The sequence below is a fragment of the Thunnus thynnus genome, chromosome 11, assembly GCF_963924715.1.
Source record: "Thunnus thynnus chromosome 11, fThuThy2.1, whole genome shotgun sequence".
NCBI classification, from domain to species: Eukaryota; Metazoa; Chordata; class Actinopteri; order Scombriformes; family Scombridae; genus Thunnus; species Thunnus thynnus.
In genome coordinates this window covers 31,609,271-31,753,449 of record NC_089527.1, presented here as the reverse complement: position 1 = coordinate 31,753,449, position 144,179 = coordinate 31,609,271, and the positions used below count along the sequence as shown (strand labels likewise).

The 144,179-nt window shown below is 39.5% G+C and overlaps 1 protein-coding gene across 1 annotated transcript; it reads right to left on the bottom strand.

Annotated features, from left to right (window-relative positions):
* Positions 1–28,805: 28,805 nt before the first annotated feature.
* klf7b (Kruppel like factor 7b) lies at positions 28,806–104,640 on the bottom strand. Its single transcript, XM_067604479.1, has 4 exons — positions 104,136–104,640; positions 55,680–56,331; positions 44,996–45,119; positions 28,806–37,616 (listed from the first exon to the last, which is right to left on the bottom strand). Exons 1-4 carry the CDS (start codon positions 104,235–104,237, stop codon positions 37,565–37,567), a joined length of 930 nt encoding a protein of 309 aa, XP_067460580.1. The 5' UTR covers positions 104,238–104,640; the 3' UTR covers positions 28,806–37,564.
* Positions 104,641–144,179: the final 39,539 nt, after the last annotated feature.

Below are 144,179 nucleotides of genomic sequence, written 5' to 3'. Positions count from 1 at the left end.
AGCCGACAGAGCAGCAGTGTCCTACAGAGATGCAGAAGACAGAGACGGAGAGACAGAGACTGAGACAGAGGGGAGATAAACAAAGAAAGTGTGTAATCTATCTGCAGCTGCTCGGATGTTGGACAGGATGCTGCTGCTGTAACATCCCTAATCTGACTGGCATGGCCTGATGCTGATCTGACAGCTCCTGCTGATCTACTGTGGAGAGAAGAGATAGGAGCTGCACACACACGCACACACACACACACACACACACACACACACACACACACACACACACACACACACACACACACACACACACACACACAGTGTTGCAGTGCCCCAAAATCCCAAAGACATTTCAGGATTTTGGGACGTTATACTAAAATCATTAGTGTCATTAATATGTAGTTAATTGTTGCTGTACTGTGCTGGAAGAAGCGTTTAAATCCTCCACTTAAAGGGGTGTTCCCCCAATTTTTACACATGAATATTAGTTTAATAATTGTATAATGTCTTCTGTGGCTATGGGGGGCTTTGTCAAGTCTGAGAAAATAACTCATGATCAATCAATGATGTTATTGACATTATATCAGTCTGGTTCAGAGACTACAAATTTATAACTCCAAGTCTGCATACCAAGCTGGGGTTTTGGAGTTTGGAAGATGTAGGCATTTAGAAGATCTAATGAAAGATGAGAGAAAGATGAGATTTAAAAAAAAAAAAAAAAAAAAAAAAAAAAAAAATTCTGCCTCTTGTGTGTCCTCCAACTTTATTGAAACTGCATACTAAATTATTGGAGTACACCTTAAAGTAAACAGCACAATGTAAAAGTGCTCCACTATAGATCTTGCATTCAAATAATTCAAATACATATGAATATATATATGAGGTTATTCGATTATGGTGTTACAGAATCTGGTCAAGGTAAAGCTAATTTATGTTACTTTTTGTTGGGTAGTTCACTCTGTAACAAGGATGTTTTAGCTGATCATATATTTGTATGTAAAATCTTAGAGTAATATGTCACATTGCTGTTCAGCAATAGCTTTCAGATATAGTAAAAATACAACATCCACCTGTTTTTATACTGGAGTTGAAGTATTAAGTGTCAGAAATACTTAATAAAGTACCAATAATGAACATGAAGTGAGGGTAGCAGCTCATCTCAGTAGCTTTTCACCACAGTTGCTGAACACATTGTATAGTTGAGATGATAAGATGATTATCTTAGCATCAAAAATTTAAAACGCAAAAATTTAATAAACTCCATTTCACCAATATCAACAGTTACACTGAATTATTTCATGTGAGCAAAAATAATTTCATTGCTGTGACAGTGATTTTTATCTGTACATCATTCACCAACATCAGCCACTAATTAAACAGTGACGATACTACCAGAAAAATAAAACTAACATTCTGTTTAATGATATGAGAACAGACTCCATTGTTGCGGCACTCCCAGTTGATCACACACACACAGACACACACAGACACACACACACACACTTTCTCAATTATAATAAAAAAAACACCATGAAGCTTGCTATGCAGTAGGAGTCTGGCAGTTAAGTACATTACTAAAAGGCACTTCTTTCACCTCTCCAAAGTCTGCTGCCCTTTACTTCAGGAGAAACGTGTTGTCTGGTATGTCAACAGATTTGACATCAAGGTGACACATGTCATCAAGTGTTGTGCACCTGCTCACTGATGAGCGTGTCATGGTTACCGATGCTTGGAAAAATGCGATGGAGCACATCATCAAAACGGAGAGCAGACAGGTAGAGAAACTTCTTCATCAGTCTCCCTCATCTTCCTGTCAGGCCAGTTTTCTCTTGTATGTGCTTTGTTGCATGAAGGTTACAAACTAATGACCTCCTTCTTATCTCAAATGAATCAAATTACAATTCATTCTTAACCTTAAACCCAATATCAGTATTGGATCTCACCAATGCTCTTGTGGCTGAATGGGGAGCCAGGTTCCAACATCTGCTAGAAAGCCTGAAACCAGAAGAGTGAAGGCTGTTACAGCAACAGATTAATGGTTTCTGAATGTTCAACTATCACATGTGAGTATAATGTTCGGGTGTCAACAAATTTTTGGCCTGTGGAATCTGGACAAAAATGGTAAAATAAATATTATTTTTTCTTTTTTCTCCCAAGACAAATGTCCACCATAACCACTTTGTTTTAGATCCTATAACTCCACCATTCACATAAGATTTTTTGAATTTCCCTTCGGGGATCAATAAAGTAATATCTATCTATCTATTATCTGTCGGATAGGACCCCGTCAACATCCATGCTTTCAGTCCATGAAACTGTGTTCAGTTGTAATATGCCACCATAAGAATGGCAGCTTCACTAAAAACATACAATGGCTAATTAGTCTGTATATTATATTACATTCAGTCTTTACAATTTTCCGATGGTTTTCTTAGGGTCACATGTAAGAAAATATCACAGATGTGTCATAGATGTTTGTAACATGATGGACTTCAAATACTGAGTTGTAATGGTTTACTGATACTGTTACATAAAGCAGAGACACACAAAACAAAATGATGCATAATCAGTACTGACAGTCCCACAGCCCTCTGATCCTTACTTTGTACTGTGTGTGTGTGAGTGTGTGTGTGTGTGAGTGTGTGTGTGTGTGTGACTGGAATAGCAGGTGACTTGTTTTGGTGCTGAGCCCCATATGTGCTATGTAGAGGGGAATACGTGTGTGTGTGTGTGTGTGTTTGTCTAGCTAATCATGTGTGGCTGAGTGCACTCAACAACAACAACACCCCATCACCAGACAGACAGGCTGGCCGGCAGGGACCCCTGTCCACCATCTGTGTGTGTGTAAATGACACAGACACACACACAAATTCGCAGACTGGTGGTAGCGATGGTCTGGTCTCCACCTGTCCCCCCTGTCATTACCCGGGAGGTGATGGAGGGGAACAGAAAGAGAGATGAGGGAGGAGGAGGAGGAGGAAGAGGGGGGAGAGGTGGACGAGAGAAAAGGAGAGAGTAAAGGTGGAGAAAACACAAGAGATAAACAGAAGAAGAAAAAAAAAAGACAGAAGGAGCGGGGAAGTCAGTGTGACAGAGTCTCAGGAGAAGAAACCAGAGAGAGACACTGAGAGACTGCAGAAGATACCTGATGTGACAGAGACAAGGAGACAGGATGAGGATGGACAGACTGAGATAAAGAAGTGGATGGGGAAGAAAAATGCCGATAAAAAAAAAAGATGGAGATGAAGGAGGGTGAAAGTAGAGAAGAGAAAAAAACAGAGCATTTCTTAGACAGATGACGAGGCTTCAAGGTCTGTTAAAGAGAAAAATAAAAATCAGAAAAACACAGCATGTCTGGTTGTACAGACTGAAGACAGAAAGCTGTGAAACGTGAAAGATGAAAATGAAAATATAAAAAATAAAATACAAGAAATTTAACCTTTTATTTTATAGTAAACCTCATAAAAACTGTATACCAAAGAAAATGGTAACAATAAATGTTAAATGGCCAAAAAACTGCACATTTCAAAATAATTATATCTGTAGGCAACTCACAGCTCTAGTAACAACACTTTTTTTTAAGATTTTTTTTTTTTTTTTGGGCATTTTTGCCTTTATTGAACAGTGGGGAGTGAAGAGGTAGACAGGAAACAAGGGGAGAGAGAGATGGGTATGACATGCAACCAGGGTCTCTGGCTGGAATCAAACCAGGGATGTTGCAGTTTTGTTGCATGCACAGTAACCATTCAGCTATCAGGGCTCTATAATGACAGTTATGTGTGTATTATTTTTTTTTTTTTTACTGTTTTAGGATGCTAACAGCAAAGTTTAGTAACACAATTCCTGGAGACATGAATGACATTTATCTATTATGCATTTCAGTTCTTCAAATACTGCCATTGATACAATCAATAAAGCGGTCAAACTACAGCTGACAAACTAGAAAGACATCAGATATTTTACAAGATAATTGAACTTTTTGGGGGGATCGCTGTGGTTGGTTTGTGGTTTGAGTACTTTATATACATCTTAAAACATATCTTTAGGGGATCTTTAAGTAAAACAATGGAAGATTAAAAGTGAAATTAAATTGAAACAATAAAATAAATATTTAGATACATGGATGATATTTTAGTAGCTCTTCTGAGCAATTGAGCTGGGAAATCTAGTGTGGCACTGAAAGAATTGCAAGTTTTTGCTTACTTATGCTCCTCTGACCTGCAGAGTTCCTCAAGGCTCAATTCTGGAATCTGTTCATTTTCCCTCCATACTTCTTTTAAGTCACATTATCTGTCACTTTGACTGTGTGTCATGATATGCTTAATGTATTTGTGAAACCTGATGAAATCTCAAATCTGGTTACTTGATGAAATTGCTTATGAAATCAATACCTGTAATCATCTCTACTAAAGGAAGGAATCTCTCTGTCTGTCTGTATGTATGTACTTCACATATCTCGAGAACTGTTCATCCAGTCGACTCCATACTTGGTGAGTGTATGGCTGGGTACCCAAGGGAGTGCAGTGTTGGATTTGGTGCAATAAAGACATGCAATACATTTAATATTTATAAACTTTGAATAAACCAGCAATAGCAAGCCAGTCTGCTCTGTGCAGGGGTGGGGCGGAGCTTCAAGGCTCTGCCGACTGACTCCAGCAGGGAGAGACCAGAGATGAGGCGTGACACTTGTCACAGAAAAGTGGTCTAAAAGAGAAAAGTAGACGGTGAAAACAGAGCTTTTAATCAAGAATGGACACTCATACCTCATGTCTAGACAGAAAGCGTAGCGTTAGCAGCACGTTAAGCAGATCAGCAACAGTAGCAAGTGACTACACAGGAGGCGTTCAGGTATATGGTTGACTGTAGATCACTTGTGTTTTGGAAGTGCTCAGAGTCCAATACACAATGACTGTAGTAATGCACGTAAAAAGTAGCAAATACTTCTACGGGCAGTTCAAAACCAGTTTGTCTCATATGTTCTGAGACCATGGCGAGTGTGAAGTGCCACTACAGACAAAGACAAATCTTTGGAGCAAACATACTCAATCAAATCTGAACTGAAGGCACAGAAAACAGAAATGATCGCAATATAATCGAGCCACTTTATTTTAGGATGCACATTTTTTTTTTTTTTTCATTTTGTACTCTGGAAAACATAATATGTTTTCTATGATAATAATACAGTATTTTAAAAAAGAACATTGCTATTTTATCACCTACCATATGTCAATACATCACACAGCAGTTGAATAAAGATAAATTATTAGCATGGCCTGTTAGTATCATTTTTGCAAGTATGTGAACCAAATTTGATGTTTGTACACAAGTAAGTGAGAGAGTGGTTTTCCTTTCTCTGCTCTGTTTTGCTTAACCTCTAAGTTTACATGACAACTTGTAAGAAGTGAGAATTAACCTTAAACCCTCGTGCAGCATAAAACCAGCCGGTGTTGCTGTTCTTTTCTACGTTTTGCAGCCTGAGTCGCAAGAATCACATAGGGTTAAATCACAGCTGCGGCAACCTTGGAAACACACACACACACACATGCACACACACCCGCACACACACACACACAGACTTACAAATTTCCAGGAACCCTCCCATCCCTACGGCTCACCCCAATTCAGATGTCATATGTGTATTCTCCCTGGATCAAAGGGAGGTCACGTTAATTAGCCAATTTCACACTCCTCTGCCAGCGTACACACAACACACACACACACACACACACACAGACATGCACACATACACGCGCACACGCTCCACTGTCACACAGACATGTTAATTAAGGACTCAAGACCAGAACAGTGAGAGCCAATCAGTGCTCACCGTTGAGGATTTACAGGCCTGTTTATGATGAACTGTTGATCAGTGCTGAAGTCAGGTCAGACTGTTGATCTGCTGTGACTGACATTCACAGCAAATAGAATTATTCATTACATATGCACTGTGATGAATTACACATGTATATGTGTAAGCCATAATGTATGAAACAGTGTCCACCTATAAGACAATAATGATGAAGTGGAGGGCAAAGAACATGAGGCAAAGTGACATTTCCTCCATGCAGTAAAAATGTCAATTTTATTCTTTGGCACAAAGTATGTTGTTAGTAAGTTGACAGAAGTGAAAATTGAAAGGTGGACAAACTGAAAGGAAGCTAAAATGTCAATTTTTTCTAATTTTATCAAAGTTTGTTGCCTTGAAAGTTTGAGTTTTCTACAAATTTAAAGTTTTACAGTGCACTGAGTCTTATTATTATCTTCAATATCAGGTACCATCAGGGTGCATTATCACAATTATATCACTGCCATTTAACCGCTGCCAACAAGACAAGCTGTGTTCAAATCGTACAGGTTTGCATTTTTTTCTGTGGTCAGTTTAAACTATGGTTAGGTTAGTTTCACCAGTTTGGGTTAACTATTAACATCAAGCATCACTATTGTTGCTTTGCTTACCTTCAGTTGTAATCATTGTCACAGGGTTGAGATGATTTCATGTCCAACTCTAGAGAGTGGCCTTCCATACGAAGAAAATCCACTCCAGCAAATGTGGTTATGACAAATAATGCACTGCATGGTGGAAAACAACCCCTCTGCTGTGCATGATGAACCATGTTGTGAATTATATGCATAGCTCATCAATAATTTAAAAAAACGTATATCTATAGGCTATACTGTGCTGTCTCTAAAACGTCGCCTTTTCCAGGAGAGAGTTCATCATATCTAATCCTATACATAAAATCACCATAAAAAAAGGACACATTTTTCACTTCATGACAAAATATTCCATATTTTTCAGATGGTAAACACTCCTGCTGCATGGTGTCTGTTTACACATGTGCATATGAGAGACTCTGGAGATTTTGGCCATCTGTGCGTGTTTGTGCATTTCTTGTGTCTCTGCGTGATCCACACCTGGTAACCACCCACTCACATCAGTACACACACACACACACACACACACACACACACACACACACACACACAGACGCACAATCACATCAAATGTAAGTTAATGCACCTGCATGAACACACACACACACATACAGTACAGGAGACAAAAATGTGCTTAACATGCAATCTATCTTAATATTATTATAATCTTAATATTACTAATACTAATAGATACTAATACTAAAATGTTTAGATATAAGCTGATATTTTGTGCATGTGCTCAAAATATTTCACCATTTTCACTGCCCAAAATGGCAACTAATCTGAAGTGAGTTCATCTGCACCAACCGATATTTATTGCCCCCCCCCAACTCTGCTCCCATTTCAGCACCGGCAAGTTGACAGAAAAATCCCCAAATACCAAAAACCTATGTGGGCTTGACAAAAACATCATTATAACCTTTCACCATTTCCAACATCCTGCCCAATTTATATATTGAACTTGGCAGATATGATTTTTATCTCTCTAGATTTGGTGAAACGCTTAAGAGGTCCTTGATTCTACTTTGAATACATTTCTCAAGCAGCTGCCTTAATATTGACACCTCAAGGCAATGCAGAGAGATTTATTTTGAAATAAATCAATATGTGATGGAAGTCTGGGACGTGATAAGGTGTGTAATGTAGCCAAATATAAACGACAGCCCAAGGCAAATATACTTAAAGCAGTGGTTCCCAATGTGGGGGTCAGGACCCCCTGAGGGCTTGCAAGATAAATCTGAGGGGTTCTGCATGATTAATAAAGTAGGAGAGAAGAAGAAAAAACTGTTCTGCTTCACAAAGCTCTGTTCTTAACACTTTTCATAAAGTGTTGCTTTTTTTTTAACTTCTTCTGGACTCTAAAAAAGAATAAATGAAACAATCTGAGAAGGGAACAATACTCTGTGGTTGAAATGCTCACAGCTCTCATACATAACCTGCAATGGGGGTTGTGAGTAGGCGTTGCTTGGCTACGAAGGGTTGCAAGCCAAAAAGGTTAGAAATCTAAGCTAAGGTCAGGATTCGGGTCATACTCATACATAGACCTGATATCTGTCTGCTATCAGGGATGGAACCTGACACTGTGCCATCCACTTTCATATGACTTCATATGAAGTGAGAATCCATACTACTTCTGTAGGGCTGCATTGAATCATTACTTACCATGTGTGGCTCCATGGATGACAGTGTAGGTTGGTCAGTTGGTCCACCACTTTGGTCCAGACTGAAATATCTCAGTAATCATGGTGCAAAACTAAATACCTGCAAAATGAATGAAATTCCAAACAGTCTCATCTGTACTTTGTGTTTAGTGCTAATTAGCAAATGTTAGCATGTACTAGCATGGCTGTAGACTGTAGAAAACGCTGTAGTAAATACAGGAGAACAACACTGTGGCATTAGTTATTTTGTCCACAACCATCAAAGCCCAAAGATGTTTGATTTACAGTGGTATAAAACATATCTTTACATTTGGGAAACTGGAAGCAAACAATGATTCATATTTTTGCTTGATAAATGAGTCATCAAAATTCACCTAATTTCCTGCAAATCAACTAATCCATTAATGGACAACTTGTTTCTAGACATGACACTGCTCGACTATGTTGGGTTTTATTAGATTACAGTCAATTTAAAAGTAGTTCTACACAACTTCCCATGAAAATGAACATGTTTTTCAGTTTAAGTGTCTAATGGTTTAATCCCTGACAATCTCTCACTGTGAGACTCATGACTTTATTAAAACACTGAATAAAACATTGAATAAAGTCTATTGATATTGAGAGCTTCAATCCTCAAACATTGAAATTGTTATGGGACTATAAAAGCCCACATGAGCCTATAACCTCCTCCTCCTTGTGCAAAGATGGAGCCGTGCTGCTGCATTCCAGGCATGCTCCCTCATTGATCCTGCTCTGCTCCGCTCTGTCTTCACTCATATTGCTGTGTTAAATTGAGTATAAATGGATGGCACGGTGCTGTAACATGAAGGTCAGAGGTCAAACCTCCAGGATCCTAAACAGCCTCAAGCAGCTGCTGCTCCCTTTGACCTGCAGACCTTGATGGAGGGAAAAGGAGAACAAAGAGAGGACAGGGAAGAGAGACTGTTAGACAAAAGATCAGTAATACACCAACAATACAGTACACATCTCTCGCCACGGGCACACATTATGAGCATGTAGATAATGAAGATACACTTTTAAAATGCTTCTTTTTCTTTGTGATTTGGCCTTCAATCCACACTCAGCCTGCAGATTCCACCCCCAAGCTTTTCAAAAGGGCTCTTTTGAGCCAACACAATGTAAATGCTGGCCTTGCTTTACAGTGTGGACAGACAACAGAGCCCTTTAAAAAACACTGCTGTGTGGCTGCGAACATTCAGATCAACCCACTCATGGCAAAAAAGAGAAAAACCCTCAACGATGATTACCAGTATTAAATGAGACGTGAACAAGCAACATGCAAGCTGCAATTTACATCATGAGATCATTTCTTCATGCTCATTTTGACACATTTTACAAATCAAAACTAATAGCTGCAACCCACGCATGGGCATCCCACAGTCCTGTAGGTCTCTCAAATTGATCTGCAATTTGCAAGAAAGAATCATTTGTGAAACATGCTGCTGACATCATTTATGATCTTTGCTTACATAGACTAGCAAGCACTTTTGTGTAATGGGCTCCTGGACCTCCACTCACATACTTTTTGTATTTTAGGATTACTGCAGCAACAGAGAGGCTTAAGCAGGTATACTCTGTCAGAACAGAAAAACAAGAATACAACAATATCATTCATCAAGATTCAGACTAAATTCAAAACTAAGCCTGCGATTAAAGCTTGCTCACTGTAGAGGAAATCAGAGTTTATTATAAAGGCAAAGGTTCTCTTCCACTAAAAGGGGTCACAAGATAAATCTGGAGGGTCAGAAAGAAAGAATCAATAACAAATATCTTATACACAAAATTATGTTTTCAGATGTCTCTAATATTATATTTATTTATTTTTTCTTGTGAAATCGTTTTACCTCTTCAGGCTCTAAAAATTGTTGAAACAACTGAAGGAGGGAAAATCACTTTGGTATAACTACTCACAACACAGCTCAGATTTCTTCTTCTGATGGCTGTTTTCTGTCTGAAATACAGACTTTGAGAGCTTTTATAGTTGGCCCCAGATGAGACTTTCTACAAGGACAGGTCAGGTAGTGTGCCACCTTTTTCTGCTTCGAGGAGATTGAACCATTTTCATATTGTTTTGGAATTCCAGGTGGACAGTGAGCTTTTGGAAACATGTCTGGAAATACTAGACTACATGACCCCTGCTTCACATGTAAACTGTATTTTCAAATGTTTATGTTTATATGACTGTATGACTTTATTACGATTTTTCCACACTGGAACAAAGCCTCAGTTCATCCATGACTTCTACAGATTAAAGCTGTAGGACGGTTTCACAGCTCTATGTATCCATTAAACAACAGTACACAGCAGCATTGTGAGGCATGGAGTCAGAACTCAGAACACGGTTACTGAGCTGCAGGAGCATTGGACTGGTAATTATTGAGGCAGTCACACACACACACACACACACACACACACACACGCACACACACACACACACACACACACACACAGGCATCTGACATCTGCAGGCAACGGTGCAGCGGCAGCTAGCAGCTAATTGGATCATTGTCTGGAAAGGAGAGGAGGAGCAAGGGATGAGGGAATTAAAAAAAAGAGGAAAGCAGGCAGGGGAGAGAAAACAAGAGATTAATGAGACCAACAGTTCTCAGAAGACTCCCAGGCAAGGTGAAACTCACCTGGGATAAGTGCTGTAGATTCATCTGTTTTCTGCCAGTTATGCAAAAACAGTTTATATATTATAATCATGTGCACCACCTGTTTCTTTATAGAATTCAGTTAATGGTTAGAATACGTATTCAGCACTTATATCGTGCTAAATATAATATGTAACCATTCATATTCAGCCTGGTTTGTTCTCAGGGCAGCTATAAAAGGAAATGCACTGACCTTTAGAGATGGCTGACTGGAATATTTGAATTTCATAAGAAAACATGTGAACAAATGATTTCTTGAAAGAACTACCTTTGATTTTACTTTTTTTTTGATTTTACATTGATTTTTGACTTGACAAAGTTAAAGAGTAGCTACTGAAGAAGGTGGAGCATTTAGCAGATAAAGAGTCACATATTTCCTCATGAGTTGGTGGAGACCAAACCAGAGCTAAAAGGAGAGTGAATATTATACTCCAAGAATGATAATGTTACCTCTTATCTGCATTATGTGTGTAATATGTTAGCCATACCAAATATATAAGGCATGTCTGAGGCATGTGTGTTGTGAAGTTATTCTTCCAAACATCAATGCTTATCGTAACCCAGTGACCAGAAACATGAGTTTAAATGAATGCTGTGTTGCTCTCTGTCTGTTGGATGTGTTAACAGGCAACTGTTGGCTGAGGCAAGCTGCACTGTACTGGTCCTGTTTGCTAGCAGGGCTGACAGGTCTATACAACAAAATATGGGCATACTATTTGGTCAGCGGAACAGTTTTAAATATTGCAGGAGGAATAGTACAAGCAGACACAGCCACAGTTAGATGAAGAACTGCAGATGACTCAAGGTAAACAACTTCTTTCAACATCTTGCCAGTGGAAAAAAACATTCTAGGCTGGCAGTTTCCCCTGCTTCAAGACTTCAAGTGAATCTAGATAAACCTAATAATCAGACTGAATTGTCAATTTTGTTTTGTTTTGCTGTAACCAATCGGTAGCAAGTGATGAATCTGTCATTCTAAGTTGAAAGCATTTATTAGGAACAGTGCTTGTCATGTCACTAGAAAATATGTCAATTTAAGTTTTCCAATGGGGAATCAGCTGTAAAGACCTATTGAACCGCTATAAAAAGGAACGATTCAGAGACTAAAACATGTCCTGGACCAATCTTTGTACTAGATACTGGAGCAGAAAATGATATCGATCTTTTCATCTAACTCTGGATAAGACTGCAAACAAGGTTATTTACCAAAATATTGGACTTTCATTCTTCCTACAAATGCAGAGTCATTTAGTCTATAAAGGAAAAGAAGCACTTTTTCTGAATGGCTGACCTTTTTATTGTCCCAACAGGCCAAATGTGGTGATCTTCAATGTTGCTGAATAAAAAGGGACAAGTGGGTGTGTGTGTGTGTCAGTGTATTTTTATTGGGAGCTAGTCAGGGGAAGAATGACTCATATGGATAGTCTGGTGAGACAATGAGTGCTGCTGGAGGATATCACTCTGTGTGTGTGAGTGTGTGTGTGTGTGTTACGGTGCTGATTGAGGGAATGTCACAGAGCAATGAGAGGGAACCAGGCCAACTGCCACCAGAGTGCTGGCGGTCCAGTTGGACGGACTGTCACAGCAGCTCGCCTCACATCCACGTTGCCTCCTTCCCCCTGTTGCTCTCTAAGCACTAACAGCACGCTGTGTGTATGATCAGTGTGTGTGCGTGTGTGTGTTCACTGGCCTATATTTGACATCAGTATAGCCTTATAGCCAGATGGTAATGATGCCCCACTGGCCTCCATGTGGAACAGAAACACTCACACGTTGTGAGCGCTGTGGATGTGAAGCAGCGATGAGCAGTGACAGGACCAAAGCTTCTGCTGTCACTGCTGGACACAGCAAGGACAGGCTGACAGCACACACACACATGTTCCAACATCACACATACTAACTGAAGAACTGATCTCTTGCTAGCAGAGCAAAATTTTGGGGCTGGGGTAGGGGGGGTTAAGTCCAAGTCAGTCTTAAAGGTTCTATAAGCAAATGGCAACTGAAGATACAAGGCTTTTTGAATCTTTGAATTCTGACCTTTAACATGACGCTGCATCTGAATATTTTCCTTTCAAAGTTGTGCTAATGTGTGGTTATCTGCAACCCACTAGGTTGCACTAGGTCATTTTACTAGATATTTGATATATTCAGTAGATATATCTTTTTACAGCTCTATTTACAACCCTACTTTGCAATCCGGAAGAATTATAACTGTGGTGCTGATTTGTATCAAGCTGCATGGTGTGGCTCTTGTTAAATGGATGAAAATTAATTTTAACCATATTTTACCCATATTTGACAGCGCCCCCAGTTGTTGACTATACTCATACGATAGCTGAGGTCAAGAGCTCTCTATAACAGTTGGTCCCATGTCTGCAGCCCCTTTTGTTGCTGAATTATAAGCCTTCAAAAATGCACCGAGGTCAAGTTTCAAAAGTCAGTATTTCAAAGCAGGAACCATGTAGAATATTCATACTGACAAATGTTACTCTCCAGGTTGAGACCTTTCAAACAATGTATTTGGCTTAGCCCTACGACAAAGTTTTAATTTCATGGACACAAACATCCAAGGCCTAGTTTCAGAGAGCACTTTGAAGGCCCAATCTATAAAATGAAGCTCTTTGTTTGTTTTTCCTTTTTTTGTGGAAATAATGACCAAAATGAGGCTTGGAGGAAGGCCTGAAGTGCTTGGGTTAGGGTAAGGGTTAGGGTTAGGGCTGACCAACCCGTTCTCATTCTTAGGTCATTAAATACCATTGCATGCATAAGCTACTAGTCACACAACCCTGGATATTTTTTTTGTATCTTTGTGATTCTTGGTTTTGGGATTTTATGTCAGCATGACATAGCCCATTCTATTCATTCAATTCAATTCAAGAATCTGTTTTATTAGCCAAAGCAAGCATACAAAGAATGTGTCTTGACGTTTGCTCCCAAAAAACACAACACAGAAGTGTTTTGTTTTGTATTGTGTAGCAGGATGCTATCAGGCTCAGTGTGACTGTCTGCTTTATGCAAGATTTGATTTGCTTTATGGAAATAGACAGATAGCTAACAGTATTTCATTGAATCTAAGCAATACTAGGGGGCACCATCATGAAAAAAAATATAAAATCTAAATTTCTACTTTTGGTTTCTGATTTTCTTTAAAAAGAAAACACAGGACAAGTGATTTACAGAGCAGATATGTATGCTGTAGCAGACACTATTTAATTTCAGTTGGACTTTAAGTCTCACTTTATGTCTCCAGCTTTGGTTGGTAGGACTGTCAATTCCACTGAAAATTGTTTATGTGAGTTAAGACTAAATGCGAAGTGATTTTTCTGCTGGCATTATTTGTACAGCTGTGTTTTTGCAGTCTTACAGTCTTGTATTTGGCAACATTTTTTGCTGAATTACAACAGTTTAAACTTGGATGGACACATCTTCGCCTTCATTTGTGCCACCTAGAGCAAATCCATGTCTGTTTGAGTCCATTTGCCATTGACATTGAGCTTCTGTCTGAACACACCATTAACTCTGTACGTTGAAGCCCCAGTAGCTCTCATCGACCCCCTTCCTCATCTAAAACTTTTTGATCTCTTCCTTTTTAAAGAGATTAAGAATATTACTGTAATAATATGTTGAACTGTTGGCTATCACTTCTTGAGTTATCCCATGGCAATATTACAAAAAATATGTAATGAAGTGCTTAAATTGTCAAATTGAGTAAAAAAGAGCATCAGTTAAGGTTGACAGTCAATTTACCATTGCTATCTAGTAAGAGGGGTTTCTTTCCTTTTGTACAAGGTTAACTAATGTGTCATTACTGTAAAACACCCATTGAATTTATTATAAGCCTATCTCCTATGTAACTTACCTTGATTTTGCTAACACTGAAAGAGTAAAATAATATGTTTTGGTATGTAGTGCATACTGCAAGTGGGCCAATAGTAAATCAAAGCTGTGTGTCTTTTAGCTGTGTAGCTAACTTCTTTTTTTTACTGCACTTTATCCCTGTTCATGTTTGGATCCTGTGAGAAATGCAGTCATCTGACACACATGGTGCACGTAGCACAGCGTTGTGTTGGAGTGTCATCTGTTGTTGTTGTGCTCTTTGTTCCAGTTCTATCAGAGCAGATCCACATACAATGACCTAAGACCTTGACTCAGAGGAAACTGATTGTGTACCAGTGTGAGTGTGTGTGTGTGTGTGTGCGTGTGTGTGTGTGTGTGTGTGTGTGTGTGCCTGTTAGTTCAGCCTTCCTCTTCCTTTTCCTCTTCCATTATGGGCTGCTGCAGGATGTACCAGGTGCAGCAATCACACAAATGGACTCTGAACACACACACACACAGACTTGAAGGATACACACCGGGGTAGATTCTGAATGAATGACTGTTCACACCTTCAGTGTATAAAGACACATTAAATTGTCAGCGCTGTAGGAACTGTGGTGAAAGTAAAGCAAAAGATGTACACATTTTATTAGCATTTAAATACATTTTAGTTGGAGATGTTTCAGTTCCTAGAACACATTTTCAACAGACCATTATATGTTTAAAAGCAGAGCACATAATGCTGTTCAAACATTATTGAAGATGATAAATATTTATTTGGAGTCTTCAGGATCACAGCACTGAAGCAAACTATAAAGTGAGCCTCTGTAAAGTCTATCTTTTTTATAAAAGATGGAAAAAGACCACACCCCTAGACTATTTGCCAAAACTGTTACAAATCACTATTAAAAGTAACGATGTTTTACGGTGTGACAACACTGTGGTCTGGTTAGGTTTAGGCACAAAAACCACTAGTGTTAGGGAAAGATCATGGTTTAGGATAAAATGATCACTTGAAACGTGGTTTACACTTCCTTAAAGTTACACAACCATTGTCGTCATGGCAACAGTAGGCACCACAACTTTAAAAAAATGTCCCCACTCGCAGATGGAAGCATTACACTCGCAGTTGGAAACGGGAAGCGAACAGTGGTCTCCTGCAGCAAAGACCACATTTTGCCATCTAACTACCTCCTCCTAATGAGGCCAAATCATTTCATCAAGTTTCATCTAATCATCCCCTGGTCATAACAAGTAGGTCTGTGTGCAGAATTGCAGTATCTACATGACACACCCACTTGGTTAGGTTTAGGAATGAGCATTGAGATGTTAGGGTTAGGGTTAGGGGTCGGGGGGGAGTTGCGTAAGTCTGCAAGACTGCAGATAGACCCTTCTCAGTCATAGTTACTACGGCTGTTGAATTTTAGACCTATACTGTCGTTTTCTTGTAAGGATGTGCTACTCTTTCAGTTCCATTTGCTTTTTTTCAGGAATCTCTTAATATTATTTTTTTGTTTTCAAATGTTTTAACTTCATGTTTTTATTTAAAACACATTGCGGCATATGACTATCTGAGGGACTGGACGAGGACAAAGTCTTATTGTTCTCCTCTCAACACTCACTCACTGCTTCTTTTCAGTCATCTTCCTATGAGGAGAAACCGGCTCCTTAGCAGCTCTGTGGTTTACTTCTTTTGTACTATTTTATGTTAAATGATTATAGACTGACAGAAGAAACACAAAGCACAAAGCTGCTCTACTCTGCCAGGCCTGGTTGTGTTTTCTACTCCTCTTTCAGCAGAGTGGAGGTCACCAGTGAGAGGAGGTTCACCTGGGCTGCAGGTCTGGAAATCCTTTAAAGCTAACCAGCTTAGTCTGCTTCCCACTCTCTCAGCTCCAACATGGTCTCCTGCATAGGTTTCCTTTGATTTGTCTTGTTTTTCTTTCAACATCCAACATTGTCATGCACCCACATACATTACTGATTTTACTGATTTTTCACCACTTAGTTGAACTGGCCACATTGTGCATGGGAGACACTGAAGTGAGTGTGTATTTTTAACCTGGTGGTTGTACTGCTAACTTCACTGACAACTGTGAATGTACGGACACATCTTAAGTGGTAAATCACCAGACAGGTTTTATATCTCCTGTTAAGATCTGATTTAGGTATTTCATCATTCTCTGATTGCCAAATTGATTGACTGATGTTTCTCAATCTCAGTGTTTAAATGCTCAAAGTTGTGTACAACATGCCTGTTTATGCAGGATGTGGTCTTGACAGTGAGTCTGGAAGTTGACTGATCACATTTGTGAACTGAAATGTTACAGAACTCAAAGTAGCACATACAGCTATATCACAGTTGATGATGCTTTTGCCACTATAGAAAGTATAGGACATTATATAAAGCACTACAGAATTCTTTAGAGAATAAAATAATGTCACACTGTTTCCTCTTTTGTTCCCAGCAGACTCATAATTCACGCTGAAATTTGTGTTGAATTTACATGTAAAGGTAATGCTTTGTTTTTTCTAGAGAGGATAGTCTTGTTGGTTGAGTAGGACAGGGTGTTTAGTTCTCCACGCAGCAGTCAATAGGACTCAGGCCAGAACAGTCTTTGGTTCTATCAGTGCCATAGCATCAAGATCATGAATGTTCCATCAAAGCATATGTGGATCAGCAAGTCTCTGCAGGAGTTGATAATCCATAGCTGCTGAGCAAACTTCTGTCCACTAATTTAACTGCAGAGAAAACCAGGGAACGAGAGACCTTCCACACAACGCTATCCACAAGAAAGCAGAGAGGAGGACAGAGGAGCGGTTTATTCTGGTAAACACTGTCTGAGATGATGTGCAGTGAGACAGAAGAGGAGAAAAATACAGGCTGCTGTCGAAGATAATGTCCTCCCCCCCTCCACCTTCCTCTCTCTCTCAATTTGTGCATGCACTGAATAATTTAAAGCTTTACAGTACAGCCGGTGATAAAGTCAAGCGAATGGCAGAAGCTCTGACGGAAACAGAGGGAGACAAAGGTGGAAACATCACGGCTGGATAGTTTGGATAGTTGACTCTCTGTGATAAGCAGAACATGCAGCGCTCATCGTTTGTAATGATTTCATAGATTACTGCTCCTGATAAAGCTGTAATGTTGCCTGATTGCATCTCAATTCTACATCGTCATCTGATGATCCTTTAGCTTATTTGATCCGTATTGGCTGTGTGTGTGTGTGTGTGTTCCTCCTGTGAATATAAAAATGCAATACAAATGCGAACACAGACACCTTTACACGAGCGTGATGTAGTTTAATGACTTGAACAAACAGTTAATTCAGGCAGCAGGAGGTTGTAAAGAGTTGAAGATGAACACGGATTCTTTTTAAACAGCAAGGTCTGTATTTTAAACTAAAAAAAATGAAAGGAAAATATTCTTCAGGACCTAACGGAGGGAGAGCCTGGTGAAGACAAGACTGTGTAGTATGTGACTGTATGTTGACATTACAGCTGCAGACCCCTGCAGTGGAGGGATTTTTGGGAATGGGAGTAAGATTTATACATGAAACCAGCATTTACATGTAGCTGGTAAATAAGATTTCTCCATCCCCTTTATATATATTTACAGTAAGTATTAAGCTCACTGTTGGGGAAACAAATCTCAGATTTTAAGGTCAAAGTTAAAATATTTTGAGAATATCTACAATTCCACAACTGAGTATTAGATTATTCTAAATATTTTAAGACCAGAGCCCACTGTTTGGGCTGTTTTTTTTTTTTTTTTTTTTTACTGTGAATGTGTCTGAATTTTACAAAGTAGTTCTGTATGTAGCTGTGGAAGCAGTACCCTTATCTTTAAACTTTTTGTATCAGTTTCAGTTTAGTCAGTCTTTGTATTGAATTATTCCGGATATGAGAAATTATTTTCCAAACTGCCACCGCAGCGGTACTTTCCCTGCACTCTTTGTTGTGCACATATAAAAATCCCATTAGAAACCTGGTTAAGTGTCTAGAAATCAGCTTTCTCCCACAGAAATCTACCCACGATAACACAGCTTCTCTACTCCCTGAATACAAGTGAGGGAAACCAGATTTCTCATTTATGTGATATTTAAGGAATCATTTTACTGCAGAAAAACAACTGTAACCTGGTTATTTAAGTGAATACAAATGCTGTGTGTGTGTGTGTGTGTGTGTGTGTGTGTGTGTGTGTGTGAACAAGAGAGAGCTATTGAAGTGGAGTGAGGAAGAAGTGGAGATTGACAGGGAGACAGAGATTAGCGGTGATAGCGGGCTAATGTGTGTTTGACCTCCTGAGTGGCTGTAAGCAGCAGATAAGCTAAAGACTTGATTGTCTGCGGACCTCCGCTGACACTCACTGTAATTAGTTCATCTATCTGAACATGTTAAGACAGAATTTACACAGACCACTTCTCTCTGCTCCAGTGACCCCAGGGAGTCCAGACTCCTGACCTTTGACCTGTGCAGACTAAGCCTCTGGAGTCTCAGAGAAGCTACTGTATCTTGCCTTTTTTTACACCTCAATTAACACCACAATTCATGCAAGCAGAAAAAAAATCTAAAGAACTCTTTTTGTGTGAAACATGGAACAGTTTTAGCGAGACTGGAATAAAAGTTGGCTCAGGAGACAAGCCAGCAAACACTAGCATGAAATAAGTGTTTGAAGCTCAGGAAGACGGAGTCGCAACTAATCAGGGTTTCCACCTCCAGACGCTGGCAGGAGCTGGATTGAGTATGACAGCCTGAAACAACCTGAGAACATCAGGAAACTAAGAGGCACACACCTGTCCAAGAGCAACACAGAGGCTCATTTATTCATCACAAACACATCACAAATGGACCAAAACTAATTCAATCAGGAGAGAAAAGTGAATGAAGCAAAAAGAATTAATTATACAAATGATATTTGATGATTAAGTCTTGTCAAAAAGTCTTTGACTCTACAGGGAGATTTTGAATCAAGCAACATCAGTCTTGAGCAGCAGCAAAATATCCCCTCATGGAGTCCAGACACTGGTGGTGGTGGTGGTAGATATGACTTTTGCTGAGACTGATAAAGCTGATGAGGTTGATGCAGTGATGAATCTGTGGAGACTGGGCGGTGATGGGAAGGTGGTGGGGCGCACATAACGGCAGCATGAAAGCACTAAGGCAGAGAGGAAGAAAACATATTTAAAAAGACAGCTGCAAGATGATAGGCTGACGATGGAGGTGTGTCACCATGCTATTGGTGAGATGTGACCAGCTGATGTGAACAGCTGACTTCTCAATTGACAGCCAGGCAATGACAGCAAGGAAATTCTGAGTGAGCATGCATGAGGGAATGACAGATAGTCTTGCTGACTGAACTTTCGCTAAAGCTCCATTTCCTGGATGCTGCTTTACATAAAGGAATATTTATAAAGGATGAATAAATTGTAAGTAATGATTTATATTGCTTAATAGATGACTCAAATTTAAGTTATCATCATCTAGAGATCATGACTATCCACCTGGGCCAAAAGCCATTCAACAACAACTTAATAACTGTCTAAAACTGTAACTGTAGATGACATGATAAAACTGTAAAACAACACATTATTAATGACGTTTTTTCATTTATTAGTTTCATTTGACTACACATGGGCCCACATCTTGGAAATGAATGTGCCTATTGTTGATCCAAAAAGTGCTGATAAATCTATTTACTTAGTAAAGTCTTAGGAAAAACTTCTGGCTGATTTACTCTTACTGGCAAATAAATTAGATTTTATGTGGATAGATGTTTATCCAGTCCGGATGGTGGAGTGTTTGCTAGATAATCTTCTGCAGAGGATCAATATTTAACATCCTACTGTTCCTCTGTGGAAGTCCGACCTCTGTGTCTGTGTGTATACAACCTTCCTCCTTTTGCACTCCTATAACACTGGAACTAATGATGGACAGTTTAAAAAGAAAAATCTAAATTGATGCAGTATAACCAGAGATATCATCGTTTTTATTCTAAACATTCTTCTTCCTTTTCAAAATCTGGTGCCTACATTACCCACAATGCAACTCCTCAACCTCCTCGGCCTCAAGCAGACATGAGTAGTGGGCTACAGAGGTCTGGTAACCTCACTTTTTTGTAACCCCCAGATTTTTTTCTTTTCCAAACTTGTAGTCTTCAGCCCCAACTGACGCTGACTCAAGTGACATCATTTTAGGCAATCTGTCACATGACTCCCTCTGGAGACACAAATGGCTTTATATAACTTTTCACATGTGCAGTAGTACTCTCCAACACCTGGAAAGTTCTCCTTTAAAGGAATACTCTAACAAACATTCTTGGAAATCCTCATGTTAGAAATCTTCCCCAGAGTCATATGAAAAGATGGATATCAGTTTCAACTCTGTGTGTCTAGTAAAGAGACAGGTCCAGGACCTGTTTAGCCTAGCTTAGCACAAAGACTGGAAAAAGGGGGAAACTGCTAGCCTCCATCAAAAGTGAACAATACACCTTCAAGCAACTCCAGAGCTGTCTGATTTACATTCTGTATCTTGTGTTTTACTTGGGTAGAAGGAAAAGGAGATATTGTTTTTGGAACAGTTAGCTTGAACCTGAACCTGTGTTATTTGCTGACAACTAACCTCTGGGTGAAGTGACTTCTCAAAACTCCTGTACTCATTATGGGGCTGCAAGGTTTGAACCCCTTATAATTCTGTACAAAACTGTACAGGTGGTTTGCTTGCAACAGTATACAGATCGGTGACAAAGTAAAGGAAAAACTGGTACAGGTCTGAATGTTTGACCCCTACAGTGAGGGGATCTGGGGGCTCTGTTATGCTGTGGGGGGCATTTTGCTAGCATGGTTTGGTTCCACTTGTCCCCTTAGAGGGAAGGATCACTGCAAATCAATACAAAGTTGTTGTGAGTCATCACCTTTATCCTATGATGAAACATTTCTATCCTGATGGGAGTGATCTCTTCCAGGATGACGATGCCTCAATTCACAGAACACGAGACACTTTATGGTGGTTTTTCCTTAAATTTTTCACTCATTTGTATATCATACAGCTTTGGCGTTGTTGGAAAGCATATATTTTCTCTTTTTATGGAACTTATCGCCTGACTCTGGCTCAGATGGGAAAAAAGTTAATTTCCCCAAATTTCCTGTATGTTTCATATTAAAACTAAAACAATAAAAACCCACCCCTACCAGTTTCTGTGTCAACACAGCCGGTTTCTGTATAAACAGATAAAAACTGATGTCATGCTTCTTACCTCCCACAACAGCCACCCACGCACCCACCCTGGTAAATGTTACACCATGCTGATTCTCACTTATTGTGAGTTTAATTCTGAAACAAAGAAGCTGTAGAGCTTCACTGCAGAAATAATATTTAGGGAGACAAGCAGGTACGACTCCTGTCTCATGGGAGGTGCTCACTCCTAAAAGAAGATGAGAGAGTTTGGGTGTGTGTGTGTGTGTGTGTGTGTGTGTGATAGAGAGAGAGAGAGAAAGAGAGAGAGAAATTGTTTGTGCATGTATTTTTAGATCAGTGTGTTTAAGACCGACTGCAGTGTGCTCACACAGCCCAGACTGAAGTCAGCTAAAGAAAAGTAAATCTGACTGAACATCTTCCACTGTTTATAATGAACCAAATTTGCAAGCAAAACTGTATGAAAATCCAAATAACACTTTTTAGAATTCCGTCTAGACTTCACTGTAAATGATACATGATTCTTACAGACAGGATGTCTTTTATCATTGGAGCAGATGGATTTCTACGTCTTTCATGGTTTCATGGTTAAGTCAACAAACAACCTCATGCCTTCATTTAATACAAAACACAGCCACTCGGCTTTAAACAAATTCAAAGAGACAAGATGATATCAGCTCGTATCTGGCCTCTCTTCATTGGTTAGCAGTCACCTTTAGGTTGATTTGTTTTAAGATTTTGCTGATTACATTTGAAACACTTCATTGCTGGCTCCGAGTTATATCACTGAATTGCTGTTACTCTATGAGCCAGAGCGCAGCCTCAGACCTTTAACCGGGGCCCTCTAGCTGTTCCTAAAACAGCCAGAAGGGCTAAAGGAGACAAGGCCCCTCAGCTCTGGAACTCCCTGCCTGAAGATCTGAATCTCTGTACTTTTATTTACTGTATTGTATTTAATCATGGTTCTGATTTGTTTTGGTTCTGTTTTTACTTTGTAAAATGTGTTTTGTGATTTTCTGTTATTTATATACTGTTATGATGTCAAATATCTAAGTTAAATGTGTTCAAAGTTCCAAAACGTGAGGTTGACATATGTAAGAATGCTGCCTGCAAGACAACAGCCAGGGCTTTAAGGTTGTAGGTAAGATTGTTGTTTAGAATAGAATAGAATAGAACTTTATTGTCCACCAAGGTGGAAAATTGTCTTTGCCTCACCAAACATAAGACGCAACAACAGAAAGACAGACAAGCAGTTAGTAACACGTAAACCAGGTCACATTATACATTAAAAACACTTAATGTCAATGTCTGTGGCTTAAATCTTGTCAGTTCCTTTGTAGAGTTAATGTTCAAAAAGTTTCTTCTTAATGACCATTAAACAATAGAGACTGGAGCCGAAGTATCAAAATTTAACAGAATATATTTTCTTGTACAAGAACACAATGTTCACAATGCAACACACAGGATGAGGTTACAAAGAAAAAGGCTCCCAGTAGAGCACCTACAACAGGGTTTTATACTCCTTAAGTGGGCGTTACAGTTCTTTTCTTAATCTATCAAAATACAGACTTATAGATAACATCATGTCTGTTTTCAGTTCTCCTTTACAGGAGCCATCTTGCCCAACTGACTCCCAGATGACATGTCTCACTCTCTTTCCAATGAATTTTAATTTCTACATCTTCCTCTTTACAAATATAAAACTGAACTTCCTTTAACCTCAGCTGAGTAAAGAATGAGAAAAAGTTAGTGAAATCCTTCTACTTAAGTTTGCTTCATAGTTTGTTGATGTAACCTCTCAAGCTGGCAGAAGTCTCCTGAGGAGCAGCTTCCAAGAATTGGCCAATCAGAACAGAGTGGGCTCATTGGGAGTGGGCGCCTTAACGAGACAGGAGCTAAAATGGCCTGTTTCAGACAGAGGCTGTGTAAAGGGTCAGTATAGGATAAATAAGAAGTTTTTTGAACTGCAAATCATCCCAGATTAAAAATATGGACCTGGAATGTGCATAATAAGTTCCATTTAAAGCACTGTTTTAAAAAGTGTTATATCAATAAACTATTACTATTATTATCGCTATTATTATGATACAGATCTATTTCTCAAAGTGGCCTTCCTGGATTGTATTTCATTATCTGTAAGTTATCTGAAGCAACATGCTCCCAACCAAGCATTATTTTACTGCAACACTGTTTCTCTGTCTGAACACCTGGTAAGCTTATAGCTAGGGGTGTGCCCGTATACAAATATGTTATTCTGCAAAGCACAAATAGTGGCTGTTTTTTTTTAACGAAAATTTTTGTTTCATACAAATATTTTTCAAAATTATTTGTTTTTGGGAAGAAAAAAACAAAACATGTCAAATACCAGCGAGCAGGTCAGTTATAGTCGCTATCTCTCCTCTGCTCCACTGTTTTCGGAAAAAACAAACAAAAAAACAAGTCAAATACCAGCGTGCAGGTCGGTTACATGACTATCTCAGTCTCTGTCCCCTGCTCTGCTAGTACGTCTATCAGCAGGTCTCAATGAGGGGAGTCACATCCGCCTGCTACATGACGCATATTTCTTAATTTGGACATCACTTTAATTTTCATCTTTAATTTTCTAAAATTATAAGCGTAATACAAACAAAAACAGGATTTTTAAACCTCTTTCCCCTTTTATTCGAATACAAATACAAATACAAATAATTTTGCTGCCTCAACAAATACAGATACAAATACAAATACTGGGCCATCTGCACATCCCTACTTATAGCACAACCAGTCTAGAATCCCTGGCAACTGTGTCCCCGTTGGATGATCATACACCTCAGGATTCACATCCAGTGTCAACATGCAGTGCCAAATATAGTTGAGCAGTGTAAATGTGGAATAAGCTTTTAACAGACACATGTAGCTTCTCAGGAATACTATAGATGAACGCTTTCCCACTAAGATCTCCATTGAATGAGCTGGATTCACAGTTCTGCAGCTATTCTTTTCAGTCAACATGAATAATTCTTGAGCTGCTGTTGGTCTGTGCACAGCTGTCATGGTATTTTTTCTCCTATATGACAAAGCAGCATTATACTGGGTAGGTGGTGGAGGACAGAGCGGTGTACAGTAGGAGTCACTCAAATGAGCTGACATGGTCATTCTGGGAGATAAGTGTAGAATACGCTACAGTGTGGGACAATTCACCACATTACTGTTTATTTCTGCTCTTAAAGAGAGCTGATGGTTGCTGTTTCTGTAAACACTTAGCAACACTACACAGACTAATGCTGCTGAATAAGATTATAAACAGCTCACTCTCCTTCCTTCTCCACCTCTAACAAGAACTGAATTAGCTTGCAAAACTTCAAAATACTCCAACTAATAAGCATTGTGAATTCCCATTTTCTAGCCAACACAGCCCACTGCTGGGAAATGATAATAATCCTCTTGACTTGGCTTTGCTGAAATGTCTCTATCCAGCATCATAAAAGCTCTATAAGCAAAGGAAATAGAAGCATATGTGGAAATGCGAAGTCGGTATTTACAGAAAAGCCAAGTGACCATTTAAGATGATTTAAATCAAGGTTTATGAATATCACATCTGTCCATCCAGAGAAATACAATCACACTTTGGTCCCTTTTAATGAGTTAATTAACAATTTATATGTAAGAGGACAAATTTACAGAGCAGATATGCTACACATGAGCTCCCTTTCTGCTACTTAACTGATCCCCAATTAGCCATTAATTATTTGATTACCTCATTTAGTCTTCATGTCTCGGCTTGTATGTCAGCTCAGTCATTGACAAGTTAGCTCTAATTAAAGACCAGGACACTCAGCAGCCTTGGAGAAGCCATTTGCAGGCAAGGGAGGGCTATAGATATTCATGAGATTGTTTTAATTTGTAATAAAGACCTAAATTACCACCCATGTTGAGTATATGGGCCATTGTTGTATTGTGTGTATGTGCCCCTGCCAGTGGCTGGACAGGATTTGTCCATCTGCCTTAAATGGCCATTATGAAGGAATAATGTGTTACCATGTTACAGTCGCTATAATTAAAGTAATCTGAGTGTCTGTGTGAGGGTGATTCAAGACATTTTAGAAGGTTATATTGTGCCTGTCTTGTCTTAAGTGAAAGGATGAAAACTCAAGTGAAGCCCTCTCAGTGGTCTGGGGGCATTTGCTCCTAGAAGACAGTTCTTACAGTTTTAACATGTAAATGACACATTCTGTAAATGAAGTCAAGGTGCAGGAGGTGGGATCTGGAGAGCAAATATGATAATATTGATGCCAATGTTGCTGGGAAATAGGACAGTGATGTCATATATCAGTACATTACTGATGTGTGGAATTTAATGTCCAACTGAATTCATTTAAAAATCAATTAATTTTTGACAAAAATCAGTATGATTGCTGTTTGTTTTGTCTTGTGTACTGTAAAACTGCAAAAACTGTAATTACCAAAAGGAAGAAAGTTGTAGCCTAGCTTTCATAAGTGCCGTCCAGGTGGTGTGAATTTCTGGTTTATGAATGATATCTGTGTGGGTGGGCACCAAAGATAGATGTAATATTAGATTCTTAAGGCCACATAAGAAGTTAAGAAGTCAGGGGGACAAGTTCGTTCGCGTAGCTGTGGATGGGCCTGGGCCCACCCACTTGGCACCCAAGCTCACCCAATCAGAAGGCTTCCCTTTTTGCTGGATCATCCAGTTAATAGCACTGTTTCAATTATATGATGATGATGATAGGTCAGAGTTTTTTAGTGGCAGTGCATTTTGCAAATGCCACATTGTGAGCAGCCCCTCTTTCACTCAGTGTACAACCTGCACATTGCACAGAGGAACAGAAGCCTACTGTCTGCTAGTGAGGTTAAGATAAAAACCATGGCGAAACAAATCAGTCACAAAAAGATGTCATGAGGAGCAGGAGGAAGAGAATTCAGCTCAAGTTCAGCCATCAGTCTGAACCTAGACACCTCCTGGCCAGCTTCTCCTCAACAAATGCCAAGTAGTAACGACACCTACATGACTAATTGAGCCCTTCCCCTGTCAGCAGCAGCAACAAGCTGTACTGTTGAAAAACTCTTTTCAACTGTCAGTTGGATAAAAACTGGCATCAGGGCATCAGTGATGACATACAGAGAGAACTATTTGTCCCTGCTCTCCTTTGAAAGAGAACTGACTGAAACATTGGACTACAATGAAATAATGTCAGTGTTTAGCACCAAGCCATGTCGTCTCCTGCTGTAATCATCAAAAGTAAGCTAATTTACAATTTCAGACTGTAGTAGCCTATTGCCTATTTCAATATTATGCTGATGTTGCTGCATCTGACATCTGTGTGAGTGTTTGTATGTACATGCGCGTGCGTGCATGCATTATGTGTGCATGTGTTTGGTTTATATGGCCGCTGTGCCAGGCTATGTTCAGGTGTCATTTTTAACATTACTGAGCATGTTGATGCTGGTGTACCTCTATCCATAAGCTGCGTTGTTGCGTCTGTCAGCTGTGTGTGTGTGTGAATATGTGGCCACCTGATTTTCTCTTTGCTCACCCACACTGTGATTTCTGCCTACGCTACTGAACTTAACAGCACAATGGATCCTCCCAAATGTTGAAATTGTAAAGGTACATAACCAAAGCAATGTGAGTGAAAAGGGGGAAAAGTCTTGTGTTGACATTTGATTTACATGATGCGCTCTAGTAAGTAGTGCACAATAGATATTGCCAGTGTATCTCTTAGCAACACTGGCCCTTAGATGTCAGTAAACCACAGCTATGGGAGACAACCACCAGGAATACAGTACCAGTCAAACGTTTGGACACACTTTCTCATTCAAGGGAATGGGAAGGTGTGTCCAAACTTTTGACTGGTACTGTAGGTATGTATGTACAGTATAGAAGCCAAAATTGGCTTCATACTCTTTTGAAAAAATTGAAAACATGCAAAATAGCTGCAATATCATCATTTTCTTCCATAAAAATTGAGGACAATTCAAATTTCAGTTTGACTAGTTCAGATTTTTTTGTATTTCTCGTTAAAGGACCAGTGTGTAGGACTTATTGGCATCTAGAGGTTGCATAATGCCACCAAATGAGTACCCCTTCCCCTCCCTTTACAAGAATGTAGGAGAACCAACAGTGGCCATGAAACTCACAAAAAACATGAAAGACTCTCTCTAGAGCCAGTGTTTGGTTTGTCCCTTCTGGGCTACTGTAGAAACATGGTGGTGCTCCGTGGAAGAGGACCTTAAAACATATGAATATTATATTTCATTTCTGCAAAGTCCATTCTGCTAGCTGCCACTAAATTCTACACACTGCACCTTTAAAGATAGGACAAAATAAATTGTCCTTCTGTGGAAAAATACTTTCCAAAGTTTATGCTAATATGAGGCTTCAGCAGTCTCAGCTAGACAAGTCTAGTGGGTATCTTGCAACTGTGTTTTGTCCAGGCAACAAACCTACATATAACTAACTGTAAATATAGGACGTATTCCTCTGCCATGGCTCAGCAGGGAACGAGGAACACAACACTGTCTGTGGAAACACAAAGAGGGAGCTCCATACTAAGACAATTATAACACTGAAAGATACCCACTTGATTTGACAACTGGAAAATTATTTTTACTCGGAAGGATGACTGTGAATTTTGTCTATGTCTCTTTACATAGGTATTACTTCACAGCTGGTTTGGAAAGGAGAAAGGATTTGAGTGACCCATAATTCTATCAATGTACATATGGCATCTAAGTGTGGTATCAAGATAAAAAAAATACAAACCTATTCTTTAACAGAAAAAAACAATAGACATGATCAGTTGAGTTGGATGAGGTAACATCATGTGTGGTTGAGCTGGATCCTGCAAGCACAGGTGTGTCTGTGATTTGCTGAGGTGGAACGCTTCAGGAGATGACCGGACATTTGCATAGACTGCACAACTCACACAGGCGCCATATGTTTCATTCTTAAAGGTGAATTAAGGTCTAAATGAAGGTGTGTGAAGATTCTCTTTTGAATAACTTTTTGACAAAACAAAATACAAGAGAGCAATGACCAGATTCTACCATTTATTACACATATTACATTCTTAAATAAAAATGCTCCACTTAACAGTTCTTGCATAGATATCTTACAATACCAATTTAGAAAAGAATTATGAAACAGACCAGTAACAAAAATAAATTTTCTTCTTCCTTAATAAAGAACATTACCATACTAACATCATATAATACAAATAATATTTTAAACACTTTGTACAGCAAAAAATTGTAAGTAAAACAAGAAAACTCAAAATGAAAAAAACTCAACAGAGGTGACGGTGACAGAGGAGAGGAAGGCGGGTTTGGAGTGAAGGTTTATGGATCGAGGGGTTGATATGAAAGGTATCAGAGTTACAGAGCCTCTGCAGGACAGGTGAGAGGGATGTTGTGATGCTAAAAACGCATATCCTGTCTTCTTCTTCACTTTTCTACATGCCCATTCATCCCAGAAAACGTATTGTATTGTGTTCTTAACAGTTGTGGTTTGAGTTGACTGTGTGCACACACTAAACAAGATCAAGGTGCTAAAATACATCTTGACGACACTGGATCAATCACTTTACCCAAAATGTGACAAAAGGAGTGGCACCAAAATCATTTCCACCAGATGCTAATACATGAACTATAGTAAAGATACATTTAATTTTTTCTTTCAATGTGGGTCTTATTTTGGCCATCATATGATAATATGGATATGATAATATGTTACTCTCTGGATGGATTGCTGAGATTTTGGAGATGGGTCCAAATCTCAGAAAAGCAATTGCTTATACCAAAAGTACATCACAATCAAATGGCATAAGTGGCCATAAAATCATAGCTTTGAACAGATGGACTGTGAGTGTTGATTGTGTGAAGGAGTTTACTTTTTCTTGTTTCTTCCAGACTTGTTGAGGATCTTAAAATGTGACACAATATGTGACAAAAATAACACATTTTCTAAGGCAAAAGATCTCTGCTCCTGTGAGAATAGCTTTAATTTTGTTTGTTCACCAGCTAAAAATGAATGCCAAGTTCCATTACCAATAAGATTAACTTTAAATTCCCTAAGATACAAACTGTACTGTACAGTATGACAGAAGTATATACCATAGACAAAGAAAGATTTTGGTACCAATCCTTTTTTCACATACAATCAGGTGGAACAACGGGTAAAAGTAGTTCTTAAACTCAAAGTACTTTAAAGGAATGGTGAGTCTAAGTGAGCAGATAAAGTGGTAGAGATGATAAAGCACCTGCAAGGATGGGTTGACTGAACTGAAACTAACTGTACCGATCAAAGACAACGTTATTGCAGTCTCACCAAAGAACTGCTTGGAACTCCCAATCTGCATAGCTCTTGAGAATACTTTCCAATACAGCTCAATATCTGAAGACTATGGAGCATGTTCAACCCTAGTGGGCTCTGACGGGTGTGGTTTTGGTGAAGAGGGTTTGGTATGGGTGAGGTGAAACACACAGACACAATGGGAGGGGTAAAGATCTGTGAATCTCTTATATACTGACACAATTAGCATGGACAAACACAGTAGTTACAGACAGAGTCACTCCGGGATGCCACTAATACCAAGAAAGTTCAACCAAGTCACAGCATGACTGAATGTTTGTAAAGTACAACATATTCCTCTGAAATAATGGTGATGAAAAAGGCATTTCACTGGAGGTTTAAGTCGACATGTCAGTCGGATCTATCACTATTGGACCTGTAGTAAATGGTTCTTGGTAGCAAAGTGCATCCTGGACGTGTAACAAATGTTAAGTGGATATTTGACAGAGTGCTCCAACAGACTATGCTAGCAGTGCGCGCACATGGAGAGTGCAATAGCTAAGTATGATCATGTAGTGCAATGTATGCGAGAACTAAAGCAGATCTATAGAAATGCTGAAATGTCTGAGACGGTGCTGTCGCCACATACGGTTAATTTCACACAGAGCGGTCTGTGTGTAAGATCGATCTCACGCTATTTACAAAAGCTGCCAGAAGTGACAATCCTCCTTCAGGGTGATGTGGTGGAAAACTGTGGAAACCTAAGCTTGATCCTCCAAAGGACTATGTTGAAGCAACTACCATTGGTCAAACAGGATGTCTTGTAGCATTTTCACACTGGGTTAGTTATTTTGAGTCTGAACCTGAGTTCGATTGCAAAAAATATAGAACAATATACAGTCCAACAGAGCAACTTGGAGAAAGTGTGCTGTCGCTGCTTTAGTAAGTAACAAAAGAACAAACGGGACAAATAACCTCTTGTTATTCAACCTATGCGTTTTGGCAAAGGACTTTCAACAACTACTTACTAATTGAAGTGCAGCCATTCGTATGGGCCTTCCAGGCAGAAAGGAAAGCAAGGAAGCATTTTATTTCTCAGGTTTTCTTGCTAACAGTGCAAAAATGCCAGTATTTATGTTGTCATTACTTGCGCAAATTAACGTTTTCCTGCTGGAGCACAAACTGCTTTCTGACTGTACATGGATTGTACCAGAGTTCATCTGGAGCTGATTTCAGACCACCGATGAGACTTGGGTATATTTTTTTTTCTGCTGCTGGGTTTCTTAAGAGTGTTAAAGAACCATTCCCAGATTTGAAACAACCTGCCAATGTGAAAACACCTCAAGAACATCTCAAATGGCAGATGCTAAACTCTAAACATGTGATGTATGGGAATGTTAAACTTATTTGCAGTTAATGTCGTAACATTGTAAAAAGCTGGTTTTACACTGTTTTTGAGTCTCTACAGTCAACAGTTTAACATTTCCAAAGACTCCTGCCCATCTTTGACTTTGAAATATGAGACTTAGTGCTATTTGCAGTGTGCTAAGAAGCTAACTTAAACTAAAGCTACATCACTCCTGCTTAAGCTGCTAGCGCCACTATACTGCGCACCCTATAAGACCATGAGAACATTATTTTACATTGTGAACAATGAGTTCAGCTGACAGTAGACAAGAGACTGAGAACGTTATGAAGCATGGAGAGTCGATGATTTAATGGGACGATTGGTTAAAAAAAAATAAAATCCCACTGCTTCCACCTTCCATCCATCACTCCTTTTCTGCATCTTTACATCTACTACATTCACAGCAGGTAACTTGCAAATATGCAAATCTTTGGGCAAAATGTGTAAAGTGTGCATTCAGCATTCCTGCAGCTGATAGTGCATGGACAACTGCTGTGGACAGAGAGGGAGAGATGGGGTGAGGATGGAGGGATGGAGGGAAATAAGAATGGCACTTTAACTGGGGATGGGGGGCTTGGGGGCATTAAATATCTGTAGGGACTTTGCAGATAATTGGTCATTTATTTTATCTGTAATCCATGAGATAAAATGAAAGCGCTGATTTAATGATTGGGATATTCATGGCGGTAAGTGATTTTTTTTTTTTCCTCTAGGTTTAGTCTCTTTCACTAATATCTCACTGTCTCCTGGCGTTTCTCCATGCTAACGGGATCTTTTGTTTGTTCTACATCACATCTGTCCACTGGGTACGGACCGCTGGAATTGGTCCGGCTCAAGGTCCCTGTTGTTTTTTTTTTCTCTCCAGACCACTCAGTTTCCCTGTGACCCAGAGCTATCTCATTAGCTGAACAGTAACTAGAGAAGAGGACCCGCGAGTGCTAATGCTAATCAGAGCTGTGGGATGGCAGCTAGCCGGCCTAGAGGAGCCTGAGAGAGACGACAGGAAACCCAGAGCAACACTGTGACAGAAAACCTGCTTCGCCAGGCTGAGAGACATGAAGGGAATGAAATGTGAAATTGGATTTGAAGTGACTTTGAGATCTGCCAGATGTCAAGAGGAATTTTAATTAAAGAGGAGCGAAACTATGAGTTGTATTTGTTGCATGTTGGCCACTGCTATCATTCAACAGCACGCTTCATCATGAAATCTTCAACAATTATTAATGTCTGTGTAGTTAGGGGCACAATTGTTCAACGTGTTGCCAACGAAAGCGTGCTGAAAGTGACGCCTTTTTTAGAGTGTACGGTAGAGGCTCATCATTTATGTTATTTCTTGATTTTCACCAAAAAACACAGTGATTTTTGAAAAGAAGATCAGTTTAATCCATTTTCCAATTTCAATTTAAGTCACCATGCGCACAAAGGTGGTTGTGTTTCCTGCTGCAAGATCAGACTGATCCCATCTCTAAATTAGGTTCTACTGTGGTATTAGCAGCTCAGAAAATAAAGTGAGGACAGGAGGTGAGTGAGGATTTAATGGTTTGTGCTGTGAATGGTGTTTTTAAAATATGATTTTTAACCATTTTTGGATAATAATTTTTTAAATCAAATTTTCACCATTTTTTTTTCAAATAATCAGAAGAAACACTCTAATAAATTTGGATTGAAAAAAAACAGACATAAATGATGAGCCTGAAGTGTCCACCAGTAAACGGAACATAAACCAGTCTAGCAGAGAGCTTTAATACACTCCAGCTGGAGACTTCGGTGTTCGAGTTTGCATCTCTTTAATTTGACTCAAGTCATCGAGCTCCTTGTATGAATGTATGAATGAATGAATCAAAGGTCTAAACAAAGCATATCAAACACATTGTCAGCCATTGCTTACATTAAAAACATTTCCCAACAGCAAATGTACCAACAAACTTTTCTTCTACATGGTTGCACAACTGTTCAGCAGTTAAAAATCAGTTATCACCACTTTTGCTGAATAACTGCTTCCCTCACAGTATGCTTAATGGACACACACACACACACACACACACACACACACACACATACACACACACATACACACGCACGCACACACACACCACACACACACACACACACACACACACACATGCATGCCATCAAAAGCCTCACAAAAGTGCTACGATACCCATCCCTCTGTGATTGTACTTCCTGTATAGGAGGGCTCCTTCTACATCCCTTTGCATGTCTCAACATTTTGGCATGACTTTGCATCATCCAAGCTGATGAAAACAACCATCAATACAGCTTTTGTAACAGAAACTGATAACAATGAAATGAAATCAATATGAAACACTGGATTCATCTCAAACGTGGGTTGCTTTACGTCATATTTAGCAGAAAGAGAGAGTTAGTAGAGAAAGCTGCCGCTGGATACAGAGGCCTCATATGGAGGCGGTCTCCCGCCAATCTCTCCTGACCAGGGAGACTCTGCCCGTGGCTAAAGGGCAGTTCCATGCTGGAGGTTTTTGGTATCGATTGTTCGAAGCTGCACCATAAACCCCCCTGAAGGGGAATGTTTTCACTGTTTCACCTAATGGAGGCTGGCAAGGCCGACTGGCACGATGACTGGCCACGCTGGGATGTGAAATCCCCCGCCAGCTTCAGGAACCCTGCACCCTAACCCAGTCGCACCAGTCAGCAGCAGTGAGTATTAGACTGCTTGCATGTGCTACAGGGCATACGGATGGTGGTGGGCGGATGGAGCAGCGGTGTTGATGTTGGTGGTATCAGTAGTGCCCTGATTGCAAGGCAAGTTTATTTTTCCTGCAACAATCCAGCAAAGCATATTCACCCGGATATGTGCTCGATCCACTTTGCACCTCTCATGTTTCCAAAGCATCATTTTTTACATTAGAGATTTTAGTGTTAATGATTGTATTTGGGTCAAAGATACAAGCCAGTGTTTTCATCAAACATAAAGTGTAACTTTGAATAGCTAGCAGATGATTTAACATGCTTGCTGTCCTTTGGAAGACATAATCCTCAACACAGGAAGTGGCAAAGCAAGATTCCTTAATGCTTTGTTGCAGTTATGACAACTGTTAGGGGGCGTTCAGACCGACATTAGCTCTGCATAAAAAATGTACATGCAGGCTCACATTCCTGGTGGATTACTTTCTAGTTCTTCACATTCGACTGTTTCTCTTGTGACTAAAGATAAAACTGTTGCCGCGGTGATAACTTTCCAGAGTTGTAAAATCTCGTCTGTGTGGTGTTTTGGCATCTGACAAACCTTTAAACACATTCATCTGTAGCTCCAACTCAGCTTCCTGGATTGTATTTCATTGTCTCAGCGGTACCTTAAACAACACCAATGCAGTCCCTTGCTTTGTTTTCATGCAGGGATGTTTTCGGTCTAAACATTGACTTTTGGCAATGAGATTGATTGATTTATTTTGCAAATTTGCATGCCAAAGTTAAAACTGGCACAAAACCTCCACAGAGATTTACTTTGTGATGATTCAGATCAAATTATTGAATTATGTACAAAATAGCACTAACATAAATTCTGGTGAAACAGGACAATAAGACAGTGTTCAGTGACTTCCAGTTGAACATTTAACAAGTGTTCTTAATCCTACTCATGGAAATCATTTTATCAACATAAAAATATTTCTAAATGGCACCAAACAGATTGAGGAGCTTGTGATCCCAATGACAACCTGATTTCAAGCACAGCTCACTGTCATTTTGTCATTTTTCAGAACTTTTCCATATTTGGAAAGTTGATTTACCAGGTTTTTAAGGGAAATTAATATGATAATGATTCTGGTTGTTTGGGATTCAGCTTGAAAACATTCAAATTCATTGTACATGAGAGGCAGGGAAGCAGCGTCTTTGAGGATTATGTTTTTCTTAAAAGAGGTTCTGCAACTGTTTTATTTCTATTTATTTATGATGAAGACACTGGCTCATATGCTCAATTCAAACCAATAATGTAACAAGAGTCTCAGAAGTAAAAAAAAAAAATGCTGATTAAATGAGAGGCACAAACTGTAGCGAGGGATATGTGGGTGATTGTTGGAACTGAGAACAAGCTGATTTCTCACTTCAAAGGATTTGGAATCGTTTGTTACCTCCAGCCGAGAGCTAAGATACTCTTCTACTAAACAACAGTTGCTAAATTCCTACTGTGAAAAAAGATTTGGGAGCAGAACATGTAATTCCAGAAAGAGAGAGAGAGAGTGTGTTTGTGTGTGTGTGTGTGTGTGTTTGCAATAAAGCCTGCCATGCAGTGTTTTGTTTTCCAACTCTGTTCATTAGTTTAATAATTATTTTCCTAAATCTTATTAGTCTTATCTCAAGAGGAGCTGTCAGCAAAGAAACGGCAGTGTGTGTGTGTGTGTGTGTGTGTGTGTGTGTGTGTGTGTGTTAACAGAGTATGTGTGCTTGTTCTGTATGCAATGTGTAGAGCGAGACAGAATTGTTTTTGTGTCGTATTTTTTTCAAGTCTTTTTATGATTTTTTTTCTTTGTGTTCCTTTTTTCCATATTTTTTTTTTTGCTGTAGAAAAAAAAGCACAGATAACATTGAAAAAAAAAAAGTCAGTGCAATCAATGGATGCAAAACAGGCAAATTTGACCAGGCTGACGTGACCGTGTCTGTTCGGCAACACCACGCCGAGGTCAGTTGGCCTCTTTAGTCCCATGTGAACAACCAAAAAACCTCAGCCTCCGTTCCCATCCTGCAGCGCTGCCAAGGAGATGAGATGTCTTGTCTGTGAAAGCGCTCCAGGATGACATTTGGAAAAAAAGAAAGAAAGAGGTTTCCAGTTTCTAGCGAGTCCTCCGCCTGGCTCTGGTAGAGTGCAAGACCAGGAAGGGTCATGCCAGGGTTACGTTTTTCAGCTGGAGTGAATCGCGGGGCAGAAAGAGCAGCATGAAAAACTGAAGACCTCTCCGCTCTCTGCTTTTATTTTTGTCCAAAAAAACAAAACAAAATCCCTTTTATGAGAGTTTTGTATGATTCAGTTTTTTTCATCCACTGGTTGCTTACAGACTGCAGAAGCAGAGTTGGAGCACATAGGGATTCAAAGACCAACAACGCTCTCCTTCTCAACCCACACATTCTGTTGAAGTCATCTGAGATTTTCAGTTTTTTTTTTCCCCAAACACAATTCAGTGAGTTTTAAGACATTTTCTCCAAGAGAGAAAAGAACAAAGTGTCATTCTTTGTAATAACAACAATAAGAAGAATTATCGTCCTCTAAGTAGAAAAAAAGGGAAGAAAGTGTCGCTGCGCATTTCTGTCAGATGGCCTGCGGAGGCGGCAGGCGTCTCAGTGAAGTTGAGAGAAGCAAACACCCACTGGAGGAGAGCCTGAGAGCTGCAGCAGCACCCGCTGACCGAGGTCCCATGGGTGCACTGAAACACCCAGCACCCGAGCGCTGGGTTCGATTGTCAGCCATGCTAGAAGTCTCTCTCCTGCAGATTTGGCATTGTTGTTTTCTTCACATTGATTACTGAAGCTGACTGCAGCAGATGATGGTTTCTTATGTTCCGTGTATGAGAAACATCAAAAAAAGAAAAAAAGTTGAGTATTTGATTTCAAAAGCCGGTAAAGCACTAACAACTGACTATATGGATATTTAAAATTTCCCCACTGAACTATCTCCTCACCCAAAGTGACTTTTATGGTAAAAACACACTGAATACAGAGAAAGAAAAAAGGCAGCATAATGTTTCATCAAGCAAGTTAAGTATATTTTGGTTTGGCAGTGTCCAAGTCCCCAGAGCTGCATGAGAGCGGCCGGGGCTCACCAGGATGATGCATTCAAAGACGGGTGTGTGAAGTGTTCACTATTGCGAGTGTGTGAGTGTGTAATTTTAAAGAAAAACAACATTCTAGCTACTCCTCGTTTTCCTCCGATCCCCGTCTGATGGGTCCATCCTTGGATGGATGCGTTGGCCTGCAGGCGTCCGACTTGTGTATGGACGGGGTGAACGAGGCGGGCGGTTGGTAGCTCGACTGCCCATCCCTCTCTCCTCCTATCTCTTCTCCTATTCCTCTTCCTCCTCCTCTCTCTTCTTCTCCTCTCCTTTGCCTTTTCTTTTTGCCCTCAGATGTGCCTCTTCATGTGCAGGGCCAGGTGGTCCGACCGAGAGAAACACCTGCAGAAAGAGACGAAGAAACGATGTCAGAGCTGTTCATCTGACATCTGAAACTGGAATATACATGAAAAAATACAGATAGAATTTCATCAATGCTTGTGTGAAAACTGAGCAGGTGCAGCAGCAAATGGGACACAGGAGAGAAGAAATGAAATTTAAAAATATTTTATGTACAAATAAAAATGAGAAAGCAGCTTAGACAAACATATGCAACTGATAATTTAATGACATGTTAAATTGCTGATCACTGCCACCGGCTCTGTGTATTTGCTGGGAATGGGCCACACTTCCAGCCCCCTGAAATACCCACTGGTTCAGTGTAATTCATGGGATCTCTCTATGCTCCCAGGTCCCTTGAAATTCCCACCGGCTGGCTATGTGTAGTTGCTGGGAATGCTTCACACATCCGGCACCAAATTTATTAGCTAACTAAGAAATGATTGTTGATAATGAAAAGTATCAGCTCACAGCGTCTCACAAAGACTAAACACTGATATTAGACGTGTTAACTTCAGCTTTTAATGCTAACTCAAGCAATATGACTCCACCTCACCCGATTTAGTTTGTGCTGGTGGAGATGTAGATACTTAACTTCAAAATACTGATAAGCTCTACTAAGGTATCAGACAAATCCTAAAAAATACTTGCTCAGAAAATAGTTTCTACAGTCGTATGAAACTGAATGAGCACTAGTCTACAGGAAAAACTAAAGTTAGTATTATTTCAACAAGTAGGACAGACAGACAGAGTGAGGCAGACAGAGCTTGTGGCTTAAACACACAAACTTAATGATGCAGAGAACTATAGAGATTTTTTACCACTTCATTTGTGAATCTCAGTCGTCTTACTTCATTATGTCACACCAGTGAAACCCAGACATAAAGACGAATACGGGCCAATTCAGGCTCAGTGATTTCCTAAATACAACTCAAACACCACCATAAATCACAGCCAGACCGCCACAGCTCTGCAGTCAGTCCTCAAGCTCGGAGTAAAATTCTATTGTAGAAACTAATTAGATATGCATCATGAACATGGACATTAATGCAGACAGGCTGGCAGTGCTTTCTGATGCTGGGCCATTTAACTCTGCAGCGACTGCACCTGGTGGGAGAGTAAGACATAAAACCAGCTGCTGGTGATGTATAATATAAGAATCGCAATATCACAAGTATTTTAATTGTATTACTCCATTGTGAGGACATTAGAGCTGAACATGCACAATAAAATTAATCACAAATGATATGAGTAAAGGAGAGGCAAAACAAAATGTTGGCAAGAATAAAATGAGAAATTAAAAATTCAATTTGCCAGAGGCTTTATTCATTATTAATTAGTCAAGGCTATTCTTTGTGTGTGTGTGTGTGCATGTGTGTGTGTGTTTATGGGGGGTGTTGTTCTATCCAGATGCTAGTTGACAGAGCTGAACACTCAAAGGTACAATATGAAGTTTGTCATGCTGCAGCAGAATCTGCTGTCTCTCAAGAGCAGATTCACATGTGATTCATTTTCCTCATTTCTATCCTCATATCCTGCAGAAAACAGAGGAAAAACGTTGGTGCAAGGAGGAAAAGCAACCTCACATCGAACCATACAAATTATGAATTTTTAGTTTAATCCTGTGTCCCTGTGTTAATTGTTCATTGATCCCTTGTTATGGCAAATATATGTCAAAAAATCAGTATCAGAGTATTTTTACATCAGAATCTCTATCTTTTCTCTTTCTGTAAAACAGTTTCAAATGTTTGATGATTCATCCTGCACTCAATCCCTGCACCCGAATACAAATACGTTATTCAGCAAAACACAAATAGTGGGGTTTTTACGAATATTTGTTTCATAAAAATATTTTAAAAATGATTTGTTTTCGGAAAAAAAAACAAAAAAACAAGTCAAATACCAGCGTGCAGGTCGGTTACATCACTATCTCAGTCTCTGTCCCCTGCTCTGCTGGTACGTCTGTCAGCAGGCCTCAATGAGGGGAGTCACATCCACCTGCTACATGACGCACATTTCCTAATTTGGACATCACTCCCGGAGTTGGGGGTGTTCCCCAGAGATAAAGCTGAGCCTTCTGACACATGCTTCATGAACAAGTTTCATGAACACTTATCGTACCACTTTAAATTTCTAAAATTAAAAGCCTAATAAAAACAAAAATAGGATTTTTAAGCCTCTTTCCACCTTTATTTGAATACAAATACAAATACAAATAATTTTGCTGCCTCAAGAAATACAGACACAAATACAAATACCGGGCCTTCTGCACATCCCTAGTAGTAGTCACATCGGTCAAATAAAACCGCACTTAAACTCAAACTTAAACTCAAACTCAAACTCAAAGCCCCGCACACTTTTTAGAGGTCCAATCAAATGTGAGGGATTTGATTTAAATCCCTCTTGTAACTGTACACTGCTCAAACATTCTGCTTCACTGGGAAATACATCACAGTACAGAAGCTAAAGACGTTCTAACTTCCGTTTCATGGGGCCTTTAAGTAGAATCCAGTCAGCTTCAAGCAGAACTCTGTCAAAGACACCTTCCAGATTACAAAATGTCAATTTAGCCTTATTGATGCTACTGAGCAGTTAGCTGATACAGCATGTACATATGAGCTGTTTTTTCTCTCCCCACCTCCATCTGCTGATGATTTTAAAATGAAACAGAAAGTATGTTACTATTTGGAGTTACTTTACACCTCATAAAATGTTCCCCCTCTCCTTTCCACAAAGTTAGGTTTTAAAAAATAGGCAATAAATGAAAAGCGCAAACAAAGAATCGCCTTTGAAGTTCTTCTCTATACGTTACACACTGTGCTGTTTCTGTGTTACGGGTGTATAAATAAGTAGAGGTCTGTCTGCACATTTGCAATGTGCTTGGTTTTAACTCAGTAGTCAGCGCAGTCGTCTATGATCTGGGAGACTCAAGTTCAAGACCTGGTGTGGGGACCTCCTTTGTAAAATAGTTTATAAATAAACAGTTATTTTAACACTTTAATATCCTAAAATTAAAAGCGTAATAAAAACAAAAACTGGATTTTTACAAATTTCTTTACAATTTTTTCGATTCATTCGAATACAAATACAAATATAAATTATTTTGCTGCCTCAACAAATATAGATACAAATACAAATACTGGGCTCTCTGCACATCCCTCGTGTAGAGTATATAAAGGATTTCACTTTGTGACTTGCTGTATTTTGCACAGCTTTTGCCAAGAACATAGTCATTGAAATGCCTTTAAAACAAAAGTTATGTTGTTCAAGTCTTCCAAAAAAAAAAAACTTTCAGTGTTTCTCAATCAGGTCAAGTCAGGGAAGAATAATAGATGAAACTGTTTTCATGTTGTTTAGTGTTTCGGTGTGGACAGTGAGATTTTAGAAAACTAGTTGAAAACTTAAAGCTGGACAGAACATCTTTGACTTATAAATTCACACAAAATTTCAGATTCTTGAGCATTAGTGTGAACATGATGTGAGAGTAAAACTGAACTATTTGTATTTCCCCTCGGCCCTCAGCTGGTACCTACTGTACACCTTCACCTCATCTGTGTGTGTGTGTGTGTGTGTGTGTGTGTGTGTCTGGCTGACTGGACAGATGGCCATGCCAGTTACTGTCACTGTTGGGGGGGCGGAGTAGCCAGACCAGCTGGTACCACCCCGATCCTCCTCCTTCCCATCCTCCTCTTCTCCTCCTCTAAACTCTCCCTTCTTCTCCTCTTCACTTCTTTTTTTGTCCTCCTCATCACTCTTCCTTCTTCCAGCTCCATGGAAACATCAGGGGGTCCCTGCTTGATTAGGCAGGATTAATGACAGACTGCCGTGTGTGTGTGTGTGTGTGTTTTTTGCTATTCTTATGGTAATATTTGGTGGGCTCCACCCACCACAGATGTGTGCGTGTACTACTGTAAAGATTTTTTAGCTTGTTTTCATCCACTTTGTAATTTTTATGTCAAAAAGCTTTAAGGAAAATAGCAGAAACGTGAAACAACATGATCTGATAAAGGCTGAAACAGATTTTTCAAATATCTTCCATCTTCTTCTTCTTCTTCACGTTTGAATGAATTACAACTAATATATAATTCATTCTAATTAATTGTAACTCAGACCAGGCCTAATCTTAAAATATGTTGTAGATTGACATTGGTCAGTTAATAAATTTTGTCTTGACAAAATGCTCCACGGGAGTTGTAGTTTTCTTTTTTCCCTTAAGTTTTTATGTCAACAAGCTTGTACCCTCCACTGTTTCTTAATCAAAGAACCAGATATTTTCTACCACACTTAGTCTTTTGTACTGAGGATTATACGGTGGAGATTTTCATGTCCATCCAAGCCTTGAAGTGCTCCAACTGTCAGTCTCCAACATTGTCAATCCAGAAAACCAATGCAAGTTTCACCTCAGAATCCCTGGATGCCCAAAATAACTTCTCCCACTTTGATACTCTGTTCCCAAGTGTGTTGTTGTTACATCTGAACATTTTAATGTTCGTATGAGTCAATATGACTTTGCATCTCTACGTCTTTCTGTTCTGTATGCATGTGTGTGTTGTGTCTCTACATACTGTGTTTGTGTATGTGATCGTGTGTGCCAGAAAGGAGCTAATGCAGTCCCAGCTCTCAGCCAGGATTAGAAGCTTCCAGCAGGTTTCTGGAGGGTTTTATGTCTAAAACCCAAAGTAGAGGGAACCCACAACAGCCAATTACACTGTCTCTAGGGCAAAGAGTGTGTTTGTGTGTGGGTTGTTCATTGGGAAGGTAGTACAGGCACTCACACATACAGGGAGAGTGTATGTTAAAGTGGAGCTGGCATCTGGTGCCACTCAATTAGCTGTGACCAGTCTGCCAATAGCCAGAATCCATTTAACTGCCAGCGCAGGGCATGAGTAAGCACAGAACACACACACGCACTCTCTCTCTCTCTCTCTCTCTCTCTCTCTCTCTCTCTCTCTCTCTCTCTCTCTCTCTCTCTCTCTCTCTCTCACTAACTTGGGGTCCAAACACCAAACAGAAACCATGTAGCACTCTACAGACTCACAAAGACTTCCCTGGCTTTTGTCCATGAAGACATTCAGTTTGGTTTTAGTTTGAGACACACACACGCACACACACACACCTTTTTTCCCACTGAGGTCAACTTGCATCAGATGTGAGTCGATGAAAAAAATCAGATGCAGGATGAACGATTAAAATCTTAGATCTTAAAATCAGATTGCCTGACCTGAACACTGTTAATTTCCCAATCCAGTTCTGGATTGAAATGAAATAACAAATGCCTTGCGTGCCCTGTCTGCCAAATATGAATCCATTAGGAACTAACTTAATTTAAGATAATAACATTCCTTATCAATAACTGACTCCACTATAAGCTACAGTCTTGAACCTTCACTATCCTGGCAGATGTGAACTCACCAGAGCTCTTTATGTACGCAGCTCAAGTGGCAACCTCTGGGGCTGAAAAATGAAGCCAACGCGAAAGTGCCAAAAACTGCAGTTCCTCGAATGGTCACATGAGACTGGCTCCAAAAGCGAGTCAAGACCCCCATGTTAAAATACCCAACTTTACAGCAGAAATAAACATGTTTACAGCCTGGTACACAAAACAGTTTTAGCTAATTTCCCCTTTCATGACAACTATATGGGGGGTGAATTTTTAAATAACTCACCTGTTTAAATTTTATTAAGGCTTAAAGTTATGCATAATTAAGGGTGTGGCTGCTTTGAGTGACAGGTGAGTGCCATCACAGGCAAGTTGCTACCATGGCAACAACGTTGGTTACGTAACGTAACCATGGATAATCCCAGATTCACAGAGTATAGGCATAGCTGTTTCTATTTCAGTGTGTTTCAGTTCATGAAACATGAACATGAAACATTTTGGTCAAGTAAAAAAGTCTTGTTAAGTGTTTTGTTGTGCTAAAAGACCTTCTAAGGAGTTGGATCTTCAATTTTTCTGGTAAGTACATTTTGTTTGAATGGTTTTAAACCTGTTTTTTGCTAGTGAAAATCAGTATTAGTATTAGCATTATCACAGTTTACCATAGACTGTAAATAAACTGTGCTAACCGAGCTAGCAGTTAGCGTTAAGGTTAGCTCCACCCTCTCATCCAAATATGGTCACTTCTGGATCCAAAAATCCAAGATGGTGATGGTCAAAATGCAAACTCAGGGCTTCAAAATGGGAGTCCATTAACCAATAGGTGACGTCATGGTGACTACATCCATTATTTTTACACTATACGCCCTAGACTTATTACTCTACTGGACACATCAAGATGAAACTACTTTCTATCTTCTTATTAATCTCCTGTTAGAATGTCTGAGCATTCCTATTTATACATCCAAACAGCTGTCAAACAGAGAAGACTTCTCACTGTCAATCAGTTATGGAGAAAGTTTCAAGACAGCTTATTATTAATGTTACCAAATTTGAAACCAGAGTCGGAACAAAACTTGGACGTGATGGTGGCTAGCTTGCTTACTACCAAGACAAAACTTGTGAATAGGATAATTTTGAAGTCATTGGAAGGTGCATTTTTGTTTGTGTGTTTGTTTACTTTAGACTAGTTTCCACCTGCATTTAGTCTTCCTAAGCTAGGCTAATTGCTGTTTGGACTCACAGAGATGAAACTGTGCATCCAGTATAAAGATCTCTCACTAGACTCTGGGTAAGACACCAAATATGCAAATTTCATTCGTTCAGGTATTTATGTAATCGTTAAAACTGTCAGACTCTGATGAAATGTCGACTAGTGCTTAAACCATTAATCAATAATTGACTGTTTAAATAATTCATCAAGCAGAAATGTTTAAGTCTTTAGTCCCAGTTTCTCAAATGAGGATTTGCTACTTTTCTCAGTTTAATACAATTGTAAACGGAATCTCTCTGAGTTTGGGACTCGGACAAAACAATTAAATTGAAAACATCACCTTGAGCTCTGGGAAATTGTGATGGCCATTGTTCACTTTTCTAGCCTGTCTTTGTTGACGGGTCCAGTCTGAGTGACCAAGAATTAAGGTTCTCTGGGCTGCTTGGAGACACTTGTGTGGCTGATTTTATTTAATACTTTTATGCAGCCTGCTTACATCTCGACTGCTACTGAACCCAGTAATCATGCTTGCATAAGGATAATGATAAGACAGATGCAGCAGTCTCTCACAAAATGAGCTAATTAATCAATTTATGCCCAAATTTTTTCCCCCAAATGTATTGAATAAATATTCACACAATCAGAAAATTATTACACCTTAAAAAACAAACAAACAGTTTGTTGCAGCCCTATTGTAGACAACAACTGGCTATTTATTTGATGCACTGGCTGACCAAATCCCATTTTTTTTTTGTCGTTGAATACACCGGATGTATGTGTGTGTGTGTTTACCTGTCGCAGTGGTTGCACTTGAATGGCTTTGCTCCGGTGTGTTTGCGGTAGTGCCGTGTCAACTCATCACTTCGGGCAAAACGCCATTCGCAGCCCTCCCATGAGCACTTATAGGGCTTCTCACCTGAGAGACAGAGAAAGAGAGAGAGGAGAAGGTGTCACATTTTATTATCGTGTCCACATCTAATTTCCCACGTCTAAGCTACAGCTGTTCACTAATATACAGGTTTACACCTTTGGCTTTTATAAATACATGCACACCCTCCTACTCACACACAGAGCCCAGGGGCCGGGCAGGCAGACCAGTTTTAACACAACAGCCATTTCAATGAGCCAATACACTCAATTAGCTGTAAATGAAGTCTTTCAGCACTGCGGCATGTTAATTCATAATCCCAAATTCACCCTGAAATGAGTCTCGTTTTGTTCCCTCTATCACCATCACCACCCCCTTGCCCACACACGCACATGCACGCACACACACACACACACACACACACACACACACACCCTGAGGTGGTGGGATCTGAAATGTAAATGAAGTTTCATCCCCCAGTTCACCAGATGGGAGAAGAGATGGTCTATTGTTCTCAGCCTGTAGTTATCTCTCCATGATAGAAAGCCTTCCAGCTGTGTGTGTGTGTGTGTGTGTGTGTGTGTGTATTCGGGACCGGAGAGTTTAGTTAGAGGTGTGTGTGTGTGTAGTGAGTAGGAGCAGACTGTCTTGTGTAAGTACCTGTATGTGCGTGTGTTTCTGTGTGTGAATATGCATTTTAGGGGTCAGCAGATTAAGCATCAAATCTGGCCTTCCACCAAAATCATACACCCCAATAAAGGCAATATTAGCACTAATAATAATGCAATTATGAATAAAAATAAGAAAAAATCATTTTCTTTCATTGAGCTACTTCAAAACAGTTCAATAATTTTCCATACATCCACTGTAGGTATGAGACACCTTCAAATTTAAATGAAAATGTCCTTTAGTTATTATCTAATAGTTAATATCTTCATGTGGAGAGAGCCACAAACTGTACTACACTGCTCTTTAATATGTCATAGTATGGACACAGGCTGGTGCTAAAATTAAGTAATAAAACACACATAAAAGGGTTTGCTGGTGTGGGCATATTCCTACAGGTACCAGTGAGAAGATGAAAAATTATCCAGAAAGTCCAGTTTGATAGCTTATCACACATCAAAATGCAGCCCAGTGGATTATAATACTGTGGGAAGTTATATTAATATATACTCATATCTTTTTTATGGGTCAGGTAAGCTATCAGGAATGTGTGCTTGCACATATGTGATTGGCCGACACAGTGCGTTGCTGGATGATGTTGCATTGAGTTGAGCCAAGTTCTGCATTTTTGCTGACGACTGAGTGTTTTATTTTGCCCGTGTCTCATGCAGCATCAGGACCCCTTATTGAAATACGTGGAGCTGTATTTTTTGACATAGTGCTAATGACACTCTGAACTTATGCTCCAAAACAGACACGTGGTTAATATACACTGCATTGGTTGTTTATACATTTGTAGTGGCAGCTGTAATAAATGTTGGGCTGTATGCAGCTGTCACATGGCCAGATACAGAAATTTACATCACAAAAACCCCTTTGACAATGTGGTTGCAGAGACTTGACCTGCCCCACTATGAGAAGGACAATTTTAACATCAACCATACTTCTAAAAACTAAAATCTATTTGATTTCAAAATATCTTCAAAATATTCAAGCAGAGGAGTTTAAAAGAGTTAAAAAGAGTTTAAAACACAGATGAGTCTCCACTGAACCTATAAAACTGCAATGACCTCCTCTGAGCAGTGTTGAAAAAACTGGCCTAGCCTAGTGGTAGACCCCTGGTGTGTGTCTGTATGTGTGTGACTCTGTGCCGTGTGTGTGTGTGAACTGGAGGGTGGTGACTATAATTGGGGTCTTAATGACTCTTAATTGGGAGTAATACAGCAGCTTACAGTCAGTTAGCCAGATGTCCCAGCAGCCCCTCCACTCCCATCACAGCACACACCAATCTTCTTAAGGAGACAAACAAAAACACACACCAGCTCAGAGCAAAGTGGAACTAATGTGAAATCTGAAGCGTTTCACAATATGGTGAAAACACAATCGGATGTGGTAGAAAAGGATGCGGTTGCAAGTGCGCTAGGGCAAACAAAAGAATTGAATTTTTCTTTGTTTTGTTCTGTAATATTGTTATAAATTGAAGTGATGCAATAAAATATGTTACAAAAGTAGAAAGAATGGAAATAAAAATGGCAGCCAACAAACCATGACAATGTAGCCTGGTTCCAGACCTCTGACACACCACTAACATCTCATTTTCAGCAATTCCAATATGTTTGCTATTGTGCTCACTGAAAGCTGTTTACCTGTTTGGAGAAACAACCGAGCCAATCAGAGCATTGTAGGTGGGATTAAGAATGCTTGGATAAGACGGACACAGCTGTACAGATTGTTGAAAGATGACCTACAGAAATAACCACTCTGAAATCAGCATATCTATTTGATATATGCTTTGACATGAAAACCATTAAGTTAAGTGCTCTTGATGAACACTATCACGGCTTCCGTGTCGACTACAAACAATGTCTCAGTCTACTGATTGGTATGAGCAGAACAGAAACCCCCCCCAAACAGAAACTGGCTAACATGAACACAATATCAGACTGAATAATGATGTGAAATGAAACAGCAATTTAGTCATAAGTGCCACTTTAGGTGAAAAGCGATTAATGGAAATGACAGAGGAGTTACTGGTGCTTTTCTCTGTGGATGACAACATCTGTCAGTCAACCCACCACTTTGGTCCAGACTGAGATGTCTACAGTATACAACCACTGGATGGATTGCCATGAAATTTTGTACATACATTCATGGTCCCCAGAGGACAAATCCTACTGATTTTGGTGATCCCCTGACTTTTCCTACTGTGCCGCAATGGGGTTGACATATCTGCATTTCAGCAACTACTGGTCATGAAAGTTGGAACAGACATTCAGGTTGCCATAGGCGCCTGAGCAATGGAGCAATGGAGCAACTGACAAAAACAAGTAATTTAAAAATCACACATTTTTGGACCATCCTTTGAGTTGGTTCAGTCGAAGCCGTCGCTGATCGATCTGAGCAGACTGACAGAGAGTAGCTTTTCCTCACAGCATGAAAGTGTCTGAATGAACAACAGTCAAATGCTCAGTGGTGGAAAGTGACTTATTTAGACTTTATTTTAGACTACTTTGCTTTAGTTTAAGTTTTAGTCAGACTTTAGATGGAATTATTTTTAAATAGGAGGGCACATCACTCCATGTAATGATCTCTCCTTTCATCCAGCTGCTCTGCGCTGTGCTTTCATTATTATGATTATTCTCTCATTTTCTTATACAAGTTTACTCTAAGGGGTGGTTTACAGTAAGGTCTAGTGCTCGACTGAAATGGCCCTTTTTTGAGATAACCCTTGAGATGACCCTTGGTTTGAGATAATCTGCTTTTAAAATGACACATATCAATATCAAATGATCTGCTTTTGAAGTTATGATTATTCATTCCTGTATAACATTACAACTACATCAGCTAGTGGTCTATTGAGAATAGCTCCCACTAGAAGCTGTGAGATTAGAATTAGATTGTGAGGCCATTTCATTCATCCAAATTGTTTGTACTTTATTGCAATTGTTAAACTTTGAAGATGCCTTGTGATTGTAGAGAATAGCAACCCTCAGGTTTAACATTGTTTAACCAGGTTTCATTATGCAAATCATATTGTGATGTGTTGTAAGGCTATTTCATTTATATAAATTGTTTGTCCTTGTTTGACCTTGAAGATGGCCTAGTAGCCTGTAATCTCCTACCATTTTAGGCTACATAATGTTTTTATAAATATAATTTCAAATATGAAATAGCCATTCTTCTGAATCATTTCCTTTCCTGATCCACCCACTTATATACTCTTCTTGATGCAACCCTGGCTTTCATAGCACCCTGATTTTTCTTTTGCAGATTATTTTTAAGTTTATGCAAAGTTTGAACATCATTTCTATGGAGACATACAGTACCTACGGATGTCTCTTCCTACTTTTTCTCATTCTTCTACCTTTAAGTCTCCAACCATACTGCAGGGCATAATTTCTCAATCACAATCCAAGAAGATGAATACTTGTGAAGTTGCTTTTCTGCACTTTAGTTGTCTTAAATCACCTTCTTGAAACACCACACAAGAATAACTCAACCGGTAGAAAGTACACCTTCAGATGGACTAATATCTGAGAGTTGCAGAGCGGCACCGAGAGCAAGGTGATGCAACGACAAGTAAAAGATGATGTGCTACAGGAAGATCCAACTATGAATGATGCCCTCTTCCCCTTCATTTTCCCCCAGTTCCTGTCTCTCTTTGATGGGAGTCGTCTTTCATCCACAGACACAACGTGACTGCAGGGTGACGCAGTTGTTCTCGGACTAAATTAATTCCAGGTCACGAGCTGTGCTCCCCTGGATTTGCATATTCAAATTCTTCAGTCAAATCTCATGCAGTCAGTTGCTGATTTCCACAACAGAGATCTGGGTTTTGTTTTGCTCACCATTGTGCATTTCTGGTGATAGGCCTTCCTCTGCCAGCTCCTGCACAGTTGATCTGATTGTGGACAAGATCAGAGTTCAATTATCCTGAGCTCTAAGAGATCGCCTACTGTAGCTTCCCTTGCATGGTGTCTGTAATTCAGTGGGCTTTGTCACTGAGGGTTACTTTGATCAGCCTTTCTGAAAAGCTGATGTTCCTGTGGTTTTTCTGTCCATATACAAGCTAAATGAATATCCCTCTTCCGTAGGCACCTCATCATTTTAACAAAGATAAAACAACAATTCAACCATTCAAGAACAACACATCCAGAGTGTCTTAGACACTGGCATGATGTCAAAGTCTCATCCTAGACTGTGAAAGCCTGATGGGTTGGTAAAAAAAAAGTTTGTGACTGCCGTCAACTGAGGTAATGATGATGATGGAGGAAATCTTGACACCAACAAGCTTTGGGTGAAGACCGACAAAAATGCAAGTACAAGTGAGGTTTCTGTGCAAGTTGGCGAGAGACGCACTGGGCATTTGGAAGACCTTGTAATCAAGATGTCACTGCTTCACATCAAGAGGAACCAGTAGAGATGATTCAGACACTGACTTGGTGGAAAACCTGGATGAGACCCAGAGCAAGCTGGACTAGTACAAGAGGGACTACATCTCCCAGCATGTGTCAGGGATCCCTCAGGAGGGACTTTGGGAACTTGCTGGGGAAAGTATTTGGGCAGCCCTGCTCTGTGACCCTGATTAGAATAAGTGGCTTGAAAGTGAAAGTCTTCTATTTTATCCTTCCTCTTTAAAAAAAAAAGAATGTGAACACATAGCAAACATTTTGTGATAAAGATATGTCTGAGGATACTTTACAATTACTGTTGAAGAAGACACTAACAGTAAACATAATTAATAATAATTTAAAAATCGTTAAAAAAACAACAAAAGAGCCTCAGCAGCTCAACATAAATTGCGGCCAATAAAACATTTATAACTGTAGTTTATTGCTGCAAAGTTTTATTTTTTTTTATTTTTGCATATCTGCACATATATCTGTACATGCCAATGCCATTTTCACTATGATCAGTCAGTCACTATGATCCCAGCTGCATTTCCTTTGCTCAAAGAGACAAGCTACACATATTAACTCTACTTTGAAGGTACAACAAGAAGTTCTCTATTTTTTATAAAGGCCCACAATCCTCTGGTACAGCTGTGAAGAATGATTCTACAAGAGATAACCTCTAGTTCAATAAAGAAACACGTATCATCCATGTTGAGTCTTCAGCAGTAGTATCTGTATGTGTGAATCCTCCTACTCACTCCACAGAGTCCTCCTCACTCAGGACCCAATAAAGGACCCATATTTTCAACATACAATAGCAAACCACTTGGCATCTTATCGTCTAGGCCTGTTGGAGAAACGTTAAACTCTCAACCTGCATGTGTGTGTGTGTGATATGGGGTATGAGTGGGAGCCGCAGGTGCCAGACAGGCGGCTGTTTCACACCCGTCTTCTGTAATTGGCCAGAGCACCCTATCTTCCTTCAATAGGACCCCCCTCAAACACACATACATGCTCAAACACACACATGCTCTCTCTCTCTCTCTCTCTCTCTCTCTCTCACACACACACACACACACACACACACTGTTAGTGGAATAAAGCAAGGCCAGTTCGGGCCTGACGCCACAGCAACCATGACGCCAGCCAATTATAGCGCGGCAAGGCAAGGATGCGTGATAAAGTCACCTAGCAACTGAGAGAAAGAGAGGAGGGGGGGATGGAGGGTGGGTGAGGGGTGGTGGGTGAGAGAGAGAGAGTGGGAGAGAGACATTAACAGGCATGGACAATCCACCAGCCACCAACCAATTATGGAAGAGTGTGATGCAGTTGCTTGGCAACCCAAACTGAATGAGCAAGTGGAAGACAGAGAGAGAGAGAGCAGGTTGGAGGTAGGATTGTGGGTGTAGAGGTATATAGTTATATGTGTGTGGAGGTCTGGGGTTACAGCAGGGTTTTTCCTGAATCCACATGAGGTACCACAGAGGGTGGGGGTGGGGTTGAGGTCTTGGAAAGTCAGACTCAAACTGCAGTAACCATGCCAGTGATTTTTCATGTTTTAGCCCATTAACCACATATCACATTACACTTTACATCACAGTTAACCATTTTGTAAATGTGTAAAATATTGTATATTTTGTCTCCAAAATCAATTAGCACATACTTGAAACTTGCTTCAGTTCCATGAACCATTACAGTTAACATCAAGTCTGTGTCAATTTTATGGTTGTGAGATAATCCAGCACAGCTCTCTACTTTACCATGCGATGATAATGTAACACTGACAGAACGTAAATTACACAACTCAAGCAAAACAGTTGTTTATTTACAGTCTGTCAGTGGATTTTCTCATATTGAAATGAATGGAAATCCCTCGCTGGATAAAGGAGGAAAAACATTTACTTTTTATTCTATTTAATGTTACTGTTTTTGACTATTTAGTAGGATGTAACAATATATAATTTTACATTTCCAATACAGAAGTGTGAAAGATGCACTGATGAGCAGAGAAATGAATTGCAAATAAATAAATCGGACTAGTTTTGACCCCCAAAAGATATTAATGTTTGTTTTCTGATATTAAATGTCATGCATTAAACATATGAACAGTCAAAGGTCTGAAATATTGCCTTAAAATATTGACAATATTGACATTGTAAATGAGGTGTTAGAGTGTTACTCTAACAAAGTTTAGACATTTGCTCTTAAGGGCATTTTCATCCAGATGTTTTATATTCTTCACTGTAGTTCTATGTAGATAACAATCTGCAAAAAACCCCATAAAAACCAATACCTATAGGGAAAAAATTGTGTTTCGCCTTTTCTCTTTTTTTTTTCCTGAACTGCATCTATGACTGCCGTTCACAGTTCATATATCACACATCATTAAATCACACTTTGGAGCTGTTGGACCGTCTACATTTTTTGTTACTTTTGATGACGCTAGGCCAACAATTTCCCTCAGCTTCCAGTCTGCATGCTAATCTACAGTACGCTAAACTTGATTCTGTTTTATTTCTGTCCTAGAAGCACATCATCATCTGACAGCAGCTATGTGCATTTTCCAAAATGTTGGGAGTGTTCCTGTGTGCTGCAATGCAGCATATGCACATCCAAATATTGTATCAGGTACGTTGACAGTTGTAGAAAAAGGAGCGCACACAGATGATGTTACTCCCCAAAAATTTCATTAAGTGCAGTTAAGACTTTTGAAAGACAAACACTCCCTCCAAAACTGCTCATCTACTCTGCTATCACAGGTGCCGAGTGCCAAGGGGGGGGAGGAGGGGGGGGACTGCTGCTTGAATAACAACCAGGATACAAGTATTGGTAATTCCTACAGTTATTAGACATCCAAGAGAGAAAAACCCTGGCTTAGAGTCAGAATAGCTCTGCCTGAATTATTTGGAGATTTACTGAATTAATTTGTACATTTAATAATGTAACAACTCATTGCTAATTGAAGCAGTTCAGCAGTTCTGTAGTTCAGAGCAACTGTTTTGGATATGCATTTAGGAATACCATTACCAGCATTATGTGAAATTGCAGCACATGTACAGTATACTCCTGACAGACCTCCCTATAACGATGTTTCTAATGGCCTCTGGTGTGCACTATGTGACAGTAAGTGTACTGATGCTGTGCAGGCTTTCTGCAGCTGCTCCTCCCTGTAGTCTTTGCTATGTTAATCCCTCCCTACATGTATGTTCAATGATTTATGGTCATAATAACCCAAAAAGAGGATTAAGCTAATTAAACCACAGAGCTGTGCTTGTAATGAACACACTGGGAGGGAATACACCGCCCCCACATTTATACCACACATACACACACAGAGTGAAGAAGCTGCAGGGTGTCTTTCTTTTTTTTTCAGTGAATGAATCTGCATTTAAAAACTCATTGTTGGTTGGCATGACTCGACCGTAGACTCATCAGAAGATTAAAGATACTGCAGTTAGCGGTCATGCTACCAGAACACTAGCTGCACCACCCTGGATTAGCTATAATAAAGTTACAGCTGCAGGTTCCCCTGCTTATGCTAGGTGCTGCCCTGGAATGTAATGCTATACTTAAAGCCATGTGATGGTCGCTGGGATCATATAAGCCTGTAACACGCTGGATTAATGATGCCAAGGTTGCTAGTATTAATACAGTGGAGGTCTGCAGGCTATGTATTGCAATCCTGGTGAACACCAAGGAAACTGCTATCACCACATGATGACAACTGGAGGCCATGAACCACTCCGTACTGTGAATGATGCTGTGGTACAAGCCAAAGTTGAATAATGCTACCTGGAGGTGGTACAAGCCTGCACACACCTCATACTGCAGATAAGTGACGGATTCAGCCTGAGTTTCCCAGGCTAAAATACATCCAATCCAGCAGGCATTTCCACTTAGAAACAGATGAATAGTTTCTAAGAATGTACAAAACTGTTACACACTGGTTCCTGTCACTTCAAAAATAGTATTGCAGCTCTAGATGACCAAAACACAACAAAGGCTAAATGCATTTTCACACAGACAATTCATAAAGTCTGTACCATTGAATCAGGTCTTTGGTTACCACCTAAAAACACAAAATGACTCTTAAGGCACTTCATGAAAAAATACAGCCCCTTCATTCATTTCTGATTGACGCAGTGGGAGTGCTGATACAGCAGCACAAAAAATGCAGGGTCACCAAGCTGTGTTGGCCAATCAAATACATGCCAACACATGCTTCTGGTAGATTACTTTGTAATGTGAACAGCGTATTTCTTTCTGATGCTAACCTGGTGGTCATACTGTAGCAACTACAGATATTTTATCTGTAGATTGTCTTTATGATAACTTTCCACAGTTGTAAAATCCTTCCTGATATTACTGGTGTGTGATGTTTTCACGCGTGATAAGCCTTCAATCACTTCAATTTCACTGCTCTGTATGCTGCTTTGGTTGGTTTACTGATGAAATCTGCTGAAAAGTTGAAGCACAACTTTTTCTTTGCCCCAATTCCTTATACTGCATAAAACAGAAAAATTATGAATAGTTTTTTCATCAGTGCATGACCCAAGACTATACACAAAACAAAGATCTTCCTCTGTTTGGTCTACAGACTTAACAGTGGAATTGATTGAAATGTTTTGTTTCCATGTGTTACGAGCAATAACACATCCATAAAAATATAACAGGCTGGTCCATACTGACTAAACCTCTGACCATGACAGATATTAAGTTTCAGGCTGAGTTCAGGTTACTTTTGCTGTTTGAACTCAATTCATTATAATCTCAGCATCAGTCAAATCCATCCTTTCTTGTATGTCTGCTGCAACCCACATGCTAAGCTTGCAGCTCACAGCCCCTGGACACATAGCCTGGTGCGTGCTCTGTCTGAGGGTCACCGAGAAGGCAGCTGTAGTTAGTGGCTAAAGCTGCATGTCATACCCAGTTGGACACGGCTGACTTTGTAAAGGCATTTACTACCAGTCTATCAATCAGCAGGCAATTACTGAGGCAGGGCCTTTTGGCACTGAGCTGGTATAAAGACTCACGAGGAAATTAATAAATCTGGAGGATAATCTGAGAGGAAAAAAGAAGAAGAAGAGAGGCCATAATCCTCTACTACTTCTGAAAATTACCAACATCAGATCTTTTCTTCTGCAACACCAAATCCTGAGCAAGTCCCAGGAAAAGTATCTTTTGGTTTATGTGCATCTAGTCTGGCCTTACTTATCAAAGCTCCAGGTTTTAAAAACAGCATTGTTGACTGCAAACAGCGCAGTCAGAAAGTATTGTGAGGGTTAGACATATTTTGTTGAGTTGGCTCTGTCCCCCAGCACATTGGATTCAAAATTATATAATGCTGACGTCATTTGACGGTGTTTACATCCACATCAGGTGAACAGTGTAGGACTCCTAGCCCTTTTTATACATTGTCCATGAATTTTAGGGGACAGAAGTTAAATGATACAACCTTAAAATAAAGTCACCAGTATGCACTTCAACCTAAAGTACTTATGTTGAAGCTAAATGCAATGAAGGTAAATAAAGGTATGTGTTATCTTACCTGTGTGGGTCCTCTGATGTGCCTTCAGATGGGAGCTCTTGGTGTAAACCTTCCTGCAGCCGTTAAACTGGCACCGGTGGACTCTCTTCTTGTTCTCTGGTACGTCTCCTCCCAGACTTCCTCCTCCTCCCTGCTCGCTGTCACTGAGGGCTCCTCCTCGGCTCGGTGGGGACGGTAATGCTCGTGCTGCCACCAGTTTGGCCGCCCCTAACCCTACCTTCTTTGCCACCAGTTTGAGTGTTAGTGTGCCATCTGCCGTCGCAGTCAGCGTTTGTGTGGGTTTGATGAGGTGGCGGCCGAGCTCTGGTGATGATGGCGGTGTTAGGGATGTGACGGCAGCGCTAAGCTGCGCGGCGCTGACCCCTCCAAGGACTTGCTCCTTTGTTGTGAGGGTTTCAGTTCCTGCTTCTGCTTGGGTCTTGCTGTGGTTGGGCATCTGGAGGATTTTGGCCTGGACCTTGGGGAGAGTTACCAGTAGTGGAGGCGGGCTGGGCTGGTCGGGCAGGCTGGGGAGGAGGGGGTCCATCAGGTCCTCGTCACTGTCACCACCCTGCATGAAGGATGGCGTTAAGAGACAGTCCAGCTCCTCATCAAACAGCTCTGAGAGACGTTTGGGCTCCGTCTGTAGATACCGCTCCAACTCTAGACATGTCTGCAAGAAAAGGACACACATGGACCCAGAGTCAGAAAACAGATTTCATCTCCTGACAGGGACTTTGCTCTCTTTGGATGCTCAGAGGAGTCTATAACTCTCCTTTCACACATTCAAACAGCTGTGTTGATGGCCGTGGTATTAGCAAAAAAACTTATTCACAAAGACTGGAAGTCGCCAACTTGTTAAAATGAACTTATCTTAGTTATTTGTATCCCTCTCCCCTGGTATGTATGTGTGTGTGTGTGTCTGTGTGTGTGTGTGTGTGTGAGTGCATGTGTGTGTATGTTTAACATGGGTTTTGGGCATTGATTTTTGTGTGGTTTATATGCTGTTATGAATAATGGGCCACTAAAAATAATACTCAAAAAAAAAAAAGAAAAATCATATACTTTACACCTGTTAGATCACTTTTTGTGTTAACTGGCCTGATCACAGCATATAGACGATCACTGAAGAACATCACTGTTTCAGTCATGGTTAAACAAACATGGCGTCTTTGAGAACTCCCTCAAAGACCAGAACCCTTCCTGCCAAATCTAATTGAACAACCATTTGCAATAAATGATAACTTTGTAACATGTCTCTGACTGAAACAGTAAGCAGTGGAATCATACAAAACATAAGATGCCAACTTCTCTGCTCGCCAAATGAACGTATCAGTGTTAATCCTGCCTCTCAAACAAGTACTCATACAGGACAAAAGACACTGACACATCTGTCTCTCCCTTCCAAAATCACCTATATGACCATTCCAGCATTTTCTGAACTGCCACGTCTATGGTTAATGCATGGTTAAGTTTTGGCAAATAAAACTACTTGATGAAGGTTAGGAAGAAAACTTTTACCACAACCATCCACCCTGATGTCTAACAACATAACAATGCCCCAATCCTTCTGCCTTTGCTCCTGAAAGAGGAGTCACTATTCGTACAAGTGCAAGAGGTTGTTAATAAAACATAAACAGGGGTCAGTTTAAGTGTCTGAACAAATAGCAATGGTGTAGTTTTTCTTGTGAGGAGTCTTGTCTTTGACTCAGGTATATTTGGTAGTTTTCTTCAAACTGTAGACCTTTCAGAGGCTGTGTTTACTAGTCTATTTGAATACAAATACCCACTGTAGGCTTTATGCAGTATTTCTCTACAGCTGTTGACCATGTCACCTGGCACACGGCAGTCCTGAGAGAGGAGGGATTTAGTCTGTGATTGATTGCTGCTGCCTGGCTGAGCTCTCTGGAGCCCTGAACTGTGGAAGCCTTGCCTGTTTCCCTCTGCTCACCCAAACCAACCAGCCATGGAAGTTTTATTGCGAGATACAGGAAGGAAGGAGAGCAAGATGATGGAGGGAAAGTCAAATAAAGAAACAAAGGGAGATGAAAGATGGAAGAAAAAGAGAGAGAAACAAGGAAAAAAGAAGCCAGTATTTCTATGCATGTTTATCCAACCTGTTCTAGAGATAACAGAGACATCTGTGCATTTTTTCAAGAGTTTGGCATCAGAGCAGCATCGCCACAGTTGTTGGTCTCCTGGCTTTCTGTGCTTTGGTCAAGGGCACCTGTCACATCACCTCAAAGGACTTGAGCCAAAAACTTTTTCTAACCCCAAGGCTACACCTCTCCTCTCCAAACTTATTTCCTCAAATATAAGATGGTAGTCAATTAAAAGCCGTGTCTCTGATAATGACCGGGGGTGTGGTCAACACAAACAAGGGTGGATAAACTCCTGGTGCCTGTTATATAATGTTCATGCCAGTTAAACACAAATAGTAGTCACAGAGAAAGGAGGAGGACGGAGGAGATGTGATATCGTTTAAATATGGGGATAACGGTGCATATTTTAATAATAATGTTGACAGTGACACTACATCAGCATGGGTAACCAGGGTAACTTGGCTAAGCTGGCGAGCATACCACCATGAGCATGATACCTGCTAAGTGGTGCACTGCCAAAATGTTCTGGGTGGAACTCAAGTGCTAGAATTATTGCTCCATATGTCTGATCAAGTAGATTACTGGTAATGCAGTAACAAAAATTTAACAGAGCAAACGGAAGCAGGTGAGAAAACAAGGAGGCTTCATACTAAAATATGAGCAAATACACTTATCAAACAGAGGGAATTATAAATAAGGCCTCTCTCTAATATGAGCCTGCTTCCAATAAAGGCCTGGTACCCTCTGTGGTTGAGCTAAATAAAGACCCCGGCCACTATTAGAGGAAATACGGGATTTCGACCATACTTTTGAGGTCTACATGGGACTGTTTATTCAATCCTGCTCCTGCTTCGATCTCACCCACCTGCAACACTGTTTTTTTATATCAAAATTCTGTATGCCCCAGTCTGCAGGGAAAGTAGGACACATATGGCCTTCATGAAAGATTGACGACAGTTTACACAGCTTTTAAAAAAAAAAAAATTTAAGGCATAAACTGAAAAAAGCCAAACCTAAACCTATGAAACACTGCATTTTCAAACTGTGTTAGTATTTACAAAATGAAACTCCATCATATGCAAAACACTATACGCATAGGATGATTATTTGTCTTTATTATGTAGTAAAGACAGTAGAATGCTTAAAGGAAATGAGGGGAGAGAGATGAGGGATGACATGCATAAAGGACTTGAACTGATTATGAGGTCAATATGTTAAATAACTCACTAAGCCACCAGGGCATCCCATATTTGAATGCATTTACATTCTTATATTCATGGTTAAGCCCAATAACACTGTATTTTCATTTATGACAAGGTCGACCACATGTCAAGCCAACAATGGAGTACCCAATTCCTGCACCATAATGTTCATGTTGGGTCCAGCAGGGATCTAAATCCTGCTATAGTCCTATATAAGAAATTGTTTTTTGTGATGTTTTTGCCAAGAAAGAGAGGGTAGAGACAGCAGGCCAGTTTATTCTCTCTAACTGTCCACTCAGCACTTACTTATGCTGCCTGGCTCCAGCACTGTCCTGCAGCATAGGGTCCCTTCACTGTATCTACTTGGAAAATGAATTCCCTCTGTTTGGCAAAAGGCCTCTGGCAGCTGAAAGTTCTCATCCTGATCCTCTGGCACTTTCCACCTCTGTCATCAGAGCAAATTACAGCCACTATAGAAATATTTTGTCTTAGCTGCAGCTGGTTGACTCTGTCCATTCAGTCAGGCCAGAGCTGGAAGCTTTACTCCGCTCAGCCTCAGTGACGAGACAGACAGACCCACACGTTTAGTCTGAACATCTGTTGAGTGGTGATAAGCTGAACTTCCCTCTCCCTCTTCCCCCCCCCCCTTTCTTCCTCCCTTTAAAAGAATGTCTTTTTTTCTTAGGGATGTTCATTTACATGTGAATACAAAAAGGGGAGGGGGGGTGTACAGTGCTTCATAAGGAAACTTGAAAATGATGAGCATTTATGTAGAGAGGCAAAGATGACACCCAGGAACAATGTCTTTTGTAAAGCTAATACTTGTGCTGTAGGGAAAACCTTCTGGTTAGCCTTTTGTCCAGATTGTTGCTGTGATTTGTTAGCATTGGTATTCGTTTCAGTAATTGCTGTGTGTAATACAATATCTAGTCAAGCATGCAAAAGAGGGCTATTATATCTCTGTTTAAATTAGATCAGTCAGTGCTAATGCATCTGGAAACCAATACTAGAGATTAGCAAACAGCCATCAAGTTATCTGGAGTTTGTTTGGATTGTAGAATGATGAGTACACTGTTCATTGATCACTCATAGCAACAGGCAGCTCCATCTGGTGAGAATGTACTACAAAAAACAAAGAAACGGCTCATTAAGCACCTTAAATGATTTAGAGAAAGTTTGAATTCTTTGGTCTTCATGCTATATACTGTGTATATACAGTATGTTACTGAGATCTGGGGCTTACAACAGAATCTTCTATGGCATGAGTCCAAGAGGCATCGCACACCCAACCAATCTGACCGGCTTTTAAACAAAAGTAGTTTAATACAAATAACAACCTTAAAGTGATAGCATAGCAACAATAGTTGAGCATGGGGATTTATTCTTGACCTTGGGAACACATAAAGTATCTGTGATAGAATATTCTAAACTCAAAGTTCACTTATTATCTTTTACCAGAGCTTTTGACTGAATCCCACCTATATATGACATATGATTAAATTGTTTTTTTTAATCTTAACAAATAACAATGATGACTAGAAATAAAATAATATAAGGTTGTAGAAAAGGATTTGGAATTTCCCTTAACGGTGTACCATTATCTGCTTCAGAGCCCTGGAAAGAACATGATGGAAAAGCTTTGTGTTTTCTTGCAGAAGTTTAAATAAAAAGGTCAGTGTAGTTCAGGGTGACTTGGTTATCGCTGTTTCTACTGGAAGAGTGGTGCCACTAGTTAATTGTATTTGATTAGTGTCGCACGGCAACAGATTTAAGACGCTGAAGAGTTCAAGGTCATCATGAGGAGTATTTTGATATGTATAATTTATGCAGTTTTTGCCCCGAATTTAAGGTTTGTGGTTAGTTAACGTTACTGGAGATGACGCATATCCTGAAGGATTCTGAAGTCTTACTGTTGCTGCTGTTCTCAGGAGATGAAAGAAAAGATTTGCAAGAAAATGCAGAAGAAGCTTTTTTCCCCCTTCCCATTTAAAATGTTTCCTTTTCAGGAATAATATTTTGGTATTGTAAGTTTTAAATTCATTATTCATTGTCCTCAGAATATTACAGCACTATGAATACTATGAACTAGTTCTCTCTGATACAGTAAATACGGTCTCTATTAGTGATTTCTGGAGGCATACTGTACCATTGTTTGTACTTGGACTAGAAATCAAAAATAGAAAGGTCTGTGTGTCTCCTGGCGGGGGCTGGACTGATGCTGAGGATTGTGGGAGGTGGGTGGGGAGGACAGAGGGCAGAGAGAGCCCAAGGCAGTGCGAGAGGAGCGAGCGGCAATCAAACCCACGGCCGGCAGTGAACGCACCGCCTCTGACATCACACGTATGACCTTCTCTTCCACTGTTTCTCCTACACACCATGAATATCAGGTAACAATGACATGTAGGGCCTGCAGCGTGTGTGTGTGTGTGTGTGTGTGTGTGTGTTTGTATCAGCGGCTGCTGGCTAACAGCTCAGACTGATAGCATGTGTAGGGCTCACCTCCTGTCCCCCTGCTCAGTCCCACACCATATGGAGAAAGGTCACATCGGATAACACACACACACACACACACACACACACACACACACACACACACACACACACACACACACACACACACAGACTGTTTTGTGACTGTTTTGGGGAAATTTCAACAGTTGGATGGACATGAATCTCTTAGTTGAATCAATGCAGCACTGAGCTGAAAATAATCTGCTTCACTGACATTAAGTCAAAGGTACAGCACTGTGAACGTAACAATTTTAGGACACAAGTCAACTAGAGTTCAAGAGACTGCTGCAGTGAGAAACATCCAAAGAGAGCTTTAAATTCTGTTGCTGTGATGTTAATGACAAGCTGATGTTAAAAAAGTTATCAGTTAAAAAGTTAAAAGTTCATCAGTTTAAATCAGTTTACTTTCAAAATCTGATTAACATAAATAGCTAATATTGGATTTATATTACTTTGGCAGAATGGAAAAATCTCTTGTTATTAAATCAGAGGAGTGAAATTAGCCAAATTAGCTATTTCAGTTCTGTTACCCTTGTTTAACAAGTGAGACCATATAAACAGTGTGCAGCTCATTTATAATTATCTGAAACAACTGCACTTGTGTTAATGTTTAAATGTATCTCACAGTGATGGTGGCTTTGCAGCCATTTGGCCAGCAGTTGATTGACACTTCTATAGTTTTATTGAAAAAGTGGGGGATATCATAGCCGCCAGAAATTCCCAATTTCACCTACTCACAATTACGGCTTTCTTAAACACGGTCTGTATGATACAATGTGCAGTGTTTTTTTCCTGATTGCAACAATCACATGCTCTGAATTTACTAGAACTCGGATTTCACTTGCTGACATCGTCTCCACAGCAACAGCCTCAGAGGTTCATGGACACTGTAGTGTTAAGTACCTGTAGTATTTGATACATAAAACTGAAAAGGAAAAAAATTGATTTTGATGGTGATACCATAACTCTATGACACTGTTAAATTATCCAGGAAAGTCAAGTGTTTCTGTGTTGAGGAAAATGTTTCAAATGTGAATTTCCAGTAAGAGAAATATTTCTGTAACCAGCTGCTTTGTCCACTAACTGCAGCTCAACAGTTTCCATTATTGAATCAGTGTAGGACATCAGTCATCACTAAAGGCCATTAAACTGTTCACATAAGCTGTCATATATAACATTGGATGAAATTGCTTCTTCAATTGCAGTTAACATACTCACTTCTATATTTTCAGTAGTGTTTGTTTCAATGGTGCTTTGTTTGATTGTGTACTTGTTTTGGAGGTCAAGGTCAAGGCCAAATGCGAGGTCATCGCTGGAGTGAAAATCAAACTGTGGTTGAGCACAGCATATTGTACTTAATATTAAATGTCTATACAGCAATTCTAGTTTTTGTTTTCTTGTAAAACCAATTAATTTGGTGTGTGATTGATGTGTGTGTGTGTGGATATATTTCATGCGACTAGAGCTGAAGAGAAAAAAACAAAAGAAAAACTCCATCTCGTCCTCCTGCATCCCCTGTTCCCTCAATGACCGTTCTTTCCCTTCATGTTTTGAGTGTTTGATTTAATATCTCATCTAAAATAGCTACCAGTGATGTGCAGGGGCTGCCTGCCTGTGTGTGTGTGTGTGTGTGTGTGTGTGTATGTTCTCAGCCTGCTGAGGTCCATTAATAATGAATGCAGAGAGCAGAGGGCTCTGGATGGGAGCGCTAAGAGCTTTTGACAGACAAAGGATCATCGAGGACAGAGCTAAGCAAACAGACTGAAGTGGATTCAGCAGGAGATGCTCCATCTGTGTTTACATGCAGACAGTTATATGACTATTACATTTTACATATTAATCAGCTGCTATGTTGGAGTTACTATTATACAACATTCCCATTAGGACAATGGTAGGATTAAGCCATTTACACAATTCTGTTAAGTAAAACTTCCTATAATGATCTGCTGCACATATGGTTATAGCATTCAGATAGAAATTACATCATTTAAATCAGGTTTTGAGTCAGTATGAGAATGTTTAACATGACAACATGACTCACAATCCTCACTAACAACTAAAATGTTAAAACCAGACTTTTTATATATTTTGAATCTGCAACCACATGGCCTATTTATCACCTCAATGTTGTTTGGAAACTGGTTCTGGTAGATATTCCAGGACACATTTTTACATTGTTTTCAGAATCATCGCCATAACTTCCAGTTGAAAAATTGGAAACAAAGACCAGTGACGGTCCAGCCAGTGGCATGTTCCTCCAAGCCTGAGTGAAGGCGAGAACTCAAACTCAAAAACATGTACTGTCCACCTCACTGCCAGATCACAGTGAGCCAAAACCAAAACCAAGTCACACTCACAGCATTTGAAACACAGTGTTGAAGTCCAAAACTCACACAGAATCTAGCTCTGCTAAAAGTGACTAGACACATATTTGCTCTCCAACGCTTTAAAATAATTCTTTGCTCGTACTTATTTATTCATGTAAAGATGAGTTCCTTGTCATGCTCTCATGATTAAGACATGGGGTGTAACATCAGGCAGACAGATGAAGCAGCTCGGCCAGTAGGGGACACATGGTGGGAATCATGTGACGTAAATGTGGACGTCAATGACACACTGGACAAAAAAAGACAACAGCCTTTACTTCAAAGACCCTGGTCATGGAATTGCTCGACGAGCTGGATAACAATACTGTGTATGTGCACACACACTGGTCAGTCTGGAAAAATTCAAACAAGTGGAAAAAACAGACCAGCTCCTGCAGTGCGTCCATGCCTGAAGGCCTCGGCAGAAAAGGAAAAATCTTTTTTTAACCCCTGAGATCTTGTTTTTGATATGTTGGTTTTTTTTTTTGTATTGCTGAGATTTGTGCTGTCACCAGAAGCCACATCTTCACCATCAGTAACATTAACACAGTTCTATAAAGCATTCATTTGACAGAGAAATCAAAAGCAAATATAGCCAATATTATAATTGCCAGTTGCATAGTAAAACAGCATGCCTGCATAACAACCATATGTACAGTAGGTCTGTGAGATCTATAACCAACAGCTTGATAATTAGTTTAAAGGTTCCCTGTGGACTTTTCCTATAAACAAACAAAAGGTATATGTACATTCAGTGTTTCTTACTGAAACACACTGTGTTTCCTTGATGTGTTGAATGCATTTCCATCTTCATAAATTATTTTCTATACCAATATTTAAAATATTTAAAATCCTGCAATGTTTACATCCATGTTTGCAGGCTTATTTTGGCAAATTGCTACATTTGTTGGTGCGTTACCACCGGCAACTGTCAATCAGTGGAATAATGTGAGACCAACAGCATGTGCATGCACAATACACACTAATAGTGGCCAAAAACTCCAAAAGGTGGTGTTAATGTTTTTTCTTCCAAATCTGTGGATTGTAGAATCTGGTAAAACTGTGGTTTATGAACTAAAAAATGTGATGGATCAGCCAAAACAATGAAAATAGGGTGTAAACATGAGTGGGTTTGTAGTCCCACATGATGAAAAATACAATTTTGACCAATTAAATAGTGACAGAACGTCAATAGTGATGGATTACCCATCTTAAACAAGTTTCAACTCTATTTGTGTTTGATTGTATATGTCGTGTAGAAGGTGGAAAATGAGTATAAAACCCTATAGCCTGCTTTAGAAATTGGTCACCTGTAATTTAAACTATGGTCCTTTAAACAAGCATGATAAACCTGTGAACATGACCAGCCTCTATTAACGGCATCTACAACGTAAAGTGATTAAATCACACAACATTCTGCACATCTGACATTTTGACAATCTGACATTTTGATTCATATAGCTGCATGGCAGTTACATTTATCTAGCTCTCCTGACTGAGCACGACAGGTTCCTGATGTTCAGTATGCAGAGTCAGTGTCCCCTCACACTGCTGTATAAAGCCTCCTTGTGAGGATATCACCTCTTCAAGTCTAATCCCTTTTTGCTCCTGTCTCTCTTTATCTGTGTGTGCATTACTGTGTTTATTTCCCCTCCACATTATACAGCTTTTGGCTCCAAATGATGTTTTTCTTTTCGCTTTCTCCTACAAATAGGTCCTAATTAAAGTGCTTTGGCTTCCATAAACTGCTCTTTGAAGCTCTACCTCTTGATGGATCTCGCTCTCTCCACACAGTGGGCTCTGATGGCTAATTAGCCACTCAAAAGAAAAGGCAAAAAGAGGCTCTTTATTCAGCTAATTTGCTAATGCTGATGTGTGTGTTTGTAAGAGTGAGAAGAGCATAATGACTTCTAACTGATGTGTGTGAATATGTAATGCCTCATGCTCGGGAGTGTGTACAATATCAAACGGGTGCCATTGGCAGCGAGCTGCTTCCTTTATGTCTGAGCAAGCATCAGCGCTGCAGAGTGAATGTGTGTTTGGTGCTTTGTTAGAGACTGAAGTGCAGTTTGTGTGAAGATGCTGGAGCTGTTTGAGTTTCTGCGGCAGTGTCTCTAGAGTCACAACAACTACTTACACATCCTGCGTTATAATTTAAATAGCACAAAACCAGATGCTTTAACACTCATCTGAAGTACATGAAGTTGTACTTAAACTATTTTATCCTTTTTCATGTGTTGCTGGACTCACCAAATCACGTTTAGCACTCATTTAAAGTCTCTAAACTCTCAAGATTGTAGAGACTTTCAAAATCCTCATGTTTTTATGCTAAGCACAGAATACACTATTTGGATACCAGAACCTTGCAAAAATGTGATACTTGAGCCATGTTATTCCTAAACTATGGGCATTAATCTGCTGCTAACAGCCTTCACTCTTCTGTCTACCTGGCTGCAGGGATTTACTCCCATTCAGCCACAAGCGCATTAGTGAGGTTCAACACTGATGTTGGGTGATAAGGTCTGGCTCACAGTCTGTGTCCCAGTTCATCCCAAAGGTGTTGGATGGGGTTGAGGTCTCCATAATTGCAAGTAATGGGTGCAGTCCAAACCATTAAAAACAGCCCCAGACCAAGAGTCCACAAGCTTTTGGCCATTTAGTGTAGCACAGGCTTACTTATGGACAGCTGCCATTTTGGAGTCACCAGTTTCCTCATGCCTGCACTGCAGTGGTCCCAGAGCCAGCTGCAGTAACGAGCCACAGTCACTCTGCTGGATAGCGACCATCTCAACCTGCTTCTGCTTCCAACATTGCTGCTGCTGCTGCTGCAATCCCAGTAAAACTACTCTGATCATCACAGTGCTTTGATGTGGTTATGATGGTTGTTTCACTGCATATATCTATGTTTCTCCAATGTCTCACTGAGGTACAATTCTATATATCCCAACCATTGTTTTTCTTTATGTAAAAGATTTGCACAATAAAGCAGCAGGCAGCACTAAAATTGTGAAGTGAAACTAAAGCTACAGAGGCCACATTCTTACTTTGTAGAGAAAAATAGCTTTAAAGATAACCTGCAGCAGCTCATCTCATATCATCAATCATCAGCTGCCTTTATGGTTCAAGGTGTTGAAATCAGAGAAAAATCAGCTGCTATGTTGGAGTTACAGAGCAACAGAATGAAGCAGAGTTGAGGGCACTGGAGGCTAACAAACTGCAGGCTAACAGTCTTTGATGGATCAGTGTTTTCATCTCTAACAGGACTGTACAGCAACTCTCACTGCTGATGTTCATGTGCCAAGAAAATCCTGAAGTAGCAGATACTAATGTGTCTATGTTTCAGCTTTCCATGTATTTTTTTTTTTATAACCCAACAGTGAACTTTGCCACAGGAGACTGCTGTTCATTTCCCGTTTCGAAGTGTGAGTTTCACATTACTAACTGCGAGACACATTATCACAAAGTTGAACCATTTTAGCCCAAACCATGATCTTTCTCTGACCCTGACCAAGTGGTTTTTGTGCCTAAACCTAACCAGACATCATAAAACATCATTTTTTTTTTTTTTACCAGCGATTTGTAACAGTTTTAGAAATCACAAATGATGCTGATTACCGTCGACAGGAGCATCAGATTAAACTATGTGTCACTCTGGAGTGCACATGCTCAAATTTTCTGGTTTAATTTGGAGAACTTGTTACTATGAAAACACCTGATAAATTACAAATGCTATTTGAAGAAGGGCTTACTTAGCTCTGTTCTCATAATACGTGGATTTTTTTTTATTAATTAACAATGACTGCAGTCTTTTACACACTTACTTTAGTTGCCACTGTTGTATTTTGTATGAATAACAAGCTGAAAAACATCATGCACATATTTCTGATAAGCTGACAAAAAAACATTATCCATGCATCTTTACTCTTTCTCTAAAATGTATTACAGCTAATGCAAAAAGTTGCAAATGATCATATTCCATAACTTGGCCGGTAACTTAGCTTTTATTGAGTACTAACAGACAGTCAAATCCAGAACATGTTAGCTTTGCCATTCAAACACACACAAACACCAACAATCAATCTGTTTGGTACTGCAGCGGTCACACAGAGAGCCAACACAACGCTGCTACAGTAACACTGTGTTTGTGTGAACACCTGTGTGTGCTGTCAGGGTGGTCAGCTACCTTCTCACTCTGCCTTAATTGAAAAAGCAGTGCGACAAACGGGGAAGAGAGTCCTGTGGGTTCTGATTTGAAAAGCAGGAGGAGGCTTCAATAAAAAGAGGTTAATGGAGACGAGACCTGTTGGAAGAAGGAAGGAACATCACTGGAATCCCTCCGACTTTGATCTGAGAGAAGGCTGATCTGTAAAAACTCAACACGGCTCAGCCTGGTGCTGCGACAAATGAATATCTTCATCAATAATTCATCTACCAGTCGTTTTTTTTCAATTCACTAATTGATCATTTACTTTGTCAAATGTCAAAAATATTGAAAGACACGATCATAAGTCCAGAGGGGATATCTACAAATAGCTCCAGTCCAAAACCTGCTTTCATTAAATGAATATTGTATGAATAAAGTATCATTTTTGTAATGGCAACACAATTTATTTTATTTTCTGTGAAGATTTGGATTTGCACATGCAAACTAGTAGTTAAAAGCAAGTAAAATCAGTGCTCTTAGTGTTAAAAGAAGAGAGCCAGTAAGAGAGAGAGCAGTTTAACAGTTGAGAGCCAATTAGAAAGCAGTGAGCTCAAGAGACAAGGGACAAAGACAGATAATTAGCCAATGAGAGTGAGAGTACAGGAGTGAGTCAGTGCATGAAGAGAGGAGGCTCTGAGTTTTCATCACTCATGTTGAAGCTCTCTCTCTCTCTCTCTCTCTCTCATACACACACACACACACACACACACACACACACACACACACGCACGCACAGTCACCTCCGACCTCCAGCCTCAGCCAATGAAATTTTAATCAACAGCCTCTGATGGAGGAGAGCACTCAGACTCTCCTGCTGTGTAACTGCTCTCTCTCCCTCTTTCCATCTTCTCTCTATTTTCTCTATTTTTTTCAGGCCTTTGAGCAGCCTCCCTCCTCCTCCTCGTCCTCCTCCTCCTCCTCCTCCCCCTCACCTCTATAAACACCCCCACCCTCCTCTTCTTTCCCGTCATCGCACACATTTCACTTCCTTATTCCTTATTCACAAAGCACAGGTCGCCTGCTTCTCTTTCCCCCTTCTCCTCTTCATACTCCTCACCAGTTTCTCCTCCTTTATTTCCTTCCTCTTGCCTCGTCTTCCTCGTTCTTACTCAAACAGCTGGAGAATCTCATCATTTCCGAAATTGGTTAACTAAAGAAACAATTTTATTGCCTGGGAGAAAATTAAAACTAGCAAATTTTTCATTACTAATCTGAAAAAAAGTCCACCTGATACATAATATAATTGACCCTGATTTACAGTAATTACATAGGCCCACTCTGGCTGCATGTTAAGTGACTAATCACAATCAAAGGAAATGAAAGTGAATTAATAAAATTAGCTGCATGACTGTTGCTACAGTCTGCAGGCTGTTAATTTAGTTGTCCAATTTAAGGATGGGAAATATGGTTGAAATCAGTATTATAAAATGTGATATTGATATTTTGTATATGTGCTTGATGTTCAGCACAATGAACTGCAGAGGTGTGGACTCAAGTAACATGACTTTGACTAGAGACAGATTTGAGTCATGCATCTGATGACTTTGTATATCACTTGCCAAAATAAAAAAGACTCAACACTGACTTTAACACTAATGACTTGCGACTTCACTGACCTTCTGCTTTTGAATTGGAATGACTTGCTATCCTCCCCAAGCCCAAAGATGAAAAATGATCTCATTAAAAAGCAGACAGACAACAGATCTCAGATTACATTCTTGATATTAAGACAAAAAGGGGACGGCAAGAAAGAAGCATTAAAGTTCATTTAAAAGTATTAAATGGCCTTTAAATGCAATTAAAGAACATTTATTATTTTTGTAGTATTTCTGTGCTATAGTGACTCTTAGTCTTAATTGGCATAAAAGCACATGATTCAGGACTTGAAATTTGCTTCTGATTATTCACACATGTAATAAAAAAAACAACAAAACTTTAAAAATCCATTTTGTATTTATTTCTTTTAACCACTATTCACTTTAAATTACCGACTTCTAGATCAGAATTTTGTAAAACAATAACACATCATGTTCGCACAGCATCATCTACCAGCCAATAAATCCTAACATTGAAGATTTGTCCAGCTAAAATAACTGGTGAGTCTTTTCAGCTGCAGCAGAGCAAACAACAAATCAAATGTTGATGTTGGGGATGGATGCATCTGTAGAGGCATGAATGGAGTTTGTCTGTGAGATGAATAAATATGTTTCAGTCTTCAGATAACGTGGCTGTGTGGATTTTTACCCTTTATCCTCTGCCTCCCTTTCTCCTCCCCAGACAAAACTGTCACAACAGAGACATTAGCCAGAGCACACTCACTCACCCTCCCACACACACACACACACACACACACACACACACACACACACACACACACACACACAAAGCTCTAAAAGGCGAGGCAGGTACAGCCTTTTAATTTAAAGAATAATTTAAAACTGCTTAACCAGGCTTATGGCCATTTTTTCTGTGTCTGTCTCCCTGGCTGTGTGTGTGTGTGTGTGTGTGTGTGTGTGTGTGTGTGTGTATGCATGTGTGTGTGTGTGTGCATGTGTGTGTGTGTGTCGAGCTATTTCATTAATTGGCTGAAATGGAGGGATTGAAATCTGTGGCAGAATCATCTGTTCCTCTGTCTGCTGTGCTTTCTGTTAATGAAGCCGCTCTCTCTCTCTCTCTCTGTATCTCTCTCTGTCTGTCTGCAGGTCATCTGTCATGTCCGACCGGATGGCGACGTCCTCCACCATGAGGCATTTGTCCAGGCTGGAAAAATGATGGGCTTGCTGTCCACAGATCACGTCACATCCAGACGGCGCATACACACACACACACGCAGACAACCTTTAAGTCAGATTGTACATTCTCGGGTGTTTTTATTAACACTGTAGTGCCTCTTTAATATCACTTGACATTTGTATTTTTTTTTTTTTTTACCATTTCCTGTAATTTCTATCTAAAAAACAAAGAGTGCAGTGTCTACAAAAGCACTGAAGGCTTGGAGTCTTATTTTTACAATGTAAAAAAATGTTGCTATTTTGCTGTTACTGGAAGAATCTGCTGCAAGGCTTTGTGTATCTCACATGTCCAAACATATTTTTCCAGTTATTTTCCTCTGTTTCCATCACGGCTGTGTATCAATTCTCAGTATTTGAACATGAACAAAAGCAGAACATTTTAACCTTCATGAAGGTAGGATTTCACGTAGGGCTGCTGTGTTAGACTGCATTATACTAACACTCTCGCACAAATATTGCATTTGAAACATTTTCTTTATTTTGTTAAACTAATAATTTAAAGTCGGTGTAAAGGAGAGATTTCTTTTGAAACACATTATATATGTTGTGGAGTTAGAGTGCTAAATGGCCACAATGAAGGATTTCTCAGCATAGATGTGAAATTAACATGGTAGACGTGACGTTAAGAGCACTGAACTCCATTGAAAAAAAACAACAATTTAACATAACAACGATTGGTGATGGATCACTTTTTACCTAGTCATTTAAGTTACATTTATACTGAAACAAGTCCACATTTACCAACAAAAATGGTGCCAAATTAAACAGTGGCTCCTAACGTTACTTTATTTTTAAAATATCATTATGTTGCTTGCCTATTTAAAATTGTGTATTCTTATAAGGGAGTTTGGTACAAGTGTTAACTCAGTGGGGCTGTGCTTTCAGAGTTTTCAGTGGACACACCGCCAGCATTTCAGAGCAGAGAATTTTTTTTTTCTTACAATAACGTATGTATTATTCTTATTTTTTTTACCCATCTTCTCTTTTTTTTCTTTGCCCAAGTATCTGCTGCTGATGTTTCTCTTATTGTTCAAACACTGTTATTGTAATAAAACATGTTATCGTGTTGAAATAGTTATATGTGATATAATTAGAGCCCCCATTAACTTCACTCTAATTTATATTCTTCAGTATTCTGCTTCACTGACTCTAGATCCCCACAGGGATCATTTAAGCTTTTTCTTATCTAATTTGAGAATAAAGCATTTGAATCTTGTCCATGTTTCCCTTCCCTCTGATGTAAATAAGCTTTTTATCAGCGAGTGTGTATCTGAGATCCTTGAAGCACTGAGTGCTTTTCTCTCCCGAGTGCTTTTGTTCACTTCCATTCACACCACAGTTTGAGAGCCACAGACTATAAGTGAATGTTAAACACTTGACTTCGGGAAAACCATTGACTCTAAAACTTAAAACAAGAGTCCTAAATGTGAGAGGTAAAGAGACACTTCTGCCAAGTGGTTTGATAAAAGCTTCATGCAATCTGGTTGATTTTCTGATGGAGGACAAAGAAAGATGACAGATGATAACAATCAGCTAAAGTGAAACACGCATCCTTTTGTAATTCACAAACTCACTCATTCATAAGAAAGGATAGGTTCACAGTGTCTTAAAACAACAGTCAGGTGTCCATATGAACAGTGAAAGAGGTTTTCCTTGTTGTAATCATTCCTCCTGTTCATACTGGATATTAAAAGATCCTTCAAATGTGCTTTCAATGGAAGTGATGGAGGCCAAAATCCACAGTGTGTCCACACAGTCATTTAAAAGTTGATGTGAAGCTTATATGAGGCTTCAGCAGTCTGAGTTAGTCATATCAAGTGGATATCTGACACATTTATAGTCTTTTTAGCATCAAATTTCCTCTTTGTGTTTCCTCTGACAGTGTTTCCCTGTTGAGCTGCGGTGGAAGTATAGCAACAAAAAGAGGAACTTTGACACTAAAAAGACTGTAACGTTGAAAGATATCTTGATTTGATTTGACTCATTTGGACGCTGAAGCTTCATATTAGCTTCAGATAAACAGATAAAATTTTTGCACAGAAGGAGGACTGTGGATTTTACATTGTAAGTGCATTATGAAGGGATCTTCTAATGGCCAGTATGAACAGGAGGAATGATTACAACAAGAAAGACATGTTTCAATGTTCATTTGGACTCCTGACTGTGACTGGTGAGGAAATTAGCCAGCTAAATGGCCAGATATTTTTCTCAGGAATTGGTCCAGACTAAACTAAAGCTAAAACGAAAGTGAATAAGAAGTGGGTTTAGATTCATCAGGTGAACACAAACACAACTTCACATGAATTCTAATGTTGCTGTGTGGCTGCTAGATGTGCAAGTAGGCAGCAGATTGCTTGTTAGCCATGTTAGCTGTTAGCTGTAACACGTTAGTTGTAACAATGAAGAACTAATGACAATTAGTTAAGTTAAAAGTTAGAAGTTAAATGGGTATCTGCACCTGTGCAGGCAGATCAAATTTGAACCTCTCCTCATGTCTGACAAAGGATAAAACAATTACTTTGTTAACATTCAACAACTACAGCTCCCATGAGGCCTAGTTGTGGCTAAAAGTGATGCATTGAATACTAACAAAATAACCAATTTAAGAAGACTCCAGCTCTGCCACATTGTTTGCAGTGGGGCACTGTCATGTTAATTTGACGAACTGGAAGTTAAAACGAACACATTAAATACTCCAAGCTCGACAACTTGAACTTCACGCTGGCGTCTGTATTGTGATTCACAACTGCAGGGTTTGTCGAGCCATTAGGGCTACACACTGAAATGCTGCTCTAAACACTGAACCACTTCATTCAGCCATTTTATCTCTGAATGCATCATGGGAAAGAGAGAAGACCGACTGTACTACCTGCTTCATCTTTCGCAAACTAAAAATATCCTCCACTGACTCTGTCTGCCGCAACAACTCTCTGAGGGAAACTACAGTAACGCAACAAGAGAGAGTGGAGAGGTGGAGTGTTTCTGAGTGTTTCTGTGAAACAGAGAGCAGAATATGTATGACTTACACAATGCGACTGTGTGAGAAAGGTGTACACACAAGTATGTCTCGTTTTGTTGTGTTTTAAATGAGATTTAATGAATATCTGGGTCTGCTTTCATGGTTTATCATGGCTGATACAGGCAAAGCAGCAGTATATTATCATTCTCCTTCTGCATGTAAGATCTCATGCTTTGGGGATTTTTGTCAAATTGAACATTTATACATGAGAACTGTCTTCAATGAATCAAGACTGTACAGTGGTTCTGTTTGCCTACAGGTTCATGGCTGAATGTAAAGAGCAGCTGTAAATCCCATCAGTGAATGAATGGATGGATGGATGGATAGATAGATAGGTAAGGCCAACTTTAGTACTAAACAGACCAAGAAAACAAACAACACACAAGATGCCTGTATCCAACACCCCCCCCCAAAAAACCCAAAAAACACCTCAGATCCAAATGTCAAAACACATCTAACATCACATTTCACTCACAGGCATCTCCAAGGACTCTAAGAGCTCTGGAAAGCCATCACACATGTATTTTTTGCTGAGTGTACCAGAGTGCTTATATACAAAAGTATAAACCCTTGAAAATAGCAGAACCAGCCGTATTGTAATGCTGTTACACGAAAGACCATAAAATAAGGGGCTAGTTGCACTTATAAAAGCTTGATTCCCAACTGAAATTCATTCATTTCAATTGAATCGTGTCATCAGTAGATTTGCTTCAGGGTGAGCTTTTGTGTGAATTTATCTTTTGTGAACTCTGCCAGATAAATTTGTGCTGTTTAACATTTGCAAACTGTCATGGCAGCTCTGACTTTTGAGGGAACAGAAAACTGGCAGAGAGCTATTGTATTAGTTGTGTCTCACTGTCCAATTTTATACAACCCTGCTCTGCCAGAGTGTAAACTGCTCCACAAACGATACATGTTTTGCAGCCAATCATAAAACACCAGTGGATAGCACAGATATGTTCCCCAACTAACTGTCACGTTAGCAAATGAGTGCACAAGTCACTACTTTACTGAGCTTCTGGCACCACCTTTTTCCCAAGAGTGTGCAAATAGATTTTGCTGTAACACTTTCTGGTATGACCAAGCAATAAATCAAGGCCATGGCAACAAAGCTTTAACAGAAACCATGGCAACCTAGATTGAGTCTTTTCAGACACCGCATGAACACTTTGTGACCATAAAATTTCATGTCAACAAGAAAACATCATTTTCTCCTCGGTATCGTGTTAAGATTAAAGCAGTCAGCTTTGTCTCTGCAGGTCTGATCATTGTCACTTGATGTAAGACCCTCAAGGGCAGAGTCATCTGGACATTTTTGAAGATAAAAGGACATTGGGCCACACCTTCAGTCAGCTGTGTAAAAGGTAATAAAGAAGGTGATAAGACGGTTCCACAGGGAGCTACTGCTTTGTGAAAAATAATGTCAAACTTTATTATTCAGTCTGAAATACTGAGGTCTGAAGGATTCCCAGGTGACTATTTGAACTGATATTAGTCTTTTGCTGAAAATGTCCAGTCAGTCATCATATGAAAGATAAGATGATGTTTGATTGACAGAACATTTATTGTCTGGTTGTTCAGTCTGTCTACATGCCGGTCACAATCTCACAATCACAAGTAGCAGCTCAGAACAATATTGACAAAAACAGGCGTAACCCTGTCTAAAGCGAATAAACTCATATTACACACACATGTACACGCACACACACACACACACACACATACACAGACACACACACACTAAACTCCCCTATCAGACCTCTCTCCTCTCTCTCCCTTCCTAATTGACCATGAAAGTACCCCATAAATCGAGTTACTGCTTTGTGCCTGTCTAGTCATATAAAAGTGCTTTAATGGTTTTGCTAGGAGCTCTGTTGGGAACATTAGGCAGAACTCTCCACATTCATTAGCCCATTAGCCTGTTTCAATATTGACACTGTCTCATTTGTCCCCTCCCCTGTCTGTCAGGGCCGAGACACACTGGGACCAGGTCTGAAATCTGCCCTCTGGCTCTGCTTTGGTCCGGATCAATCAGCGCTGTTCCACTGTTTTCTAACAGGTTTGACAATGGTGCTTTGGGAAATGTCTTGACGTGAGGCCGAGTACCGGAGAGGCACAAAATGGAAAACGGTCGTCTATTATTTTGGCAGTCCATGCTACTTTGTGCAACTGAGTTAAGTATATAAATAATAATTATTGTACAAAAGCTTTTGTATTTGTAAGACTTTAATGCCTAATATCTAACAAATGTCATAGAGATCCATCCATCCTGCCACACAGACAGACAGAATGATAGATGGATAAGAAAGATGGATAGATAAAAAACGTCATAGAAATCCATTCAGAATTTGAGGAAATTTATAAACAAGTAACGTTCTCGGTGCAGGAAACAATCAAACATTGTGGTTGTGGTGATCCTAAATTAAAAATGACCTGCAGTCAGAACTGACATTGACAGATTTGTGTTTCTAACAATCAAAACATGTCAAGTATGTCAGTAAATTTTGGGGAAATCTGTAGTATTTTCATTTGATAGAATGCTGCAGCCATAAAACTATGGCCTGTTGCGTCTATTAAATATAAATGTAACATCATTTCATTGAAATGTTGATTACACAGATACACAACATGGGCTTCTTGTGTCTCCTTGAATGAAGCTGTTTCACCTAATGTTCAGCGAGCACCGGACTTCCTGAAGGGGCTGTTAGCTGAGCTGCTGCTAACCTTTTTCCAGTTTACTTCTCTGATAACTTAAGATCCAGACGTCCAATGACTAAAATCCTTCATCCAGTTAAAAGATACAGTTAAAAATGACCAAAATGTATAATGAAAATGTGGCTTAAAACTGAATAAAAGTCCATTTATAACAGTTTCTGTCGAACAACCACAACACCAATGTATTATCTTGTATGTGTGGAAGTTACTCTTTGGTAGACGCACGAACAAAACGCTGCCGTATGCATCTTGTGCACTATACTCTTTGGTAGAGGAGGTATGACGCCATTGACAGGCGACCAAATGAAATGGTCCATTACTTTTATTAAAATTACAGACTTCTCTAGCTTTGAAAATCGTTGGAAACATTTGAGATAATGTAAGTACACAACTCAACAAAATATATAACATAGGTTTAGTTGTTTTAAGACATTATAAAGCGGAATAGTTACATATCATAGCTTTAACAGCACATTAATACTTACACAGTATGGTGTGGAGAAATGTCACTTGTAGCAACTAAAGGTGAACTTTTTGAGAAAAGTCATGGTTTGATAGGTTAAATCCACAGATAAATATTTCTTAATAGTTCAGCAAATGTCATACATTTGCTTTATGAAATCTCTATAAATATCAAAAGTCAGAGCTGAAAGAATAAAGCTGCTGTCGCTTGAATCAGTGTAGCCGTCTTTCTGTTAATTACTCATTTCCTTTAATGCACATATGTGTGGTAATAATATTTTTGATGGAAATGATCATCATTATAGTACATATGTGCATCAAACAAACACATCTCCAAAACATCAACGCAGAGACAATATAGCTGTGTCCTACAGAGATCATTTCTATATCTAGCAGCCTTATTGAACAACACTGCACTGAACCCAATGAACCCACTGAAGTAGAACATTATGTTAATGCAGAGATATGAAACTGCATTCCTGCCAACTAGCCAGAGAGGAGATAGTGTGGATGCGAATGTACGCACACACACACACACACACACACACACATATACAGTCTTCACACCTTGTATCTTCCATCCAAATCCACAGGGGGCTTCTGGCTTTATTTAGGTGTATGAAAGGCATACCGCGGTGTGTGCATGGCAGCTGGTCCAATCATGATAAGTATGCAAATTTACATTTGATTACTTTTATACTTGTGCTTTGTGGAGTGAGGTGAGTTTTACTTCAGTATCAGCTGCTGTCAGCAGGTAGCAGCACTGCTTTGAATCCTGCGCTGGAAAATGCTGATATTACTACAGCATTTTCTACAGTGTGTGACAATATGACAACCCATCTGTAACTGTATGTGTGTGTGTGTGTGTGTGCGTGTGTGTGTGTGTGGAGAGGAGGAGAAGCCTGTTTAAGGTCAGTCAAGCTGTGTTGAGTGTGGCCTTTAGCAACCCGCCCCCCTGTGGAGCATCCTGGAGGGCGGCCTGCGTTGCGTGACTGAGTTCACGGACATTTTTTTTGACATGTTGGTGTCACGGCAGGAAGTGAAAGCATCAGGCTTTGCCACCTGAGGCCTGCAGACGCAGTCAGAGGGACATGTAACAAAGACTAACATTGTAACCCTAATTCTATGAGCGAATCACTGTGCTGATCCTGAGTCGCTGACGTTGTGAATGTACGGTTCAGGGGCAAAAGCTGTTTGTATTGCAGGTACCAGGTGGAATGGACTGCCCCCCATTATCCTGGTTGTTAAAGGACTCCACTTCTGCTCTTTGAACCAGGCTTAAATGATGGTACAAAATAAACCGGGAAACACGATTTACACTACACACTAGATTCAGAGTACTCTCAAAAAGGTTGATTTGAGAAAAATCCTTTCAAGTGTGTTTAAAATGAGACAGAATTGAATGACAAATACCAAACAGTCTACTTTCAGTTATCATAAAGCTACTACAATGATAGAGCTACTGTAAATTGTTGAATATTACACAGTATTTAAATAATGGCAAATGTGAAATGATAGCCAGCACAGAAAACAGGGAGTCTTCTGACTAAAATAGGATAAAATATACTGCATCATATATTAATATATAATAACTCAGAAATAAAGGCTTGTCTGTAATATAAGAGTGGTTCAAAGTGGAGTTGTGGTAGTCACTGTTTGAGAATTTATAATATGTGTATATTTCCATCAAGGTTATGCTATGGAAGAACTTGTAAAGAAGCTTGCCTGAATTATTGATTACCCCCCCCCCCCCCCCCCCCCCCCCCCCCCCCCCCCAAAAAAAAGCATTAAAGTATGCATTAAAATTTTCCAATGTGCATAACATTTATCTAATATCATATATATGTAATATAAATGTCATAATGAAATGTCTGTAAACCTATTACATCATGACTGTGAAAAGTAATTCTAATTCTAGTAATGTATCAGAAATTGGCAAACAATGTACAGGACTGACATACAAGAAAAAAACGTGACTTCAAATCAAACAGGAAGGGGACCGACTCACGCTGAGGAGGTAGACACACATTAGTGGCCCATTCAGGCTGCACTGTTCAGTACATCCCACAATATCAAATTGGGAGATGGAAACAAAAACACTCTTTTTATTTAGCTGACGGAAAGGGTTCATTCTCTGGGGAGCATGAATTTGCACTGCAAATTTCAAAGCAACCCAGCTGTTAGGGTGTTAGTGATATTTTCATGGACCAAAGTGCTAGTCAGGAGTAGGATTGTGTCTTTACTCACCAAATGCACCAACACACAAATCATGGACATTATGGTATTTTCAATCTGTAGTTAGAGACATACGAGTGAATCAATAAAAAAGCAGTAACTTGTCATTAATCCTTTCTTTTCCAACAGCAGCTAAAACTCGTTTTCATCCCTGTACTGACAGAGAGCTCATTAGCTCACCCAGCAGTTATTTGGTGAACTGTCGCTCATTGCCCATTTCTCATCCAGTTAAATGAGGTTATTGTTAGTGAGGATCGTTTACTTTAAATGGCTGCTACTCTGAACAACAAGCCTGATTTTATCACCCACACATCAGTCTGAACACAAGCAGACACCACAAGCTGGCAAATGATGTTCTGCATGGTGATGGTGTTTATATGTGATGTCAGCACCATGGTGCTCTGTGTATACTATGTGTGTATGTGTGTGTGTGTGTCAGGACAGACTATGCACTGCAGCATCAGGAACGGACTTTACCATTAGGCAAGCTGCCTGGGTCCCCCAACTAAAAGGGCCCCAAACAGCTATAGATTTATTATGATGTTGAGATATGAAACATATTGAATTACGTTACAATTCTAACTCATTGTGCCCCAAAATAACTTACAAAAGGCCCCCAAAGCACTTAAAAAAATATGCAATTGTATGCTATTACTACTATGCTAGTATCTACTTCTACTTCAGAGTAAAGCATTGTACCAGTACATTTACCTTACACATGTTACTGGTTACATTGCACATTCAGATTTTACTCACAAAATATAACAAATAAAATATGATGCATTATTATTAATTAAACTATCCAGCATTATATAAGAATCAAAACCACCTTGAAGACAAGTAAATTTAAAGGACCAGTATGTAGGATTTAGTGACATCTAGCAGCGAGGTTCCCCACACTTCCAAGTGTGTAGGAGAACCTACAGTGGCCACAAAACTGGCAAAAAATGCAATAGGCCCTCTCTAGAGCCAGTGTTTGGTTTGTCTGTTCTGGGCTACTGTAGAAACATGGCGGTGCAACATGGCGGCTCCATGGAAGAGGACCTGCTCCCTATGTAGATATAAAGGCTCATTCTAAGGTAATGAAAACACAATGATTCTTATTTTCAGGTGATTATACACTAATTAAAACATACTTATGAATATTATATTCTATTTCTGCAAAGTCCGCTCTGCTAGATGCCACTAAATTAGAATACATTTCACCTTTAAGTAAATTGTGCTAATAGTGCCTCTCTTTCACTCAAAATTTGAATGCAGGACATTTACTTTTGCAGTATTTTCACTGTGCGGTATGAATTTTTTTGCTTAAGAAAAAAGTTTAGTACTTCTTCTACCACTGCCAATACCAACATTTCCAGTTAGAGAAAGGGTAAAAATATACTGCATCATATATTAATATATAATAACTCAGAAATAAAGGCTTGTCTGTAATATAAGAGTGGTTCAAAGTGGAGTTGTGGTAGTCACTGTTTGAGAATTTATAATATGTGTATATTTCCATCAAGGTTATGCTATGGAAGAACTTGTAAAGAAGCTTGCCTGAATTATTGATTACCCCCCCCCCCCCCCCCCCCCCCCCCCCCCCCAAAAAAAAGCATTAAAGTATGCATTAAAATTTTCCAATGTGCATAACATTTATCTAATATCATATATATGTAATATAAATGTCATAATGAAATGTCTGTAAACCTATTACATCATGACTGTGAAAAGTAATTCTAATTCTAGTAATGTATCAGAAATTGGCAAACAATGTACAGGACTGACATACAAGAAAAAAACGTGACTTCAAATCAAACAGGAAGGGGACCGACTCACGCTGAGGAGGTAGACACACATTAGTGGCCCATTCAGGCTGCACTGTTCAGTACATCCCACAATATCAAATTGGGAGATGGAAACAAAAACACTCTTTTTATTTAGCTGACGGAAAGGGTTCATTCTCTGGGGAGCATGAATTTGCACTGCAAATTTCAAAGCAACCCAGCTGTTAGGGTGTTAGTGATATTTTCATGGACCAAAGTGCTAGTCAGGAGTAGGATTGTGTCTTTACTCACCAAATGCACCAACACACAAATCATGGACATTATGGTATTTTCAATCTGTAGTTAGAGACATACGAGTGAATCAATAAAAAAGCAGTAACTTGTCATTAATCCTTTCTTTTCCAACAGCAGCTAAAACTCGTTTTCATCCCTGTACTGACAGAGAGCTCATTAGCTCACCCAGCAGTTATTTGGTGAACTGTCGCTCATTGCCCATTTCTCATCCAGTTAAATGAGGTTATTGTTAGTGAGGATCGTTTACTTTAAATGGCTGCTACTCTGAACAACAAGCCTGATTTTATCACCCACACATCAGTCTGAACACAAGCAGACACCACAAGCTGGCAAATGATGTTCTGCATGGTGATGGTGTTTATATGTGATGTCAGCACCATGGTGCTCTGTGTATACTATGTGTGTATGTGTGTGTGTGTGTCAGGACAGACTATGCACTGCAGCATCAGGAACGGACTTTACCATTAGGCAAGCTGCCTGGGTCCCCCAACTAAAAGGGCCCCAAACAGCTATAGATTTATTATGATGTTGAGATATGAAACATATTGAATTACGTTACAATTCTAACTCATTGTGCCCCAAAATAACTTACAAAAGGCCCCCAAAGCACTTAAAAAAATATGCAATTGTATGCTATTACTACTATGCTAGTATCTACTTCTACTTCAGAGTAAAGCATTGTACCAGTACATTTACCTTACACATGTTACTGGTTACATTGCACATTCAGATTTTACTCACAAAATATAACAAATAAAATATGATGCATTATTATTAATTAAACTATCCAGCATTATATAAGAATCAAAACCACCTTGAAGACAAGTAAATTTAAAGGACCAGTATGTAGGATTTAGTGACATCTAGCAGCGAGGTTCCCCACACTTCCAAGTGTGTAGGAGAACCTACAGTGGCCACAAAACTGGCAAAAAATGCAATAGGCCCTCTCTAGAGCCAGTGTTTGGTTTGTCTGTTCTGGGCTACTGTAGAAACATGGCGGTGCAACATGGCGGCTCCATGGAAGAGGACCTGCTCCCTATGTAGATATAAAGGCTCATTCTAAGGTAATGAAAACACAATGATTCTTATTTTCAGGTGATTATACACTAATTAAAACATACTTATGAATATTATATTCTATTTCTGCAAAGTCCGCTCTGCTAGATGCCACTAAATTAGAATACATTTCACCTTTAAGTAAATTGTGCTAATAGTGCCTCTCTTTCACTCAAAATTTGAATGCAGGACATTTACTTTTGCAGTATTTTCACTGTGCGGTATGAATTTTTTTGCTTAAGAAAAAAGTTTAGTACTTCTTCTACCACTGCCAATACCAACATTTCCAGTTAGAGAAAGGGTAAAAATAAAGCAGGACAGAGTTTGCCTGAGGCCCCCAAATCACTAAATCCGCCCCTGTACAGCACACATGCTGTTTTTACCCCCTGATGTATTCCTGGTATATTGCTGACAGCCTGCAGTCTGAAGAATACATTCATTTAATGGTTGCTGGGTGTGTGTGTGTGTGTGTGTGTGTGTGTGTGTGTGTGTGTCAGCAGTTGGCTGGTTGAATGTGTACAAACAACAGCCTCCTCACTGCTCAGTGGAGTCAGTACCCATGCGTGGAGGTCACGGCACAAAAATATGACTGACTTTTGTGATAGTATATTTTACCGAGAACAGATGGAGTAGATTAAATTTAAAAAACACAGCAGAAAAAGACATTAATATAATAACAATAACACATCTGTTCAGCATAACCCTTGACCCTACAATTAACATTATGGATATTAGCGCTGGGATCATTTTAATGCTTTAATATTTCGTTGTGCAAGTGAGACTGTGTTTTTACACTTCTCTTATCTTGAGTGTATGTTTGGCAGTACTCTACACTGTAAAAAGTAACAGGAAATATTTACAAAAAAACTGTCACAAATGTATTGTGTCTTGTTCAAAATAATGGTGCTATATTGACCCAAACTGGGTAAAATTTTGACTCAGTGAGTTTTAGAGTGTAGGTGTACTGAAAGTGTGTTCAAGGGCTTTTAAACCTAGTGTTTTATGTTATTCTTTATGATTGTTAGCCACCTGTTAGCCGAACAATTAAAGTGCAGTGCAGATGAAGACTTCCATGGGGTTTCCCTGACAACAAAACCTTCTTTAAACCTGAGTATGAGGTCACAAAATCACAAGGGGTTGATGTTTGTGTGGCTACATGTATAAGAAGTCTAGTTTAATGAATTGAGTCATGAGTTTGAAGGTTTATGAGACACTTAAACAATGCATGGCGGTTTATATTACTTTCAGACAGGAATTAATAACTGAAAAGTTATCACAGCTGTAATAATTTAATTGTCTCAATAATGGAAAGGTAGGTGAATTACGCTGTTGACATTGTTGGCTATTGTGCTGCTGTAGTGAGGCTGCAGAAGAGGCTGAATTCTGTTTTGTTTTTGTGATACAGCTATTATCTGTCTGAATACATCCTAAAGAGGAAGACTTGTGAGGGGTGGGCAGATGATGAGATTTACCCTTGTGGACACTCATGGCCACATAGATACAGTAGGAATAATTTGGGCTTGAGTCTAACTTTAAAGAGAGCATGTGTGAAATGTTTAAAGTACAAACTGTTTTGCAGTGGATGAATATTAGGTTGTCAAGATAAAATAGTTCTAAAAATAAAGCTGGCTACATCAGATGTATGGTATAAATGACACTGATGCATGTCAGTCCTTCCACTGGTGGAGGGAGGACTGGTGGCGACAGACTTTCCTCATGTTTCCTGCCACTTAACTGTACGCTAAAAAGGCAAAAAAGTTTGTGTGTGTGCAGATGCACAGACAGAGACATAGACTTAGAGGAAGACTACAGTTAAGACTACAGATAAAAAAAGAGAAAGATGTTCATTTAGGTGTATGTTTCTTTTTTTTTCATTCTCTAGGATAGCTTCAAACAGCGTGTGTGTGTGTGTGTGTGTGTGTGTGTGTCTACATTTATGTGTGTTTGTGTAATCTAATCAGGATATGGAGATTACCATTAAATCGTCCGGCAGGGATTACACTCCCTTTCACCGAGCTGATTCAAAGGCCACACTTATGAACGGGGGTTAACAGCTTGTTATAAGATGCTGGATTGTGAGTGTGTGTGTGTGTGTGTGTGTGTGTGTGTGTGTGCCCCACTCGCCAAGCTAATCTTCATTGCTCAGAGCGATGAGAGGGCCAAAGAAAGCAGAAGGCACGGCAAACAACATTGAGACAAAGACGTGACAAGAGACTGGAGGAGAGAGAGGGCTGAACAAAAGAAAACACACACACATACACACACACACACACAAACACACACACAGAAAATGATGGAGTCACCTTTCCCCTATGTGAGGTCACAGCAACAACTCTGTTACAGTGTGTGTGTGTGTGTGTGTGTGTGTGTGTGTGTGTGTCTGCGCTCAAAGTGTTATGTGTACAGACTCTGTCAGAACACATAACATCATGACTTAAAGCCCACACTATAGGGGAAGTCTCTTTGACGCTGTAAACAACAACTTCACACAGACTCTTGCTTTATATTATGTCCTATAGAGGACATGTGTAGCGGAAACAAATAAAGAAATATCAAGATTGTGTTCCTGAAGGAAGATAGACGGAAGAATATTGGTCAGTGTGACCACCAGCTGATTGCAAATCATCATCAAGGACAGCATTCAGAGTGACCACAGACTGTTTATGAACTTCAGGAGGCATGTTGGGTCTCTGTACAACATTGTAACAAGCATTTCAGATATAAACTATCAGGCAGTGGAAATGACATCAGTGGGGTGCAGAGGATTTCAGTAAAGTAAATAAAATGAAAAAGTGTTGATGCTAAACAGATCATCTGTGCTGTTGTATGCTGTCATTTTGCTGTCGGGGTGGAAGGGTTCTTTGAGTCATTATGGTTGTGTCCAGAACCTCTTCCTCAGCCAAAGAACCCATGAAAGCTTCTTCTATAGTGTGTACACAGGGCCCCAAATGTATTTTTTGCTCTGCTGTCCTGCTGAGGCTGTTCTTCCACTTAAAAAGCAGAACTAACAGGGAGAATGTGCTGATGTGCATCAGAGTCAACAATATTGTTGACCAGCTGATGTTGTTGCTTGGTGAACTGTTTACAGACCAAAGAGAAGCAGAGAGAGAAGCTTTAAATCAACACTAGAGCCAAGAAGTAAATTCTTTGTTTACTGCTCAGCTTCAAATCTGAGTGAATGAATTTTAAGCAGAGTACACCACGTGTCACTAGGACATTTCTACAGACAACACAAAACCTAGAAGCCAAAATGCTCACTTTTTTCTTGTGCAAATTTGACTTGTTAAAGCACATCTGTGTGCACATCTGCGTCCTGACTAAGACCAGGGCTCCATTACACAACATCACCTGGCAAACACATGCTGCTGCTAGATGCTTAATTACAGGGAAAAACAGACTTTCAGAGGGAGTTGAACCTTTATAAAAAAATATATTACAAACATTAAAATGATGGTGTTGTTAATAAATTATATAAATGTAACTTTACTATATAATATCATTTCTGCTCTTGTTAAAAAATAAGTTGCACAGCACTGAGGTTACACTGACAGGTTTGGTATTGAACTATACTGATAAAGATGTTCTGAAAACTTTAATTTTCATGATCCATCTGGCCAATGAGAATTTTCAAGGCTGATAGAAAGATGTTTCTACATTTATTGAGTTTGACACAAATATGCAAGAAATTCTAAGAATTCAACTTTCCTTCCAATGTATATTTCTTAAGTGTAAAATATGTCGGCAACACACATAAAACCGATTTTACTGATTTTGGAGTGTATGGGAGTGAGTGCAGACTGCTTTTGATTGACATCTTGCTCACTCTCCTGTTAGCTTTGTTGCACCTGCGAGGTGGGACAAATTACTCATTCTTACTGGTGCGTGGAGTCTGGTGACCTCACATAATGCCCAGCACAGCTCTGCTCACCTACAACCTGGTATGCTGGACCTTTAACAACATGCCAGTTTATAACACTGTTGGCTGTATGGTGATATAGTGTAATGTACCAATGAACAAAGCTACTGCAGTTACTGGAATTGATATATTTTTCACATTTGATGGACTGTACTGCATCTCTGTACGGAGAATAAACCATGAGGATTTCTCACAATCAGTTCAAGTCATGATGCTCTCGTGGCAAAGACAGATCTGTGCGTTTATAGATACTGACTTTATAGTCAAAAATCACTGCAGCAGACCACCACAAATACATTCTCTTTTTGGTCTTTTTCCCTTAAAGGACACACACACACACACACGCACGCACGCACGCACGCACGCACACACACACACACACACACACACACACACACACACACACACACACACACACACACACACACAATGTGAGGTCTAACATTGATCATAACTAAATGCATAACGAGTGAAGTCATCACTTATACACACACACACACTCCCAGCAGCCTTTGTTTCACACACACACAGAGTCACGCATGCTCACACTACACAATGACCTCATCCCTCACATCATGCCTCCTCCACCCCACATCTCACACACACACACACACACACACACACACACACGGCCTAATACAGAAAGGGTTAATCCATTAAGACACAACAGCCGCTGATCCTTTCCTTTATGTTCCACTCCTTTACATTCATTCACTTCATTGTTTGTATTACACTGATATAAATCTATCAGACAACCGAATCATATCGGAATGATTAATTGACTTATTGTGCTGTGTGCAGTTAATGTGTAATCATGAATGAAATGTAAAACCATTCCAAACATTGAGTGGGTGTAGGTGTATTTCATTGTATTGTTTAGGATCTGAATCAGCTTCACCAGACCAGAAAACTCTTCCTCCAAAACACATGACACACAGAAGAGAAAACACTAAAACTCACAGAATTAACACACACATGAACTGCATCACATGCTCCAAAAACAAAACATCTTCATCGCACTGAATAATTTACGATATGTCAGCTGCCATGACTGCAAGAAGCTCAAACATCCTCAACAGAACCATTGTCTCAGAACATACAAATTAACCAAAATCATTTAATATTTAGAAGCAGCTGCAAGTGGCAGCATTACTCATCTAACACAGATATGACGACTTCTCTGACTACAGCGCCTTAGGTCTACATGTTTTACAATCACTACATCAGATCCCAAGATGTATATTTGCTGTCTGTCCCTAAAGCTCACACAGAGTTGGGGCAAAAAAAAAGGCTTTCATGTTTTCTGCTCAAGCCACTTGGAATAGTCCACAGAAGAAAACTGAATAAACAAAACTGACGAGACTGTCGGAAATTCTATATTTTTGTTTTGCATGTTTGACAGATTATATTGTTCTGTTTGCAACTTTTTATTCTGCTGTCATATCAAATATGATCTTTGACAAAGAACGTCTGTGAAATTTCATCTCATAATTGAAAAGAAAATCCCTCAGTACAGTTCAAGACTCCAAGGTCTCACACATCCCCAGAAATAAACAGAGTTATCTTCATCACTGACACAAACAGCATCAAATGAAAAAGTGGCAAGTGGCAAGAGTTTATGTAGTAGCGATCGACTCGAGTCAATTGAGAGCCCTCAAAAGGACAGACGTACAAGATTGTGTGTGTGTGTGACTCCAGGGAGGCCTCTCCTGTCATCACACCTTTTTTTTAACACCAGGGTCTATCTCTCTCTCTCTCCCTCTGCTTCTCTTGTTTTCCTCCAGAGGTCTTTGTATTTTGCGGAAGCCACTGATCTCATTGGCCTTGCTGGAAGGCAAAGCGGGGAGACACATGACTCATACATGCCCCTTTGTGTGTGTGTGTGTGTGTGTGTGTGTGTGTGTGTGTGTGTGTGTGTGTATGCATGTTTTCAGACCAGGCCCTGATGATGAAGCTCTCTCTGTGTTAGAAAGTTGTCTTGGGGGGAAAAGAGAAACCCCCTCCATATCGCCATTTTGCTGTGTCCAGCAGTTCAACCTTAAATAATTCAGATGTCTCCCCTCTTCACCCGCACACACACACACACACACACACACACACACACACACACATTGTATCTACTATGGGTATCAAAGTGAAGTTTTACGTTTCGTCCAGCTGAACAAAAACAAACTGAGGCCATGTCCACACTGATGTGCATAAATCTGAAAATGTATGTTTTTCTATTCTATGTTTTGGGCTCCCAGCCAGACACATTGGCTTCATGTTGTAGTGTAGGAAACCGACAGATTTAAAGGAACACTCCACTAATGTTTAAAACAAGCTGAACATACCGATCAACACAGAAGAAGTGAAATCTGTGAATATAAGTTGACTAAAGCTGCTGTCATCCATGAAGGAGAAGGGTACAAACTTTCAGGGCCTACAGGAGGCCAGTGTTTGATAACCAAAATGTCATTTTAACAGATGTAATTAAGTTCTTTGAATTCTTGGTGACAACATTAAGAATCTTATTTTCTATCACCTCTAACTTTCTCTGTGATCGTTCAATGTGTATGTCAATATAACTGATTTCACAATACAGGTGCTGTCATTGATATACTGACTTTTTTTTTTAATTTGTGCAATCATATAACAAGAAAAACAAACAAAAAAAGATAAAATATTTCACTAAAAACATGTGTACTGTTTGATCAGCTGCATCGCCACATAAATTAAGAGTTGAAGATAAAAAAGTGGACTTTTAACCTGCAAACACCAAACAAATTTTCAAAGTTAATCATCCTTTTATTACCAGATGATGCTTTGTTGTTGTTTGTTGTTGTTGCTTCTCATCCTCTGTTTTTTTTCTCGCATGCACACTGTCTTTCTTTACTCTTTCACTGTCTGTGCAAATGCACAACGAACCAGGAACACATTTATCCACACACACACACACACACACACACACACACACACACACACACACACACACACACACACACACATGCACACTGCAGCACTTGTCTATTCCCTCAGGTATTCCTGGCAACATTGTAGATTAAAATAGCTGACGACCCACATATCCCAGTATAGCAGGCATCACACTGCTGGGCCACCACAACACTACAACCATTTGTCCACATAAAGCAGCACACAGCTGGCCTGATTCAGAAATAATTGCACTACATGCAATTATGACAAATGAGGAACGGCTCAAACATTGTTGATGAATATTTTATGATTACTGCTGTCTGAATATTGAATATCAGATTGACTGGTATTGAAAATTGGCTTCGAAAAGCAGGAAAGTGTTGTAACTGGATAGAAGTCATTTGAAATGGATGAAGCTAAACTGAATGGTCAAATCGAGTATATATCTGGTTTCATACTTGAGTCTCATCCAAAATACTGAGTCAGATCACTTGCTAGCTGCACTAAGAAAGACATTTAAGGTAATGACATAATGCGGATCCAGTCAGTGAGTCAGATATGTAATACTATAGCTGTTTTGAAGTTCGTTTGATCCAGTGATTAAATGAGGTGGATCTGGCCAATAAGAGCTGGAGGAAACATGAAAGCATTCATGACAACAGAAGGAGCCAACAGAGCAAAGCAGTAGTTATATCATACAAACAATTCATTTAGCAACAACATTTCAGCATTGCACATGCACACAGTTTGCTGTTGACAAAGTGCAAGAGGAGACAGACTGTTGCTCAATATTTCAAACACGCACCATTGCAACGACCTCAAACACAGCTGGCAAAAGGAGATGTTCCCTTAGTTCCAATTAAGGGAAATCTCAATGCTACAGCATACAATGATATTTAAAACAATAGTGTACTTCCAACTTTGTGGAAACCAGGGCATGACATTAGGACCTGTCCACCTTTCTACCAAATGCAGGTAGAATTGGCAGTGGCGTGTAACATAGTCACTCTTACTAGCCACTTTGGCGGGTGCCATTCCGTGTCGTGAACTATTTTGTCATAAACTGGAGCAGTGCTGCAGATCGATCCGAGGGAAACTGCTGTCAGCTCGACTCCCAGCGAGCATTGCTGTTCCTACAGCTGATAAATGCCCCCCTCTTCCCCTCGCTCCTGCCAGGTCGCTTACACACACACACACTCACAGTCCTGAATCAGGAAACAATCGAATTGATTAGTCAAAAAGAATTTCTTCTCTACTGCAGAGATTTCTATTCTATTTTGTATTATTTACTGTTGTTGTTAATAAATATTTAAATAGACTGTTTTTTTCTCTTGCTAGGTTTTTTCAGTTTAGATTTTATCTTTTCAGTTAATCTTCTACACCCGTGTACCACTATTATTATATCCAATATGAAGCTACTCTTTTTATGTCTTTGTCTTAATCAGTTGCATGTTTTCAGGAGCTTTACACACAACCTTATCAGAGCTGAATATTTGATGAATGTAGTATTATACATTTTATGTATGGTGTTTACAGTGGTCATTTACATATAAAGGGTTGTAAATCTAGTTCTTCAAATAAATTATAGCACACCATAGTCAACTTTAATCAAATAAAAAGTTAATGTTGAGACCTGCTCGCAACACTTTGGAAGAAGACGCTTTCTTTCCTGTTAACAGATCTAACTCTGAGTAGATCTGTTGACTCTCAGTTCTCTGTCATTCTCTCTCTCTCTCTCTCTCTCTCTCTCTCTCTCTCTCTCTCTCTCTCTCTCTCTCTCTGTCTGAGACAAAGAAACAAGTCGGCAGACTTGTGAAGAAAAACAGGACAAATTCCCAAGGTCATCTTCCTCCACTGCATCTGACCCATTTACTGTGTCCCACTCTACTCACACACATGCACACACACACACACACCAATCATGCATGCATAAAGGCGCACTGGAATGCTGGCACGCTCCGTCCTTACTGCAACGCTGTCTCTTGTTCTGTCTCAACACAGACATCACACCTACACACACACACACACACACACACACACACACACACACACACACACACACACACACAGTATATTATGCTCAAATGCCCTGACACAATGTGACATCCCTAATGAAACTCTTCAGCAGGGACTAGATGGCTCAGTGTAAGGCTGTTTGGGCGATAGTTCAATATTATCTTATATTGCATCTTAGGCAAATATATTATGATGAAATAATCGTGTTTTCGATGAACTACATTTTGTTGGACAAATAAATGATTCAAAGAAAGTAGTAATTAAAAACTGATTAACGCCATACCTCCTGGCCTGAGCTTAAATCTAACAAACAGATTTCATCTTTGTCATCTGTTGCACAAAGATGACTCATTTTTGACTGACTAATTTGATTATTAATTAGACTATACTGAAACTAAACCACATGGCTGACTGATGGTGCTTTCAAGTGGGGTTGTGTTCATCATATTAATAAAGGGAACCCATTAAAATGACCCACTGCTGTCACATACACGACTTCATCAGTGGAAATCTGTGCTACCTCAGAATTCAAGTTAAGATGTTTTCTGATGTACTTAAATACAGTATGTCACAACTCATGAAAACTTTACTTTTGGTGTATTTACAGTAATTATCTGTACTTACCCTGACAGACAAAGCAAAAGCAGGACACTCAGAGGGCAATATAGCAACAGAAAGCCAAAGTAAGGTCAAACAAAAGCAAGACAAAATTCAGGTAGAGTTAAGATAAAGTTAAAACAAGAAGACAAAAGACACAGAAATGGAGAGAGAAAACAGCACAGAGAAGACAGAAGGATGATGGAAGATAAAGATGGTAAGAGAGATAAACCATAAAAACATTGAAAAATGTAAATATAAATAAATATAAACACAAAGAGTAAAAGCAATAAAAAGATGACATCACATAAAAGCAAGTCTATAAAAATGGGTTTTAAGAAGTGATTTAAAAGAAGTCACTGATTCTGTGAGCCTTATCTCCTCAGGCAAGTTGTTCCAAAGCCAAGGTACTGTGATGGCAAAAGCGCGGTCACCTTTAGATTTAAGCCTTGACTTTGGAAGGGCCCCACCTGAGGATCTAAGGCTGCAAACTGGCTCACATGGGGTCAACATTTCTGTTATGTAACTTGGGGCCAGACCCAGACGTGCTTTAAAAGTGATCAGTAAAGTCTTAAAATCAATTCTAAATGGAGCAGGGAGCCAATGAAGAGAAGCCAAGATTGTATGTATGTAGTCGTCTGTTAACAGCAGTAAGAAGCCTAGCTGCTGCATTCTGAACTGATTGGAGGCCAGAGAGTGACTTTTGGTTTATGCCAGAAAGGAGGGAGTTACAGTAGTCTAGTGCGTGAATGACTTTTTCCAGGTCAGAGTGTAAGCATTGATTGGTGCATTGGCTTAATTCTGGAGATTGTTCTTATTTGAAGGAAGCAGGACTAAACAACCTTTTTGATCTGTGGTTCAAAGCTTAAATCTGAATCAAACAGTACTCTCAAATGTCTGGCAGCGGGCTTCACATTAGCAGATAAGGGACCAAGGTCACTCTCAATGAGACTGATAGGGTTTGGGGGACTGAACAACATGATTTCGGTTTTTGAGCTATTGAACTGAAGAAAATGTTGTGCCATCCAACAGTTGTCATCACTGAGACAATCTATAACAGCAGCTAGGTTTTTTTGGGTCACCAGGTCTCAGGGGAAGGCATATCTGTGTGTCATCTGTGTAGCAATGAAAAAAGACCTGGTGATGTTGGATGATTTGGCCAAGCGGAAGCATGTAGATAGAAAATAAAATTGGACCTAAGATTGAACCTTGCGGTACACCACTGGTAATGTGAATTGTAGAAGATGAGGAATTACCTATGGTGACTGTGTAGGTTCTTTCTAAAAGGTATGAATAAAACCTACTAAGTGCAGTGTCTTTAATGCCAACCCAGGTTTCAAGACAGTAAATTAAAATGTCATGATCCACTGTGTCAAAAGATGCACTTAGGTGAGAATTAAAATTGATTTCTTGCCCGTCAGTTACTATAACCAAGATCATTGGTTACCTTGAGGAGGGCAGTTTCTGTGCTATATGAAGCTCTAAAACCAGACTGAGACTTCTCAAAGATGTTATTATGACACATAAAGCTAAAAGTTTGGTTGAAACCACTTTTTCTAAGACTTTTGATAAAAAAAGAAAGTTTAGAAAGAAGTTTAGAAATTGGCCTAAAATTATTAAGAACAGAAGGATCAAGGTTAGGTTTCTATAAAGACAACATCAGCTGCAGGTTCAAGCAGCTCAACTCCATTCACTCCGGGACAGAATTTGTGCCCTTGCAAACAATTTCAGAGGGCACAAGTCAGGCATTTCATTGGCAGAGAGTAGTGAGCGGGAAGGAGCGTAGACCTGGATGATAGAGTTCAGGTAGGCGGGAGCTGTTTTAGTTGCTGTTTTGTAAGCAAGTGTTTGAATTTGATGCAGGCAGCAACTGGGAACCAGTGGAGGAATATAATAACAGAGGAGTGACATGTGCTGCTTTGGGCTGATTGAAGACCAGCTGTGCTGCTGTGTTCTGGATCATCTGCAGAGGTTTGAACGTACATGTGGTGAGGCCTGCCAGTAAGGAGTTGTAGTAGTCACTGCGTGATATTATGAGAGCCTGTACCAGGAGGTGTGCTGCATGCTCAGACAGGTAGGTCTGATCTTTCTGATGTTGTACAGGGCAAATCGACACAACCAAGCAATCAAGGCCACGTGAACCTTAAAGGTTAGTCGGTCATCAATCATGACACCCAAGTTTCGGGCAGATTTTGTGGGCATGAGTTGGGTTGATTTGAGCTGGGTATCGATCTGTTGTTGTATAGAGGGACTGGCTAGGATGACAAAGAGCTCATTTTTAGAGAGATTAAGCTGAAGGTGGCGTTCTTTCATCCATACCAAGATATTGGCAAGGCATGACGAGATCTGAGCCAAGACTGTGAGGTCTTCCACACAGCCTCTTATTAAGATTAAAAGTAAGAATGTATATTTGTGCAGCTGTCAAACTTTATACCAGCAAAACTAAGACTGGTCTAACTTTACACACCAGTTTACTAGATCTTTGTGAAACCAGCAACTAGTGTGTGTGTGTGTGTGTCAGTGTGTGTGTGTGTGTGTGTGTGTGTGTGTGTGTGTGTGTGTGTGCTTGCGCGCGCACACGTGCGTGTGTGTGCATGCATGCATGTGTGCGTGCGTGCCTGCATGCATGTGTTTGTGTGTATCCTGGATGGTGTACTGCCAACTGTAGGCCTTGGCAAGCTAGCTCACACACACTTCCTCTGCCACTGTCAACATCCTCTGCACACTACGAATGATGTCATTACCAAAGCACACACACACACACACACACACACACAATGCCCTAATGGCTGTGTTGGTTCAGATGGGAGGAGGATGTGTTTCCATCGAGATGTGGACATATTAAACAAAGTCATAAAAAGTCTGCAAGATAAAATATCAGCATGAGTGTGATTTCATTAAGAGCTGTGGGAATATTCTTGAATGATCACAACAAGATGACACCATAAAAGAACAGCAGGAACTCTTTTGGTACATCATGATAATTTCACAGACAGATTCGCTGTAGCTGGTATTTATGTTACTTTACTGAATTATGTTGTCTCCTCTGTCCAAACACACCACGGTTTTGTCAGCCTCCCTTTTTATTCTTTATTTTCTGGGCTTTCTTACATTGTTCTATACTGACAGAAATAAAGTGGAGTGGAGAATCAGGCTCTACAATGTCATAATTTAATTGGAAAAGTTTTTCCATCAGCCTTTATAGCATCTTCTCTATATTATCAACTGTTCTGCCTCAGACCAGAGGAAAAGCTTCTTGCTGTATTTAGGCATTTTTTCAAATTCCTTGCATTTCCATTCAGTTGTTTTAAATGTACGGATTCAAAATGGGTATAAATAAAAAGATGTTAGGGAGAGAGAGGGGGGCAGAGAGAGAGGGAGGAGGAGGGAGAGAGAGAGAGAGCTGGGTGAGTAGAGAATGAGAGGTTTGGTTGGAGGCCAGGTCACAAGGCTTTATCCCTGAGCCAACCAGTCTGCAAACACTGGCTCAGCAGGATGTACGGACACATACAGGCGCACACACACACGCACGCACGCAAAAACACACACACACACCACACCTGCGTGTGCGCTTGTGTGTCAACACAACTCAGCCTATGAACGGCAAGAGGATTTCTGAAAAAAATCAAACTCTCAGCTGGTGTATTTTGAAATAACTTCCCTAATAAAATTCATTATACATTGTATCCATAATGTGGAGGTACAGCCAACAGAACTCAGTTTGGTCAATCATAAAGGCTTCACTTTACCTTAATCCTTAAAAGTATCATTATGGTTTGGTCCTGTCAATCACTCAGCCAGTCTAATATTTACCAGATATGTAGGTGGTCTCCTCAAATACACTTTCCTGTACTTAAATATTTGAATATTTTTTTCTTAGTATTTAGAATTAATATCTTCCTTGTAAAATGGTACAAGGACAAGTCTGTTCAACAACTGCAAGTTAATACTTCATTTTCACAATTATTTCTCTATGTATTTGATCACTCTGTTTGCGATTGGTCTGTGGCGCAAATTCAAATGTCAAAGTTCACTTCTATGTGAAAGCTTCACATGGATTATGTTCCTGCTGCATGCAAATCCAATGACTGCGGTATTTCCATTGAAAAGAATTGGTTTTGGTCCAAGATGCTGGTGTGACTGAACCCTAAGCGTGTGTTAGCTTGTCTTAGCTCAATGCTATGTGTAGATAACTCTCAGGCATTTGATCTTGGAGCTTTGACCATCACTTATACACTCTTTATCTAGTATATGACAAGGGAATTAGCAACAAAACCATGTGATTTTAACTTTGAAGAAAACCTCTGAAGAAAACCCAGGTGACTGATTTTTTAATGCATTGGGTAAACTCCTGCTAACTAAGATGATGTACCCTGTAAATCAGACAATGTTGGAGATATTTGGAATCTGAAACGGATGGAAGTTTACACAGCAAACAAGCACATGTCAGACTGATCTTGTATATATATATATACCTATCTATCTATCTATCTATCTATCTATCTATCTATCTATCTATAGATAGATGGATTATATTTGACTCACTGCACAATTGTAGATATCTGTAGTGTGCTTGAAGCATAAAAAGATGAATGGGTAAATCTCCTTGTAAACTGTAGTAATCTGGCTCCATGGTGAATAGTGCTGGAGAGTTGCCCTCCATAGAAAACCACTCTACTTGAAAGATCAGGACTATGGCTTTCACTGTATAAGCTCTCTCCATCACACGCGCAGTTTATTTGTTCTGCTTTCCTGCCGCGGCAGTCTGACTGTTCACTTTCTGATCTAATCTCTGCCACCGTAGACTGAATGCCTTATTCACTTACTGAATTAAGGGTTCTCAAGTGGGTGTGTGTGTGTGTGTGTGTGTGTGTGTTTGACTCGAGTGATTTCAAATTATGAAGAAAAGACAATAACTGTGTGTTTGGGAGCATGATTAAAAAGAAAATGAATGAATGCAGTGATTACAGCAGCTCATAGTGAGGAGAACACTGGCTCAAGCTTCCACACTGCAAGAAGTGTGGAAGCTTGTGAGTTTGTGACTGAAGGCTTCTGTTCTTACAGTTATGATTTCTTTTACAGTTTTCAGTATTTTCTTGCTTTGATTAGTGAAAAAAGACAATCATTCAGTGATAACAGCTTCTCAAATGCAAGCATTTGCCTCTTTGCGTATATATTTGGGTTTGGGGTTTTTCGTCAAACAACATGAGACATTCGGAGGTGTTACTCTGAGCTCTTAGAAGTTGTGATGGGCATTTCTTCTACTATTTTTTGACATTTCATTGACTAAACAATGAATCAATTCATTAAATAATCAGCAGATTAATAGTTAGTTGCAGCCTTACTATAGTCAGTCGCAGCATGCATTGGGAAAGAGGCAGGTCCCCCAGTGCAGAACATAATTATGAGCAGCAGAGTGGAAAAACCACATCAGCGTTCTAGTTATAATTCAAGTTATAAATATGAGGAATATCTGACAGCTACAATATCTCCCACTTGCCAAAAAGAACAACACAAATCTCAACGAAACAGTGGAAAATGGCTGCAAAACCTTCATTGCTGGCAGTTGAATCTCAATAAAATCAGATACAGAGTTTAGCGAAAGTTCAGGCAGGAAGACTATCTGTCACTCATTCATTCATTCCCATTCCTCTCTCTCTCTCCCCTGTTTCTCCAGCTGTCGCATCAGCTGATTAGGGGCGTTACTCCTAGTTATTGAATCAGATTCCGCCAAAATCTCTATCTGCCAATCATGTCTTAGCTGTCAAACTTTTAATCTGTTCTCTTCTATGTCTCTGTCAGCTGTCATTTCAGTGCAATTGTCCTCCCACCCCATCTACCTCCATGCCTGAGATCCAGAAGCTTGTTCCTCTTACACCATCAAGATCTCAGCGCCCCCTTATTCATCACCACCACCAGTGTCTAGACTCCATCGGGGGGGATATCCTATTCTACTCACGCCTTCACCTCCCCCTTTCTATATGATGACATCACGATGGGGTCTAATCGCCTTCTGACTTTCATCTATCATGCATATTCAATAAATAATATTCACTTAAAAAACTGAGTCTCTCCTGATTGAAATGAAGCATAACACAGTTGATTCAGCTAAGGAGCTGTACATCAGGTGTAACTCTACTTTAGGCTTGATTTCCATTTTACTAGTGTGGCTACAGCCTTTAGGGATCTTCAAAGCCAGTAGGGTTCATCCTTTGGGGAACATGAATGTCTGTATAGCAATCTGGATAATAGTTGATGAGATATTTCACTTCAGACCAAAGTGTTAGAAGGATGTTGCACTGTTTAGAGCCACACCATGATCCCAGCTAAAAGTAATGACAAATGGTGATTGAGGTTAGCATTGTTTACAGAGCCTGACCAAGAGTTTCACTTTACAGGATACAAAGCAGAGATAAGTAGCTGATGTTTGCATTTAAAAAGCTGAATTGAAGTAAGTGGTATTCATTCATTTTCTTTTAATCAACTAAAAGTTTATTGTTCCAGCACCAGAAACATGTTAGTGTAAAAGACAGAAGACATGTAATAACTGAAGAAACCATTTAAAAAAGTTCCAGTTGATGTATTTGGGACAAATGATGAATTTGGTTTTAAATTGCCTTTTAAAAAGGCACATTTTATGACATTCTGATTAGTTATTACATAATCTCTCCATCTGTCTCTCTCTCTCCATGTCTTTCTCTCTGTCGCTCTCTCACTTTTCTGTTGTCTCTTTCCTCCTTTTCTCTTTACTCCTTTGTTTTGCTCCCTCTTCCTCTTTTTTTATCTGCTGTGACTATGAGGAAGCAGCTGTGCTTCACAGACAATTACATAACTGTGTGTGTGTATGTGTGTGTGTGTGTGTGTGTGTGTGTGGGTGTCTGTGTGTGTATGTCTTTGTCTGTGTGTGTTTGTGTGGGTGTGTGTGTCTGTGTCTGTGTGTGTGTGTGTGTGTGTGTGTGTGTGTGTGTGTGTGTGTGTGTGTGTGTGTGTGTGTGCACGCGCGTGTGTGGTAATAAAGAGGACAGATGGGAGCGAGACAAAAGAAAGATGGAGTGAAGAAAGATTAAATTCTCTTTCCTGTCTAACTTTCACCTGCATTTATTCACCTCACCTCATTTATTGTCTTCTGGTGTTTTCTTTCTCTCTCATCCTTTCCTCCACTCATCCTCTCGCCACCACCCACATCCTTCCCTCCATCCCTACATACAGAGTTACTGGGCTGTGAAATGTGAAAAACTGCAGCATGCATGGCAATTCATTATCTTGTCAAACTTCCCTGGGCCTGCCTCAAGCCACTCAGAGAGTGAGAGAGAGAGAGAGAGAGAGAGAGAGAGAGGTAGTTCATACAATGGTCTGCGCAGTTCCGAAGAGAACAGAGAAACGGGAAACAATAGATGCTTTAAAGAGAAGTTGCACAGCCTGCTGAGTGTATTATAACTCATATGTTTGGCACTTCAATCTATTGATGACGGAAGGACTGTGTCTCTTCTAATTTTCTAATCTTGATGCGATACAATATCTGCGTTTCAGTACTGTAATAAACCTTATTTTCTGAGTATAAACATATTTTTTTGTGAAAAAGGAAACCTGGAATGTACAGAGCACAGCAGGTGTCATGCAGAATAAGTAATAAGGGCTCTTGAACTATGTATAGATACAAAACCAGCACTCTCACCCAGTCGAGACAGGATGTTATATGAGTTTCGCTGTGAATTTTATGGCCAGAATCAGCAACAGCATTTCTGAATTTCTTCCAACCCGCTACCAGCGTAACACACCTGAGTCTGTACGGTCGAGTGAATCGAGTTGAGTTGCGTTGTGGATAATGCAACTGCAAGATCTCACAAAAAAAATGTAGGGACTGATTAAATCTGCATTCATTATTGTGATCACAAAACGCAGTCGAAAAAACGCAGGGCTGCAGGCTGCGGGCTTGCCAGGTCTAATGGAGACACTGTATATCAGTAACACAGAGCTGATTGATCTAGCATAGAGCTATAACGACACCACAGCAAATAAATCAATCGGCCTGAAAAGAACTGCAGACACACAGAGCATGTAAACTAAGAGACAAGATGAGAAAGAGGCTGTGAGAGAATCAGCAGCTTTAAAGCACTAGTAGTCTTGTAAATGAGGCTAGCTTCCTGCATGTTGTGTCCATGTATCTGGCTGTTAATGTAGATCTATATCCACAATAACCACATCACACCCAAACCTCTGCTTCACTTTTAACCTGCGTAGGTCACCACTCTGTTTTCACTGTCTCTATATGGCTGTGCTTTGAAATAAATGGATTATATCTAATTGGGAAGTCTGGGTTTACAATTTCATCCTTGGACACACACACACACACACACGCACACACACGCACACACACAAATCCCTAAAGCCTATCTCATCATTCCAAACCTGCAAAGATGCAGCAATTATATGCAGAGCATGAGCTCCCACTGTCAGAGGCAACAAGGCTGACAGACAGAAAAAGAGAGAGAGAGTATATGTGTGTGTGTGTGTGTGCATGCGTGTGTGTGTGTGCGTGTTTTCCACATGTTTAGCCATGATGCAAAGCAGCTGATAAAAGAAGCCCGTTCAAGGAAACAAAGACCATGAGCATGATGCAGGGACAGAGACGAAAGATAAATGACACACACAAAGCTGGTTGTTTGTTTGTGTGTGCGCATGTGTGTGTGTTTCTCTGTCCGTCTGACAGCAAACGGCCAATTACTGTCAAAAGTGGCGGGATGAGTCCTGCCAGACCATAGCTTTCCATTAGTGCATGCCAGCCAAGCGTTTGTGTGTGCGTGTGTGTGTGTGATGGAGTGAATGAGGGGATAGAGGGAGACAGAAGGAACAAGAGTGGAAAAACCGTGGGTGTGCCTGGTCTGTGTGCATGTGTGAGTGTTTGTCTCTCCTCTCTCTGAGACTGTGTCCCCGCTAGTGCCGATAAAACACATCTTTTCCTCTTAGTTTTGGCCTTCCATCCGCAGTAACGCAGTGTTTTCCACCCTGAAAAACTGAGCTTCTATCAAAAAATCTCTCCCCATTCTGAATATGAAAAATCACATACACACTTGTTTTGAGTTTTCATATTCATACTTCAAAATGCTACAGTTGGCTTTTAGCATTTAGAGACATGATGGGAGATATCAATGAAGCAGCATCAATAAAAGAATATTGTGACCTTTCTGGATGCTTGCTTGATGCCAGAAAGTGTTTAGCATAGCTTAGCACAAACACTGGAAGCAGGGGGAAACTGCTAGCAGCTAGAGTAAAAAAAAAAGAATTTCAACAACTCAAGCTAGCAAGCTTGTTATCAATACATCCAAAAATCATCTGAACTTTTTGTGCCCAGCTGTGATTAGTCAAGAAAAAGTCTTGGTCCACTAACTGCTTGATGAACCACGAGTCATTTTGTATGTCCTGTTTCTACACTCATTAAAGCTGCATTCATTAACTGACAGACACACAGCCCTGACATGTGATTGCCTTTGTAAGTGGTTACAGCTATGCTATTTGCACACAATTGCTATTTACACATGTAGCAGATACAGAACTCAAAATCCCATATTGAGTCTTGGTTGTGTCCACCTGATGAATGTAATTATGTATTTGAATGAATTTACTCTCCTGTTAGCTGTGCTTTGGTCTCCACCAACTCCAGGGAAAAATATCTTTAGCTGCTAGATGTTTCACTTTCTTCATCAGCTTCACTTGTCTATCTGCTGTTTGGTGCTGGGCAGGTGGTGTACAGTGGGTTTATCAGAACTTGTTAGCTGAAAACACCTGCTACTACTCCAACTCCAACTACTACTCCTGCTACCGCTGGAAACAAGGTTGATGATAGTGAACCAAATGGTAAAAGGTAAAAACCAAAATTAGGGGCTAAAAGACACACACACTGCACAGTTGGTGATGAGCAACGCCTTTCTCATCACAAATTAATATTAAAAATATCAATGAACCAACTGTTAAATATATAAGAAACAATGTTTGAATATAACAGCTTTAATTGTGTTGGAAACCATCTTTTATGCAGCTGGGTTAGCAGTTTCCTTCGGCTTTCAGTGTTTGTGCTAAGCTTGGCTAAATATGTCTAGAACCAGTCTTTGGACTGGTTGTGCTGAGATGAAACTGGTATCCATCCTCTTATTAATTCCCTGTAAGGACACAAACAAGCATATTTCCAAAAATGTAAGTGTCCCTTCAAGCAGCCAAGTAGCCAGTGATCACTACAGTTATCCTAGTAACAACAAACTGTTAAATGTCAATATAGCAGCTCACACAAAACAGGTGCTGTCATCCATGTATGGTATTCTTACCAAAGCCCTGGAATCACATTATCTAGTCTTATAGTGCACTTGCAGTTTTGTTAGACAGTAGGCTGAAGTGTCCAAATGAAAATGGATAAACTGGATGGAATGACTTTTTCCCCAGCTTTACATTCCTGTCTCTAGGCACCAATTTAAACAGCTTTTCCAGCCACTCTGTGGAAAATGAGACATGGCATCAAAACTGGAAACAAACCTCTCAATCAATTAACAATATGATTACAGACAGAAAAATGGGTTACAGGGGATGAAACTATGCGCTGTTTGGACTAAAAATAGGATGAAGCAGCTTGAATTGGTGTCAGTAAGTCAGTCAGGGAGGAGAAGTGTAGCGTGAGCTTCATTCAGGACAATAGCAATAAAGACACACGTGGTCCATAAGCTTCAAACGCAGGGAGCCATACGTCGTGCTGGTTTACTTAAGAACGTGTGAGAGTATTGAAAGAGAGTAAAACACTACATCACACACACTTATTCCCACATATCAGGCCGAAAATGGTCTCCAATTAACAGCTTCCATTTCACAAGTTCAAGGGGGGAGAATTTTAAATTATTGGTATCACCAGATCCTTCATTAATACGTTTTCCTCTTAAAATTGTTAAATAGGTACTAGACATCATAGTATATCATATTATGAGCATAAAAACTGTTATTTCAGATGTTGAAACCATGACTAGACTTGTGAAAACAGAAAAAAGGATCATTTCATGTTTTTTTCTCCCCCACAGATGTATAAATCCCTATAATTAGCTTTAATAAGGGATTTTATAATAAAGGTAATACAGGTCAGATAGTCTCTGAGCTTCATACACAGTCTACTGTATGTTCTATAGTGAGTGATAATGCATAATTCAGCAGGATTATCTGCAAACAAACAGTGGCAGATGTGGATATATTATTTAAGAAGAAGTCACTATCTATTCGGCATGTGTCCATCTTCCATGGCCTGCGTGTGTGTGTGTGTGTGTGTGTGTGTGGGTGGGTGGGTGTATGATAATCTAAACATATCAGGCTGACAGACTGGTCCATCGATCAGAGGAGTCAAACAGCATCACGCTTCAAATACTCAATACTTAATTTCTCCATCATCAGCTCAGACTGTAAAACAAAAATGAATCCACTTTCAACTTCAATCAGCTGGCACTCAAAATCTGAACTGCCAATTAAATACATGACCAGCATCAGGTCTAACTGATGCAAATGAACAGGACAAAACTGACAAAATCCCATTTATAAAACCTGCAACATTACAGTCAATATATTTGACATATAAGCCACTTGTAGTAATAAAGGAGCTGAATTTGATCCTCAACAGACCAAAGTAAAGTCCCAAATGTTGCTTCATCTCTGGCTGGTGAAATCTTGTATCCCCCCCCCCAAATCTTGTATAACCTACTCAACTTTTAAAGACAAGCTATAAGAAAAGCAACATTTTCAGCCCGACCACCCTCCTTTTAGAGTTTCATCCAACAGCAGTTGCAGTCGTTTAGGGATTGGTGAATTTTCTCTGCGGCCATAAGAACATCTCATCCCTCTTAGGTTTTAGGTAAAAATGGTCGTGGGGGATTTCACGGGACAACAGCGCTCCTGCTTTTACATTTATGATGAAAGAGTAAATTAACCCTTAAGGTACATTTAAGGAATCACTGGTTTATAGTAAAGGGCGTGTGCGTAATTTTAAAGAAAATGCCCCCCCACACCTCCCTCTCCCTCTCTCTTTCTCTGCGTGTGTGTGTGTGTGTGTGTGTGTGTGTGTGTGTGTGTGTGTGTGTGTTTTCTCCTGTCAGCGGACCTCGCCGTGCTCCATGTGAGCGAAAAAAAAAAAAGACGCAACTACACGGGGCTGCTGCTGCCGCTCCGGAGCGCTCCACTGATGCAAAACACTAAAAGCACACACAGAAAACATCACCTAGCGCACACATGATATTTATTCCCAGTTTTTGACCCCGGAAAAGAAGAGAAAACGCATCATCTCTGACCTGCTGCCAGTTCTCCTCCAGGGAAGGCATCGCGGAGAAATAACCAGTGTCATGCACGAGTTGGAGTTCCTGGAAAATACTGTAATTCGCCAACACATCCATGCTTGATGCAAAAAACAGAAGTCGGTAAAGAAGTACGGAATCCAAACGATAAAAACGCACTTCTTCTATCCTCTTCTCAGACTTGACAAATTTAAAAAAAACAAATGCTGGGGGGTGGGGGGGGAAACCCAGCTGGTGCAGATGAGCGCACCTGAGCACTTTAATAAAAAAAAGAAAAAAGGTAACAGGAAAGAAAGAGTTGATTATTTTATCTTTGTCAATGCAATCCCCTCTCCTCTCTGCTCGCTCTGTCACGCCTCTCTCCTCAGTTCGGGATCGGGGGTGCCAGATCTATTTCCGCATTGCCAGATTGCCAATCTCCGTACAAGCTGCCAGGTTGCCAGGTTCGCTCCTCCAAGCAGCAGACTGGACCCCGCTGCAATCCAGGCGACCGGCGCGAGAGGGGAGGAAGGCGGGGGAGGAGCCACCTGTCAATCAATTTCATGCGTGACCTAATAAGGTAAATAGGGTTGATGATGTCACTGGCGTCCAATTAAGGAGGCGCTGAGACTGAGCTTGAGGGCGGAGCTTTGAGAGAAGCATAGACGCTATTGGCTCCGGGAGGCTGTCAGTCCGGCCCTACATGGCAGTGAGGGGGTGAGTTATTTTTAGAGGCCTATATAAAAGCAGCAGCATTCCTGCCTCAGTCATTACAGTCTGCACAGCCAGAGAGGAGAGGAGAGAAACCGCGAGCGATTCTGCGAAGTTGCGACGGCGACAAAACAGACGTAAACAGTGGCATGAGTGTGCGGAGAAAAACCCAGCTGAGCGTCAGCAGCAGCAGCAGTAATGTTGATGATATAGTGTGTTGTTTTGGTGAGGTGTGACAGCTTCACGGCAGAGACTCCTCCATGTGGTTAACATGTGGTGATGTGTGCGCAGAGAGCAGGGATGCAGTGAGGGCAGAGCTCCACTCATTCAGTTTTCAAGAGTTTATCCCCCTTTTTTATTTTTGGAGTACAAATAATGATCAACCTTCATCAGCATTTTTACACACTACACACAGTAGGTGTAAAGGCAATATATACTAATGTCAGAACATGATAATAAAAGGTGTACACAAACTTAACATACTTGGGTTCATTATTTGGTATATTTTGGTATATTTTCAGTACAGAAAAAAACATTTTTGTCGTTATGTTTTTATTTAAACATCATGGTGAGTCATGGTTCATGCTATGAAAATATGATGCTTGAAATATTAAATAACATAGTAGGTAAGTGAAGTTTATCCAGCAGTGATGTCACAGGGCTCTGGAGTACATCTGTACATCACTGCAGGAGCTGGAGGTCAAAAACACCATTTTCAAAGAGTGTTACTCTTGTTTGAAAAAAAAGTAGGCAACTTTAAGGCCTCTAATCAGTGGATATAAATGAACCCTCACACCCAGTGTTCACAGGCTTAAGTTTAAGTGGTTTCACTGCCAAAAAAGTCAGCATCTTCAATAATTTTGTTATTGTGTCCTTGAAATCTCAATTCCTCAAAAAATGTTCTTGATTGTGATAAAAAAAATCTGGTAAATATGCTGATTTATGTTGGAAAGATGTTGAAATAATCTCATTATATTAGCAGGATTTTCTTCATTTAGGACTTTTTATTTTGTATTTTTAGGGCTAAATAAAAGACTAAAAGTCCTTATTATAAATTATATGTAAATGTTGGGTAGAGGGTCTTGATAATGTGGTCATGACAGTTGATTTTTCTCTATGGTCTCTTCTTTAATGATGATCACATGACTGAGTAAACCTAACCCCTCAGGACAGACAGACAGACAGACAGACAGACAGACAGACAGACAGTTCCTGTATAAGGTTTATTATAGAGAATCATAAACCCTTTTAAGGGATCAGATGGCAGAAATCATTTCTAACAAGCTCTCAAAACATTTGACTTGTACAAAACCTGTGTTGGTGGATTTTTACAAGATGATTGCATCTGTAGCTTTTCTGTCACTCACTTCCTTCCCTTCTTCACTCTCTTGTTTCCTCTTCTTGTCATCTCCCCATCGTACTGCCCCTTTTCTTCTTTCCTTCCTTTTCCCATTCTCCCCTTCTTATCCACTTTCATCCCTCCTCCTCACACTCTGTTCCTACCTTCTCTCTCCTCATCTTCAACTCTTGAAATATTCTCCTCTTCCTTCTCATCTGTCTTTCATCCCTTCTTTATTCTACTTTCATTGATTCTTTTACCTCTTTATCTTACACTCAATTTCATTTTCTCATCAATTTTCATTCCTTTCTCAGTTCTGTCTTGCTTGCCTCTTTTCTTCTTTGTACAGTTTGCTGTTTACTACAATATTGTAGTTTTCTCACTTTTTTCCCAGAAACCTACCTTTACCTCTAACTCTATGAGTCTCTTCTTCTGAGACTATTAGAGTGACAAACTGCGACACACATCCAGCTACTGTTACAGATTACATTAATTGGTTTAATTAAGGGTGCAATAATTAAAGGTCAAAATCTGAAACTCAAATGTGATGTCTCCCACAACACTGGTACAATTTTGACAAACCCCGGAGAGCGATGCATTCAGGTACCTTGCCCATATTGCCCCGCATTCTTACTTATTACTTCTGCATGTGCACTGAATGGAGATATTGAATGTAAATACGGGACAAAGTCATAATATTTTTTTTAAAATAATTTTTAAAAAATTGTCTTATGTAACACTCACATGTTGTGGAGCCCACGCTGAGGATTTTCATGTTATTGACTTAACACATCCATTGTGTCATGTGAACGTTCCTCTCCTTGTCTCTCTCTCTGCTTCTTCTTCTGTGTGTCTTGTCCCTTGGGACAGACTGCTGGTCTCCAAGGACTCCAAGGACCAGATGGCTTCTAGATCGGCTGTTTCAAGACATTTTCCCCATTGATTTTTACAGCTCAGTCTGCCACCGGGGGAAGAGAGGAAGGACGACAAGAAGGAGGAGGAAGCTGGAATCAGGGAGGAGAGGGAGACAGTGTGAGGAGAAGGGGGAAGGGGGGATCAATACTGACTAACCGATTCAAATGCAACATCTGGTGAGATTCAATATCCCATATAGAAACAGTTGTTCATCTATGACTATCTCCACTACTTTTATTCATCATAATTAATGCTATTATTACTGCTACAAGTAGTAGTCTTAGTACTACAAGTATGAATGCTACTATGGCAACTCCTTCTACTACTTCACCTACTTGTATCATTAATTAGTAATATCAGGGTTGAAGCACTACTATTATGCCTCCACCTACTACTACCACCATTACCACTACTTTAATTGACTTTTTTAAAATTCTCTTTTTCTGCTATAACTACCACTATTATTAGTATTATTACTACTACATCATCTACACAAGTACTACTACACGTATTTTATGCGGACTAGCCTACTACTACCGCTACCCCAACTCCTGCAGCAACTAAATACTGCCACTACCTTTAAAAATAGTTACCAATACCAGGGTTGTTACACTACTACTACTACTACTACAATTTTTTTTACTATTACTACAACTGCTACCATACCACTCCTACTACCCCTACTACTACTATTACTACTTGCAACACTACTACCACCATTAACACTGCTGTAACTGACTCTCTTTTTCCACTCTGGGTGAAAGCTCTGTTTTGGTGCCGCTGGATCTTAGTGCAGCTTTTGATACTGTAGATCACAGCATCCTGATTGAAATGCATAGGCAGTGGGTGAGTATCTCTGGGAGTGCCCTGGACTGGTTCTCCTCCTATCTCTCAGACAGGAGATTTTCTGTGTCACTTTGTCCCTACATGTCCGAAACTGCTGCTCTTTCCTGTGGTGTGCCCCAGGGTTCCGTCTTGGGTCCTATACTGTTTGCTCTGTATATGCTTCCCTTAAGTCATATTATTAGCAAGTTTAAAGGTATCTCTTATCACTGTTACGCTGATGATATTAAGCTGTATGTCTCTTTTAAACCTAATGAGATAAACTGTTTTGCACAGTTCTCTGACTGCCATAAAGGACTGGATGGCTAACAACTAACAACTAAACACAGGTAAGACTGAGGTCTTATCTGCCTTTAGTTGTCAGGTTTAGGTTTAGTCAGGTTGTTCAGTGTATTGGGTCCCTTCTCTTCAGCTGTACAGTCTAATCTTAGAAATCTCGGTGTTACATTTGATCAGGGTATACACTTCGAACAACATATCAAATTGTTAACCCATACATGTTTCTTCCCTTTAATAAACTCAGGTCTGTTGTATCATAACATGAGCTAGAGATGATTATTCACACTTCTGTATCATCCCGGCTAGACAACTGCAATTCCCTTTGCACCTGCCTTAGCAAGTTGTCCCTGGACCATCTACAAATGGTCCAGAACGCTGCAGCAAGACTGTTGACCAGGTCCAGCAGAATGACTCACATCACACCCATCTTATCATCTTAACATTGGCTTCCCATCAAATTTAGGATTAATTTTAAGGTTCTTGTTTTCACATATAGAGCCCTGCATGGTCAGGCACCTGTGTAAATCTCTGACCTGCTCTATCCTTATATCACCAGTAGGTCACTTAGGCCTTCTGACCAGGGCTTACTGGTTGCCCTTCACGCTCAACTGAAAACCAAAGGTGATCGTGCCTTTGAAGTGGTGGTTCCAACACTGTGGAACACTCTTCCTTATAGACATATGATCTGCAGCCTCTGTTGACGCCTTTAAAAAAACAGCTGAGGACTCATTTATGCAAACTGGCCTTTGTCTTGCCTCATGGTGTCTAGTGTTTGTATTCTGTGAGTTTTTAAGGTATGTCGTTGCTTATGTTTTATTGATTGTTTCTTTTATTGTATCTTATAGTGTACTATTTTTATGGTCTTATTTCTTTAACAATTTTACTGTTGTGAAGCACTTTGTGACTTGCTCTGTGAAAGGTACTATATTAAATAAACTTAACTTACTTCTTACTTACTTACTATAACTGCTATCACTACTACAAGAAGATGGTTTGTTACCCAGAACCATGTGAGAAGTCGTCCTTGGAAACTGTTTGGAAAAGGGCAGGCACTTTCAAAAAATACTCGGCAGGTGATTGGGTGAACCACCTGTCTATCACTGTCTATCACCATCTTGCCTTGCGAGGCAGCTGGATTCACGAGATCACAAGATCATAAAATCACATGAGAATCCTCACAGGATACAAATTGGACCAAACCACCGATGGTTTGGACACAAGCGCATAACTTGAAGCCTGACAATATGGATTCTTGCGTGATATTGCGATCTTGTGAATCCAGCTGCCTCGCAAGGTGACCACCTACTAATACTACAAACTCTCTTTTTACTACTACTACTCGTACCAATACCACCACCATCACCAGTATTACAGACCCCTTTTTCTACTACAACAACTGCTGTCATTATTACTGCTAATGCTGCTACAGTACTATAACCACCACCACTACTATTACTACTACTCTCACAACAAACTGTTTTTGTTCTTCTTTTAACCTCAGCTCTGCCTTTTTCTTTCTTTGCCTCCTCTGGTATTTCAAACAGGTTGAGAGAAGAAGAAAATGAGAGAAATTATTTAAAAGGGTTAGGAAAGAGGATTAAGAGAAAAGACAAAGGGGAGACACAGAGAGAATGAATTTCACAGAAAAATGGATCTCCAGTGTAATTCCAATGTTTTCAGTTTCTGGCTAAAACCACCAAACACAATAAGCGGAGAAAACATACAAGCTGTATATGTGTGTGTGTGTGTGTGTGTGTGTGTGTGTGTGTGTGTGTGTGTGGTGACTTAAGTCACTTTCAGGGACACATACCAGACTTCAAACCAGTTGATTGGGGATGGCTTGTGTGGCCTTGGACAATGTATGTGTGTGTGTATGTGTGTGTATGGGTCTGTCATAGGCTACTTTTGGGGATAAATTTCAGACTAAAGACCAGTTGATTGGGGATGACTTGTCCAATTGGGCATAAAAGCCAGTTTGGGTTATGGTTAGGGTTAAGGTAAGTCTCCAGGAAATTAATGTAAGTCTATGTAATGTCCCCAAAAGTGACCTAGGACAACATATGTGTGTGTGTGTGTGTGTATGTGTGTGTGTGTTTGTGAGTGTGTGTGTGTGTGTGAGTGTGTGTGTGTGTGTGTGTGTGTTTGTGAGTGTGTGTGTGTGTGTGTGTGTGTGTGTGTGTGTGTGTGTGAGTGTGTGTGTGTGTGTGTGTACGTGAGTGAGTGTGTGTGTTTGTGTTTGTGTGTGTTTGTGTGTGGGTGTGGGCTGCATTACTCTCTGCCACACAACCTTTTAAAATCTGGGCAATGCTGCCCAGCTCCACACACACTCAGTGTTGTAATCTTATTATTGTGTTGTGTTGTTTTGGCACAGAAAGGGGTAGGATGGAGAGATGGGAGGAGGGGAAATGGGTTGAGGGAAGGAAAAAGACTTATCGCTGTGTTGCCATTATCTAATCACAGCTGGAACTTCAGGATGTTGGAGGCTGGGAGGATGAAAATTATGATGAAATTTCTTCTTGCATTGACAGGGCAGGGCTGGGATGAAAGTATAACTTTTTTGTATTTCCTCTTTGCACAGAGATGCATTTATTTAGAGTAACCATATTTTATTGTGTACAACATTCACATGTCCTCTACCAATACCAACTATTTTTTAAAATTTTGGATAAATGAGTCAGATGTAATCAGGCTGGAAACACAGGTGCGGGACAAAAGTAACGGCTGGAAAAATCAACCACAAAACAAGTGCTTAATATTTCTGGCATATAAAGATCATTAATGCTTCAGTTAATCCTCCAAGCCAATGACCATGTTACTCTTAAATCAATTTATCATGTTAAATGTCACATTTGTATGAAACTGGTCCAATCAATGTGTCAAACTTACCTTGCTTAAGTGCTTAAGTGCATAATCAACATTTTCTCTTATGAATAACATTGGGTTGGAATTTAAGATGTTTAAACTGTCACAAATCCTTACCCATCACATGCACTCCATCCAAATCATGCGTGTTCCTTTCTTTTTCATTAACAGCAAGAACAGTCAAAGCAAAGATAACCAGTTAAATAAATAGACCAATAAGGTTTCACTCAAGGCAAGTTATTAAAGGAGAATTTTTTTTACCTTTTTAAAAAAAAAAAAAAAAAATCTTGAAGACATATAACTGCCTGTCCAAGAGACTCTAACTAATCATGCACTCTATTTTAATTATTTCTATCTTGAGAAAACCAACTGTTGGAGGAAAGAGACTTCAGACACAATATGTGAGCTACTGACTGAGGAGATCTGAGGCATTCTGGAGGCTTTGTAATCAGGATGATGGGGCTAGGTCCAGGATACTAATGCAAGACAGCTTTATGTACTATACTCCAACTTCTATGAGCTGTAAAGAAACTGCTTAATTCCAAGTAAAGGATTACTGTGATGACAGAAATAAATCAGAGTTTTGATGATGATGGTCCTCTAACCCCTGAGTGGTTATTTTTATTACCATGAGCTCTACCTAAACCTAACCAAGGCGGTTTTGTGCCTAAACATAAGCAGACCTTAACTATATGCATTGTCATATCGTAAAACATATTTATTTTTCAACAGTTTTGGAGGGCACAGCCAAATGATGTTGTCCTGCTGATAACTGCTGATAGCAACAAGTGCACCAAATTAAATGACAAAATGCATTGTTGGTCCATGAACTCCAGAACAATACATAAGAGCGTTTTCTAATCTGACACCACTATCAGCAGGAACTGGCTGCAAGACATCATTTGTCTGTGCCTTCCAAAACCGTTACAAAACACAGTTGAAAAATAAATATGTTATATGATGTGACAACAGGCTATAATAACATCATCTCATTTCCTCCGTTGTTCCTGTCATAATTGTCACTAGAACATAGATTTATGTTGTTTTGGGGCACTTGAATAAACAACTAATCCTGTCATTTTTTTCTGTCTTCTTCTTTTGTTTAATTTGGAGGACTTGCTGGATATTAGTATGCGTATACAGTATACTTAGTATAGTGAGAAAAAATGCAGATTGAGTTCAAGTCAGAGAAATCTTATAAAAGTTCATCTTTTCATGGTACATGGGACCCTAACGCAGACCTGATGCCTGAGCTTTCTCCTGTCTCCAGAGAACTACTCCACAATAACACAGTCCTCCTCCCTGCAGAGTGAAATGCACAGCAGTAAACTCCCTGAGTTAGAGTGGACAACACACCAAGCACTGCACAAAACCTCTCTGTCTCTCTGGCCCTGACAGAGGGAGGCGACACAGACACCATGCTCTGCTGTGAGAGTCACAGCTGGATCACTGAACTGGATATCAGGATGCAGCAGAACATTTCTGTCTGCCTGAGAGAACCAGAGGTGAAACCACAAGCTGTGAACCATGAGCAACATGAACCAAAGGACTCAAAGTAAGACTGGAGCAACGTTGCATACAGCACAAAAACAGCACTGGAAAAAATCAGCAGTATAGTGTGCAGTAGGTCTTTTATTACCTCTCTGTACCTTGACCATGCATTCTGAGGGAGTGCTGATTAACAGCAAAAGTCTCTTTTCACCTTCAAATATTAAACCTAGGTTACATTAACAGCCATCTCCCTCATTAACACACTCTATCATTACCTTACATTTCCAGACACCACTGACTGCATCATAGCAAAGGAATGGAAAAGACTGCAAAAAATGAAATAAGATAAACTTAAAATGATTACAAAAAGTTTAGTTTGGAAAAAAATATCTTCTGTTAAAGGGGTTTTGTATCTCTCCTATACCCTTCTACCATTCCAAGTCAAAGTTATAGTATGTTAATGGTAGTGGATTGAGGATGAAAAACTGTCACAGTCAAACACACATTTGAACAGAGTGTCAGTCAGTGAGGAACATATTTCACATCACTTAGGCGGTCCAGCACTAATTGTCATTACTGACATCCAAACATACTCACACAGAGCATATAGATGAAGACACATGTAGTCTCTCTTTCACACACTTAAACACACACAGAAACACCTGCCTTCCCTCTACTAAATAGAGCACATTTCCCAGCCTCCACTGGCTAAACATGTAGCTGTGATATTTCCTGCGTGCTCCCCTCCTCCTCCTCTCATGTCTGTGATATTTTTAATAATGGAGAGGAAGAGGCAATATATCCTCGAGCTGAGGGAGCGATACAGGGTTAAGCATATTCTTCAGCTAATTGCGCTTTCTGGTTTTTAATAAAGAAAAAACACACGCCTGCAGGCCTGCGTGTGTGTGTATGTGTTTTCAAACCAGTGCCAGACATGAGCAAATTGTTGAAAAGTGAAATACCTTTTGGCACTGTGTGTATGTATTATGTGTGTTTGAACATCCGTGTGTGTGTGTGTGTGTGTGTGTGTATTTTTGTTACCTCTTTGGGACCTTTTTTGGTATAAACACTGACCTTGTCAGGACAAGTAGTCCTCATGGGGACCAAAGCCCAGTCCTAATGAGGCAAAACGTCATTTCTGAGGTCATGGTTAAGGTTAGGTTTAGGGTTAGGGTTAGGGTTAGGGTTAAGGTTAGGTTTAGGGTTAGGGTTAAGGTTAGGTTTAGGGTTAAGGTTAGGTTTAGGGTTAGGGTTAGGGTTAAGGTTAAGGTTAGGTTTAGGGTTAGGATTAGGGTTAGGGTTAAGGTTAGGTTTAGGGTTAGGGTTAGGGTTAAGGTTAGGTTTAGGGTTAAGGTTAGGTTTAGGGTTATGGTTAGGGTTAGGGTTAAGCTGTCTACAATGGATGGAAGTCAGTGCAATGTCCTAAGAAGGATGGCTGCACAAACCTGTGTGTGTGTGAGTGTGTGTGATATAGTCACAGCAGGAGAAATTCAAACTTAGTTACAATTAAATAGGGGTGAAACTAACTGATACATTGATTATTGTGCTCTGCTCCTGTCTCTATAGCAGAATCACTGCAGCCTTGTTAACCAAATAATGCTTTGTGTGCAACCGTGTCTCATAGAAATTACATTTATATACTATTACATTGTTTTCCCAATTGCGTTACTTTGACAAACGTAATTCCCGCCTGGATTATATTCACAGGCAATTTCTTTTTTTGAGTAAATGAAGTGCTACATTTATGTACAACAATGAAATTAAACGGAGGAGGTTGAGGTGGATAGCAGGCACACCAATGCGCCAGAGATTGAGGTTTACATCTTGAGTCTAATTTGTGCTTATGTTTAGGCAACAAAAGCACTTTGGTTAACATTGATGAAAGATTGTGGTTTGGATTAAATGTTAAATAATAACATATTACACTATATTGAACTGCAAGATCAGATAGTTTGGTGGAAAACAAATTAAATACATTATTACTGAACATTTTCATTATGTGTTCAGTACTTGCCTAATACGTTAATAACAACATTTTCTCATTATGTTGATAGAAAACATCATCATGTTTCCTGCAAAACATATTTTCTGTTGCAAATTAGTAGCATATAAACATAATTTTGGGGGACAGGGTTGTGATGTGAGCTACTAAAACATTTTTGGATTAAGAGTTACTTAGTTCTTCATCATGAACAGGCTTATAACTTATGTGCACAAGAGAGACTGGAAAGCAAACCGAAAGAGTAAGTGTTTTAACATTTTACATCTAGGTTTTGAGCTTTGGATCAGGCTGGAGCCTGAATAGACCAGACAAGGTCAAGTGTGGGGTCAGTTTTTGGGTTATGAGCAGGTTTTCTTTGTTTTATTTGAATAATTCTTAGAGGCTTGAGGAGAGGTTAAATTATCCAGTAATTTACATTAATGTCAGCAATATCAATCAATGTACAGTAAATTCTCCCTCCTTTAAAGAATGTTTAGGTTTCAAATCTTGTGTTTTATGACCTCATAGCCATGCTCCTGCAGTTATCTGTTTCAAAGCTTTACCTGGAATCATAAAACATGTTTTAGATGCTGAAAGTTTTAAACTTTGTACTGAACAAACACACCATTTCTCACTTAATACAAAAGCAAGAAAATGTGGATACTTAAGTTGCTTTCTTTACATGTAATGTTTTTATGTGGTGTTACTGATAGTTTAGATAAAGGATTTATCCACTGTGCTGGTGAAGATGTATCAAAAAGAAATATTTTTATCATTAAAGAATGACATCAAATAAACCACAACATTTGGGGAAATTGTATACTTCACATTCCAAAACTGCACATCTCAGGTTTAGAAATCTTCATGGTCTTCATTTAGCTGTGTAGCTCCACTTACCAGTAATGAGTTTACAGTTTACTTACTGCTGTTAGAGAATGCTCATCATTTGAGAATTCAATTGAACAGATAGAAACAGTTTTAGCCAAAGGGAATCCAAAGAAACAATAAAGGGGAAAGCAAAGTGTGGGAAAGGAAAACCCATGAAACTGAATGGTGCAGGTGGATGCTGGATGGTTGAAGAGCCCGTGGAGACATTATGTTCTTTATGAAGCCATAAAACAAAAGACTGCTGCCTTTCCCTTCATGCTGTCATCACAATGACCTTCATTTGATGACCAGCCCTCGTCACAGGCTCTTTAAAGGCCCGGGTAATGGATGTTTATACATACCAGACATATACCACCACACATAACCATATCGTCACCCTTATAGCATCACGTCGTGCTGGGAATAATCTGCCCCAGGCTCCAGGGTTTTATGATTGACAGATCCGAATAAATCTTCTCATTTGGATATGCTGTGACAGGAATTAATTACCAGGCAATTGTGTCTAACATATTAATTTAGAGGAGATTATACAATGAATTAGCCCGGCACTTATTAAGCATGGTTATGTACGCCCGCGTTTGTGTATTGAAATCGCACAGGCGGAAAATTTGGTCCAATTTGCCATGGTTGGCTCCGGTTAACACACTGCTGTGTCTCTGAAACCCTCCTTCCTTCTTCTCATATAGCATCTCTCCTTCTACTCTTTTCTCTATTCCCTTTTTTCACCATCTAGTTTGCTACATCTGAGTGATATAAATAATGGTATAACCCTGGGGCCCAAAATAGTGCCATAGGCAGAAATAAATTTCGCCTGGGCTTTGTTTTTCTCCTCCAAAACACCCTGCATTCCCATCCTTGGAGCTGTCATTAGAAGTCCTACAGAAGGCAGTCATCATCCAAACCCATCTCTACCCAGTGATGGTGGTACAAAAGGAGAGGGAAGTAGATGTCATTTTAAGGATTTTAAACAAGGTTACTGAACATTTTTGTGGAAAAAAAACATGTCAGACACAATTTATTATTCCGAGCAGAGGAATTTTATGTCCTAAAACATGTCTGGAGCATTGTCCGGAGCTTTAAATAATATTACGTCTAGGACATACACATTTAAGAAATCAAAGGCTCGATGTAAGTTTTCATTAAGAATCCAACCATCCAAAACAGCAGCATTTAAAATTAGAAAGAGACCTTAAATAAATTGAAACAAATTAAGAATTTCATTTAAGTAATACTAAAATTAGTCCTGAGTTTTGAGTTGTTCCAAGAGGATCTGTATAGAATGATGTATTTCAGATAACAAGTTAGTTTTAAGTTTGGGAAGAGACTGTCAGCACTGAGTTTATTACAGACACTGCAGTACTGTGTCCATTTTTGTGTCCAAGTTTGGAAGAGATAATTGACCCCCTTTGTGGCCAATATACTGTTAAGAACTGGGCTATCTCAGACAAACGTTGACAGTTGTGAAAGAAGTGGTGAAATCTTTGTTTGCCAACATAGTGGTGCTTGATGATGCTGTGAGACAAGGTTACAGACTACAGGTTAAGAGTTTTGGCAACCTGCGTCTATTAGTGTCAAAAATTTACCACCATATTCCTACTATGTGACCACTGTAAAAACCCACATTTTTCACAAACCACACAAACCAACCAATCAGCATAAAGCAGTGCTGTATGATGTCTGAGGCGCGATGCTGAGGTCTGATGTTGTTTTAAACTGTAAACTGTAGAGCTGCCTTTCTGCTGCTCTTCATGCTGACTTCAAAACAACTGACGAACAAATGAAGGTATAATTGGAGGCTCTGCTCACCCTGAGAGACGACTGCTGCATCACTGAATAGATTAGCTGTTTGCAGGCTGTTGCTATGGTGGTGGTGTCTACTGGGATGTGTGTGAGGGTGTGTTTAGTGTTTGGCGTGTGTGTTTGTGAGTCGCCTATTATGGAAACGGAGTGCTTGTTGTTTCCCTGAGTATTCATCTGTGTGTATGTGTTCTGTATTTTGGTGTATTTCTATTTGTTATATTTTTACATGAATATGTGTGAGTTTTTCATTCTGTCTGTGTGCGCGCGTGTGTGTGTGTGCGTGCGTGTGTGTGTAGCAGGCTGTGTCCCTGGTGTGCTGCTAGTAAAGCGTGGCGTGTTGCTCTAACAGGCTTGTCCTCCATTAGTGGCTCAGCACTGGGCTTAAAACTGGGAGGGAGAAGAGAGAGGAGAAGATGGACACACACATACATGCATTCACACACACACACACACACACACAGTATACATTTTTTTATTGCACTCTTGGGTAGAGCTTAAGAAAGCAACATTGGGTCACTTGAACCTCACTGTAGTTGAGTTTTCTGTGTGTTTGTATTTTTTAAAAATGTTTTTAACTTAAAATACACTAAACTTGAGTTAAAGTTAACTTAACAAAAGTTAAGTACAATTTTTCATATCCAGCTGAATGGCTTTGACACATCGCAGGTAATGGACAACAAAGATTTTATTACTTGATGTGCCACCCATCATGCAACAAGAACAACAAATGTCATTAAAGGGGACATATACACATTTTTGTGATTTTCTGTTATTTATATCCTGTTCTGATGTCCAATGTTAAACATGGTCAAAGTTCCAAAACTTGAGGTGAACAAATGTAGAAATGCTGCATGCAAGTCAAAAGCCAGGGCTTCAACCTACTGTGAACACTTTGTTAACAGCATTTTTTTCTACCTTGTCCACGAGCTGACGTCAGCTCATCACACATGCCCATAAATTGTTGTGTTTTCTCATATTTTGGATCAGATTTCAGCTCGAACATGTACGGATGGATTTGAGAAGTTGACATTTCAAGTGAATAATGAGAAAAAGTAGTGAAATCCTACTACTATAGTTTCTTTCATGGTTTGTTGATGTAGCCTCCGCAGCCTGCGGAAGTCTTGCGAAGGGCAGCTTCCGGAACAGAGTGGGCTCATCGGGAGGGGGGCCTTAAAGAGACAGGAGCTAAAACAACGTGTTTCAGACAGAGGTTGTTCAGTGTTGCTTTAAAAATTAAAATAAGTGTGTCAATGGATCTTTACACGTCAAAAAGTCCTTCCTTTGGGACATGTAGACAAAAAAAAAAGCCTTCACGCCCTCTCACACATCCTTGCTCTTGCTCAGGGCTGCTCAAAAACTGAAATTACACTGTGTCCCTCACGTAAAAAGAAGAGCATCCTTCCTTTGGGGGAAAAAACAACTCTCTAATTAAGTGACTTGTTAAACAGAAGAGTGAGTGTTCAGAGTTGCTGCAGTAAAATGCAGAGAGACATATGTAGAAAAAATTGATCTCTCTAACTGAGAAACTTGCTCAAATGTGAATTAGAACCTTAAACTTACTTACTACATACTACATACTTCAAACATTTCTCATATGTCCACTCTGTTCAAAATACACATTAGTGTCTTACAGACATATTGCCTCCAAACGGAGCAATAGAGATCAGTCAGAACATGAAAAATGAATTCCAAGTCTTTTGGATGGTCAAGGTTCAGCATGTACAGCAATCCCATCAGGTTCAAAGAAGTGTTGGGTATATCACATAGGTGACATATGACAATCTTTTCCTTGATCACGAGGGCGACATTGTTGTAGGAAGCCGGGTGGGGTTTCCTTCATATCTACAACGACTAAATGGATTTCAATCACCATTCCCTCGATGACATCCTCTTCAGGATCTGTTGGCTTCATGCAAAAACAAACAAAAAACAACAAAAAAGGGACTTGTGCTTTAGAAATGCTTTGCCATATAGTGCATACACACAGGACGCATAAAACGACAAGTCTAACCCTTCTAATTGTGATTTTTTCTTTGGATCTTTTTGAATGACATTTTGCCACTTACCTTACACATGAATGTAGATGGATTCACCTTCATGTACCATGGTAGGCCCTGCAATGCTGCTGCCCTCATTATTATTATTATTATAATTACATTATTATATATTGACTAGTGCAGTGCCCGTTCAAAACGTGCCTGTTCGGAATGGGCCAATTTCTCAATAACTAGAGAGAGTTGTGCCTGTTGCCTAAACGCTTCTCATAGGTAGATGCTACAATTTGCCATTGCTCCCTAAACGCCTGTGAGGCAGGCTATCGGTAGATGCTATAATTTACCCATTTTCCCATAACACCTTAAATGCAGGCTATCGGTAGATGCTGCAATTTACTGATGCTCCCTAAACTTTATCAATTCATTCTTTATGGTTGTTCTTGTCAGTACAGATGTAATCCCATCTCTGACCACAATGCGGGTTGCAATGGCAGAGTGGCGCTGTCTGTATATCCGCTTGTTTACTCCACAGGCAGAAGAAGAAGCAACCACATCCAGCACTAAGTCTTGCACCTACATGCCAATTTTCGTTCACAGCAGCACTACACTGTTCAATAGTAGAGCTTAAGTCTCTTAAAGTCATTAACACTATGGATGTAATGCCACCTCCAACCACAGTGTGGGTTGCAATGGCAGAATGGCGCTGTCTGTATTTCTGTTCGTTGACTCCACGGGCAGAAGAAGAAGCAAATCAACAGTATTTATCTTATTTATGAGTTTTTTAAAAAAATATATATTTCTCAAGAACTGCTCATCCAATTAACTTCACATATCAACAGTGCACTTCCTTGTTTCCCCAGCAACCCACCTGCTAGGTATGAAGTAGATTGGATGAATGGTTCTTGAGATATGCGAAGGACAAACTTACATACTTACAGAGATTCCTTGCTTTATATATAGAGATATATATAATATAACCCCCTCACTTCACAAGATTTGAACAAAATTGAATGACAATATAGAATCTAAAGCCTCAGTAAATAGTGACAGAAAGTGCTCAAATACAGACACAAGTTATTTTGAGAACATTACAAATCCATAGACTGGATTTGGAAAGGCAGTTCTATTGCCTCAAATTATTTTAAAGTAAAGAAATGTACTTACATCCTTGTTGAGGCTCTCCAGTAAGGATATCATTTCTTTAATCCCCTCGTAGTGCTTTGACCTGAACAACTGAAGGAGTTTCTACACATGGCTGTCCACACAATCATAGAGCGAATTCAGGCTTCACCTTTTATGTTATAATAAATTCATCCAGGAGGAAGACGTTTTAAAGGTAGGAACGGACTATAATACCTGTGCTTATTGATTGATTCATGCAATATTGTTATGCTTGCACCACTTATGCCAGTGGACAGAAGGATGCATGCAGCAGTGTTTCTCACAGCCAGCTCTGAGATAAACTTGTTGCTCTCCTTATTGGTGAAACGTGACATACTGAAGCTGCAGCTTTGTGTTAACTTGATGAACCGTGATGGTTAGATTAGCATGTAGCAGCTGCTAGTAGTTAGTTATGCTAGTTATGAAACTGTGGCGGGACAAAAGACACTGTGGTGGACCGCCACAGTCTAGGTAATCAATGGGAAACACTGATGCAGTCTTCACTTGCCAGTGTTGTATGAGTTTTGTTTTGGACATTAGTACTCCCTATTATGATTGTGGAAATGTCAACTTTATGGCACTTGAACTTATTAGGCAAAGGGCTTGCTTTCATCCAATAGTGTGTGTTTGTGTGTGTGTGTGTGTGTGTGTGTGTGTGTGTGTGTAAGCATGCCTATGCATGCAATTTAGTGAAGCAATTTCTGTATTGTATATGTATGCTTCATTATGGGCTTATAATGATTATATGACTATTTGGTGCCACAACAGTCATGAAATTAAACTGCAGTCATTAGTGATTGTTGATGCATTATTGTATAAAAGCATGGCTGATGTTTGTCCAGGTTGGGGAGGCATAAAAAACCAAATGCCCACCCATAAAAACCAGATGCCCAGCCAGTTACATTCATCTAGTGCTGGGACTGTCTGGCACTGACAGCAGACAGAAGGAGAAGGGACAGAGACTAAGGTAGTGTGTACACCAAAGTGTTTATACCTGAGGCCAGCATATTTTTTTAATTGTTTGCAATGGGAGCACTGCATATTTACACTATGCTACAAATGCCAGCAGTGTGACCAGGTGCTGAGTGTCTATTCTGCGCTGGGTGCTGCACATTTGGCATTTTGCTTTTGGTCACCGAGAGTTGAAAAATGTTCAAGTCTGGGTAAAATGCTACGCTTGTCACTGTCACTTTTTACCCAGCCGTCCAATCACAGTGGAGGAGGCGCTGGACAAATACCACAAAGACCAACTGTCACATCCTACATGTACAAGTGCTGAATAACTTGTTTTTATATATAAAGCTGTCCTAAATAAGTTACCATTTTATTTATCATCACTTTTAAGACTTAGAAACATGGGATACCATACCCATTCACAAGAATGTCCATGATTGAACCTTGGATATCCACTATATGAATACAGAAGTGGGAAAAACTGCATTCACCTACTATGCTCCACATAGATGGAATAAGCTTCAGGACTCCCTTAAATAAGACAAATTTTTATCCCTAGAACATTTTAAGATTCTGTTGGACGATGTTTTATATAATGGATGCTCCTGTTTCTTAATGTGTCTGTTTTATCCCTGTGTAATGTACTTAATATTAAGTACATTACACAGGAATATTACTGTCATTTTCTTTTTGTTCTTTTGTATTTTATAAGTCATTTGTCTCGTGTTTGTGCTGTATTAATGTTTGGTATAAGATTGTTGGTTCTATACTTTTTACACTTTTTGTTATATGACTTGTTTGGTTGTGTATTTGCAGAGTTGCTCTCAATAGGTTTCCCCAATAGTAAATAAATAAAGGTACCTATCTATCTATCAACAACAACAATGGAGGAGAAATGAATGCATGCTCATTTCATGTTCACGTAACTTGGAACTCATACAGACATTTACACACCTTGTTTTCCTGGCTCAGTGTGAGAGGATGTTTTGCCACTGCTTCAGCTTTAACCCCGTTACCTGTAAAAAATCTTTGTATGTCCATTTTGTCCTCACACTGACTGACTGTGTGAGCTAGCGTTTGGCATAGTAACCCCATCAATTGAAGAACTGACAGAGACCTGCCAGCGAATAAGACAGGAGTATTTCCATGTATTTTCCTGTAAACTCTCTCTGATTGGTCTTGCCTCTGTTCTGTTCACCAAAGATACATAATTACAACATTGCCATCTTCTTAAGTGACAAACCTCTCAAAGTGGAGAATTATTAAGGGGTAAATATATATAGGATAGATCAACTCATATAGATCACATGTGAACTACGTCACTTTAGAAATGTTGAGATGATACGTTTTGTTGAAATGTTGACATAATACGTTTTGTTGACATGTTAATATGCTACGTATTTCACATGTTGAAACGTAGATATTCAACGTTTGTGTGGTTTGCAGAAATGTACAGTGCCAACGTTTTATTGTGGCGACCAGGCTGGTAGTTAGCCACATTTGATTTCCTTATCTTAACAATAGTTGGATAGTAGTAATGGTTCAGTTCCCAGCTGTTTTATTTGGTGGGTACAGTGCTGCAGAATGGATGTATAGATTAATTTATGTTAACACACAGTACTAGTAATCTGTCTCACAGATGAGGAGCGTATCTGGTCCAGATGTGTAGACCTGTGTCACAAGGGTGGATAAACATGTTTTGGAGTTTTTTATATAGACTGTATTAGGCCCAATCTGTAATTTTTTTGACCAAATCACTGTGGAGTATATTCACATACACTCTTGAAAATATGATATTTAACCCATAGTACTTCAGAATGAGTATCTGTTATACTCCAGTGTTTTAAAACATCACCAACAAACCTTCTCCATCCACATAATACAGCAAATACAATTTAAAAACTAATATTTATCTGTTGTCTAGTGTTAGTCCTTGTATCAAGCCATTCAACTGGAGAATGAAAACATGTCTCCATTCAAGGCAAAGCTCTCAATTTACCAGTCGGTCTACGTTCCAACCCTCACCTATGGCCACGAGCTTTGGGTAGTGACTGAAAGAATGAGATCATGGATACAAGCAGCCAAAATGAGTTTCCTCAGAGAGTGTCTTGGCTCAGCCTTAGAGATAGGGTGAGGAGCTTGAACATCTGGGGGGAGCTTGGAGTAGAGCCGCTGCTCCTTTGCATCAAAAGGAGCCAGTTGAGGTGGTTTGGGCACCTGGTTAGGATGCCTCCTGGACGCCTCCCTCTAGAGGTGTTCCAGGCACGTCCAACTGGTAGGAGACCCCGGGGCAGACCCAGAACACGCTGGAGGTATTACATATCTCCTCTGGCCTGGTAATACCTTGGGATCCCCCAGGAGGAACTGGAGGGGATGCCGGGGTGAAAGATTTCTATTTTGTTCTGTTTCTGACAGTTTGCTGTTGAGGGGTGACTTATTATTATTATTTTTATTTTTATTTTCGTATTTATTTATTTTTGACAGAGTTTCCACATTCCTCCATTCTTGGTTTAACATGTCCTGCACCTCTCTCTGTACTGGACAAGTGTTGAAATTCATACTGATCTTCTCATAGGACTCTAGAGAAGACCTTTCCCAAATTTGCCGGCATTTTCCTTTAAATGCTTCAGCTGTCACACTCTGCTCCCCCTGCTTTTGAATCATCAGCAGCTGGCTGGTAATCCAGTCAGTCCATAGCAGTCTATGATATAAGCAGCCACAGTGTGAGGAAAGACACACACACACACACACAGAAATATAAATATATACAGTATATTGCAGTGCCCAGGGCCACTTACTGTACTCCATTAATCCTACATTCACTGACAGCAAGGAAGCTGTCAGTCAGACACACAAGGATAGTTCATCACACTGATATAAACACTCTGACTCACCCCTGCTTGGTGAGTGTGTTTATATGTATCAGGCTGGAGTGTGACTTTGAGCTGGATGGGGAGAGGGGAGGTGTAATACTCTTCAAGGGGAGAGAAGTGAGACGAAGGAAGAAGAAAGAGCACAAACAAAGACATAAATAACATTTAAAAATCTTGTTTTTTGAGTTTTTACTTTGCTTCTTTAACCATACAATCCCCAGCTATGTTTTTAAAGATGTATTAACAGAATGTCTAAAAGGAATACTTCACCAAAATCCTATGTGATGACATTCACCCTCTTTTGGCTTAACGGTGGCTGATCAAGAACAACAGACAGCACAGGCTAACTGAAGCTGTATTTCTATGGATGTTTTGATATTTTTTTCTATCCTGAAAGTGAAACACCATTGGAATCCATTGTAGCTGCTGTCCTTCATGAAGGAGCAAGTGAAAAACTTTTCAGAGCCGTATGATGCCAAAAATAGGTTTTCAGTAGTGTTCCTTTAAAAAGCGACAACAAACTAACGGACATGCAGAAATGACATATCAGCTTATCAATTTCTGATTGCAATGTTAGCAAAACAATAACCTGTTATCACATCCGGCAGACACACAACAATACTGTCATTCATTAAGAAGTGGCGTTTTTGTTCACTTGATGAATGTACTGTAGCTCAGCTTTGGCCCTCACCAGTAATGTACAGTGAGTTATCAGAGCTTTGTTTGCTGAAAACCTCCAGAAAACCTTCCAGAAATAAAAGCTGGAATGGAGGTTAAGCCTCCTTAAGCTCATTCACCATCGAGATGGAGATTTTATCTATTGTTTAAAGGTATGCTAAACACTGTTAACACACTGGGGATATGGATGTATCATCTTACCTGGTTATTCACCTGTTTTCTCATTCACAGGCAAAATGATTTATAAATCATCTTCACATAATGGTGAATTGCAACAGAGCCAACAAATGTTAAACTAATGTTCCTATATCCTTGTTATCAGTGCTGTATCTTGTATGCCTCCATGTCTTCTCCATATGTTAAATAATAACCTTTAAAACCCCTGAAAACTTGGTTTATTTTTTTTATTTTTTAAGTCTCAATAATATCAAATATTTATGATTACATAAGAACAATCAGTTGAAATTTTTACAAACATTGTTATATGTAACATATATAATGTTGTTTATGTATTACATTTTGATTCAAGTTTAGCCATATTCTGATTGGTGCATAGAAGTATGTGACATCACCTTTTTGCATCTGAGCTAGGCCCACTTCTATACCAGTGAGAAGAGCACAGGTTCAAATCCAGGTTTCCATCCAAATGTAGAGCAACTTTTAAACAAATTAAGAAAATTAGCATTATCATGCATTCATCCATTGCTGTCATGTGAATATTTAGAGTTGGGTTGTCAAGAAGAGTGCACAAGATGACATAATTAAAAGAATGCCAGTCAAACCTCAAATGGTGAAAAACAATGTAGAAAACATGATGGAAAAATGGCATTTATGTATGAATTTGACAGATCTGTGTGACTCCATGCAGATCTGATGTTTTCGTCAGCGGCTATTTTTCATCTCTTCAGTGGAGCAGAAGCTTCAGTGGACGTTGAAGTCACATGTTTCATGTATGTCATGATTTATTCACTAAGTCTGTTTCCATTGTTCTTTGTTACATCTTGTTTTTATTGATACACCAAGAAGCATAAAAACATTTTTGCATGTAAAGACACATGTAAAAAAATCTGCCAGGGGACTTTTTGTAAGAAACATTTTATGTTTACATGCTCATAGTAAGAAACTGATCAAGAAAAAGTTTTCAGGCCTTTTAATAATTGTTTCCATCCAATAACTGTCTTTCATTTTGGACAAACAAAAACAACATGATCCACAACCTCCATTTGATTGCAGGGGGTTTGCTCTTTAATTGCTCGGTATTTTGTGAACAGCACCACATAAATTTTAAATATATTTGTCTGTTAATTGTCTGTTTACATGCATGCTGTATATAGTACACCCCACTGGAGGTTCAATCCACATCAATTAGTTAGTGCGAGGGTATATAAGAGGCTGGTGTTGGAGGTTTTTGGTTGTTGCAGCTGTTGTGTTATAAATAATGTATGTAATAAAAACAATAATGTCCACATAAGACATGACCTAATCTTTTCCACAACCATAACTTATTAATTCTGCTAATATATAGTATCATATTAATATACCAGAGTTAAAGGAGAATTTTGGGAAAAATCCTACACAATGCATCTCTGAAAACAACTGATTTTCATTTATGGTGGTAGTTGTTTGTCTTATAAAAGGCAAAGGAAAAGCAGAGGAAGTGTTTCTTTGTGTTGCACTGATTTTACTTGTGCCAGGAGACACATAAAAGCTAAAGATAGACAGATGAAGGAGGAAAAGGGGAGAGGAAGAAAATGAGGAGTGTACAGGACATCCACTTCAAGGGAATTAGAAAGAGAGATGGATGGAGGGAGTAGAGAAAAAAATTTGACCCTTTTCTCCTCTAACCCTGGCTCACACATACACCCACACGCACACACACGCACACACACGCACACACACACACACACACACACTTCCTAAATGTTAATGTGATGCTAATGTGGCCTATATTGAGAGGGTGATCATTATTTTCAGACCTTTGCTGTGCACCTCACCTGTGTATAAAAATGTTTGCAGAGACAGAACAAGCCTTCACATCCTTCACTCGAGCAAAAGCATTAACACTCCATTACAAAGTAAATTCAAATTTGACTTATTACAAAAAACACCATGCAAAAATATTTGCAACAAATGCAATGTGAAAAAATCATGAACAAATAAAAATGATGTGAAATTACTCATTGTGAAGAAGGGTCCCTTTAGAACATGTTAGATATATCTTATTCCTCTGTGCCAGAATGATCTAATCTTGTCTAAAAACTATTAAAAACAAATGAAAGAGTCACACTGCTGTAATGGGTGACATATGGGTAACATGCCTGGGCGTGCTCAGTGACGCCTGACACAGAGCTGTGGTTCAGACGCTGAATGTGGAGTCGCACAGTTGTCTAAGAATAAACCATGCTGGTCATGTTGATTACAATGAACCTGGTGCAACGGTATGGCTCGTTTATGTGCTTTACTGTAAGCTGTCAAAAAATTAAAAATGTTTCAGAGGATGTAAATTGCTTCTGAAAATGAGTTACATATAGTTTATATTTTTCAGAGAGAGAGAGTTAAAATGCATCATATCGGGTTGTTTTTGAGGACATGGCTGGTTATGCAATCTCAGTAACTTCAAAGGACAAGATTTGCATTATTCTATATTTGTTGTCATTGTGACAAATTCCATGAAAAGACCAAAACCAACAATATGTCAATCTGTCTCTCAATACTGTCCGACTTGTCTACCCTCAAACCTCATTGGTAGACTAAGGTTTAAGGGAATTTCAGAAAACAGCTGGGCACTGTAGTTTTCAGCAAACGTTACTCAAACAGGAGGTAATAGTGCATTTTGTGGGGACTATTTTCAGCAGTGAATTAATCCACATTTGGTGGTCTAGGGAGTATTTCTGGCAGCAGGACGGTTTGTGTGGCATTCAGTCTAAATAAACTACAGTGTATGAGTTCATGGTAATAAAGGAACATGTCGCCCAGTGCAACAGTGTGATTCATCGATGTGTTTTTAACAAGCTGTATGACACAGATATAAGATATATCAGACTTTGGATACACACACAATATTTGTTAGTAGATCAATAAAACGTTAGTTTGGGTCTACACATGAGATTTGTTGACGATAAGAAAAATATAGAAAATCACTCGTCTTAAAGGTCACTGCTTGTTTTATAATCATTCACCCAAATGATTTTCAACAGGAAGCTGTCAACATACTAATTTATAAGCATGCCTAAAGATTTTCACTTGCCACATTGATGTGTCAGGTGTATTGGTCCTTAATCAATGTGTTTGCACAAATTGTGAAATGAAGTGCAACCAATTAGGAAAGTGAGGGTAAACAAGTAAACAACATGTATTCTTTCATTTTAATTCATTAAAATGTGGGAAGAAGATCAGTCTGCTGCAGCAGCTTCTACACTGTATGTTGTAAATTACATGTGTGTGTACGTGTGTGCCCGTGTGTGTGTGTGTTTTGGACCAGGTGTGTTTTAAAGCAATTTGATACCAAAAGCTGCAGGCTATCACACCAGCTACTGGTTTGATTGAATCAATGAACTTCTGGTGAAACGACAGCCATCATGAACTTGTTGATACTGGGAGAAAATATAACAATGCTTTATTTTCTACTGGATTGAAAAAGTCCTCCATAATAAAAAGCAAACTCTACAGAAAATATTTCATCACCAACTCCCATAAATTTAGCTATTTATAAGTAGTACAAAAACAAATACATTCATCTCCTTAGGACAGCCAAGAAAAGGTTCTTCAGAGACCAGTTTATAAAATCTGATAGCAATCTGAAGGCTACATGGAAACTTATTAATCAGCTACTACAAAGGAAAAAAAGCCTCCTCACAATTGCCTTCAACCTTTACAGATGGAAGTTTTACTTTCACTGATCCTTTTGATATATCTTGTGGGTTCAATGATTTCTTTTCAAGTATTGGTATATCTCTTGCCAAAAAGATAGTTGATACAAAAGTTAATCCATTAGATTATATAAAAGGTTCTTTTCCACCTTTTAGTAGTTTTGATCTGCCTGACTTTAAGGAGGTGAATGATATTATATCAGAATTTTAAAAAATCAGCTCCAGGTCATGATGGAATTTGCACCTCCCTAATCAAAGGAGTCATTACTCCTATCATTACCCTTCATTATCATTTTTCCATTATCCATGGAAACTGGCATCATACCTTCTGACCTAAAAATGGCTAAAGTTATTCCATCATTTAAAACAGGTGATCCAGGATCCTTTACAAACTATCGTCCAATTTCAATATTGCCATGTTTTTCAGAGATTTAAAAGAATCCTGGAACACTTGAACTCATACAATATTCTGTACAATAATCAGTTTGGATTCTGTAAAAATCATTCAACTTATATGGCACTTTTAGAACTTACTGATAGAATTGATTCAGCTTTAGTTAATAATGAATATGCAATAAGTATATTTTGTAGACCTTTCGAGAGCATTTGACACTGTTAAGCATGCTATTTTGTTTTCAAAAATGTATAGATATGGCTTTCATGGTAATGTTTATGAGTGGCTCAGTAAAACAATGTGTTTTTATTAATGGTCATGAGTCAAAAACAAATACAATAAAATATGGTGTACCACAAGGATCCATATTAGGACCTTTATTGTTATTGATCATACTGTTAATATGGCAATACTTTGGTCTCTCTGCATTTTTTTAACAATACTTTTACACTTATTTTATGGTGCAATTTTTTGAACACATATTTAAAATGTATTGGTGATTTTGTATGTTTGTATTTTACCTTCTGTATGTCTTTTGGGTGTGCTTTTCATATAAGCCATTATAGATTTCTACCACACCATCACACATACTTTTTATATTTCATTCATGTGTTTTATCTTTATATGTGTGAAATAAAATAAAATAAAAATGAACAAAAGGCAACAAAAATTGTTCCTACTTTCAGTCCCACATTTTCCCGAGTTACCTATTCCACATTCTCCAGAACTGACATGTTTTACTTACCATGAAGGCTGGACAGTCACATGATAGACAAAGGTAATGTTTTCATTCAAGTGTTGATCAAATGTTATGTTTGGTTCCAAAAAGTCAAAAAATTCAAAAAAGTAGGGGGAAAAAAAGGAAAATATATGCACACCCAATTTATTGTCTAAGCTTCTGGTCACACTGTTGACAGTAAATAGGGTTTTTGCAATTGAAATATGTGCAGATGTTTTGATCTTTTTTCATTTGCTATTTTCTGCATAAAAGACAATGACTCAAATTTAGCAGACAACACATAATGCTGCCGGGACACTGAGAATGAATGAGCTGAAAGCATCACACAGAATGCACCAGTTTTCACTGGGATTGTCTCATTCATGTGTTTAGACAAAAGCAGGATATTTTGTGGCATGAGTGTTCACTGCCAGTGATCACCCTGGTTGAAAAGCAAGTGGAGACAGAGACATACTATAGTAAAACTGTATAGAATCATTTTATTTACACCAAGGAAAAAGGAAATGGTTTAATCATTGATTCATTGATTGAGCCATGCCTTTTGATCACAGTAAGAACTGGGTTATGCTTGAAAAGATGCCTGAAATGATGTGTTGTGTGACAACGTCGGACGGCAAAAGTGATTATAGTTGTTCTGAACAGCTACACTCGAAGGTGGAGTGAAAAGACGACAGTCATAGAGGCTGAGATGTGATAATCATTAAAACATGAGGATAAAGGTGTATATTTTTATACAGTCTCTCCTGGTAAGCATGGGTATTGTTGCACTCTGTTGTACACACAAAACTTGACACAAAAGCTACTTGTGTTTCTGGAGATGTTTGATCATCCGACAAGCATTTCTGAAGAAGCATATTGGCAGCCAAATTCAAACTGCTCTCATTTCATTAAAAAGGCATCAATCTACTGAACTTACTTGAGCAATGAAAAATATGTTGTCATCAATAGAATCCATCTATCAAACAGAACACTGATACTGGGCAACTCTGCATGGTGACCCTGAATTGCTTTCATTAATGTTTCTGTATGTGCTGTGATTCAAAGCCATTTTAAATGATTCCTTTTTTTTAAATGACATGCAGATCTGTGCTCCACACGAGCAGCTTCTTCCAGCAGCTGCTGATTTGACACCTTTCTTTTGTTCCATTCTCACACGGATTATCATGACTTTTTCATGTGACTTTGTAATTCTTACTTTGTTACTTCCATCCTTGGTGAACACCCAGTGCAGCCTGAAGGGACCTAATGTCCTCAGAGCAGGAACTGTTGCTGCTTTGAAAATTTAATCTGATTGTGCTGCTGCTGTCAGTCAGAGTAAGCAAGTTTGTAAAAGGCCAAATCAGAACAAAATTTTGAAAACCATTTTGGAAATGGACTTTTTAAAGATGGCTATATAATAAATGTATTTTTACAGTTTGTGTCTACTGTATTGTTTACATACTGTTCTGTACATTTGTCTTTCTTTCTAAGTATTGTTTGTTAAAGTACCACTTAATGAAAGCTTACTTTGCAATTCGTGGTCAATGCCCTCTGCTGGCAGATCTTTGTGCAAATCCAGAGTGTTTGTAATGAACTCATCTGAGCTGAGCTCAGTTGCTCATTCCATCCTCATTTGCTTAATATTGTAATCTCTGTTTTGTTTTTTGTGGGCATCTAATTGAATTGCTTTGATGTGTTTATGTATTTTTCAACAGAAGAGATGGAAGAGACCTGCAGTTATTACAGGAGTGTTTTATTGTGGGAGTGGACACTAATTGCTAACTAAGAACCATTTAGTGTTGGATGCTAATTGGGAAGAACAGTGGAGCCAACATGGGAATAGAAAACTGGGTTAAATCACAGCGTAAATGGACTAAATATAAATATGCATCAGCAATGTACAAGAGGTTGAGTTGAATTAACATATATGTGCTGCCTGAGATGACTAGATGCCGGCAGTTGACATTGAATTCAAGTTTTTCATATGAAACCCCATGAATATGAAAGTTTGAACATATGTCTAGCAAATCAGAACAGAGCAGCCAGTGACGAGAAGGGGGATATGGGAGCATAAAGGGTAAGGAGAAAAAAAAAAAGAGTATGACAGTGGACACAGAAAAGTGTAAAAAGAGGTAAGGGTACAGGTAGTGTAGCTGTGAGGAGACATGGATTGGTCTATAGACAAAAGGACACTGAGATGGCTGGAGAATCATATCACTTCAATGCACTGTGTGTGTTTTCCTTGAGTAAAAGCTCCAATTTTCCTACTCAACCATGTCATAAGTTTGCAACTATGTCATATAGCTGCAATATTATAAAAAATCTTCTCAAGCAATTACATTTTCACTAAGATGGTACCATACAGGAACAATTATAGTATCAAATCAGAGCAGTAAACTTGGACAATAGACTGTTTTTGACATAATGCAATTGTCTTTTCAGGCACTTTCATATAATTAAGCACCAGGCTGAATATATTGGAGCTTTCAGTCATAAGAACAACTTGAATGTGGACGTGAATGATTTACAAGTTGGAAATTGGTAATCATGGTTACTCCCATGACATGAACACAATGTCACTGTCACAGGTTGACATTTGTCTTATTGATTGTGTGACAAACACCAAGAAGGTGATGTCAAGGGGAAATGAAAGGAGGAGATGTGAGAAAGAGGAGAGGAGCGGGACGTGTTATTGATAGTGAGAAACTTGTTGAGATGGTGACAGACGATTAATTATAACTCATTACAGTGATTCCTGAGGTGTTTGGTTATTTTGGTTTTGGTTCTTCTATCAGGGTTTGTATGTTGACCTAAAGAAACCAACACCGAGCTGAACGCATGGTTGTGCAATGCAAGAGAACGACAGGCTGAGCTCATACCACCTAGTCGGGGGAGACGACTCTGCTGGGGGGTGAGTGATGAGACTGCGGTAAGCAAGTCAAGCTCACTGGGGCTCAGGTAAAGCCTGCATCCTTTCTCGTTGTTGGCAATCAAGGTATTCAGTATATGTCATGGAATGTAGATAGATGGAGGGCTTGGTGGTAATCAATACTCCTATATCTAAAAACAAATGATTTTACCAGTACTGCCTGTGTCATGACAGTGGCATGAGGAATTGCTTTGCGTAGGTTTTCCTATGGAGAGATTAGAGATACCGAACATTGCAGCTATGCTACCTTGGGCGTGCGTGCCACTCTGATTTTACACATTGCCATTGCAAACGAAGTACAATTGTCTTCACATTTGACCTCATTTGTTGTGACCTTTAAATGCTCAACCAGTGAGATGCAGTCTGTCTGTGAATGTGGCCTGTGATAAACAAAAAGCTCATTCTCTGTGTTTCAGAGTCCCCAGAACTGTATAAAAGCACCTTAAAATAACACCATGATCTTGGCAAGAAGACCATACCATGGTTGAGTGTCAGTCAGATATTTTGCTCCTACCTGGGGCATGTTGGTGACATAAACCTCCTCTACACCTTGCCTCTGCTCTGTGCTCTGCACCCCATATCGTTGATTATGTCTAGAGTGCTGAGGGGCATGAACTGAAGATGACGCTATAGTGAATCCTCTGTAGACTGTTTAATCTGAGAGGACGTGCAGGTTCAGCCTGCTGACCTTCAGCCCTCTTAAGGACAGGCTGCATCCTTCGAAAGAGGCAGAGCCTGAAATGGGACACAGCTGCAGACACTCTGTATAAGAACAGTCCTCATTATGATTTCTCCCTCTCTCTGTCTGCAGCTTTGTTTCCCTTGTCAGGTTTTCTTTTGCGGGAAAAAAAGGGGCTTCCCAGTGTTTCTGTCCCTAGGGCTTCCAGCTGTGATGCTAATTTGGTGTTGACATGCTAGCTAAAGAAGGCAGCCTCTCTACTCACTTCTTAGTTTAGCAACTCTGTTTCTTTGGGCTGTTTTTGTCTCATTTCATCTTTGTTTTCCATGAATAAATTCATAGAGCCCCACATTTTGGAAAAAAAAAAACAACAACAAAAAAAGACAACAACTCCTTTTTTGGTACCACCATCCCCAAATCTTCACTCCACCTGCCTTCTCTGAAATGAGAATTCAGGACTGTTGCCACCTTGGCAGTGCAGAGGTGTTCCGAGTGTGCACAAGGTTGGGAAAGCGTCATTAGCATTGACATTAGCAGCTGCCACCGCACAGCCTCTGAACTATAAAGACTGCCAGGGTTCAAAGACTCTGCCTCCATAAACACATCTCTGGGAAGGGGGATGGTGGGAAAGTTGGAAAGAATATTTGAGAGAGATTAGGTGAAGGAGAAAAGGGCAAAGCTGCAAAACAAAAAAGAAATCCCAGTGGTAGCACAGGAGGAGTAGCTGTGTTGCTTTTGTATCTCACACTCACGTATCCTTCCTTTCCTCTCTCCTCCTGCTTCATATGTACACCACTTTATTTATGTAATCATTCATTTTACATTTGAGTCGCTAACAAAACCGTTGTAAATTCACAAACAAACCGTATGCATCTTTAAAGACATGTTCAAGATAAATACAAAAAAACACGCATTTTCAAATTTCAATATCCACAAAAAAATTGAATAACAAGATCATGATCTGTTGGTTTTTTATGTTCTTGTTGACAACATCTTTCTTCTACCACAAGCAGTTTGCTCGAGGTCATGACATATATACTGTATATAGTTGGCTACATCAATGTCACTAATCAATTTTGTGAAACACAAACCGCTGTAAAATAGATTGACAGTTCAGTGAGTTATGATAGCTGTAAGAGCCGATAGACCTCTTCCCATGATATAATTGTAAGGAGGCCTGGCTACAACATTCCAATATGGCGGTCATGTTGACACATCGATACAATGACTAGCAGCAACCAATGTGATATCTCAGTCTATATATCCATGAACCCATTGCTTGCTAGCATCATGGCCGAGAAGCTGTCTAAATCCATAAATAGATTTCAAACTGTCTCCAACATGCAGTAGGAGAGGAATGACAGAGCATCTGTTTTTATTCCACACATTCCTCTTCCTTGTCAAAATAAAACAACTACATATTTTGTGAAACCAGAACTTAAGCGTTTGGTTCCAGAGGTAAGAAAACCACATTTAAAATCCCACTGTTTGTAGTATGTAAGTAATGTTTCAATTAGCGGATCCCAATTTGTCTTAGTATATGGAAAGTAAACACAAGCAACACACTTAGCCTGCTAACCTTGAGCAGAGATGAGGAGCTACAGAGGTCTGGTTACCTGTAGTCTTCAAGAGCACTTTATTATGCAGCTTACTCTTGAGCCACAAAAGGCTTTATACATTTTTTTTGGCATATGCAGTAGTACTCTGGGAGACCCAAACTTTGATGTGTAAAATCAGTGACACAGGGTGAAAGAGTGAGCCATCAGCAAAGAGAAAGCAATTCATGGGCTTATTTTTTTTCTTTTTAATCATTGGATTAAGACATTATGCTTAGTAAGCTTTCTCACTTTCTTTCTACATAGATGTAGCCCATCTATCAAAAACACTGACAAAGAAGTGTGCTTACTTTTTTAATTTACATAAATGTAATGGCTTTTGTTTTAACTTAATTTATAACTTTTTAAACTTTTTTTTTGCTTTAACTTGACAACTGTTATCAAGGTCCAATAGTCTAGCAGTTTCCCTGCCTCCAGGGCCAAACTGAGCTAAACAAGTCCTGGACCTTTCTGGATGCACAGAGAGGAAACAGATATTGATCTTCTAACGGAATCTGTTTTAGTAAGACAAAAACAAGAATTTTCCAAAAATGCCTGTGTTCCTTTGAAGGAAGCTGAAAATTGTTCATACAGTAGTTCTGTGAATAGAAACCATTTTGTCTGCATACAAAGATCTGAGAATTCTTGTCTGACTGCAGGAAACCCCAGCAGCTGTGAGAAGAAAGTGGGATTAACAAAGCTGATTTAAAAGGATTAGAGGGTCCAACAGAAAACAGAGGACCACCAGCACAACTTCTGATCCAAATGGGCACACACACACACACACACACACACACACACACACACACACACACACACACACACACACACACACAAATGTCAAGTATTCCATAATCCTTTTCAAGTGCATTCTTGCAAATTGTTTGCCCTTATATTCACTGCAATTCAATCCATGAAAGACAGTGCAGTTGTCAGGTATGAAAGCATGTGGAGGAGAAACAGCAACAAAAATCAATTTGATCTGAAATGGTTACAAGAACTGCTAATGTGGCTCATGAGACTGAGGATGATCTACTGTGGAGCTGTTGCAATATATTTCTCCAATGTGGACACCAATGTCTATGTACTTTTGGTCTTGGAATGTCCTAGTTTGGTCTAGTGCTCATAGTTATTTGTCACCTCTGTACCTTATATGGAGCCAATTTGGGCTAACATCAGTGTTGGACCTCACTGATGCTCTTGTGGCTGAATGGGAGCAAATCCCTGCAGACAGGTTTCAACATCTGCTGGAAAGTCTGAAACCAGATGAGTGGAGGCTGTTATGGCAAAAGATTTATGCTAATAGATTTTAAAATGACATGTTCAACTATCACACATGGGTGTAATACTTATCCCAGGGTCTACATAGTTTCATCGAGATTAAATTATTTTTTCATCCAACTCTTGGTAAGTAAAACAAACGTTTTCCCCCAAAGTTTTAGTGAATGCAAGAAAGATTTGTCATTTGAGATGATTTGATAATTATTGATCAGGCAAATGGACGAAGAAAAGGAGGCTTTATATTTGCTCCTAAGTATCAAAACTCTAACTGCAGCTGAAGTAAAGAGAAACTAGCAAACATGAGTAACATACAGTGAAATGAGAGCGTGATGGAGAGAGAATATTCTGACTAATGCCTCCCATGAGTGGCACTGAAAGAGTTGTTAGTGCACAAACCCATTTGTGGATGATAGAGATTAAATTATGGAACAAAATGCATTCAGACTCCTTCTGTTTTTTCATGTTTTGGTTTGTTCATACTCGTACAGAATGGTGATGTTTTCAAATAGTTAATACAATATTAAGCTATGGTTCTTTATAAATATAGATTATAGTCACCTGCATGTCTCTGACTGGAGGGGGGCCATGTTCCAGCTAAGGTATATTATTTAGTTTTACTCTACATATCTTTTGTAAAATGTTACTTGAGATTGTTTAGTTTTCAAACAAAACACTACTAGATAAGCCAGGCTTATCATTAGATTTTTGTATACCTTTTGTACCTTTATGTTGTGTTAAGACATGTATGCTTTATTGTGTGGTCCGAGTCACATCAGCTTTAGGTAAATCTGGAGTGTTGTAGACCACTTTTGATTGGAACTAGTTTGTGTGCAATAGTGGTGTATTCATAATTCACCTATATATTTTGTGACAATTTTAGTCTTTTGGCATAATGCTATACTAACCTCTCTGACAATCCAGTCTAGCCCCACATTGTTTATTTTCTTTTTCTTTGTTTATTTGTTTATTTGATATAAGTACTCACTGTAACAGCTTATTCTACCTATCCTTTATTATGGTCTGCATTTAGGCCCTCTATTGAAATCACCTTGCTGCTACCTAATTGAATAGAGAAATATTTAATGCATATTTATTGCATTGTAAATCAAATCTGTATTTCTGGTATAACAGTCTCACGTTTTTTCTGTGTTTTGTGTACCGAGTATCATCTGGTCACATTTTTTTGCCATCTGCATCCCATGAAATACAATTATTTTTCATTTTTGCAAATTGAAACCAAAAAGACAAAAAATCTTGATTATATAACATCTCTTTATTCAACACATTTTCTCTTCTTCACACGTCTGGATTGTGATTCATCCATTTGTCCTTGAATATCCCGATGACAGTACTGTGGCACATTCAACCAATCATGTTATTCAACTTTCTTTTGTTTTCCGGATCCCACCTGAGTTCACCAGCAGCTTTCACACTTCACCATCAACTCTGTCTCCTAAAAACGATGTTCATATTCTTCTAGCAAATACATTTCAAAAGAAACATATTGTTTTTTTAATCAAAATAATAATGTTCATATCGTATCTGCTAAGCGTTTGGTGACAATGTATTTCATTTGTTTTTCTACAATATCTGCTTGTGGAAACTAAAGCATGTTTAAACCTTCATGGTTGTTATTTAGGCAACTCTGTGCACTTTGTTACAGTACAGAAAAGACTGTGGCTAAGTATTTGGTTACATATTGAAAAGATCAATGCTGACTTGAAGCACAAGGTGGTATATTTACTTTTTCAATATTTAACCAAAATCACAATCTTTCCCCAGTTTTCACACAGCTTTTCAGTGGCAGGAACCTAGTTACACATCCCCAGTCTCTGCTGTCAGTCCTGCCCTTTGTACGCCTACAGTACTATTTACCATAACTGTCTCCCTGTGTGGTACAAGATCATTAAAAAATGTTACCATGAACAGAATCCAGGCAATATATTATATTTCCTCCAAAATATATTTGGCAAGCCATTATTAGTATATAAACATATTTTTTTAGGAGACAGGAAATGAAACTAAACTCTGACAGATGAATGAAAATCAAAAGTGATGATCACTTTTTAAGACTTAATTAAAAGCTGAACGTTCCAAAGACTCCAAAGATAGAATTTAAATGACAAATTTTTGTTTTAAGGATTTTTGTTAGTTTTACTAAATTTACAAAAGCAGTGTTAAATTAATTTTAAATTGAAGTATACAGTATAAAGTGGTGAAAAGGTCTGGATACTCTTTTAAGCTGCTGTGAATTGTTTTGTTTAACATGTTGTCTACATTGATTCATAGGAAATATACCATCTGAGAGACAGATAACCTTAACTGACTGAATCATTCAGTACAATCTCTACACGCACACATGGACTCTTCTCATTGGCTAACTGCTGCTTGACAACCAGGGGGGTACCTGGGGGAAAATCTTCTCATCGCCATGGCTACAGGGACCGGGGATGACGGCGACAGCATTAATTATTTTAGTATCAGGATCAACTGAGGCTGACGCCCAGTGGGATGGTGGTGGAGGGCCAATAGTAATTAACCACTCTTTGCTCTCACGTGTCACTTCCTGTGCCCGGGGTGTGTAAGCAGGAGGTGATGTTCTCCTGTAATTACTGCATGTTCAATTTCTCCTCTTTGCTCTCATTAGTTTGATTGCTTGAGGAAAATCATCAGCAGTGAAATTGATTGAACAGGTTTGATTGTCATATTTTCTGGTTCGATTGGCTTTTTTCCTGTTTTTCTTGACCTTTTTTTGTTTGTTTTGATAAGGCGATGTTAGCATTTCAGTTCTTTGACATCTGTACAGCTTGGCTACCAGTGTGATTTCACATCACTCACAGATCATTTTATGGTACCATTGTTGTGCCAAATTGAAATGAGTGAGCTGGCTGTACATCATGCTTCCAAGGTCATTATTGCATTTCTCTGAGTGTGTGTGTGTGTGTGTGTATGTGTGTGTGTGTGTGTGTATTTGGTACTGGCAATGAGGACTGGTGTGTAATTTCAGGCCAAAGATTTTAAAAATGTCTCAATTCACTTTCTCAGATCCCACAGCCAAAACCATGTAAAAAACCATGTTCAGTTTTCATATATCAGATCAGACTACATGAAACAAACATTAACACAGTATCCCCAAATTTCCTCCCAGCTTATTGTTGACATTTTCAAACCTGCAGCTTTTGAAGCGGGGCAACAGAGCAATGCAAGCTGGAAACCTGAGTTAAAGGAATAGTTCAAGAGCACTTATTTGCTTTCTTGCTGAGAGTTAGATGAGAAAATAATACCACTCTCATGTCTGTCTGTTCACTATGAAGCTGGAGTCAGGAGACAATGGACAGATATGATAATGGCCTTGATCTTCTCATCTAACTCTCGGCAAGAAAGCAAATAAGCATGAACTGTTCCTTTAACATAAAACACAGGACTGAGAGAATTGATGGCAACTTGATTTCAAATAAAGTCAATGCAAAGACGAATGAAAGTGAATGGAGGCAAATTTGTTGTAGGTGTCACAAAATGAATCTTTTGTAAAACTTCTGTGAGGAATTTCTTCCTCCTATAACCTTTATTCTCCTACTGGTGGATTTCTACTATCTCTACCTACTACCACCTCAACATCCTTTTTGCTTTCCCATGCTTTGATGGCATGGGAAAGTAACACAGATGCCAAAGCAGATAAGATAAGATATTCAAAGATCTTTGAATATGTCATTCTTGTTTAACTCTACACCCACTTGATCACCATGATTGTCTTATTGTTTTATGAAAACACTGTGCGCTAATGGAGTCTAAACATTTTCTGCTCAACTTGGGTGAAAAATTTGCAGTTAATCAGGGTTGTGTGATGCACAGACGGAGAAAAACTTGACAAAAGCTGGTGGAACAAAACAACAACAACAAAAAGAATTAAACATTCTGATGAAGTCTGGAGCTCATTCATTGTGTTTGCAACTAACTGAAAACTGCTGTATCCAGCAATTGAATTTGTGTGAACATGGTGAGACAACATGTTTTATGCTGTATATCAATTCACCACTCAGCTCCGTGCAGAATGTTCTTCTTGGTTGAGTTTTGAAACTTCACAAGTGGGAGGAAATTTGGGGATTTGGTGCAGCGCTTGAAAAATCTAACACAATCAGGGACTGTATCTTTAAGATTTGATGATGGGTTATGAGTCATCCTATGTATGTGTGTGTGTGTATAAAGGGGCAGTGTGTGTGCAAATGCATATACCCATCCATTTAAATGAAGTCACAGTATATTTTTAGATATGGTGTGATGACACTGGTGATTAAATCTTTTTGTGCTCAGGAGAGGATTTTTCCTGTAAAACGATGAGATCATTCATCCAACAGAGAACTCTTGCTCTACTCCAACATGTTTTATTCAGAGATGACATCATGTTACTGGAAGACTTTGCTTCCCTCTTCAGCGAAGGTCACGTGAAGCCAAAAGCAGCCTGAGAGCAGAGAGAGTGTGTGGTTGTGTAAAACAGCTACATTTTGAGTTTTAAATGAAAGAAAATCCCCCAAACTGCAGTTTTCTAGTTTGTGCTTCTGGTGATTTTCTCCAAACTTCTGTGAACTAGAAACCTTATCACACGTACTGTATCCACCCACACACGCACACACCAGTTATGAGCTTCCCACATGGACAGACACAACGTGAACACACATGCCCGGTTCCACTTCTGAAAATCTCTGCTGTGCAGTCTGAAAGTTCTCAAACTGCTTTACGCCTCCTCACCTCCTGTCTGTACTTCATCTCCATCTATCCTTCCATCTTTCTATCCGTCCTTCAATCCACCCATCCCCTCTCCTGCTTTGTGAGGTGCTGGCATGAGAGTATCTCTTGGGGATAAAAACTTGTGGAAAGTTCTTACATGGCCTTTTAGTGCCTCTGCGTTTAGTAAATACGGAAGGAAGTTAGATGGAAACAGTCAGTGAGGAAGAAGAAAGGAGAGAGAAGTTTGGAAGTGACATTAAAGTCTACTGTTTCAAGGTGATAAACATGAATGCAACATAAAAGACATCCAAAAACATTTCCATTTGTGAATATGTTTTGGAGCTACAATTCCTATCATGCATTGACTGATTATCAGGGACCAAGCAGTGAGGCTCAAGAACACCAGGTGGGTGTATTAAGAAAAAAATGGTAATTTATTACAACTTCATTTCAATTTAACAAATTATATTTTTCAAAATACAAAAACAGGAAAAAAGTAATTTCAAAAACTAGGGCCCTTTAACTCAAATTTAGGTCAACTAAACAAACAACAACCTAAACTGAACTAAACATAACAGACCTGACAAATGACACAAAAGGAGGGTTTATATACACACAGGCTAGCCTAAACAGACACACAAGGGGGGGCTGGACCAAACAATTAACTCTATATCACAAATTAATCTTAATATCAACAAAGATTTAAATCAAGAAACCATTTACAACCAAACTAACTGTCAAAGCAAGATAAATAACAAAACTTAAAGTCCCAAAGTAATTAAAGTTAATTGGATCCTGAAAAGCAGAATCCCCTCTGGCACACCCAGTTGGCCCCTTCCACTTCCTGCCTGCCACAGTACAAGAGGCCATCTTTATCAGCGTCAATTCTTTTGGATAGAGGGAGGACTCACCAGATCCATGAAAAAGACAAAGGTAAAGCATGATGTAATGCAAGCAAGAAATATTACTGCCAGAATATTAACCAAAATGCATGCACTCAATTAGCAAACAAGCTCTCAATAATGAAGTGTGTGCTGTATGAAAACAAAAGACTATGTGTACTGTCATTATTTAAAGTGTTTGCATGTTAACAGTGTTAAAAAGGAAACTACTAACACTTGATGCTCACTTGTGATGCAGCCACCACACTGATGCAAACAAGAAATATAATTTTGTCACTTAGTCACAGTTAGTTCTTGGTTGCATTGTAACCATGGACATACAAACAATAATCACCTGGATAGTTAAAAGGCTAGATCCATAGTTGTTATCTTTCATGATTTTGAATTGGATTTGAGGACAGAGAGCAAGTTGCTGTGATTCCAGCAGTATATGTATGATGTCTGTTTTGACTAAGTTATGACTAAGAAACTGGGTCTAATCAAACACAATCAGCAGTATGGGTGGGAAGCTGGTGAGGGATCATGTCCTTGTCTCAGCACTAGTGAGTCCTACTGGTTGGTCTGATTACATTGTCTCTTAGTCCTGGACAGGTTAATAACAATTAGGAGAAAAGGGGCACAATGAAAATACAAACACAGATGTTCTCAATATCATTAAATGTTTGGTCACTGCACATGGACCTGGGCAGGTAGCTCAAGTTCCTTAACACTATTATACCAACATCACTGACGCCTAACATGGTTCTTCTGTCAGAAGTCTCAAAGCAGGTGAACGTGAGCTGAAGGTGCATCGGGAAGATTGTAAGAAAGAGACCAATGAGCGAGAGAGGTCAAAATATAGGGGGACTGGTAGAGCAGTGTTAGAGGCAGGGATGGAGAGCTTGCTGGATGGAGTTGTTATGTAGAAGCTGGTTGCTTGCAGAGAGTTTATGCTGCTGGGTATCACAGGGTGGCAAAGAGGAGAGCCATCAGAGGCTGCTGAAAGAGAAAGGGTGATAGATTGGGTATTGCTGCTGAAATTTTAGTCAGGGTTTCATCAACCTTGGCTGGGTCAAAGTTACAAATGGTAGGGATACAAAAACGGACTAGAAATAGCTTTGTGTTCTCCAAATGTACACTTCTGCTCTAATTTTAAGACTGGCAGAGAAGGTGGGTCTAATTCAATATAATGGTCTCTGCTAGGTCATCTAGCAGCTCCTGGACTTGACCGTATCAGAAAAAAATGATAGCAACAAACATTTGTAACTTAAATTGGAATGATGATAAAAGGTGGTGAAACAGACCAAAAAGGTGGGGCTGCTTAAAGGTAATGCTTTCCTCTACAGTGTAACAGTACTGAAAAACCATAGAGGTTCATGTCTCTGAACCGTCCATCAACACACTGAGGTGTTCAGATCAGGACACCAAACAGACTCTAAATAGAGTTTCCTTATCTCCCCTCTCAGTTGCTCTGCTATCTGCTCTGCACCATCTGCCATTCATTTGAATAAATGCCACAGGTAGATAGCTTCTACTTTTTATATCACTGTCTGAATATCTGCCACAGGTCTTTTGGATTTTGTCTTCATGTCTGAACGCTGAAGGAAGACACTATCAGGACATAAAACAACCATCTGCTGCTCTTCCCTCAGATGCATGTGAGGGAACATCACATACATGTGCAGTGGTGGCAGAATTTTCTTAGAATTTCAATTCAATTCAATTGCCAATTATCAGGACTAATACCATTTAGTAGAACTGATGAAACCTCTTGGATGAGTGGTGAAACATCTTCAAGACAAAAACTGCAAATTGGACTGCCTTTGACCTCAAGATATTGTCTGGATGAAACAATTTTATTCACAGAGAGTGTCTCATGTTATTTCCTGCTTGAGTAGATAGTGAATCATAAGCTGTGTCCAAATTCAGGTGTCTCCTACTTTAAAGTCTCCATTTAAAGATCAAATACATGAGTCAGGTCAACAAAGTCTGTCACACTTCAAAAGCTCTGAAAAAGGACACAACTGAAAAATCCTTTAAGGCCCCAGTATCCTACAAGTCATCTGATTAGCAGTTCACTGGTTTTTGTCAGCTTGTGATATTGGGAAATATCCCAACCAAGTTATACCAGGTTTTTGTCTACAAGTGGTCTTCAGTCACTTGGACTAATACGATATAAAGCCACAGCAGGGTGCACATTAAGGGGCTTAACACGCCATCAC

Excerpts from the sequence above, each read along its gene's own strand:
- klf7b (XM_067604479.1), bottom strand. The coding sequence starts at position 104,237 with ATGGATGTGTTGGCGAATTACAGTATTTTCCAGGAACTCCAACTCGTG. Across the intron at positions 56,332-104,135 it reads TGGAGGAGAACTGGCAGCAG|ACATGTCTAGAGTTGGAGCG; the intron begins GTCAGAGATGAT and ends CTTTTCTTGCAG. Across the intron at positions 37,617-44,995 it reads AAGTGCAACCACTGCGACAG|GTGTTTCTCTCGGTCGGACC; the intron begins GTAAACACACAC and ends CTCTTTCTGCAG.